Below are 143,661 nucleotides of genomic sequence, written 5' to 3'. Positions count from 1 at the left end.
TTTGTCTAAGCAAATGTGGTTCTCAGCCAGGGAACAGTTCTACCCAAAAGGGTTGTCTGACAATGTGTGGTATTGATTTTTGCTTGTTACTTCTGGGGGTGGGGGTGATGGGTAAGACAGAGCTACTGGTACTAGGGAAGTTAAGGAAGCTGCTGAAATCAAGGACCCCCACCCCCACTGTCATGAGTCGACTGTGCTGGCTACAGGAGGCCTAAAGGAAGGACAGGGAAGAAGACAGCAGAAGGGGCAGGAGAGAGGAGGGGAGAAGGAAGATAAAAGCCCGAGGGCTTTTTTTCCTTGCTGTCTATGCTGTTGACGATACACTGATGCTGGGTCAGCAATTGTCGTCTGACCTATGATGCTCTCAACCCACCCTCAAACCTATGCAAGACAAGGACTTGAAAGGAATATAAGGATCATTTCGTCTGAATTTATTCTGATTCACTGATCCATTCTTTCTTTCTCTTTCCCTCCCCCATGCCCTGCCCCCCTACCTCTGCCAAACAGAGTTCCTGCCTCTATTTAAGTGAAATTTCCACCCTCTGACAGACAAATGATTGCCAAGACATTGGATAGATTCTGGAATGTGGTGCCCAGGCAACTGAACCTCAAGTGCTCATAGAGAGTGTCCTGCACATCTCCCAGGGGTTAGTGAGCTGCTGTGGGCTTATGCTCCAATGATGCATAGAGAGGAGCAGAAACAACGGACAGCCGTCAGGCATGAGGTCTGACTGCCAGGGATCTGGCAGCACCGACCTACAACATCCCTACAGCTGATGCCTCCCTCTCACTCCCGCTCACTCCACCTATTGTGGTTTGAATGTAAAATGTCCCCAAGCCCAGGACCTCAATGCTTGACCTCAGTGGGTGTAGATATTTTGAATCCTTAGGAAGCCTGGCTGGCTGAGGTAGAGCGATGGGGTAGGCCTTTGATGGTTCTAGCTCAACCTCTGATGCCAGCATCCTCTACTTCAAACTACAAACGGAGTCTTTCCACCATGCCTTCCCAGGTAGGATAGACTAAACTCTCTGAAAAGAGCCCAGATGAATTCCTTTTTCTCCCTTATATTGTCTTTGCTGGGCAATTTGTCACAGTGGCATAACTACGCCAACCTTTGTTTTCTCAATATTTCTGCAAGAGACACAGTAGATGTTGAAGAATGCTAGACCTGAAATTAAGGGGAAGAAAATTAGGAAAATATTTGAAATGACTAAGTGAACTTGCTTGGCAAGGTTATATGTTCTATCATCAGGTGAAACTGAAACCAGAATGAACTGGAATGAACTGGAATGAGCCAGAATGAAGATGCTAACAATGACATAATTATGATGAGCACAGCTCTCCTTGTGGTAAGCCAAACACAAGCTTTGAAAATGGAACTCCTTTCATACACACTAATCTGCTTTTTATCTGTGGATTGGTCAAAGCTCAGAAGAGGAAGTGCTCACACCGAGGCTCTAGCATCATATTAAAATCTCAACCCTGAGGACAGCCACTCCTGCTTTGACTTTGGTCCTAACTAGAATATGAACACATGCTCTACGGCTGTGCCAGGAGCATGCTGGCCTCAGAGATGTTTGGAGGCCATTGAGAACAAACATCTGGAATTCAGAACATCGCCTTGGAACAGACAGCTTGGGCGTTGGGGTCTTTAGGAACACAAGAATTTTCTTCACAGGAAGCAGTGTGGGAGCAGGAACTGGAAAGAGGAGATAGCTACAAGAAGTTGGAGTTCTGAGGACCCATGGATCCCTCTCAATGGGAGAAAACAGGCCATCTCAGATCCAGTCTTAAGTTGCCCATGCAGATGCAAGTTCCCAGAGAGCAACTAGGAAATGTCTCCATGGGGCAGCTTAGCCAGAAGCAGGGCAGAGCAAGGGCTTCACTGTGGATGCTTTAAAGCTGTTCAACTCTTAGTCCCAAAGGAAGCTCACACCCACTTGAAACCAGACGTCGACAGAGTCCGTGGAACATTAGAGATAAGAAGTGCTTGTAGACCCATCCAGCAGAGAAACCACATTCTGAAGACAAGGACTTGGACACCCAGGACTTGGAAACATCCCCTGCCTGTAGTTACCAAGTTAGAATCAGAGATAAAACTCTTTAGTGTTCTAATTCCCAGTCTGCTTTCCTCCATTGCTAGTATAATTACGTTTTAATGGGATCTAGCGTGACATCGTGATATTGGTATATAATGGTTAGTGGGGGCGGTTGGCACAGGCCACCACCCTAAAAAGCTATCATTTCTTTGCATCACGAACATTCAAAATCCCCTGTGTTATTGTGAAATTAACTGCTGTCAGCCATACTTACTCTACTGTCCTACAGGACATGCTAAGCTATTCCTCCAACCCACTTAAGACCCTCGGCAAACTGTTTCACTTGACTTCTTGATCATCTTCCCTGAGCTTTCTCCAGGTGACAGTAGGTCACACAGAGAAATGAAAAGATGGCAGAGTGTTTCCAAAGGTCACCAATTGTGTGTGCACCTGCCTGCAGGAGGGCTTAAGTCACTCAAATACCACAGAGAGGAGACCCCAGATGTTCATACGTTATTAAAATGTTGAGCATTGACTTGTAAATGTGAACTTCTTCATCTTTCGATACATATTAAAACTTGAACACCCTAAGACAGAAAAATTAACAGATAACATCGCAAAATTTATTTTAACACGTTGGCTTAGTATAAAATGATCCTAAGATACATTTTATGGGCTTAACGGGGTAAAGTTTGTCTTTCTTTGCTTGGAGTTGCTTCTCTCATCCCTCTGAACAGGGGACCCTTCTGTCTCATCTCTCCCAGAACTTTGGTGTCCTCTTCAATCAAATGAAAGATGGAGACGAAGCCAGCCTTGAGGACTGGACAGCGAGCAGCACTCTGGTATCACAGAGGCTCTGATTAAGTTGCACAGAATGAAGTCTCACAAGGGAGGCTAGGAAATGTAGTTTAGCTTGTGTCTAAGAGGGAAAAGGTCATGGGGTTTGGGGAATAGACAGTTAACTCTGCCACAGAAAGTTAAGTCCCCTGCTCCCTCATATATCCTAAGAGAGTAGTTACATGTTTCCAAACCTACTTTGCTGTTTGGAAACTATCAGTCTAGAGGACCAGGCACAGACTAACACAGCCACCCACATTCCCTTTCCCATAAAGCAGAACTCCTTAAAGACAACCAGATTTGAGAAAAGGGGAGCTATTAACAACAGCAACCATTATCAAGTGTTTGTCCCGGGTAAGCAACTTAAATGTGTCAACTCAGCCCTCAAAACAACCCAATGGCATAGCTGCTATCATCATCCCATTTTTCCTATGAGGAAACTGAGGCTATGACAGCTTACACAACGGGCTCAAATTACCCAGCAGTGGACAAGATCTGACCTCTCACACTGGCTCCAGTCCGTGGTGCCAGTCACTACTTTGAGTTGACCCCAGAATGAACATGAACATGAAGCACTGCCAGCTCTTTGTAGACGTCTACATGAGGCTGAGCAGGAGGAGAGGAGAGGTGGGGCTGAGGGTGGCATGGCATGAGGGGGCTGACAGCAAGCCCGGAGCAGGAAGAGCCAGGAGGGCAGCTGGTAGGATTACAAGGGCAAGAAGATGGCAGTGGGCTCCAAGGTTAGGCTGGGGGCTCAGCTGTGTCACTCAGCAAGCCCTGCCAGGAGGATTCTAAGACCCTGCTGGTAGCTGTTGTATGTGAAAGCACCATTCCTGGTGGCCCATGTCCTTGATTAAATTCATGGAAATTAGACAGTCTGACAGGGTGGTTGTACTAGTAGTTAATTGTCCGTGGCTAAAACGAAACACCCATGATTGCATACCTTATTATGGAAAAAGATTTCTTTAGTTCAAGGTTTCACAAGTTCAATGACAAGATGGTAGCATCTAGTATAGGCTTCCTGGTGGGTGCTATGGTACTGGTGGACAAACCACACGGTGGCAGCCTTCTCACTAGGTAGAACCTAAAGTTTCCACATCACCTCCCAATACCGCTTACCAAGAATCAGACTCCCAACACCTGCTCCCGTGAAGGACAAAGGACACCCAGAGGCAGCTTAGCCCAGCCTGGTAGTTCTGTCTGGTAGCTCTCTGCACGGTCTCTTCAGTACCTCGGCATGGCCTCCCAGTGGACAGACACAACCCGGCCCAGCTCTCTCCCAGCTTAGCGGAATGGGTGTCTTTGTCCTTTGGTATCAGGAGTAAAAAGAAGAACCGGTCTGCAAACCCAAGACTGGTCCCCACTGACAGTCAGCTAGCTGCCTCCTTCCCAGATGGTATGTCCCCACTGTCTTTTGCTTGCTCTTCACACAGAATCTGCTAAGCACTAGGTGGCACGGTTGAGCAACCATTAAAAACTATTTCCGTCAAGGCCCAGGAGAAAAGGAAATTGAATTGGAAGTTGGAGGAGTGAGGGTTAGTGGCAGAGAAGGCCGATCGGTCCCTGGAATTCAACCTGCTCACAGCCTCCATAAGCACGGGTATGCTGTGCTCTAAGCCGATAGGGCTGCGTGCAGAGGAGGCGCCCTCAAGAGCAGATACCGCCAAGCCAGTGAGGAGGAGCCTGCTGGAGAAGGCTGGGAATCCCTTCCCACCATCCTATCAGAACCCTCTGGTTGTCGCTTGCTTCCTCCTCTCAACCATGTCGCCCTGTTCACCCAGAGCAGAAATGCTGGCAGCTGTCATGGACAAGTGAGATGAGGCACACGTCTCCAGGATGACCCACGGGCTTCTCTGCCTGTCGCTGCCATTTTCAACCCTCTTCCCCTCCCCGCTCTGTTTTCCTGTCTTCCTCTCTCCCTCCCTCCTTCTTCTTCTCTCCCCACCCCACTCTCTTCGAAGGAGAATTATATTCAGCTCTGTGGGTTGTTTTTAATGCATTCCAGATGCCAGAAGAAATCTTGGCCTGGGCTCAGCGTTCTTCTGACTTCAGGCCTCTCCCCCACCTACCTCCCTGTCTGACTCCCAAGGCCACACAAGGAAAAATCAGGTGGGCTAGCGCCATCTGCTGGCAGCTTCCAGAAGCTTAAGGAAGGCGGGAGGCGGTTAAGGTGGGGCAGGAATGGTTTCTTGTAACTGGCGTGATGTACTCGGTTGGAAAAATTCGGATTATCTGGGAGAAAATGGTGTGTAAATCAAAACGCTTCAACCCATGGACACTCCGGTAGTGGTTGTAGTGGTGGTGGTGGTGGTTCTTCGTAGTAGTCATCATCGTTGTCATCTCCTCCTCCTCCTCCTCCTCCTCCTCCTCCTCCTCCTCCTCCTCCTCCTCCTCCCCCACTCTGTCCTCCTTCTCCTCCCCTTCCTCCTCCTCCTCCTTTTCTTTTTCTTTTAAATTACAGTCTGGGACCCAGCCGGGTGGTTTTTAACATCACATTCTTTGAAAAACAGAGATTTTGGCGTCTCAGCTTGTGTTCCCTAAAGGAAGCTCGGGACTCTGTAAATTAACTTTTAAGTGACCGGTCTGGCAACACCTAGTCAGCAGGAAAATTTAAAGGAAAAAATCAGGAAATGAAAGCGCCCACTGTAGTTAAGGAAATGTTATTGGAAGGGTTTTCAGGGTGGTATGGAGGCTGTGAATATAGTGGGTTATGCCAGGTCTTGGAAATGGAATCAGATCTCTTGGCAGTTGGGGGAGAGAAGGGCTGGGGAGGTCATAAGACAGCCAGGAATGAAGTTCCAGTGCCAAGCAAGGAGGCCCAACCTGGGGCCCCATGAGTAGCATGAAAACCAGACCTGACAGCTGTATGAAGCCCAAGCACAGTCCAGGCTCCATCAAGGGAGACCTGGCTGAGCATCCAGGATGCTGAGACTGCCAGGAAGCCCAGAACCAGGGACTGAGGGGCCCTGTGGCATGTGACTCTACCAGCACAGGCTTCTCATGCAGACATCTACAGAAAGGACTGTTTCAACATGCAAAATGCTATGCCCCCTTTCTTCTGGCTAACGGCATCTTTGTCTTTGTCAGCTCCTGGTGTTTGGTGACACAGAAGGAGCAAGCAGGGCAGATCGAAGGCATAAGTGAAATCCTGTGGTTTCTGAACAGGCCAAGATTCACTTGAATAAGAAATGAAAAACCGAGAAGATCGTTGAAGAGCACAGGGTGAGCTTTCAGCCAGGATTTATGTTGAGGAGTCGAGGGGGAGGGAGTTAGATAGTTCTGGAAAGCAGTGCCAATAACTAGAGAGGAGGAAAAATGCACTCCCTTTTAGACAGGGTGAATGCTGGAGATGGAACTCAGGATCTTGCAAGAAATCTACCACTGAGATAAAGAACCAATCCCAGAAAATGCACTTTTTAATTTTTGTTTTTTGGGGATTTTTTTTTTTTTTTAGTATGTATGTGTGTGCACTTGTCTGTGTGTATACCACAGGTACTGCCCACAGAGGCCAGAAGAGGGCATCAGATCCCCAGAACTGGCATTATAGATGGTTGTAAACTGCCACAGGAGGTGCTGGGAACTGAACCTGGGTCCTCTGCAAGAATAGCAGATGCTCATAACCACAGAAAAATGTATTGAGTGTATATCAAATCACCTTTAAAGTGGAGGACAGTGATTTATTTCAATAAGGTACAGTGATTTGTTGTGGTTTATAAAGGGATTTTGCCCCTCCCCCTTCCCCTTCAGTGCTTCTCTAGAAGGACTAAAACCTAGAAATTAATTCAATTGCCATTTTGAGGGGAGAAGAGAAGAAGAACGGCTACTCCTCTGAGTCAACGTCATGCATAGGTTGGGCCGCTGTTGTTACTATACCAAGAATGACTGAGGCTGAGTACTTAAAAGAAAAAACTTTGGAGACTAGAAATCCAAACAGCATGGCATCTTCTCAGATGAGAGAATCCCTTGTCTTCATCACCTCATGGGGAAAAACATGCAAAAGAAAGAGACACACAGGAAGCCAGAGCGAAGGAGAGACCAGCCTGAGGACCGCCTAAGTATCACTTTTAGATATCTCAACATGCCACCCACCCATCACCACACCAAGAACCCAGCTTCTAGCACATGGACCTTTGGGCAAGCCACACCCAACACCATACCAACATTCAGTGCAAGTTAGTTCTCAGGATGGACGAGGGGATAGTAAGACATTACTTGGTCCCACACCTTTTATTCTCTTGTTAGAATAAATGTGTCCCATCATGTAGGAGAAACAGCCCCGTGTCAATTTCTTTACCAGGACTAGTAGTTATTCCAACACGTCTGGGAATATTGGTCTGAGAGACATGGTCACTGGTGAGTCTCTGAGTGGGGTGGGAGCTTGAGCAGGGGGCCAAGTAGGATAGTGTCTTACTTAGGGTCGCTATTGCTGTGATGAAACACTATTACCAAAACCAAGTTGTGGAAGAAAGGGTTTATTTGGTTTACACTTTCCACAACACTGTGCATCACCAAAAGAAGCCAGAACAGGACCTCAAACAGGGCAGGAACCTAAGAGCAGGACCTGACACAGAAGCCATGGAGGAGTGCTGTCTACTGGCTTGCTCTTCATGGCTTGCTCAGTCTGCTTTCTTATAGCACCTGGGACCATCAGTCCAGGGATAGTACCACCCATAATGGGCCCTTCCCCATCAATTGCTAATTAAGAAAATACCTCACAGGCTTGCCTGCAGCCCAATCTTACGGATGCATTTTCTCAGTTGGGGCTCCCTCTTCTCCAGTGACTCTAGCTTATGTCAGCTTGACATAAAACTATACAGCACAGGTGGGTACCAACTCCCCTGCTAGTCTTGGGCAGTGATCCCTCCCTAGTGGTTAGATTATCTGGACTTGAGTCCCAACACTGCTACTTCCACTCCGTGTGCGTTTTATCTCTCCTGAGGGTGGACTCCATCCGTAGAAGGTCCGAGGCATCAATCTGCTGGTGGAGAGAAATCTTAGCTCCTCCAGCTGGTCCTGACACCCTTGGATTCCTTTGTCTGTGGTCCTGGATTAGCTCTGGAGTTGGGAAGCTAAGAATGTGAACAGCATCGACTTTTTGTCCTGTTCCCACCTAAGTCAGCTCAGACCCATGTCACTGTCCCACGTGTCCCAGGCCAAGACTGCAGCATCCTCCTCCAGTCCTGAGACACTCATGCCTTGTTCCTACCTGGTCAGGAGCTGTACTCCTGCCCCTTAGGGAGCTAGGGACCCCATCCTGGCTGTTCTAGTCCTTTTCTGCCTCCACACCACTGGTACTTTTCATGGTACCCAGACCATTGCTGCGTTATTAAACCACTCTCTTACATTAAGTAACATGGCTTTGGACCAGGAAAATAGCCTCAAAACAACCTAAATGGACAGGACAAGGTGTGGTTGTAGTGTCTGAAAACGAAAACATTTCTGGATCTCTTTCTTGGCTGGGTCTTTTATGGCCACTCTCTCTGCTGTGTTCCTCTGGCTCATTTCTAATGCAAAGCAACTATACACCTCCATCAGGTCATACACACACACACACACACACACACACACACACACACACACACACCTGAATAATAGCACAGGTTTCTCCTCCCCTAATGACTGTCAAACTTAGACAGTTTCTATTCAAATATAATCTCAGGCTGAAGGGTTAAGCCAACCTGAACTGATTTGGGGTACATGCACAGTAAGGTAAAAGTGAGTCCTCAAGTGACCTTTTAGAAGGAATCCCTTATTTACCATCTTATGCATATGCATAAGCGGGCTTGTCTATGATTGAAATCAGATGCATATGAGAGGGGTTGCGCTCAGTGACTAAGGGCTTATGTAATCTAATCGTGTCAGTCAAAGCAGAGAACCACCCTGACTGTACCCCTTAGGAACTAAGCTCTTCCTCTTGAACCCCATACAAGGAAAACCCAGACAGTAGTGGGGGCTCAAGTGCTCTTACCCATTGGTACAATCTTGAGAGGTACCCCTCTCTGATCTGCACTACTGATTCACTCTGAAGTGGTCTTGTTACTTCTGCAAATCTATGTGGGATCCTATTTCAATTGTTCAATGAGAAGAGTCGAGGACCCTGCTGACCAGCATTAGCCCTAGTGTCTGCAGAGTCACAACAGTGTCCTAGCAACTTAGCAACTGAGGAGTGCTTGCCTTCTTCCCCCTCCCCCTCCCCCCAGCTCACTGTCGGGTGGACCAAAGCTGCTCTTAGATGTCCCCTTGCTGAATCTCACCTATTAAACTTCTGTTTGGGCACAGCCTGGTAATTGCTGCTGCCCTCTGTAAATAAACACATAGCTACTGAGGATGTGCAACTGTGGTGAGCAAACATGGAAGGGCACGACTTCAAAAGCTGGTGGCCAGGATTGTGTCATTCTCTGGATCTGGCTTCAGGGCAGATTTCATCAGTGGCTCCCCCTACACACACACACACACACACACACACACACACACACACACACACACAGCAGTATGAGAATCACTCACTAAACTGTAAAGAGAAAAGTCTGGTACTAGCAGTCAGGGGACCTGAAGGATCCAGGATGAAGCAGCATCAAGATTTTATTGCTTGATTATGGGTAGATTGGGGGGTGGAGGACAGTGGAAGCAGATGGTGATGACACACATGGGAAGACTTGAGACAGCCACTGACTGCAGCGACAGGTGCTCCTCTGTTTAAGATGGGTGATGTCCTGATAAACGGCATGAGATGAAAACATCAGGTCCAAGTGGAATCCAAGCCACTCAACCTACCCATCACTGTAGCTTAGAAACATGGGACACTTGAGTGTAAGTGTTTCCCCTCATGATCACTGGCTGGGTCAGAGCTTCGGCTCACCACCACTGCCCATCATGAGAGGGGCTCTTAACTGAAGTTACGGTTTGTACTGAATGCACATCAGTTTCACACCACAAATCAGACTACACCCATCTGCAGTGAAGAACTATTTCAGAAAGTTGACAGATTCCAGCCACGTTAACCATCGAACTCTGACTGCCAGCCTTTCACTGGTGGCTTCTACGGACCACACCTTTGCAGGTTTCCAGAAGGCGTTCTACCTCCTCCAACACCCACCCCTGCCTACTCCTACCCATTAGCATACCACTCATCTTTCAGGTCAAATTCAGATTATCCAGTTCCCATCCATAACCCTCTGGTTCTCTGGGGCTGGGGGAAGTGCTCATTCCCTCATCCTATCCATCCTTGGCACTCTCCCATGTCAGCTCATCTTATGTAGTTATGCCAAAGTCCCTGAGAGAACAGCCGAAGGGAGGATGTATTTGTCTGGGTTCACAGTTTCTAAGGGGAAAGCCCATAGCCCTTGGGTGCACTGATTCTGGTCTGTGGAGAGGCAGAACATCATGGTGTTGGGAGCATGGGACAGAGGCTACTTGCACAATGTCAAACAAGAAGCAAAGAGAACCTGATGAGGACTGGGAAAACATATGACCCCCAGTGGCCCTACCCAGTGACCTACTTTTTTCCAGCTGGGCCCCACCTCCCAAAGTCTCTGTAACTTCCCTAAATTGCACCTCTAGATGAACCGCAGCAACAGGTGAGCCTGCTGTTGGACATTTCCTATCCAGACCATAATACTCCCTCAGCTCTCTCTGCTGTGTAGCAGGGTGGCTGGCTTGCAGACTCTCTCCAGGCATACCATGAAGACTGAGGCTCCTCAAGAGGGAAGAGAGCAGTGTTTTAAACAAACAGCGTTGTTTGAACTGAATAAAAAAATGTGCCCCCACCCTCAGACTCAGGTATTTAAACACTTGGCCTCCAGTTAGTGGTACTATTTGAAGAGGACACAGAGCCTTCTAGAGATGCAGCCTTCCTGCAGGGGGTAGGTTGCTGGAGGTGGGCTTGGGGGGTTCACAGCCGCTTTGTACTTCCAGTTTCCCCTCTCTGCTCTGCTGTGCTTCGCTGTGCAAATGAGAAGTAAGCTCTTAGGTCCCTGCTCTGGACACCTGTATCATGCTTTCTTCTTCTCCTTCTTCTCCTTCTTCTCCTTCTTCACCTTCTTCTCCTTCTTCTTCTTCTTCTTCTTCTTCTTCTTCTTCTTCTTCTTCTTCTTCTTTCTCTCTCTCTCTCTCTCTCTCTCTCTCTCTCTCTCTCTCTCTCTCTCTCTCTCTCTCCTCACCAAAAGCCAAAATAAACCCTTCCATAAATCACTTTTGGTCACCGTGTTTTCCCACAGCAATAAAACAACTAGCGCACGTGTCCATATGTAAGATATTCCTCAGTTCAGAGACTTTGACATTATTTCATTACATTTTTTTTTACATTACTTACTTTGAGACAAGGTCTCACTATGTACCTAGCTCCATGTCTTTAAACTCACAATCCTACTGTCTCAGCTTCCTGAGTGCTGAGAGTACAGGCGTGTGCTACCACAGCCAACTTAAAAGATATAAATGCTATTCGGCCCATCAGAACGAGGGACATATGGCGCTCTCGGCATTTGTATGCACCAGGCTTAGGAAAGAGTCTAGGGTAGCCTCCCAGGAAAGGAGCAAGAAAAACAAGTGCAAGGCAGTAAGATGAGGGACCAAAGACCAGGGCAGGAGATTAAGGTGAGGTATCTGTGCTGCCCTCTACTGGCTCAGGATTCGGGGGAGGAAGTCTGAAGCTATTCCAGTCTTCAGTTATCATTCTGACTAAAATGGTCTATGTGGCACCAAAAGCTGAGTCCCCAGACTAAATGATGAGATGGTGCTTTCTTCCATTCACCAACTTCTAGCAACGCTTAGTGTGTGTGTGTGTGTGTGTGTGTGTGTGTGTGTGTGTGTGTATGTGTACAGATTTATTTATCTTTCATAAAAATGAAACTGCAGAATCACTGGATGTTTTTATTTTCAAAAGACGGGAGAGGCACCATCCACAGCTCCTGAGACCCTTAACCCAGCAGCTTCTTGCAACTTATAACCAAAGACACAGGATTACAAACACTAATCAAAGGCTCTTGGTCCACATTGAAGACCTTCCTGTGATGGCAAAATAGAAGAGTAAATGCCCAAGAGCTCAGAGAACTACCGAGGCAGAGAAATAGCAGCACAGACCAGCCAGTGCCTGTTATCCTGTTTTGAGGTGTGGTCTTGGATGATAGCATCCCTGATCTAAAGACATGAGCTTTGCCCTGCTATTCTAGCTTTTGGAAATGTTGAGCATCTAATTCATTAAGTTTCTAGGTTCCAGAAACCAGAACAAACTCATTTGAGGTCCTGGAGCACACAAATGATACAAAGTAGCCAGATATGCTCCTGTAGCTCTGCAGTGTAAGCGCCCACACAGAAATAAATCAGATTGTAGAGAGCTTTAAGGCTGTAAATAGGAAATTGTTGCCATTTCTCTCCTTCTCCAAATCAGAATGGCCCAGTTTATATTAACACATTCACTCTAATGGCAAATACACTCGATTTCCCCCTTTAAATGGCATTTTGAAGTTCTCTGGGAAAACGCTAGATATTTGCAGTGTCTAGTATGATATTATTAAGTATTAGTATCATAGTAGACTCTCTAGTGTCTACGTCATAAAAGTTGACCTGATATCTTTAACATGCAATATCAGACTTAAATTATAGAAAAGCCAAGAAGACTCATGGCTGTAGATTGTGGCTTAAACTGTGGTTATTTACAACAGTGATTCTCCAGAGTTCACCTGGATTTCGTGTTCAAACACAGCCCACCGTGCCTCCTCCCCAGAGTGGCCAACCTGGGGAGGTGGATGGGACACGGTCTTTCATCTCTCTAGGAACTTCCCAGGATGGTGCTAAAACTACTGGTCCTGGGAACCTGCTCAGAGACTCACTCATTAAAACAGCTATTGGAAGAATCAGTGAGGACAAATCCAGAGGCTTCTTCTCCCTTTTCTCTTGAGACAAGGATTGTTGGCATGCTGAAGGGAGGGTGTAGAGGAGACTGAACCCAGGCAATGTACCACAGAGCATGCTGACAGGGTGCATCTGTGAAAACTTTGTCAATAGTCTTCCTATAACAATTACATTTCAGGGCTGGTGAGATGGCTCAGTGGGTAAGAGCACCCGACTGCTCTTCTGAAGGTCTGAAGTTCAAATCCCAGCAACCACATGGTGGCTCACAACCACCTGTAATGAGATCTCATGCCCTATTCTGGTAGCTGTCTGACAGCGTACTTATATAAAATAAATAAATCTTTTTTTAAAAAAAAAAATTATATTTTAGTGCTGTGATTCAAAGCACCGTGGCAGAAGCAGCGATGGGAAGAGTTTATTTTGGCTTACAGTTGCAGAGGGAGAGTACATAATGTGAAAGAAGGCATAGCATCAGAAAGCCAGAGAAGGAAGCTGAGATCACATCTTCAACCATAACCAAGAGAAGGGAGAGTGATTTGGAAGCGGGGCAGGGCTATAAACCTTCACAGCCCATCCCAATGACTTCCTCCAGCAAGGTTCAACCTCCTAAAGACCCCCAAACCTCTCCAAATGGCAAAACTAACTGTGAACCAAGTGTTCAATTACATGAACCACTGGGGTACACTTCTCAGTCAAATCATGGCATGTCCTTAAAGTCGCTTTCAGACATATCCTGGCATATGGTTTCAGACATATATCCTGGCATATTTCAGACACATCCTGGCATACTCTGCTGCTAATCTAGGGGTTATGAGAACTAGATCTTTTGTTCTGCCTCCATATGATGCTGGGGTTATACGGGGCCTCCCCTGAAAGAACTCAGTGGGACCAAGGTTACTGGGAGGATACAACAGTACTAGTTCTCCCCCAAACCCTTGCAATGTTTAGGGGTTCACAGGAAGGGCTTTGTTGTCCTGCCAGGTGGCAGAAAGTTGTCTGTTTCTTAATCCCCAGACTATAGAGGGTCACCCCCTCTGCTGTGCTTTGATAAACTTCCTGTTTGGATAACCTAGATAGACAGGTAAGTCCTCAGTTTGGATCCCGATAGACCCACAGTGAGTTTAAAGTGTTCTATTTCAGAACTGTGTTTTAATATGCTTAGCCTCCTAAACACGATAGCTGAGCCTTGTCTGCCTTCAACATGCCAGGGTGCTACAGAGTGCCTACAGCTGGGCAAAAGCCGGGTACTATTGAACACCTTCTGAACACAGGCAGTCCAATGGTAATGAGTTGGCTTCTGCACCCTCACGAAGTCAAAGCATTGTAAATCAAACCAATCAAACTTGTACTTCCCTGTCTGTAGAGTCATGTACATTTTAAACAAACTGGAGAAGACAGTGGATATGTTTTTATTAATGTGGTGTATCTCAGACTAGGGGCCACTGAGTCATACCTCCTGCTTCTGGCTCCTGGAGTAGCCATTGTGCTTCAGGCTTACTGCTTGTGACCAAACCTAACCAAACCTAACCAAACCATGGAACGATACCCAAGTAGGGGCTGCACCAAACCAGAAGGGAGATGGTCCACACATCCCATGGCACTCTCCCTCCCAAAAGGCTGGTGGAGAGAAAGAAATTAGGCTCAGTTGGGACCTCATGGAGATGGGCCGCTGCTCCCGGGCCTTCATTTCTTTCTCTCCAAAGCTAGGATGCTAAATTTCATTAGATGAAAACCCCCTTAGGTCCTGAGCCCGAAGCGCAGTAACTTTCTGTTCTTTCACACGCCACTCCTGGGGCCCCTCTTCTCTGTACTATGCTGGGAACGTGCCCTCTCATCACATTTGGGAAGGAGGGAGTGTCTGGGGCCCAGAAAGGCTGTGAACAGTCCCTAGGCAACCAAGACGGACTTCAGAATATACAGTCAGTCTTAAATGGCAAGGCGCTTAGACAATGCTGCATTGTGGCGTTTAAAAACATGCATTTTTAAGAGCCTGGGCTTACTGAGTCAGTGATCTGGAACATTCTCAAGATGCTAAAAATATCCTCCAAAAGTGAACTGAATTTTAAACTGTGCTTTAAAAAAATGTTCTTTGTGAAAACAATCGAGTGTTTCTTCTTTGAGAGTTATCTGTTTCCTGCATTTAGATGGTCACCGGGATTGCATGAGCCTCCAATAGGGCTGGGGTGAACATCAAGACCCAAAAGGCTTTTCATCCTTGCTTCCATAGCAGGGGACAGAAACTTCTAAGTTTTAATCTCTTAAATGATTTGCATTTTCGAAGCACAGTGTTCTTTCCCATCCGAACACTGTTGCCAGACAGCGAGACAAAGGACATCTACATTTTCAACCAGGAACCGAATTTGTGTCTGCCAAGTACTTCGTTTCTGATATTGCTTGATTTTTCCATAGCAAGACACAAATCATGGGCTTGTCAATGGTCTGAAACATTCCGGGCAAAAGGATAGCTCTATGTTACCACCATGATCTTAACTCTATGCAGCAATGATGGCTACTTTTCATTGTTAATACCACAGTCTAGAATCACCCTAGGAGAGTCTTGATGAGGGAAGAACAGTGTACATCAAGGTGACCTACTTGTGGGCATGGTTGTGAGGTTTTTGACTACCTTAGTTGCCCTGAGAAGATTCCATTGCCTGGGTTTAAGAGTGTAGAAAGAGAGCTGAAACTATGCCTGTGTCCATTCCTTCCCTTCTCTGTTCTGACTATGGGTGTGACTAGCTGCTTCAGATTCCTGCTGCCTTCCTTTCCCCCACAGTGATGGGCTATAACTTCCTTCTGAGTTGCCTTTCTCAAAGCACTGTGTCACAGTGACTGGAAAGGAGACAAAAGGCAACTTCTCCCTAGTCCCCACTAATGTACACTTGCAGATATAAGGAAGGCAAATATCCATTATAGCAAAGTAAGACTGAGTCAGGTAAGAGAGAAGCTAGGATGCACACAGTGTCCAAGATGGTTTTCTTAAGTGAGCCCTGAATCCAAGGGCCAACAGAAAAGGAGGCAAAACAGCCCTTCTAGCTACCATGACCAGAACCTGTGTGGCTGGTAGCTTTTATAGTGGAAGTGGTAGTTTGGTTTGGCTTAGTGTGAGTGACAGAATCTTGATATGTAGCCCAGGCTGGCCTCAAATTTGCTATCCTCTTGCCTCAGCCTCCTGAGTATTGGAATTACAGTTAGTTAACTCTTCTTGTAACTATGACAAAATCCCTGGTATAAACAAGTTAAAAAGAAAAGGACTTTATTTTGGCTTATGGTTTCTGTCCATATTGCTTAGTGCCACAGATTCTGGGCCCATGGTGAGATAGAACATCATGGTGAGTAGATCGTGGTAAAAGCTATTTAATCTCATATTGGACAGGGAACAGAGAATGAGGCAAGAAGCAAAGATAAAATACCCACAAAGACCCATTTCCCAGTAAACTACTTCCTCCTGCTAGGCATAGTTAAGGATAAAATAACTACTAAAACCTCTAGCACCATCAACTGGGAACTAAGCCTTCAATACCCGATCCCAAGGGCACAATACATTCAAACTGTAACACCCAGGGCCTGTCACCAGGGGGACACACCAGATTCTAACCAGAACACCCAAGACCTATCATCAGGGGGACACAGCACATTCAAACCATAAAACCTAGAGCCTGTCACCAGCCAGGAGACCGCAGAAGCAAGAGACAGACTCTGTACTCCACCAAGAGCACCTTCTTTCACCCTGAATGGAGTAGCAGCCACTTACATTCAGCTAGCTGCTAGAAGCAGAGATGCTCAACCCTCGAGCTGATGTGGACCATCTGCCTAGCCGTGAGCACACACTTAAGAGAATCTTACTTCAGTTTGCACAAAAACATTCACTCAGTGTCTGTTCCTGGAGATGACCCATGCCAAACACTTGTGTGAAGTGGACACCAGGCCAGGTGCTGCTGGGGAATTCACCAGTCACAGGAGCAGAACCAGAGGCCTAAGCAGAAGGCTGAGACACACGATGGGAAAACATTTCATGCTGAAATGTCACCAAAGAGGCTTGGATTCAGGCAGGAGTGGGAACAGGACAGTATTTTTAATTGTTTCACTTGTGAAGAGTAATTGAACTATGAAGCTAGGAATCATTATACGCCTCTGAAGAGCAGATGAAGAAGTTAAGACTACAGTCACCCTAAAATCCAGCTATCACATGCCTCCACACCAACACACAGATGCATACACCAATGCACCCCTCTGATGGACTACGGAGTTGGGCCAAAGGCCTTAGCAGGGTGAATTCAAGGCCCTGTATGGGTTAAAGTCACAGAAGCAGTGCAGAGCCAGGACACGATGACAGAAATGGAGAAGGGACGCTGGCGATTGTCACAAGAGTAACTGGATGTAAGAGTTGGGATAGAGATGCTCAGATTATTAGTGTTAGAGCTACTATAACATGCAACACGACTGCAGGGCTTGAAAGAAATTCCTCTCTTACTATCTGAGGACTGCAAGTCTGAGACCCAAGTATCAGTAGGTGCCCCAGGCTGCTCTCCTTGGCTTGTTGGTGGTCAGCTTCTCCCTGTAGTTTCCCATGGCTTCTCTTTGTGGGCCTGTACCAAAACCTCTCTACGAAGACACCAGTTACATTGGATTGGAGTTCCCTCCTTATCTCTCCAGATTTCTCATCTCTAAGCACAGTCCCATGATGAGGGATGAAAGGTTAGGTGTTCATCTATAAATTCAGGGTGTGCAAGGCTGCCAGAAACCATTCACAATGTGATGGTGAGTTTGGTTCCAGAGGCCAAGTTGTAAACATCAAGTCACAAAAATTGAAGTATGAATGTGTCCCTGTCTAAGAGTGGGCTCAGTTAACCAGCATCAACCTGCATGCTCCTTCAGTTCCTTCATCCCCCAGAGGAGCAGGAGGCAAGCCTCTTCAACCATGGTGGCTAGAAAGCATTTGCTGGAACTCAGCCAGAATCTCTCCAGTAGTTCCCAAGGTGTCTTCCAGGACACAAGCTCAGCACGACGGTCACTGTGACCTCTGATTGTGGCCTCCGAAGAGTTCTCACGTTGTTTCTGCATCTTCCCTGTTCCCATCTTACAGATGTGACTTTCCAGTCACCTAGCCTACCCTGAGCTTGATCTTTGGACCATTCTCCATCTCCTCCCTGACACTCCTTCCTAGACTTGCCCTTTCCCTGGATCCCAGGCACATATGGCCTCTTGTCCAATGCGTGTGCCCAGCTTCCTAGCCAGTTAGGCCTCCCGTTTACCACACCACAGTGGGAAGTGACTAGCAGTACTTTCAAATTCTTACCATTAAATGTGATATTATTATTTTTAATCCCTCTCATACTGGTAGCAAGAATTCTTGACTCTGACATGTTCTTATAATATTATTATATTACTCATATAATATGTTAACATTATTATAATATTTATTCCAGGCTAGTATAACAAAGAATAAATAAATTGATAAATATTAGAAATTAAAAAGCAAATATATCTATACTCAAAAAGAAAAAAGTCCCAAAGGACACATTTAAAAACATTAAGAAAATATGATTATAGTTGGTTGTGGCAGCAGGTACCCATAACACCAGCATTGTAGCAACCAAGGCATGAGGAGTCCAAACTTAATCCTATCTCAGGAAAGAAAAGAAAATAGAAAATATGATTATAAAAAATACTATTTATGATAACAACAAAATAAATAAAAAGCCAACAATAAATCCTAACAAAGAGATGAAAGGTCTTTGTGAAAAACTTACATTATTGATAGAAATCAAGAAATGGAGAGTCACAGGTTTTATGGATCAGAAGGTTCAATATTGCAAACATGGGACCTTCCACCAACTCACAGTTTCAACTAAATTATAAGAGAAGCCAACAGGGCTCTTTAGTCTTTAACAAAGTTGGTTATAAAATGTATATAGAAGAATGCAAAATAATAAAGATTGTAAATTCTAACACCCAGTTTAAGCGCTGTTTCTTACAGAGTAGTTTAACCCTCCAACAGAGTCTGGAGAGATGGCTCAGAGGCTAAGAACACTGGGTGTTCATACAGAGGACCTGGGTTCAGTTCCCAGAAGCCACATAGCAGCTCACAATCATCAATGATTCCAGTTCCAGGGGCTCCAATGTCCTTTTCTGTCCTCCACAAGCACCTGACACACACACTGTACACATACATAAATTTAGGCAGTGTACTCATACACATAACATTTTAAAATCAAAAAAAAAATTAACTAAAAAAGGTCTACACTGATTTAGTGTGCTGTTGGATGTTCAGATAGAAGGACAGAAGGAAAAAGTGAGTCCAGACACAGACACTGTTGTGTAAGAAGCCAGGGATATGTTTGGTGGATGCTTGGTATGCTGTGTGGAAAGGGGGTGCCTCTGTGGGCCCATGCTGAGGCATCCCTTCCCCCTGAAGGACCAGCCACATGAAAGTATAGTATAGAATAGAGTTTATTTAAGGCATGGGGAATGGAGTTGAGGGAGTAGAGACAGAGAAAGGCAGAGAAAGAGGGGGTAGGGGGAGGAGTAGAGGTCAACATGAGTGTGTGGAGGGGTGGGGGGAGAAGGGATAGGGGAAGAGGGTACAGGAACAAGAGAAGATAGTGAGGAGGGAGCAAGTAGCCCCTTTCTATATTTCAGCAGGCATACCTGACTGTTGCTAGGTAACTATGGGGCAAAGCCTAGATGAAATGCCAACAGGTGCCCATACAGAGGGTGTGTGACAGAGCCAATTAAGGTGATCAATGTGGGAAGAATGGATGCTTCAGCAATCGACTATCCTTATGAAAAATGACAAGAAACTAGATGTTGTGTCAGCCAGCCATGTTACAACCATGATGCTATGTGACAAATCTCAACCAAGTCAACTGGTATATTTCAAGTTAGATACAGGTCCATGCTATGTGTCTCTTATATTAATTTTTTAGAGATAAGATAGGGTCTCTCTAGGTAGCCCTGACTGTCCTGGAACCCACTATATAGCACAAGCTAGCCTCAGACTTACAAAGACTCTCCCTGCTTTGCTTCTGGAGTGTTGGAGTTAAAAGTGTACAACACGGGGCCTTCTGAGCCGAACTGTAAGGAGCACTGGCCGCCTGGGGCAAGCAGGTGAGGAACCCAAGGGGATAAACCATACATCCATTGTATGTGTGCCATACATCATATCCTGTTATCCAAAGCAAGGCCACTCATGTAAGAAGTTTACAGGCAGAAGTTTGAAGCTTTCAGGCATGATGTAGGAGAATATAGTCTTAGGGTAAGAGATTCTCAGATATGACAGATTAAAAAAAAACTGTATGAGACTGATAACTTCAGTGTTCATCAGTAGTTCAGAGTGACATCTGCAATGTGTATCAACAGCAAAGAACACTTAATTGGGGCTGGCTTAACAGGTTCAGAGATTCAGACAATTATCATCAAGGTGGGAACATGGCATTGTCCAGGCAGGCATGGTGCAGGAGATGCCAAGAGTTCTACCTCTTCATTTGAAGGTCACTGGTAGAAGACTGGCTCCCATATGGTTTGGAGGGTCTCATTGCCCACCAGTACAGTGACACACTTTCTCCAACAAGGCCACACCTACTTCCTACTCCAACAACACCACACCTCCTGATAGTGCCAACTCCCTGGGCCAAGCATATTCAAACCACCACAGAGGTCTTCCCACCCTAGTCAAACCTCTCTGGAAAAACCCTCATACCGACACCCAGAGGTGTGTTTCCATGATAAATCTAATCCCAGTCAAATTGACAATGAAGATTACCACAGCAGCCATGAAGCTAGGACGTTGAATGCAACTTCTAGGACTTTGCTATTTTATACGGCTTTATCAGCGCCAGGAAGATGCATGGTGTTTTTCTCACAGCAGTCTTCTGAGTTTCTATTCATCTGAGTGAATGAGAAGGGTTTTTTTTGTTTTTCTTTTCAGAGAAGTGAAAACATACCCAGGGAATATAAGGACACTACAGTAAGAGGCCTGCGTGTCAATAGGACTTTGGTGGGAAAGTTCAACCAGATCCCTCTAAGGAAGGCCTGGGGAGCTAAGGACACGATGTCCCCTTACTCAAATGAACATCCTATGACCCTGGGACCTGGCTCCCTCCCAAGAGGGGCCAAGCAAGTTATTGAATTTAACCCTGCCAGTTATAAAAACTGGAGACCATCAGGTGTGCCTCTGGGTCATCAAATGAAGTCTTCAGAGCCCCTTGGTGACATTTTGTATCAGAGAACTGCTAACAGGAACTTCGTGTGGAGCACTGTGTACAGCACAGTGATGGTCCCTGATGACATGAGAGACTGAGTCACCAACAGCTCCAGGAATGTGGAAGAAATGCCAGTGAGACTTCGAATAATGGGGGCAGTTCTGACACAGAAGGCGGCAAAGGGCAGGGATTAGTTGGCAGTGAGGAAAAGTGGGGGTAGGGGAGGCCAGCTCCCCTACATAGCTACGGCGTTTGAGCAGCTTGTGTCCCTATGATGGGATTGTGGTGGGCTGGAATAGTGAGGAAAATGATTTTTTTCCCCCATTGGAGAGGAATATTATGTGTAGGAGCTGGTGGCGAACACAGTTAAAAGTGAAGTTACAGACCAGAGAAACATATTCTTAACTCTTGGGACATGTCCTGTACATGAGACATGTCACTGTGCCAAGTGAGCCTGGCACTTTCTGAGAACATGCAGGTGTTCCCCGTAGTTGCAGCAGAGAGGGGTGGGGAACAGAACGTGTCCATCTGTGCACACATGTACATGTTCTTGTGAACCCCACTTTGCAGGTATGGCCCCTGTGACTTGGTATGTCCTTTTTTATTCCAAGAATTAGTAAAAACGTCCTGAAATTTTGCATTACCCTCCTGGACACATCTCCGGCTTTTCTTTCCTTCTCTCTTTCCTTTATTTTTTATTATTTATTTATTTTGTTTTTTGAGATAGGGGCTTTCTGTGTAGCCCTGTCTGGCATTCACGCTATAAATCAGGCTGGCTTTGAGATCTGCCTGCCTCTGCCTCCCAAATGCTGGGATTACAGGTGTGTGCTACCTCTGCATGGCTTTCTGGTTTATTTCACACCATCTATTGGACACCTTTTAAAAGATGGCACCTTTTATGAACAGTAACACCCTCCCGAAGTGCTTTACTCTCAGTATGGGCTCTCCCTGCTTTATTAGGCAATCTGCAACAGCCACGGGCACACAGATGGCTGCTTGCCAGATCATCTGTGTGGATACAATCTCAAGAAAGGAGTGTAATGTGGGTTCTAGGAGCCTATGTATGATGCAATCCCAGGAAGAGGAGAAAGGACGCACTGAGACAGTGTTCTAAGATGAGTTTAAACTCGTCAACTACAAGATGTCTTTCTCTTTGGGGCAGAGAGGCAAGGTATGTGATTAGGTGCTTAAGAAGGTTTGGTGGTTTGAATGAGAATGGTTCCCAGTCTGAATGCTTAGTCTTCAGGCAATGGAAGGATTAAGAGGTGTGGCCTTGTTGGGGGAGGTGTGTCCACTGGTAATAATAGGGCTTGAGGTTTCAGAAGCCCAACAGGTTCGGCTCGTGCTCTCTCTCTCTCTCTCTCTCTCTCTCTCTCTCTCTCTCTCTCTCTCTCCCTCTCTTTCTCTTCTTTCTCTGCCTGTGAATCAGTATATAAAACTCTCAGCTACTACTCCAGCACCATGTCTGTTTGCTTCTTCAATGATGTTCATAAACTAACCCTCTGAAATTGTAAGCAAGCCCCCAATTAAATGCTTTCTAAGAATTGCCTTGGTCATAGTGCCTCTTCATAGCAATAGAACACTAAAACAAAAGGTTGTCCAAGGGATAATTCCACCCCAAGTGGGTACTGTCCACAACCCTATCTGCTGTCTCAGAAAGGACAGCCTGACCTCAAAAGGATTAACACCATGGCTACAGATACCCCCAGATCCACAATCACACATGCTGATCTAGCCTAGGTTAGTTCTGTTGTTTTAAACCTTCATGCTTTTACCATGAGACAAGGATGCTCAAAGGTGAAACGCACCTGCTTCCATATAAGTCCTTCTACTGTGCTAAGGAAGGAGCCCAAGAGAAAGCAATGCATGAGTTAGACACACTGAGCCTCTGTGCCTAGCTCACATCTACAGGTGAGAACATGGTGGCCTTCACCAAGGCTGGAATGGGGTAGCACACACCTACTGTTTGCTGAATGCCAACAGGTAAATTGCCCATGCACTGATGCAGATGACAAGGGAGACCCCTGATGTCACTGTCCACAGATACTGGACGGGTGTGCTGTTTCTGTGTCAATGTTACAATAGTGGATAGCTAATCAAACAACATCAGTTATTACTGTGAAGGTGTTATGTAGACAGAGTTAACATCATCAAAGAGATTATACACCCTGCTTGGTATAGTACTTCATACCTGTAGTCCTAGAAAATTCTAGAACTTGAGAGGCTGAGGCAGGATTGTCACACATTCAAGGCCAGCCTGGTCTAAAGAATGAAAGTCTGTCTAAAAAATAAGTTAGCCCATTTAAATGGGTAGGTCTGGCCAGCTGAAGGCATTAAAGGCAAGAGACTTCTTTTCCTGAAGAAGAGGTGTCCTTGAGGCTACAACAGGCAGTTTTCAAGGATGGCCTACCTAACCTGCCCTACGGGTTTGGAATTTGCCAACTGCCATTGTCACTAAAGTCAAACCCTTGATCTAAACCTCTTTGTGTTCGCCCATGTCTCTGGGAAAGTCTAATGTGAGGAGATTGCACAACCAGGCCTGGGTGCTACAGGTTAAGGAGACCTTGTGTGTAGTGACTGTTAACCTAGGGCAGACTGTTCAGGTCCGAATCTTAGATCCGTCTAGTCTAGCTGTTCTGAGACCTTGGATCTATCACTGCATTCTCTAAGCCTATGAATGTAAATAGCTATCTCCTTCCTGGAGTCACTCTGAGAGGAATCAGAGAGGTGTTTTGTTCATGAACACACAACTGGTAGGAAACCCACATTGAACCTCAGCTCTGTTGGCTCATCATCTTGCCCCTTAGCACTTGAAATATTTAACACTTTTGCTACAGACACCATAGGGTGTTACATTTTCTGCTTGGATAACTGAGACGCCCTGAACTCTGTAGTCTTGGCCCAGTCAGTCCCAAGGTTACATTCTGCTTAGTGGCAACCCACTGTCCTCCACACCGGCTCCTCCTAAACTTCCTTTATCTGCTCATCTTCCCTTTCCCTGTAGGAGTCCCAGCTTCACACGACCCTGGGAAAGCTGCAGACCCACCAGCCACAGTCTTCTCACTTTCCAACTGAGATCTTGGCAATATCAGGGAAGGCACAAGCCATACAGCCATATCAGCGGTTCCCGAGTCTCTGTCTGAAGCACCTCACTGGGCATGCGCAACAAGACAGATGCTTTGCTATATTTACCCAAGCTGGTACTTTGTCACCATACTAGTCACTCAGCATCTATCCACCCATTAACAGTGATTTCAATTAACAGAGAAACAGGAGGAAAGAATTTAGCCCTACATCATTTGCAGGCAAACTAGAACTCTACTGTAGTTTCCCAAGTAGAACTAGCAATTGGCAGCTGAAGTACCCAGCAGTTCCATGTACAGCATACGTTGGTATACTGCCATCTAGTGAACCAAATGCGAGTTACACAAAGAGAGACCATCCGGCAGTGAAAGGAATCATCCTAGAGCTATTTAAAACTGCAAAGACGACGAGATCGTGGGCATTCAGGGTGATATCAGCATAGACGGAAGGTAAATAAATAAAATAATATAATAATTTTAAAAACTGCAAAGACGTTATCAAGCTTCAACTGCTGTCAAGGAACAGAACAGAGAGCAGGATGTGTTTCAACTATAAAAATAATTAGGACCAAACAACTATAGTACACTCCCAGCTCATATCTTAGTTCTCTCAAAACCCTTTCAGGGACCATTGATTTGGACTGAGCTCGTCTCTAAACTTTTTTTTTTTTTTAAGATTTATTTAGCCCTTCCGGTCCACTCCAGCACCGGGGTGCCTTGCCTGCAGAGTTTCTGGACACCCGCAAGGACCCACACAGGATCCCCCACGGGATCCTAAGACCTCTGGTGAGCGGAACACATCATCTGCTCCAATCCAATCACTCGGGACCTGAGACTGCATTAACTAGGGAAGCAGATAAGCCAGCCTGATCTTTGCACAAGTCCCTTCCGGTCCACTCCAGCACCGGGGTGCCTTGCCTGCAGAGTCTCCGGACACCCGCAAGGACCCACACAGGATCACCCACAAGATCCTAAGACCTCTGGTCAAATATAAATGGATCAAGGAACTCCACATAAAACCAGAGACACTGAAACTTATAGAGGAGAAAGTGGGGAAAAGCCTCGAAGATATTGGCACGGGAAAAATTCCTGAATAGAACAGCAATGGCTTGTGCTGTAAGATCAAGAATTGACAAATGGGACCTCATGAAACTGCAAAGCTTCTGCAAGGCAAAAGACACCGTCAATAAGACAAAAAGGCCACCAACAGATTGGGAAAGGATCTTTACCTATCCTAAATCAGATAGGGGACTAATATCCAATATATATAAAGAACTTAAGAAGGTGAACTCCAGAAAATCAAATAACCCCATTAAAAAATGGGGCTCAGAACTAAACAGAGAATTCTCACCTGAGGAATACCAAATGGCAGAGAAGCACCTGAAAAAATGCTCAGCATCCTTAATCATCAGAGAAATGCAAATCAAAACAACCCTGAGATTCCATCTCACACCAGTCAGAATGGCTAAGATCAAAAATTCAGGTGACAGCAGATGCTGGCGAGGATGGGGAGAAAGAGGAACACTCCTTCATTGTTGGTGGGATTGCAAGCTTGTACAACCACTCTGGAAATCAGTCTGGCGGTTCCTCAGAAAATTGGACATAGTACTACCGGAGGATCCTGCAATCCCTCTCCTGGGCATATATCCAGAAGATGTCCCAACCGGTAAGAAGGACACATGCTCCATTATGTTCATAGCAGCCTTATTTATAATAGCCAGAAGCTGGAAAGAACCCAGATGCCCCTCAACAGAGGAATGGATACAAAAAATTTGGTACATTTACACAATGGAGTACTACTCAGCTATTAAAAAGAATGAATTTATGAAATTCCTAGGCAAATGGTTGGACCTGGAGGGCATCATCCTGAGTGAGGTAACACAATCACAAAAGAACTCAAATGAAATGTACTCACTGATAAGTGGATATTAGCCCAGAAAATTAGTATACCCGAGATATAAGATACAATTTGCAAAACACATGAAACTGAAGAAGAACGAAGACCAAAGTGTGGACACTTTGCCCCTTCTTAGAATTGGAAACAATCACCCATGGAAGGAGTTACAGAGACAAAGTTTGGAGCTGAGACAAAAGGATGGACCATCTAGAGACTGCCATATCCAGGGATCCATCCCATAATTAGCCTCCAAACGATGACTCCATTGCATACACTAGCAAGCGTTTGCTGAAAGGACCCTGATATAGCTGTCTCTTGTGAGACTAGGCCGGGGCCTAGCAAACACATAAGTGGATGCTCACAGTCAGCTGTTGGATGGATCACAGGGCCCCCAATGGAGGGGCTAGAGAAAGTAACCAAGGAGCTAAAGAGATCTGCAACCCTGTAGGTGCAACAACATTATGAACTAACCAGTACCCCGGAGCTCTTGACTCTAGCTGCATATGTATCAAAAGATGGCCTAGTAAGCCATCACTGGAGAGGCCCATTGGACACGCAAACTTTATATGCCCCAGTACAGGGCCAAAAAGTGGGAATGGGTGGGTAGGGGAGTGGGGGGAGGGTATGGGGGACTTTTGGGATAGCATTGGAAATGTAATTGAGGAAAATACGTAATAAATATATATATATATATATAAAATAAAAAATAAATGAAAAACAAAACAGAACAGTAATGACCTCAAATAATAAATCAGCTTATGATTTAACTGAAAAAAAAAAGTTTAAAAAAAATTAAGAATCTGCAGCTCTTGAACGATTAGCCTGATGGAGCATCAAATGGCTGCTGACATCTTAGGAAACCTTTTAGCTCCAAAGCAAGGGAGCAGGACAGTGTAAAATAAAACTCGAGGGAAACAATCCTTCAAAACTGTCAAGAAAAAAAAAAAGATTTATTTATTATATGTAAATACACTGTCGCTGTCTTCAGACACACCAGAAGAAGGCATCCGATCTCACTTACAGATGGTTGTGAGCCACCATGTGGTTACTGGGATTTGAACTCAGGACGTCCAGAAAAGCAGTCCGTGCTCTTAACTGCTGAGCCATCTCTCCAACCCTCCCCTAAACTTTAAAAAAAAAAAAAATCAAGTCAGAGCACCTCCTGCCAGTGGGTCACACCAAGCCACACTTACCTCTGACCATCTGCGAAATCAGGGGAGAGTTAAGTGATGCCCCAGTCAGCTGACAATCCTCATTCCTGTTTCGTCAGCGTTTTCCTCCTGCCAAGTGCTTGTGTTCAAAGCAGAGCCTGCCGGACCTGTGCCCATCCTGAGGGTTGCCCACTTCATAACTTACTTGCGTGTTTTGCGCACTTTTTACCATCCCTAACTTGTTTTAAGCAAACTAGAGACAAAGGTCCACCTCCTTTCCCATAACTGACTGCTTCACTCCATTCGGAGCCTCTGTGCTTTGTCCTGGCTTAGAATTAGAACCTAAGGTGAGCCTGGATTTCCTGAGCTCTGGCCTTTAGCCACCTAAGGAATGGTTTCCCATTCTGCTTACATGACCACCAACAGTGATCACTATAGGCTTTGGACTACTCTGAACATTTTACAGAGATCCTCTTGTTTAGTCTTCAGGAACTATTCCCCTGTGGCACAAAAACACGAATGGCTCAACCTCCTGCCTCACCGTAAGCACTCTGATGATTTGCAGACTCTCAGCCAGGTGGAAACGTGGATCCAGTGTTCATGATTGCCTTTTGTTTAATACGACAGCTCCTGCTTACTAACGAGGGAACAACTCACGGGACGTGAAGAAAGCACTGGGTTAGTCACCGGCCAGGGTGACACCAAGGCAGACGCCAACTCTCCGTGCTCCATCGAGATGTACGTGGTACTCAGTGACTGCCCCAGCTTAGTACTGTCAGCAGGGACATCCCCTTTTGTTTCTAACTTTAATCGTAGTCCTCCCTCTTGCCTTACCAGGCTAGCTAAAGACTATTGACTCTATTGATCCATTCAGCTGGGTTTGATGATTTCCATAGGTCTTGGTGTTCTATGGTCTTTTTTTTAAAGTCTCAGGTGACTATCAGAGTCTTCAGGATAAACTCTGGTTTCTCTCCCAAGAAACCCAGGAAGCTGAAAACTGGTGGAGAGGGCTGACATGGTTCCTGAACCTCCAAGCAAGCTTTCACAGGAGCTAACCTGCTTTATTAGTGCCACCAGGCTTTGACACAGGGGGAGTCTCACTACGTGTGAAGGTCTAGAGATTATTACACTATCCCAAAGTGAGCTGGGCTGTATATGACCTGCGAGTATATTTAATTTGGTTCCATATGTATTTTCCTCCCTTTTAAATTGAATTTACATTTCATATAAGTCAGAATTCTCCATTTCTTTTGAGAACCTGGAAGTCCTAGTGGCATGGTCCCACATCTGTGACGACAGGCTAGAGGTGCAAAGCGTCTTATCAACTCAGACGGGACAGGGACCTGGTGGGCCTCACCCATCAAAGTCTTTATGGCCCCACCTGAACCTTGCAGTAAGGGACAAGGAATCCAACTTCTTTGGAATAGGAGATGGCATCAAACAATGAAAAGCTGCTGAACTGAGACTTCTTAGAAAATGTTTTCTAGGGCCAGTGAGTCGGCTCAGTGGATAAAGGTGCCATGCCCGATGGTCCGAGGCTGATCCACAGTATCCACAGGGCAGAAGGGGAGAACCAGTTCCTGCAAGTTGTCCTATGACCTCCACACAAATACAATAAATACTAACTGTGCTCTATTGGCTGTGCAATTGTGCTGGCTAAGTGGGCTGTTCTCCCATGCAGTGTCTGCTGGGCTATAGTAACCAATTAACCAAAAAGCCAATGGATTCGATCGAATCCAAAACACAGGTTTTTGGGTTATGTTTTTTTGTTCTCCTTTCTAACAGTCTGGCCCACTGAACCAGGCAGAGGGACTCTGCTGTCCCAGTCTCTACAGCTGCCTGAGGCCCCACCACCTTGAGCACTACAAGATGCTAGGATAAGGAACAAAAGACTGGAGAATCAGTTCCGGTAGCCAGCCCTTTCACCCCAATCTCATTAGCCACAAAGACAAGACCTCAATGAATCAAGGGGCCTGGGAAACAACAAATGGAGTCCCTGGTAGGCAGAGTGTCTCTACCACAAGTAACCTTTGGTGATCATTTTGCTTTGCTTAGCTTAGCTTTGGTTGACAGTCCTTTCCTTCCTCCCTCTTGAGGTTATAGGGGACCATCACTAAACACTGAGTGGACACACGGTTAAAATGCAGAGCCCACACTGTGATGGAGTCAGTGTGCCTTCACGCCTATCACACCTCTGTTCACTTCACACGAGTCAAGGAGCGGAGCAGACACCAGGGGCTGCAGTGGCATCCACTCCAGCCATCGGATGCAGGCTGATGGGGACGGTACGAAGAAACCAAGAAACCACCTCTCTCAGACCCGTTCTCCACTGTGATTCAGTGAGTAAGCACCGCAGCTTGTTTGCATGTGGTGTAGGGAAGCCAAGAAACGCACTGGCTCACCGCACTGAACTCTTGAGAAAATCACCCTTAGTTTGCCACTGGGCCTTTCTAAGGAGGGAGTAAACCTGCTTCCATCTCCTCAGGGAAGGAATCCTCAAAACATCAGAAAGATGAAAATGAGGAGGAGATGAGGGTGTCTGAGCCATTTCCTAGAAGTGTAGCCACTGGCCAGAACCTGGCCACATGGCCACACCAAGTCCCACTGATGAAATCTAGGAATCCGTTGCCATGTTCCAGCAGGGAAGGAAAAAAACTCAGAGGGGGAAACTAAATACTGTGTGTTGGGGAGGGGGGCATCTCTGGTAACTAACTGAGGCTTGGGACAGGAGTCTGATGGGGAAAGCAAGACCATGGGGAGTCTATGGGGGTGACTCTAGCTGAGACTCCTATCAGTGGGGGATAGAGAGACTAAAGTGGCCACCTGCTGTAGCCAGGCAAGACTTCCAGGAGGGTGGGGGCATCAATCCACCCACAAAACCTTCAACCTAACATTTGTCTTGCCTACAAGATATGCAGGGATAAAGATGAAGTAGAGACTGAGGGAACACCCAACTAATGACTGCCCAACTGGCGACCCATTTCATGCAAGAGAGCCAACCCAACACTACTAATGATACTCTGCTACGCTTGCAGACAGGAACCTAGTGTAACTGTCTCCTGATGAGGCTTCATCCAGCAGATGGAGGCAGATACAGAGACCCTCAGCCAAACATCAGGAGGAGTCCAGGGAGTCTTGTGGAAGTTGGGGATAGAAGTGAGCAAGGAGGAGGGGTCAAGGACACCATGAGAAAACCCACAGCATCAACTAACCTGGGGCCATGGGGCTCACAGAGCCTGGGCCACCAACCAGGGAGCATACAGGAGCTGGACCTGGACCCTACACATTTGTAGCAAATGAGCAGCTTGGTCTTCATGTGGGTCCCCTAACAAGTGGAGTGGGAGCTGTCTCTGTTCCTTTCCATTGGATCCCTTCCCCTTACCTGGACTGCCTCGTTGGGCCTCAGTGGGAGAGGATGTACCTAAGTCCTGCTGGGACTACATGTCCTAGGGTGGTACCCAAGAGGGGTTCCCCTTCTCTGAAGAGAAGGGGGAGGGAGAATGGGAGGAGGGACTTGTAAGGATGGGACTGGAAAGAAAGAAGGAAGGGGGGGGCTGTGATCGAGATATAAAGTTAAAAAAAAAAAAAACAAAAACGAACAAACTTAAGGGGGGCAAGCGCTGGATCCTGCAGAGTCCAAAGGTAAATCCATCCTGGTTTAGAATTTCAGACTCAAAACCATGGTCACTCCCAACTGATGCCAGTTAGCCTCCCAGTCCTCAAAGTTTAAGTCTTTCTGATCAAATAAAAAACGGTCTTTAGTAAGTACGGCCATCCTCGTCAGGTGGAGCGGTGGATGGAGGTGAGTCCGATGGCATACAAGAACTTAGCAAACCCATCCAAAGGAAGACAATGACTTTGGAGTGTGATTTTCTTCCCCAGCCTCATCCTGCTTTAGATTCCACAGATGCTCCTGAGGTTGTGTCCCCTCAAAGGTATCACAGTGCCATGACTAAATGGGACCACACATCTAATGCTTTGTAAACAGCAGTTTTATATAAATATAAAGCTATACACCTGCCAAGCTACACTCTAATAAAGATACTTAATAAACAAGACATTTAAAATGTGCCAACAATGGACAAGTGTATTCATGACATAATATAAAGATTCCAACAAAATTTACAATACTACAAAAGAATCCAGCTGCCTACAATAGTTTACATTTGGTTTAGTCTATAGTATATTGCTTTGTCTTAGGAAATAACCTTAATACAAATATGTGATTTACAATATCCCCATTATAAAAGAAAAAATAAATTCATACAATGTTTTATAGGCATTTACTATGCCAAGTACTTAAGTAATTACTCTCATTATTTCATAAGAATGATATTCTTATTAAAAGGTAGTATTTCATTAACTTAACGAAAAGACCACTAAGAGATTTTAGATAGTTCCAGAGAGATCTATGGTCACAAAGAAACACAGCAACAGCAGCCCCTGTATATCCACCACAACTACAAAGGTCCCACTTATGCCAAATGGACCTTGAGTGAATGACTCATTACCAACTAAAACCAAAATTTTAGAAATCAGTTAACATTAGTGCCCAAATTTAGCTTTTACTTGCTTATACAAGTCTAAGATAAGGAACTTTACCATACAGAACACATTAAAATTAATAACTGTTTCTAACTCATACATAAACCAACATGTTCACCCTTACCACTGAATCAAAACTTACCCCAAAAACCATGTACAGGAATGCTATGCAAACACAGAATTTGAGACAGACTGAACACCCATTCCTACAGTCTATGGGTCAGGATGCGAAGGTCCACTCACACGTGCAAAGGACTTGCTGCTGCTACAGGACCATCTATCCAGACAGACACCCAAGGCACACCTGACACTGTTTCCAGACACACAGACTTCCTGGCCCCATGGGGTTTCCTTCTTTTAAATAAGCTTCTAAGTAACAAACACACCCCACTCTGCAACAGACTGAGCTCTAAACACTAAGAATCGTGTCCATTGCTCCCAGAGTCCATGACAGTCTTCATCTTTACTCACGAAGTCTGACCATCTCCAGTGTTCTGCAATAGAGAAAAAAACTACCTCTTAATATCAACATTATTTCACTTCACATACCATGGAGCTCACAGTACCAGACCAAGGAAAACTGCATCTATCACCGTGCCAGCTCCTTCATGACATTATTTTCAATACCTTATTATAATAATTTTTATGCTTAAAAAGTAGACACAATGTAAAAGAAAACCTGTGGATTCCATCACCCACTCAGATATCCAGCTTGTCATATTAAAGTGTTGACAGATTCCATGAGATAAAACAGTAATATTTTACCAAGGTTCAATAGCCAAAGTCCCTCCCAACTAAAAACACTACAGTCAGATGTGCTGACACACACCTCGAATCCTAGCTAGCAGGTGGATCTCCTAGGCCAGCCCGGTTGGTCTGCATAGCAAGGTCCAGGCCATCCAAGGGTACACAATGTCTCAAAAAAACCACACCGAACAAACAAAAAGAAAATCCCAAAATACTAAAGCATACACAACAAGTGGACCAGAGCATGATTAGCCATGTAAAAACCAACAGTGGAAATCATGGCTCTCTAAGATGGTTCAGCAGGTAAAGGTGCCTTGTACAACACCACACTGGATGGTCTAAGCTTGATCTCCATGACCCGAGTGGGAAGGAGAGAACTGAAGTTGTCCTCTGACCTCCACATGCATGCTCTTGTACACACACATGCCTACACACAAACCCCCTATATATATATGTGTGTGTGTGTCTATGTATACACACACACACACACACACGGACATATATGTATATATACACATAAACACACATACATACACACTAATAAACAAGTGTAATTTTTAAAAACTATTAGTTCTCCCTACTCCTTATCGTCTATAACAAGAACTGCGAGGTAGAATGAGGACTAACTCTCTGAGCACAGGTGGCCATCAGGCTCCGCCCTCCTGAGCAAGGCACCTCTCAGGGACTCTGTAACTCAGTGTAATGCTCAGACATCAATGCATTAGAAATGCTAACCATGACACCATGCCCATATCTGCTGAATAAGAAGCCTCCTGGGTGTGTTCTGAGATCCACTGTCCTTCCTAACATTGATACTACACTAAACCATGTCATTGAGGATATTTATGTGAAAACCTAGAGGGTTTTCCCAAGACATTTATCCAAATTTGTAAGCATAACTACTTCATTATCCCATGGAAAACCTTAATTTCAACCATCATATTAGAGAACCAGAAAATAAATAAGCTTTGTGGGGGCTGGAAAGGTGACTCAATGGCTTAAAACTCTGGCTGCTCTTACAGAGGACCAGGTTCAATTCCTACCACCCACATGGTTGCTCACAACCATCCATAGAGCTAGTCTCACAGGAGTCTTCTGGACACCCCCACCTAGCTTCTGTGGACACCATGCACAGATGTAGTACACAGACATGCTAGGCAGAACACTCACACACACCCAAAATAAAATATGAATGAATGAACGAATAAACAAACAAACAAATCTTGTGTTCTGGGGGGGGATTACTTTAAAGCAACACTAATGATAAGTGTTTTTAATTTATTTGTGCTTATAAAGCCTAAAAACATGCAATATACATTCTTCCAGACCTTTCATTTAAAACAGCCATCATTAATGAAACCTGAGATAATCATAATTTTAAGAACTAATGATACATTTCTGGAATGTCCTAAAAGCCTCCAAAGAACAAGTAAAATAGCTCTGTCATTAACTCATGACAAAATAATTGTGAAACTTAAAGAGCTACAAAGCATTTGGTGGGCTGGGGAGACAGCTCAGCAGTTAAAGAGTACTGGTCGCTCTTCCAGAGGACAGCGTCTGATTCCTAGCACCCACACAGCAGCTCACAGCTGTCTGCAATGCCAGTCCAGGGCATCCAATCAATGCTGTCTTCTAGCCTCTGCGGGCACTGAGCACATGTGGTTTACAGACATAGAGGCAAAACACCCATACGTTAAGAACAATTAAAGTGATTGAAAACAACCATTTGAAAAGAAGCAAATCTCCAAGAGTCAGACACGATTCGATCAGTCACAGACCACACCCAGAGAACACCTACTTGTCTTAGAAACTGCTTTCCAAGATACGACGTAGCCATGCTGGTTAAGTTCTTCTTGCTGCCCACTTTACACCGGATATAACCATATAGGTTGGCACCTTGCAGCACCACACCCATGATCACCACAGCCTAGGAGAGAGGAATCATGCAACAGTTACTAGCTCCAAACCGACTTTTCTCTACACTGATAAATGAGACCGGGTTGACTGTGGTGATAAAACAAGGTGCTGCGTGTCAGAGGTCAAACCAATGAGGCTCCTCGGCCTGCAGAAGACACCTCACTGAGGCTGCTCCGTACAAGGCGCTGGCCTTCACTGGGAATCGCCATTTTCATCCACACTTGCAGCTATGTTCCTGTTGCCACGATAAAACACGATAAAACACAACGGCCAAGACAACAGAGAGAAGGAAGCATTTATTTTGGCTGATGGTTCCAGAGGGATGGAGTTGGTGATGGCGAGGCAGGAGCTCAGGCAGGCATGGCGGCTATAGCACATGCTGAGGGCTCCCACCCCAAACCACAAGCCCAAAGCAGAGAGCAAACCAGGGGTAGGTTGGGGCCTTAAACTCCCCAGGCCTGTACCCACTAATGCTGGCACACAACTCTGAAGCCTTGCCAAACAGCACCACCAACTGGCAACCATGTGTTCTTAATCCCGAAACTGTAGGGAGCAACCACTACACTATCCAGAGTCAGCCGCATCTTCCCTTCATGCTGAGCACACTGGGCAGGTCACGGAGATCTGCAGGGCACGGACAGAGCACAGATCAGCTGCTTCATGGGAAGGGGGCAGGCTGCTCTCCCACAGCAGGAGGAATGTACTGTGCAAAGCTGCTTGGCCCTGGGGCCACCCCAGACACCTAAACCTGAGAGGAGACATGCTTACTCTTAAACATGATTTTAAAAGAATTAACTGACAAGCTGACATCCTACAATTAAATACTCTACAAAAATCATCAAACAACTTCTGTCAACAACACTACAGTTTAAATCCCATGGGCCAAAATCAAGGTCTGTTACTCAATTCTATTGTTTCTCAATTCCCATTTTTTAGTTCAAAGCAGCCACAGGCAACATGCAAACAGAGCAAGCTGTGCTTCAACAGCCGTGTGCAAGAACAGATGTGCGCTGGACCGCCCTCAAATCCACAGCGCCCTTGCCCCTGCTCTAAGTCCTTCTACTAGCAACAAGTACATGCAGGAACCACCTCTGTGAAAAACAAAACAGCTAGACAGGATCTAAGAAGATAACATGTAAGGAAACATGGATGTACAAACCTAAAAATAATCAGCCAAGTTGGGAAACACTGGAAAATGGCCTGACTAGCTCATATATTTTAAGGGTAATCTGAAAGAACTTTATTAAAATGAAAACCAAAAAGAAGCAGAGCTTATACTCTGTTCTAATTTTACATCTCATGGAAACACATAGGAGATTAAAGACAATTACCAGATGCCTAGGTAAATGTAAAACCTCATGTCTACTTCGGTAGCCTCCCAAGTGCACACTGGGTTGCTCTTGGGCATTATGTGCCCATGCCATGGGGCAAATCCACTTGCAGATGGAGCACGGATCCTGCCGAACCACGAGATAAAATGAAGATAAACCTTAAAATGGATTTCTAAGCTGAAGATGGAGAGTGAAGTCACACATCATAATCTCCCTCTCCTTGAAAGGCAACTAGTAGGCTTTTAAAATGATTATAATTCTACTTGTGTATGTGTGCGTACATGCGTGTGTACACATGTATGTAAAGGCTCACGTTAACTGGGTATTCTCCTATTCATTCTCCACCTGATTCCAAACTGAGCCTCTCACTGAATCAGAATTTGCCAAGTTGTCTAAACTGGCTGGGCAAAAAGCCTGAGGGATCGTTCCTCTCGCCTGTGCCTCCCCAGTACTGAGACTACAGAGGCACACTGCTGCACCAGCCTTTACTGGGGAAGCTCAGGATTAAATTCAAGTCCTCATGCTTGAGCAGCAAGCACTTTACCCTGAGCTGTCATCCCGGCCCCACTAGTAGATTTTTAGGAAAATAAGCCAGTGTAGTGGTTTGAATATGCTCAGCCCAGGGAGTGATACTATTAGGAGGTGTGGCCTTGTTGGGGTAAGAGTAGCCTTGTTGGAGGATGTGTGTTACTTTGGAGTGAGCTTGGAGACCCTCCTCCTAGCTTCCTGGAAGACAGTAGTCTTCTCCTGGCTGCCTTTGGATCAAGATGTAGAACTCCTCAGCTCCTCCAGCACCATGTCTGCCTGCACACTGCCATGCTTCCCACCATGATGATAATGGACTGAAAGTCTAAACCTGTGAGCCAGCCTCAACTAAATGTTGTCCTTTATTAAAATAGAGTTGCCTTGGTTGTGTTATCTCTTCACAGCAATAAAACCCTAACTAAGATAAACACAGAGAAGAGCTGCTGCTTAGAGAAAGGGCCAGTCTGGTGCCACTCTGCAAGAAGCTCCAAGAGAAACTAATGACTATCACCTCACAACTCAAAGAGAAGCACAAAGTCAAAGGACATGCACAGCTGTAAGAGAAAACAATGCAGAAATGCAAGACAGGACTAAGGCTCCTCGAGCTGCAGCCATGGCAGAATCAGAGGCTCAGGCAAGTGTCCACAGCCAACCGGAAGACAGAAATGGCACTCCCTAGGAGAAGGTAAGCCCCACACAAGCTAGCCAAGGCAGCAGGGCCTGGCTGCACTCTTCCTCACACTTATGTGCAGACCCCTGATCACGGCATTACCATTCAGTTAACAGTAGTGACCATGAACCTAAGTAAGCGCATGGAAAACATCAAGAATCCCCCTACAGGGCAGCAGCATAGGCAAGATGGTCACAGAAGAGCTGCCACTGTGAGTATCAGCAAAATGGACAGAGAAAACGAAAAGCCACTCCACAAAACCCCAGCAGCAGACAGCAAAGCAGCACACTGCCAAAGGCAAGGCAGAATCCATGCTGGAAGGGCCGAGGTTTTGGGCCTACAGAAGCTGAAGGTGAGAGCCAAGGCATGTGAAGGTAAGCTAAGAGCAAGAGAGCGAGAGATAAGGCTGACCTGAATACAGGAGGCACAGCAGCCTCAGTCCCTGCAGGCTGCACCTCCCAGGCTCCTGACGTCATCATGACATCCCAACTCTACTTTTTAGTGCCTGTCAATCATTCCTCTAGAACAGGGGCTCTGCAGGACAGTTACCTTGCTCATCTAGTGGTTATGTCCCACTCCCAAAGCAGCTGACAGATGGAGAACTCTTAAAACCTTTGCTGACCAAATAAATAGAAAAAAATGAAAGAGCATGGAAAGCGCATAGAAATGACGACAGACAGACAAGCAGTACTCAGTCAGATAAGCAAAAAACACAGAAAAAGAATGAAAGGCTTAACTGATGCCAGTTTTCCTGCTAAAGCAAAACATGAGTTTGCACAGTGAATGGGCACAGGGTACCAGAATGGTTGGTACACAATAAATGCAGACATATCCTGTCTGTGGCACTTTTACCATTGGGAGAGAGAGAGAGAGAAAGAGGAGGAGAAAGAGAGGGGAGGGAGAGAAAGGGAAGGAGGAGGAGGGAGGACATGAGGGAGAGAAAGATCACCAAAGAGAAACAAAATGACTCATTGAATATTCACACAGACGTTTAGGTTTAACTCTACAACACACTGGAGTACCTAAGCAAGCGATCCTTCAAGAGTAGGCAGAGACATACGCCTCGGCATAAAGAGCTGAGGGAGGATAAACCTACAGGTTATGTTTGAAAATCTCTCCCACAGTAGAATGTAGCCAACCAAGCAACACAAGAAGCTGCAATAAAAGGACTTGTGGATCGATGCATGTAAAAGCAGATCCAGTCAGGAAAGCCCTGGCCACACAGTGTCACACTCCTGTAATCCGTGCTTTGAGGCAGAGCCTGGGGCTCACTGGTAAAAAAACAAAGCAGCCACCTGAGGTTGTGTGCAGCAGAATTTTCCCTGATCAATCAATTTAAACAACAAATCAATACAACAAGAAGCCTGTGATTGAACAGGGAAAAGGGAGGCAGAGCTAAGAATTTTGAGAGACTGAGACAAAGGAGGGAAGGAAGGAACATGGAGGAAGAACAGGACAATCCAGATTCCGGTGGCTTTAAATAGCCACAGGTAGCTATGAATATCATATAAAAGATGGATAATTACAGGACAATTTGTCTTTTATCTAGGTGGGCAGTTTATATCATTATCCATTGGCTCTGAGTAAACTGTGTGGACGTTTTGTGGAGTGAGAATTTACTGATATCAATCTGACTGATAAATTACAAGACTCTACAGTTTTGATTTTACCGGGTCACTGGGATTTGAGACTGCTGACCACAAAGGGTGGATGGCCAGGAACATGAGTGGGGCCCGCCTCAAGAGAACCTCGGTCGGTCGATGCTCGGGCTAGCCTAGAGGCAGAGGCGGTGAGAATGCCGGAGCAGTGAATAGCAGGGCGTAGCACGGGATGGTGCCGTTTTTTTTAACTATTTCCCGAAACAGTTGTGCTGTCTTCCACAAAGCACAGGTGCACACACCCATGTGCTGCCTCGACGCAAACACAGGAACACATGCACACTCACGAGCAGATCAAGACCAAAGAATCAGAAAGTACTTTAAAGGGTAATTATTCTCAATCGTAACAAACAACATAGGAACAAACAAAAATGGAAAAAAGACAGGGACAGAAGAGTGTTTCTTTTCATCTACAGCAAGTCTTTAAGTAAGTGGTTCTCAACCTGTGGGTCTCAACCCCTTTAGGGGCTGCATATCAGATACATTATGATTCATAACAGTCCAAAATTCTGGGTATGAAGTAGCAACAAAAATAATTTTAAAGTTGGGGGCCACAACACTATGAGGAAAGGGTCACCGCATTAGGGAGGCAGAGAACCACTACTTTAAGTCAGTAAAAACATTCAAGTTTAGTACTTGGAGTGATAAATAAAAGTGCTATGCCTAAATTAAATTCACAAGACCCACAAGTGAGAAACCATAAATACTGACTCCACTATACTGCAGAAAATCCATAAACACTGAAGATACTGCCTAATTTGCAAAGATTAGATACAAATATATAGAGATGATTACAAATAAAAATGAACAAAACTCCTACATAACAGGAAAATATGAGTGTACACACACAAAACCAAGTTGTCACAGCAAAACAGGGGCCGGACACACTAACGCCTGGGGAGCAGGTATCCACTTATGACTACAGTGCATGAAGCCTGTGCCTGTCAAATGCAGCAAACTCCACTATTACAGAGACTCAGTTTGGCTCAGGTGACAGACTGTAGGCTTCAAACACAGCAGGAATAGTATTTCTGTCTCATATGGTCTTCCATATCCTCCTAAGCCCAGAGAAGAGAACCCAATGTCCACTCCTTGACCCCGGTGAGTGGCAGCAATAGTGACGGGTTCACACAGCGACTTCAACCAGTGAGCTGGACACCCCAAGTGTTGCCGTGAAGCCAGCACCCAGTTGTTCTAAGCTCCTGAGGTCTCAGGTGATCTACTAGCCAAAATAAGTAAGCAGAAGAGGTTACCAACCAGTTTCCTTAAAAAACACGACAACCGCTGACACCAGGGAGGCTGCTGTGTGGCTGCGTCCCAGGGTCAAGGGAAAACAGAGTTGAGGACCGGAACTCAGAACTACAAAAGAAAGCTGCCCATCAGGCTGGGCCTGGCGGATGGGTCAGATGATGACTAACTACAGTTAACCCTGAACGCTGATACTCACCAGCCACTTCACTCGGAAGGAAAAGAGGGCACTAAAGGCAAAGATCACCCACAGGACGGGGCAGGCGATGAGTCCTAGCCAAAAGATTCTTGACTCGGCCTCAGAAATTGTTTTGTTGTCTTGAGGCGTTGACTACAAAAAAAAAAAAAAAAAAAAAAACCAACACAAGCATCATTTCAACCACTGATGTCAGATTTATCAGTAAAAGTCGCTTTTTAAATAGAGAGCACACTGCACTTAAATTCTAAGTTTGATAGAGGCGATCCAAGTCCAAAGTTAGAACCGAATGCACAAATTAGTGGCTCTGCCACTAAACAACCTTAATAAAACGAGTTATCAGACTTTGTTTTGGCTCAGGAACTTTGCAACTCAGGACAGACTAGGAAGACATGGCCGTTCACAGCCATGAAACTCAATTCTTCTTGCACTAGTGCTGTTCATTCGTAAGAAAGGTGAGGTAAGGAAATCAACGCATCCTCTCAGAGACTGCGTGTCCCAGCAACCCAGGAAATGACAAGGAAATGGGTGATTTCCGAGGAGACGGAGGCCAGGAATGGACGCTCACTGAGCACGAGGTTGCTTTCTGAGAAGCAGTACTTGGAAGGTTCTTCTAAGCAGTGGGCAGACATTTACCTGGTAGGATTGCCAAGATTCTTATTCTCTTGTCTCCAAAAAAAAAAATTTCCACAAGGAAGTGAAATGTTCACTGTTAGGAAGCAGGGTGACCCAAAACAAACAGGTTCCCCACAGTTACGAGGGCACCGGCTTAAAGAATAGACCAATCAATCATTCTGACCCTGAAGCCAGCTGCAATCTTCTTCCTGACAAATGGGAAATGACCATGGGGGAAAAGACAGAAAAATATATGGGAGGAAGTGTCTGCTGAACACAGAAACATCCAAGGCGATGCCCAGCAAGGCAACAAAGCTGGGGGCAACCAGGAAGACTCGTCAGCAGGCCGACAGGCAGCCTGCCCTGCTCTCAGGATCCTGGCCTGAGTCCGCCTTGTTTCTAGACAGAAGCAGCAGAAGCATTGTACTTTGGTGGCTACCTGACTTCGTGCTAACAGGGCAAGTGAGATACACAGTGCTTTCGGCCTGGACTCTTCCACCCTTCGGTCCCCAGGAGGAACCTGCACACACTTTATTTATTTACCTTTCTGGACTCAAACACCCAGTGGCTCTTCCCATCCTCATCAATATGATTCCACCAACGCAGGCCGACCATTAGTCTACCTGTGACATTCTGGGAAAGAGTAATATGAACACACATTTTTACATGGTTATTTGAAGCATTATAAATCCTTTCTTAGTGTGCTATTTCACTAATTCAGCTCTCCCCAGAATAACCAGTTAACCCCTACATTCCAAGCCTGACTAAGAACTAAACAAAAATGGCCATGCCGAGAGCAGGGTGCATGCAGCGCATAGGATAAGCAATAAGCATACCCACAGCAGCACTCTTTCTTCTCCCTAGGACAGAATGCTTGTCCTTCCGCCACATCCCTATTTCCTTCTTACGGTCTCCTTCCTTCTTTCTAGTTTTAATTTTAAGATTAAGAAACATCATGACCTAAGCAACTTGGAGAAGAAAGGGTTTATTCTGCTTACACTCCCAGGTTATAGTTCATCATCAAAGGCAGTCAGGGCAGGAACTCAAGCAGGGCAGGAACCTGGCAGCAGGAACTGATACAGAGGCCATGGAGGGGTGCTAACTACTAGCTTGCTCCTCATGGCTTGCTCAGCCTGCTTTCTTAAAGAACCTGGAACTATCTGCCCAGAGAAGGCAACACCCATAATGAGTTGGGTCCTCCCTGATAAATTACTATTTATTTATAATTTACTATCTAAGAAAATGCTCTACAGGCTTGCCTACAGACCAATATTTTGGAGGCATTTTCTCAACTGAGGTTCCCTCCTCTCTGGTAACTCTAGCTTGTGTCAAGTTGGCATAAAATTAGCCAGTACGGGGTCTCATATCATAGCCCTAGCTGACCTAGAACTCACTATGTAGACCATGCTAGTCTGAGTTTATGATCCTTCTGCTCCTGCCTCCCAAGTACTAAGATTACAGGCATACAGCACATGCCCATCCGAGGCCCCAGTTCTTTTCGTCTTACAGAGTACCAAGGTATTTTGTGTTTGAATTGGTCTGATGTTATCTAACCTATGGAGGCAAACTTGCCCTTGGCTGTGAAGACTGATCCCAAGGCCCAAGTTCCTGGAGCTTTTACAAAACAAAAAAGAAAAGGATACTTCTTAAACATTTGCAAACTATATTGGAACTTTACATAGACACTATACCCAGAATATCCATAAATCTCATCAGAATAAAATATGTCGATTCTATGGCTGCTAGTGATATTTGTAGCTTGGCACAGGGCACCACAACTGAGCAGTGTTTATGTGAACGGTGTGCCTGGCACTTCAACACACAGAAGGTCTAAAGTAATGAATGAACTAACATCAATCCACAATGCTGTCCTGTTCCTTTCAATTCGTTATTTGAATTCATATTAAATACAGTTTTAAAATAGAAACAGAACCTACCTTTACTGCCCAAAAGTCGCATGACAGCAGCAAGATAATTGTCACCATGCAGGCGATAAAGCTGCTACTGAGCAGCTCGCAAAGGAGATAGACCACAACCGCACTGACCCGGAAGAACAGATGGAAGAAGGATGCCACGGGGTGCCTAAAAGCAAGGCACAGCAGCTCCGTTACACTTCACTGCAAGAGCCAGCAACCCACAACCATGAGATAAGGGGAGGAGGAAGCCAGCAGCTTACCCTCAAGTGCCCACCACTACACTAGGTTATACCGTTACAAGAAAACATAGTACATGAACTGACTCTGACACCTCATTGAGTATAAACTATCAAAGCACCTAGCCAGACCTTACCAGCTTAGATTATCTAATCATGCCACAAGAGCCCCAAGGTGAGAAATCACTTCAAGCATGAAGACAAAGTCGCCATACAGTTTTGTCTCTTTCTTTTCCTCCCCCTGCCCTTATGACAAATAGGATCTCACTAGGTAGCTCAGGCCACCCTCAACTTCATACTCTTCCCGTCCTTGCCTCCGGGAGTACATGCACACATCATCATACACGTATGTATGGGGTTTTTGTAAATTAAATGCTTTTTAATCTATTCAGTTGTGTGACCATCACCACAATCAATATTACTCCAAAAAGCAAATCTGTCCCCACTGGCAATCATCCCTCTGTTCTTCCCAACCCCCTCGGAGCTAAGCAACCAATCATCTCCTGCCTCTACCAATTCACCCATTATGGACACTCCATGAAAGTAAAATCATGCAATATTTTGTCTCCTGTGGCCAACACCTTCACTTAGCACAGTGTTTTCAAGATTCAAGTAGAATTTTGACTTAAGTTAATTTCTTTACAGGAAATACATTTACATGTACATTTAATTTTGTGCTACTTATACAAGATATAATTCTGAAATTTACAAAAGAAATCAAAATGTATCTATAGAAATTATAAGCTCCTTATTTTTGTAGTTTTTGTTTGTTTCTTGTTTTTTTGTTTTTTAAGCTGAGAACTGAACCCAGAGCCTTGAGCTCTACCACTGAGCTAAAGAAATAGCGCATCTTCAGGAAGCATGGACTTTAAAACATATCAGTGCTCAAATAACGGATTTACAGGTTTGCTAATCTGAAAGCTCAGTGTTGAACAAAATCTGCATGCCAACTACTAATCTCAAGTTACCCCTCCCTCATCCTATGTCAAACCAACAGGCATGCCTAGCCTACTCTGCCTTGTTTTGAACCTCAGGGCCTCCCTCCCCCCTAGACAGCAGTACTGGTGTTCGAGGTGTGGGAGACCCTAAGAGGTGGTCCTATCTAGGAGGAGTGGGTCACCAAAGGCAGGTTATGGTTCTTTCTGTTTCTAGACTGCCACGACGCCCTCTGACACAATGTCCTGCATCACCAAGGGCCCAGAAGCAGAGCCAAACTGCAAGCAACCATGCACTGAGACTTCCCAAAACACCTTACACCTTCCTCCCTCTCTTTCTGATTTTGTCAGATGTTTTCTCATATCAAAAAGTGGGACAGGGAGCTGGGTGTGGTAGCACACACCTTTAATCCCAGCACTAAGGAGGCAGAGACAGGCGATTTCTTTGAATTCTGGCTCAGCCAAGTCTACATAGTGGAACTGTGTCAAAACAAAACAAAACAAAAACAAAAAAATAAATAAAATGTCAACACAAATCCCATCAGCTAGCGCCAACATTTGGACAGAATAGACAGTAACATAACTCCAACTCAACCTGGTACCTGATTTTGGATTTTCTTGGTCTATTGGTTGTCTCCTCTTCTGCATCAAACAGTGAGACATCTTCAGTGTCATCATTACTGTCCTGTGAGGAAAGTAAATATCTATGATAAAAAAGAAATCCAGTGCTTGTGTGCCTACTACATACAAACCTACACAATCCTCAAAACGGAAGGTGAAGTCACAAGGCACAAGTACTAGGGATTCACAGCGTAGGAAAAAAAGGCACCTACAGAGATCTTCTACCCCAACTCCAGTCATCTGAAGAAAGCCCCCTGTGAGAATCTAATAACCAGTTAACACCAGCCTGAGCCCTGAAAGAGGAACAGATGGTGCCCCCCAATACCAACATCTACTATCAGCTACTCTCTCCCGAGTCACAGAGAAAACTGAAGCTACTGGGGATACACTTAAATGGCTTTTGGCTCCTTCACAATGCTTTCTCTTCTTATCGGAGGCTGAATAACCACTATCGTGACTCTAGGACTTGCTCCATCATTTTCTTCCTATTCTTTCAAGTAGCTCTTTCTAATTAATATATAAAACCTCTCACACCAAATCGATGATCCTGGAAGAGGGATAAAGTGCTCCCAGGAGGATCCCAACGCCTGAAGAATGCTACTGCTAAGATGACTCCTAAAAGACTGCTGGGTTTCTAACACCCTTCTGTGAACTCCTAAGAACAGGTTGGGGTGTAAGTAATGGAAAAAGGCAAGAACAACGGATACAGAGCGGCAGGGAATGGAGAACTTCCAACTAGAATGGATGAGACCGAATTCCAAGTATGCACACGGGTTTTAAGGACAATGAATGGAGAGACATCCAAGATGTTATATGGAGAGTTTTTACTTTTTTAAGATTATAGAGTACACTTGTGGCCCCTTCTGCCTGTAATGCCAGCACTTGAAAGACTGAGTCAAGACAGTTATAATCAGTTGGAGAAGGGTGAAAAAAAAAGAAGAAATTAAAGCATGGCTTTGAGCTAACACCAACAAGATTTTGTGAGGGGCGGGGAAGGGGAGGGAACAATGGAAGGCTACCAACAGTGCAACTCATGAATGCTTCCCAGTGAACAAAGGTAAACCAGCTGTAACCCAACAGTGGAGTACACAGGATCCACAGAAGAACCTGTGGGTGATTAGCAAAGATGCAGGGAGGGGGTTGGTATGAAAATACCAGGGGGAGGGGCTGCTTCTAGGTAATAAGAAAGAAAATTATCAGACAAAAAACAACAACAACAAAAAAAAAAAACAACCAAAAAACACAAAAACCACAAGGGAACAGATGTTTAAGTCTGCAGAGAAATTTTAATGCACAGGTTGCCTGGGGGAAGGAAGGTAATGACTATAAAAAATGTCAAATGCCCAACAGGTGGAAGGACTTATGGTCACAGACCTAGGAGTAGGAAGAAGCGGATCTAAATGCACCTTCAGAGCTGAGCTGAAACCATCAATGAATTTTTTCTACTCCACATTTCCACAAAGTAGACTTTTCTTATCACAGATTCTAGTTGGCCCATCCTGAGACACTTGGTATGTCACTATGTCTTTATTATTATGATCTGAAAATATGTTGTTCCCCAACCTAACCTCTCCCCATCCCAACCCCCACCCCCAGCCATCCTGCCCTTTGCAGATCCCATCTCCTTGAACATCCCAACCTGACAATGAAACCCGTGTGACACAATCTACATGGGAGTTCACAGTAAAAAAAAAATTTTTTTTGTTTTTTTGTTTTGTTTTTTTGGTTTTTCGAGACAGGGTTCTCTGTATAGCCTGTATATCTCTGTATAGCCCTGGCTGTCCTGGAACTCACTCTGTAGATCAGGCTGGTCTCGAACTCAGAAATCCACCTGCCTCTGCCTCCCGAGTGCTGGGATTAAAGGCGTGCGCCACCACGCCCAGCTTCACAGTAAAATTTTAAAGGAAGAAAATATATTACATGTACTAATCTCTGGCCGAAGGACAATTGGCTACATCGACCTCTACGGGTACAAAGGCGATAACCATCGTGATTATCTGTGTACAGCGTAGTAACACTGGAACCCAAGGCTCTGGCAATCTCTCCCTACAGGATCGCCCTGAACTTGTGTATCAGGGCCCTACAGGCCATTCCCCTCATCCGGGCAGGCTATGGGAAGACGGGTTACCCCCGACCTCACACCCAGAGATCCTGCAGCGAGTGTGCTCCACACCCGCTGACAGGAGGCCTCTGTGCCTCCGGGGTCGCCGGTGCACCCTATCCCTCACAGTCCACAAACCCTCTAGCGACAATTTGCCCGGGGCTGGCCCTCCTACCCACCCACCTGCAGTTCCTACAGCTCAGGCAGTGGGCGGGCACACGGACCCAACAGCCTCGGGCGACTGGGCAAGACCCCCAGCCCCAACTCAAGCACCGGCTACCGGCGCTCGGCCGCCATCCCTCACCTGCGACAACATGACGACCCTGCGCCAACCCGCCCCCCACTTCCGAGAGCCACGACAGCAAAGCTGCCACGCGATCCAGCTCTACAGCCGACGTCACAAGCGCACCAGGAAGCCACTTGGTGGGAGGGCGCAACTCCAGAGACCGGAAGGCGATAGGCGGGTCCATACCTTGGGGCGGGGCTCCATAGTGGGCGGGGCGGAAAGAGCTGGTCCACGCGACGGACGCGGGCGGTAGGAGGCGGGGTGTGTGGGCGGGGCCTTGACGCAGAGACTCTGTAGGGGCTGAGGTGGAGGTGGGCGGGGCAAGCGTGAGCAGGGGCAAGGGCTGCACTTCTAAGGAAAAGCAAAACGCTTGGGAATAAACTGGCTAACTTAATGGGTTCTAAAGCGAAGTTTCTTGGGTTATGAATGGAAAATGTTTTTTGCTACCAAAGAAGTACAAACTGTGAGTCATTACCACCAGCAGGGACGCCCTGAGAGAGGCGGAGCTTTATAATTTAACCTTGTAAATGTATTGTATTTTAGTATAGTCTTTCTTAAGCGATTTAAATGTTAAAGAAAATTGAGAAATAAATGTGTCCTTGGAAAGAAATTAAAAAAAAAAAAACCGAGTAAGAAAGAGACAAGAAGACTAGCGTAAGCAGTGAGGGTACTGCTGTAAGGGGCATAACCTCAGAACAAGAAGAGAGGCCAGTATCGCGCCTCTGCCCTCCATGTACCAATTATATAACCAATCTCTATGTACATCCTTCCTCGGCTGTAAAGTGGGAAGGACGGTGATGGCTTTACAGAGCATTTAGTAAAGTGGCACAAATTTGCTTTTATTACTGTTTTAAGTCACCTGCTGATGGCATGATCATGCCTAGACCTAAAATTCAGAGATTTTTTTTTTTTTTTTTTTTGGTTTTTCGAGACAAATTCAGAGAGTTTAAAGCCATCTTTGCAACTGTAATGATAGAGATATTCTGTTTGCTCAACTATGTCAGACTGTTGGAGGCTCATGCAATGTCCCTCTCACCTTTTCTTAACTGAAGGGACTCTTCACAGAACCCGGGGTTTTATCTGGTTCTTTGCCAGGACTATGTCAAACCCAGTGTTACAATAATGAAGAAACATGGACCTAGTTCCCAAAAAAGAGAAAGCAGGCAAGGTAATTGCGCATCTTCGTGTGAAGCTGGACAAATGACCTATGTCCTAACCTGCTTGGACAAAGATTTTGGTGGCCCACCCTGTGTTGTGAGGTTGTGTGGAAAAAAAATTTTTTTGGTTCTCACTTTTTATATGAATGCAATTTGAATTCACTACCATATTTTAAGATATAGAGCATTTGACAAGAAAGTGAATTTCCCACTTGTTAGGATTTTTGTCTTCCTTTTTGGAGGACTGGTGTGTGTGTGTTGGGGGGGGGGTTCTTTGCTTGCTTTTGAAACAGGGTGTTGCCTCCTAGTACCAACTGACTAGATGCTCTGTCCTCCTGCCTTGCCCCTATCTCCCCTCACCCTCAAGAACTGGAACTTAATGACGGGGAAAGTCTGCCTGGGGTGTTGAGCCTCTATGTAGGGACTGTACTCTTTGTCCAGATCCTGAGCCCTTCTGTGAGCATATCCACCAGTGAGCCTGTAAACTACTCTTTACAAAATTACCTACCTTGCCCCTGACAGCACCCCCTGAGTATTTAAATAGGAGTCTCAATATACTTGAGAGTAAAGCCTCCTTTGTAGAAAATGAAGCGTATTTTCTTCATTTTTTTTCCTTTTCTTCTGATGGAGTGTGTTCTGACCCGTTAGATCACATGCAGTGTTCTAAATACAAGTCTGCCTTTTGATCTCCCCATATCCTTTACCAAAACTGAGTTTTAGTCTTTGCAAAAATACCAGGAGATTTTTATATAGTATCCTGATGGCTACTGTTCAAAAGTTTCTGGAAGCAACGATAGCCCTAAGTTGGTAGTGATGAATGGAGTCTAACTGCTCAGTGACCTTGCCTACACCTCACTAAGTGGAATGCTGGCACTCTCTCCCTGTCTCCTGGTGTCTTAATATAACCCTACTCATTCTTTGAGCCATAGAAAGCTTCATATGAATTGCCAAAGCAATGTCAAAAAAGAAAGGTCTGGACAACCAACACTCACTTAGTTTTCAGTTTGTTGTAATGCTGCTGTAATTTCTCAAGCCTGGTTTAGATAAACACATTTTGTCCAAGTTCGGGGGCTGCTGTTTTCCCTTCCTTCATGAAATTATCAATAGGGAGGCCTTTGATCTTACGGATCCACGCAGCTTTGCTGGCTTTTCCTGGGTCGACCTCTTTAGTGGATACACTGGCTTCATATTCCTTCATCTTGGCTTCAGCAAATTCTTTTTCCTCCTTCACAGTCATCAGCATGAACCCAGTGTTCATTCTCAGAGGATCAAGGGTTGTGTAGAAACGAGGCCGTTCTTTCTTGGGAGACAGGGTGGCTGTGCCGCCTCGAGGAGCGAGCATTCGGTTTGGTTTAATGACCTGCATGCTGGTCAGGGGGCCTGCACGGCGCATTGTCCCATCAATTGAACTGGTCAAGTGCTCGTCACCCCTTAAGCTGTCAGAGACCTTGGGACGGATAAGACTGGGCTGGGGTACAGTGGCCTGGACTCTGGGACTGTGCAAGGACTTTTTCAAGTTGGGCTGAAGTTTCTGGATTTCAAGGGGAATGTTGGTTTGTCTCACACCTGTAGGAAGATTGCTGGATCGCAGCTGATCAACTGCGTGTTGAACTGATTTTCCTTTGAGTGATAGGACTTTCCTCGGATATGGAATGGAAGGCCCCCAAGCATCAATGACTTGAGGTCTGGGCCTATGGGGATAGGCAAACTCTTCAGAATTGTGGGCTTGTTGCAAGGCACTGATAGTCAGAAGGAATCGGTCAGGTGTCATAGGGACTTTCCAGAGCTTTTGCAAGGGATGACTGACTTCGCCTACAGGAGTTTCCATATCATCTGCTCATTCAAAGACAAAACAGAAGCACGTCAGTATTCTGTGGAGAGGAGGGGCCATAAATACATGAAATTTGAAGCCAGTCTGAGGCACACTTAAAGGCACACTGAGGTCTTGTTGCTGAAAAGGGCAGACCATCAGACATCCTGGATGAAAGCAGTATTTGGCAGTATACTTGCTAATCAATAACTTAAGTTCCTACCTGTTACCTATTCCAGAGAGTGGGATTCCCCCCTTGTTCCCTAGTTTGGGGACTCCTCTCACCCCAACCACAAAGACCTAAGGGTTTCAAATGTATGACTAAGAAAAAGTTTTTTTCCCCAAACCTACTTAACTTTATTTTCTGCTTCTAATATGTATATGTGTTTCAGCATCTTGCCAAGTTCAGGCGTTTACTCAAAATCTACATCCAGGACAGCTCCAAAGAAGCAACCCACAGATATTCCAGTCTATTCTCACAGATGCCTCCATTAGGCCTGCACCTTCTTGCCTGCACGGGGTCCACAGACCCTGGACAGCAAGGAAGCAGCCGACTCTCCTGAGACTGAACCAACAAACATCCCCACTTTCTTAGGATCCCCAAAGACACATCACCACAAAGTCAGCAGGAAGCAGCAGGAAGGATCCTGCTTCTCCATCTCCTCTTTCTAGTTTCTCAGTTTTTAAATTAAACCAAAATGGAGGAATGTTAGTATGTCAGCATTCCTTCTAAGCTCCACCCAACAGTTTCCTAGCAACAGCAGCTAGGCCTGGCTTGCTATAAAAAGGAGTTTGGCCTCTCTTTGCTCTTTGACCTTTTTCTCCCTCTCTGACCCCTTTCTCTCTCTCTCTCTCTCTCTCTCTCTCCTTCCCCTTCCCCTCTTCTTCCTGTGTTTCCTGCTGACCTATTCTCTCTCTCTCTCTCTCTCTCTCTCTCTCTCTCTTTCTCTCTGTGTGTCTCTTTCTCCCCTCTCTTTCTCTGCCTCTACTCCCTTCTCAACCCCCGCTTTCCATGCCCCCAAATAAACTCTATTCTATACCAGACCCATCATATGGCTGGTACCTCAGTGGAATGAGGGATACCTCAACATGGACCTGCTGAGGCATCCCCTCCCACGCACCAAACCTACAATACACATCACTGACTTTACAAAACATATCATAACCCACATGTTTTGCTCTTTAGATGTCATAAATAGCTTAAACAGTATATGTACCCCCACCCACATAGCCACATACACGTGCCTTATAACTGTCATTTTCAGGTGCACATCTTCTCTCTCAGAAGTCTAAGGATAGATAATACATTCTGTATAAAATATTTTTTCCGTGTATAGTAACTTTGGGTCTGTCTCTTGAGGATATAAGTAATAATTAAATGTCCATAATAGTTCTTCCCATCTCTCCCCTTTAACACACACACACACCCCAAAATCATACTGATTTTGCTGCTTTACCTGAAGATAGGTTCTTGGTTTGTTTCAGGTGAACCCGGGACTTTGAGAACTCCTGTTTACTAGACACAGAGTCCTTCAGGCTGTGCCCCTGAATGGTAGACCTGGAATGCTCATCCCCGAGGCTGGTCTCTTCCCTCTCCTCCTCTTTGTCCTTGCTCTTCTTTACTTTGTTCTTGTCTGAGCTGTACTGCCACTTGACATTTTCAAACTGGAACACGAGAATGTTGCTGTCCGTGTGGGCCACCATCCTGGAACCAAAATGAGAGAGTGCCCACAGAAGGACCATGGAGGCCACTAGAGCATACATGGAGGTCACCAGAGCATACATGGCAGTCACCAGAACATGCATGGCAGTTGGATCTTGACTAATCCCTAGGCTGAGGGAGCTGTGGCAAGGCAGTGGCCCCAGGAACGCGCTGGTTCAGGGTGCTGCCAGGAGGAAGTGGAGCATCAGGCAGGGGTGGGTAGTTTTGTAACTGTTTTCTTTGTGAATTAATCATGAAAGGGACACACGTGTTCTGATTCCTCCACCGCTCAGGTTGGAATACCTCTCCAGTGAATTTCCAGTTCTGGAGTACCTAATCCAAGTACCTGGATGCCCAAGACAAAAGCTTAGATGACACTCCTCACACAGATGTCAGGAAATTCACTCTTTTCTTCTTTTTGAGCTCAATATCTAGACTCAAGTGTTTCTATTTTTACTCTTTAAATTAAAACAACAACAACAACAACAAAACCTCTCAATGGGGAAGTCTCCTTTCCTCTGCTAAGCTTCCACCTGACTTCCCAGCATCCTCCAGGGTCTCTGGATATAGTGGAGACAGTTTATAAAGCATGGTGACTTCTATTGCCTGACTCTTTGCTCTCACGTCACAGGTTTAGAACTCAGGTTTCTCACTCCCAGGACACCTTTCATCCCCCACACATTTCTTTCTCTCTGAATTTTTTGTTTGTTTGTTTGTTTGTGTTTTTTTTTCTTTCCAAGACAGGGTTTCTCTGTATAGCCCTGGCTGTCCTGGAACTCATTCTGTTGACCGGGCTGGCCTCAAACTCAGAAATCCACCTGCCTCTGCCTCCCAAGTGCTGGGACTAAAGGTGTGCACCACAACTGCCCGTCTCACTTTGATGTTTTTTTTTTCATTTGTACAAAGCAAACTGCTTTCCTCTGTGTGTCTAGATTTCCTAGAACTATAAGAATTGAAATACTCTCCCGCTCCCCCCCCCCCGTGTGTGTGTGTGTGTGTGTGTGTGTGTGTGTGTGTGTGTATTTCCTCCCTAAGTGCCATACTTTTAAGACTTTCACCTATAATGTAAACTCTGGAAAAGTGCCTCGTTTGGACTGGAAATGCTAGTCCAGAGTTTGGGGGATCAGGTCCCATTAAGGAGTCTCCCTCAGGTTTCTTTCTACTCCGACTTAAAGGAAACCCTCCAAGCTGGCCATTATGCCCCACTTAAGCGTACACACAGCTCTGACTGGACCCTGATCACTAAGTCTGGGGCAAAGGCCAGTTAGTCCCCCAGGAGACTACTTCCCTCAGCCAAACTGGAAGAAAGCACAGCCTGCTGTGCTCTGCCAATGAAGCCAGAGTCCCAGAGGAGAAAGGAAAAGACCGAATAGAATGACCCATGCCTTTGCGCTCCGCACCTGCCTACCACCCACCTGTTGCCCTGATAAAAGAAGGATAGCACGGGGTCACCTCTGGCGTCGACTTTTATCACCTTCAGACAGTTCCCATTGAGGAAATTATAAATTCGGATCTTGCCGTCTCCACAGGCACTGATGACCCGGAGGTAGAGGAGAGACACCTGCAGCACCTCCCTAGAAGGGAAGACAACACCTGCCAGGTGGAAACAGATTCGAGCATTCGGGTGGGGTTGGGAGGTAGGAGCCACCCCTGACCTTGAGGTAGAGTTTCCAGCCTTTATAATTCTAGATTTAAATCATGTACCATCCATCAGACATACCACTCCCATTCTGTAAGTTATTCACGGTTTAATCGCAGGTCGCAGGGGACAAAGGTGCTGCTTCTGGCTTTTAAGAGGTAGTTGGGGAGAGACGCCTAATACATCACAGGGCCATTTATTTTTTTCATGCATTTTGATTCTTAGCTACTTATTTATGCTGAGAATTGAGTTTTTTTTCTTTTTATTCCTTGTAGAACTGTTTCTTGTATAACAGTCTTGTTATATAAGAAAGAACAGTATAAGCTAAGGATCGTCATCATCGTCATCATCATCAATCATTTTAGTTTTTCAAGACAAGATTTCTCTGAATAGCCCCAGCTGTCCTGGAACTCACTCCGTAGAGTAGGCTGGCCTCAAACTCACAAAGATCCACCTACTTCTACCTCCTGAGTGCTGGGATTAAAGGCGTGCACCTCCACTGTATGGTTCAAGGATTACTTTTATATGAACAGACATCTTAAATTTATAGATTCTCTTTTTGGTCTTTAATGAATGACTTCTGTTCCTTCTGACAGTGAACATCCTTAAAGAAAATTATACCTTGACATGAGACTTGTGCCTTTGTGTGATGGCCAGTGGGCAAGGAGGGAGCCAGGGAAAACCTCAGATAGATGCGCCAAAAGAATCTTTCTCCAAATACAGGGATCAAGTTGGTTTATTCAATTCTGATCATTACAATGCCTTTTTTTATTGGTGTCCTTGAAAAATTGAATTTAATCACATCAACTTATTAGATGTCACATGCAAAGCAAGCCTATTAGTCATTGTTAGCATTCTGGCTAAGCTCCGCCCCACAGTTACCTGGCAATAGCCAGATATGCCTGGACCACTATAAAAGGGGCTATTTGCCCCCTCCTCGATTTCTTGCTTTCTTGCTTTCTCTTGTTTTTGCTTTCCCTTCTCCATTCCCCATTCCCTTCCCCCCTCTTTCTCCATGTGCTCATGGCTGGCCTCTCCTCCTCCTCCTCCTCCTCCTCCTCCTCCTCCTCCTCCTCCTCCTCCTCTTCTTCTTCTTCTTCTTCTTCTTCTCTCTCTCTCTCTCTCTCTCTCTCTCTCTCTCTCTCTCTCTCTCTCTCTCCCTACTACCCCTTGACTCCCCTCCCCATGCCCTAAATGAACTCTATTCTAAACTATACAAAATTCCACCTTTCTATAACAGCAACAAAAGAAAACAAAACAAAAAAACCTGTCAGAATCTACTTTTTCTTTAGAATCCTGGAAAACTACAGAAGACTTGTGGTATCCCAAGAAGCATTGAGACAGGAAAAGTGGCCTTAGAGCTGATAAGAATGCCATGTTTTGTGACATGTTAACTGACCCTAGTCCATTCTTCACTACAGATATAGCCATGAGAGAAGTAGCCACAGTCTTGGTGTAAGAACTGAACTGGCTGCGATCATGAGGAGTTAAGGTGCTGTCTAGTAGCTTCTTAAAGGCTTATCTTTGTTACCTAAGAACTCTTTCAGTGCTGGATCTGCTACCTGAGGGGCGTTTGCCAGCGATGGTCACAGGTAGATAATTGAGCTCTTGCTACCTGAGGTCCTAGAAATGCAGTAGGGCAAATGATACACTAGCTAAAAAGTCAGGAAAATGCTGGGGAGTGAGAGATCCAGGAGCGTGTTTCTGGAAATCTGATGTCCACATGTGTCCAGAGCTCCTGCTTAGGAAAGGTCCAAGATAAAAATGGAAATGGAAATACAGCACACTAAGGAGGATGAAGCAGGAGACTGCCAGCTTGGGCTTTTATAACCATACCCACCTGTGGAAACAAAGCAGCGAAAGCACTAACATGCACATTACTCCAACTGGTTACCAACTGTTTTACCTTACCACTAGAAGAAAAAAACAAACAACCCCACCACCACCACCAAATGGAGCAGAAGACAAGAAATAATAAGAACTATAGCATAAGTTAATTGGGTTAATTTTTTAAAAATCCAGCAAATCAATGGAGCAAAAAAGTTAATCCTTTGAAAAGATCAACAAAGCTTGATAGACACGCAACAAGTCTTTACTAAAATTGGCCAAGAAAATACGAGGGGAACTGTCCTGGGTGTGGCTCGGGCTGCTTGCCTAGGCTGGGAGGCCCCGAGTTCAATTCCTAGCACTGAAAAAGAAGTAGAACAAGAGAGAAGGTTCAAGAGAGAAGGAAGGAACTAGGGAACATCTCTGCTGATGGATGGGAATTCTATAGGTAGGTAATGTACAACATCTTGAATATACTATAAACTGCTATAGACTAGTGAAGTGGATTTTATATCATGGAAGCTATGTCTCAATTATTAAAAAAAAAAGTTAATTATGGTGTGCATTGTGGGAAAGACATTGAAGATTATTTTTAAAGAAAAAAAATCCAGAGTATAAGATCGCCATCTGTCAACCCAACTTTTCATGCTCAGACTTCTCTCATAACCTTCCCACACTATAATTCAAAAATCACAATTTTCATTGAAAACGTGGAATTGAAGGAGTTTCCTTTCTCTAGTTCCTCTTTCAGATAGCAACCGTCTACCATATTCAAAAGATGAATTATCAATTCAATCACTAGACTCCTTCAAAAAAGCACTCTATAAAGAAATGCTTGCTGCCAATCTAATAGCTTTGCGCAGCTTATGCCTAGCTCTCACCATTACAGAAGGGTGGAGGAGCATGCACACAAGGCCTTAGCTATATCCTCCAGGTAGTTATGGTCTTTCTGTGTCCCTGCTAGATATCAAGAACCAATCTGAGGCTGGAGAGATGGCTCAATGATCCATCAGCACTGGTTGCTCCTTCAGAGGATGGGGCATGGTTCCCAGCACAAACCTCATGGTTTACAAACACCTGGAACTCCAGTTCCAGAAGCTCCACCACCCTCTTCTGACCCCCACAGGAACCAAGCACGCACATGCTGCCCATGCTTACATGCAGGCAAAACAGTCGCACATAAAATAAAGTGAGTAAATAGAATGTAAAAGTCTGTAAATAGCAAAAGATGAATTGTTCGTTGGTGGTGAGACATCCATGGAGAGTGGCAGTATCTGAAGTTGTCTGCTAGCAGACAGAAGGCCCATGGATTAATGAGATAACAAACTGTGAGGTTGGCTGAAACGTTATTCCGGTAGCCAAGTCTTAGCGGGTGAAAGATTTAAAAACATACAGTTAATACTTTTCAGGGACCATCTTAAAGCTGACTCCCTTGTTGAGGTCACAGCTTGATTGTCCAGGTGCTACACTGAAAGGCTTCCCCGCAGGTTCCCAGGGATTTGGTAAATCCACTGAGCACAGGCAGTTCTTAGTATCCACCTGCTAGTAATGTAGTTATCATGTGCCACAAAGAGCATTCAGATGTATACACACATCTTATATCTTATACCACGTGCCTCCCACAAGGCTGGGGTGTACAGAGTGTCCAGAAATCTAGAACCTGACTTATTAAATGACTATCCTCAGATAGATTCCCCTAAGGAGTCCACTGACTCTTTTAGTTAAGTAATATAGCATCTTGGCACTTTAATGCACTGGGGGTTAGAAGCATTATCTGTGTAGTCTGTAAAACCATAGGCCCAGCAGAATCATTAATTGGCCCCAATAGCCCTTCCAAGTGAGCCCAGCTGTGACTTCAGAATACTTAATAGGCACCAAGCAGCCATCAGCACTAAATCTGGACTGGCATCGAAAAATGAAACCCATTTGCAGGCCTGGAACAGGACCTAGTCCATAAACTTTGAAGTATAAACTTTTCAAATGTCTTTTGTTATTTTTAGGCTTTGACATGTGGATCATTTTAAGGTTTTGCAAGCACATTTCCCTGGCATAAAGACCACGTTCCAGAATACTAAGTTTAGAGTTGGCATTATTTGGGACAATCTGCCGGTGCACCAGATAGCTAACAGATGTGAGCTTATTGTGTGTCACATGTTTTTTTTAATCTCAGCACTCGGTAGGCTGAAGCAAGATCACAAGTTCCAAGCCAGCCTGGGCTACACAGGGAGACCTACTCTCTCACTCCACCCCACTAGAGCAGCAGCACACAGAGGGACCGATCCACTGAAGACTGCACATGTACCACCCCACTCCCCAGCACCTACTTAGGATGCTTGAAGGCCATCAGGCACCGTTCGTACTTTCCCACCATGCTCCAGGCCATGACCAGGCCGTCAGCACCTCCAGAGACGAGATGCCATTCGTTAAAGAACAGGCACTTCACAGCTCCCTCGTGCCCAGTGAGAGTCTGCAAGAAAAAATGCCAGTACTTTCAGACCCTCTCAAGTTAGACCGTGACTCCTCTGCTGGCCAGACTTGGAGGTGTCTTTAGTGGAACCCCAAAGCTATATCCCACCTCTCCCATGACTGCCCCTCATGTAGCATGTCCCTCAGCTGACTTAACTTCTCCTCTAAGAAGGCCAGAGAAGCCAATGCCTCCCTCTTGTCAGTGGCTCTTCCACACTTAGGAGGAATATGACTAATGTTAAGTTCTTGTTCAGGTGGGTCAGTGACTGGGCCAGGCTCCATCCCCCTGGAGCATAGAGAGGCCTGAAGTCCCTCTTGTCAACTGTCATCCTCAGCTCTTTGCCATGACTCAGAGGACATATAGGGGCATTCTAGTGCCTGCAGCTGAGGCACAACTACAAACAAGACCAGTGTGGAAAGATCCCACATTTCACTGTGGTCATGTGGTCCTACCTAAAGCAAGATTTTACTAGTACCTACTAAAGCCAGGAGTCCAAATCTGGCAAGAACATGTTTGTGGACACATTCTGTGGTTTGGATGCACCACACAGAATCCATGCGTTAGATATTAAATCTTCTAATCCATAAGCCAATGTTCAAACTTCACAAATCTCTGAGAGGTGATAGCATTGTGATGTTGTGCCCACTGTAATGTATTGATTTGGCCAGGGATTTGTGTCTTGTCCTGGGAGAGACTTTGTTATAAGAGCAGTGGCCATGTCATGGCCCATCCCAAAGGCCTTTACTGGATGCCAGCAACTGCACTTTTGGACTATGTGCCAATAAGTTTCTCTTCTTTATAAACTATAGTCTTGGGTATTTTGTTAAGAATAACAATGCTGAATAGAATAAAACAATTTCTAATGCCTTTCCAGCACTTTCTTTTCTTTTGCTTTACTAAAATAATTGATCCTTAGAAAAAGAACAAATAATTTATTGAAAAAAAATGTGTTATTTTCCGGACCACCAACTAGGGCCATGGCAGGATATTCTAGGAGAGTTGTCTGCTAGTACTGGAAGGGTACTCTACCTCTGCCTCTCTTAGAAGGCCCTGGGGCTCATGTGCTGTGACTGTGCAGAGTCAGAATGCAGCCTTCATCCACCCAATGTTTCACAGTGTGGAGCATGATGTGGTGGGGTGGGGATGGGGGGTTGTTCCTGACCAACTCTGACTGTCTTTGGGGACCCTTTCTTGGCCAGTTATGGGTTGCCCTGGTTGCTGGTTATGTAACTCAATTGCTTGAGGATGGTCTTGGGAGCTACATGGAGGAGCAGACCTTCATGTCCTTGTAACCATTCCCCAGTGTTCCCCCCACTCCAGTACCAGCTCACTGACGACTCACCTTTTGCAGCTGAGCTGTGACAACGTGCCACACCTTGACTATGCCTCGCTCACAGCTGCTCACAATGTAGGTCTCACTGATCTTGGCAGCCAAGATGGGATCTTTGTGTTTAAAGGTCTTCAGGCACTTCCCTGTCTCTATGTCCCATTCTGACAAGGAGAGGTGACAGGGAAGGCGAGGGAGAGAAGGTTACAGTGAAGTTCTGCTTCTTGTCATAAGACGGCGCTTAGGGACTTTTCCCCCAGAAACCTTCACCTGACAACTGACCCTTGAGAAAACCAGCAATGCAGAGGACTCTCACTCTGACCCTAGAACTCTGCCTTGGAACTGCAGTGCTAGACAACTTGTGCCCAATAAGCCTGGAGTGTCTTTGCTGCTGAGCAGACTTCACGAGAACCAAGGCAAGGCTAGTGGCATGAGCTTTCCCGGGTGTTCTCTTCCTGATCCACACCTGTGGTCCACAAACAGAGCTGTCATCCTCTCTAGGCATTCCTGACTCTGACAGACATTGGGGATTTCGTGGCATCGTTTTCACAGACAAGGGTGGGTTTGATACTGCTTCTCTGCAGACTGGGTTAGAGCAACTGCACTGTCTAGTTCCCCGGGGAAGGGAGGAGATGGATATGTGAGCAAAAAGTCCTACTTCCCCAAGCCCCTAGAAACACCTTTGTCCTGAGGTGACAGAACAAGTAACCAGTAGCCCAGGAGGAGGATGGCCAGAACTGAGACTTGCAAAACATTAACGTTAAGCAAGGAACTACAGTGTCTGCCATGGAATCGTCTCGGGGCAAACACTGTTTCTGCTTTCCACTGCACAGATGAGGAAATTGAGGCCGGGAGTTCAGGAACTTCCTTAAGTTAGAAAAGGACTGAGGGGGAGAGCTGGGAACTGAAACCAAGGTGTGTGGGCCTCTGTTCGGCTGGGATTTGTGTGAGCTGAACTCCACTCTGCAAGCGTGCTTTCATTCCCTTGTTTGTTCATATGGACATCATGCCCCATTTATAACATCACCAGGGATAAAAAAAAGAAAAGAGAAAAAAGAAAACAGAAAAAAAAAGTTAGCCAGGCAGTGGTGGTACACGCCTTTAATCCCAGGACCCAGGAGGCAGAGGAGGCAGGGAGATCACCAAGTTCGAGGCTAGCCTGGTCTACAGAGTAATTTCTCTAGGACAGCCAGGGCTACACAGAGAAACCCTGTCTCAGAGCGACAGAGACACACAGAGAGACAGAGAAACAGAGAGACAGAGAGAGAGAGAGAAAAGAAAGAGAGAGAGAGAGAAGGAAGAAAGGAAGGAAGGAAGGAGGAAGGAAGGAAGGAAGGAAGGAAGGAAGGAAGGAAGGAAGAAAAAGAAAGAAAGAAAGAAAGAAAGAAAGAAAGAAAGAAAGAAAGAAAGAAAGAAAGAAAGAAAGAAAGAAGGAAGGAAGGAAGGAAGGAAGGAAGGAAGGAAGGAAGGAAAGAAAGAAAGAAAGAAAGAAAGAAAGAAAGAAAGAAAGAAAGAAAGAAAGAAAGAGAAAAAGAAATCCTAGTCTGTTCTATTTTGGTAGCCCAGGAAGGTGGCAGAGCTCTTGAAAGACCAGAGAGGCTAGGGGCCACAGGACAGAGTGATGGAAATGGTATTTTGCTAATTGTGGATTTAGAGCCTTAGTTTTCCTTTTAAAATGCTGGACTCAAATCTGTGTCTTGATCACTCAGTTATTTTGGTGCCCTTCAAATTTTATGTTCGAGGTAAGGGTCTGACTGCCCTATCCCCAGTCCCAGCCCCACTGTGAGGTTCTGAGGAAGCACGCAGCCTTCCTTACCAGCCCTGTGATACCATGTCATAACGCTGGGACTTGAGCTCCAACCCTGCACTTAGTCAGAATTCCCCAACTGGGGACCTTGGAGACCAAGACTCTTAGATGGCTTCCAGGCTGTGGCTGCTCTTTTGTCTCAAACCCTCATCTAGACAGTTTTCCCCATGGCTTTTGCAAAAACCAATGGCTGCAATGTTCACTAGGGTGGGTGAGAATATATATGGCATCCAGGAACGTGACTCCTTCCTTCACTGAGTCTGAGCACCTCTGGGTCCCTTTCCTGTGTTCTTTCCTCTCTGCCTATCCCTGACAGGCAGTGACTCCCTAGCCCTCTGCTTTCTCTTCTCCTTTCTCCTGCTTTCCTGAAGGAATTTCATCCACACCTAGGTCTTGCATCTTTCATTATGAGTTCACACCATCGTATTCATAGGTTCCACATCCTTGGTTTAACCAACCACAAATCAAAATAAGTGGTGGCCAAAATGGCATCTGTACTAGACACTGCATACATGAATGTATGCATAGACTTTTTAATCACTAGTACTAAACAGTGTTGAACCACAACTATTTACATGGCATTTGCATTGTACTGTGCATTATTTATCAACTAGAGGTGGTTTAAAGCATACAGGGGGATGAATAGAAGTTCAATACAAGTATTGTGCTAGTTCACATAGGAAGACGTGCATCCTCAGATGTGGTTGGTATCCAGGGGAGGAGCTCCTGGTATCAGTCTCCTGTGGACACAGAGAAACAACTAAAATTGGCAACCATCAAATCCATCTCTCTAGGATCCTCGGCCAAGGCATCCATTTCTGGGGAATTCTCACATGAAAGTCCTTAGAAATCTCTCCTTCATTGTATTTGCTCTCCAAGGCTGCTAGAACATATTGCTTCAAAGTTTCTGGCTGAAATACAAATGTATTGTCCTTTATAGATGTCAGATACCATACCATGTTGCTGAAGTCAAGATGTCAGCATAAATATGCTCCCATACAGCAGGAAATCCATTCCTTTGTCGTCCTTCTCTATGGTCTTCTGGAAGCCACCCTGTCCTTGGTTCATTATCCATTCTTCCACCTTCCATGTCAACAGTTTTCCACCTCTCCAACCCTCTTCAACAGTCACATCTCCACTGGATTACAGTCAAGAACACTTCTGTTTTTTTTATGGAGTCATACAAATACATTGGCCCAACATCAACAATCCAGAATAATCTCTACATTCTAAGGTGGAGATATTCATTTAATCATATCTAAAACTAATCTTTTTTTTTATTTCCCAAGATGTATTAGTCCATATGCCATTGCTTTAACAAAATACCTACGATGTGTCTATATGCCATTGCTTTAATAAAACACCTATCATGTGACTATATGGCACTGCTTTAACAAAATACCTATCATGTCTCTATATGCCATTGATTTATTAAAACACTCATCATGTATTTATAACGAAATTTTATTCAGCCCAAAGGCTTAAGGGTTCCAGGGCATGGTGCTAACATCAGCTCTGGTTTGTTGAGGGTCTGCTTAGCTGTATCACCTCATGGTAGAAATGTATGTGTGTGTGTGTGTGTGTGTGTGTGTGTGTGTGTGTGTGTGTAGGGACACTGCCAAACTGGATGCCAGGAGTTCTACAATCCTTTCTGTGGGCAGTGCCCCTGGTTGGCCCAAAGACTTCCCAACCAGGCCCTATGTCCCTTCCTCTTGCCCCAGTGGTGACCAAGTTTCTGACACATGAATCTTTAGGGGAACATAGCCAAGCATAGGATAATAAGATAATCTAGTCACCAGTTCCAAGAATTAGGATGTAAACACTTTCCTTCGATCTTTGCTCTGCCTGCCACACTCAACTTGTCTAAAACCGAACCTACACCCTCCCCTCCAGTTTTTCCCTACTTTGTTCTCTCTTTATAGTCTTTATTATTTCCATTAATTGTGTTTTTATATTCTGGCAGCTTGGAGTTTTCTGAATGGCATTACTACTTGCTTTTATAGCCTTCTTTTTATATCCAGTTGGTGAGAAAAAGTCCTAGCAGTTTCCCCTCTGGAAGTCTTTCTTCAGCCTGGACCGTTGAACATGAAGCCACATCCATCCGCGTTCCCTCATGCTGCTTGTTCTCAAGGATTTGGAAGGTACCACAGCAGGTTTCTAAGGTGTCCTAATTTGTCCTCTATCTCCACATAGTCACCCTCTTCTATGTTTCTCCAAACTCACATCCGACTTACTGTCTCAAGCACACATTAGAGCATGTCAGGTCCAAACCGAAAACACACCTATGGCTTTAAGGTTCAGCGTTGCATCATGATGCAGGAAGTGCCCTCGAACCAGTCCCTGAAACCAGCTTAGAAGACCGATATTCAACACCACACACAACAGTCCAACCACATCAAATAACTGTAAGTACTTAGTACAGTCTTCCTCATCCTCCTGTCCATCCATGCACAACTGTCTATCCTTGTCCATTCTGCGTGGAGTATCTTCTACTACCTGCCTTAAGACCACACTCAAGTGGTGTCCTGCTGATAAAATTTTCCTCATTTACTCTTATTTCTATGTTCCCTTTGAATGCTGCCTGTGGTTAGTAGCACATGACTGAGAGCCAGGCAGTCCAGTTCAAATCCTATTTTTTTCTCATTGTAGCTCTGACTGTGGCTACTTTTCTGTCCCGGTGATTGTGATGGTAATGCTAATTATTATTAACTTGACAAAATCAAGAATGTCCTGGGTGATGAACCTCAGAACATGTGTGCTTGGGATTATTTTAATTACATCAATTAAGGTGGAATAACCCACCCACTGTGGGTGGTAGCATTCCCTAGGCAGGTGATTCTCAAGTGTTGTTGAAAGGACTGATTGAAGATACATGAATAGATGTGCAAATACCTAGTAAGAATAAAGACTAGTTATAGAAATGAGTGAGTGAGGTGGAATGTGCTTGAAATCCCAGAACCCAGGAGGCTGAGACAGGAGGATCATGAGTTCAAAGCAGCCCAGGCTATATCAAGAAACCCTGTCTAAGGTGGAGGAGGAGGAAGGAAGGGGGAGAGAAGGAGAAGAGGAAAGGAGGGGAAGGAGGGAAAAGGAGGGGAAGAAAGAAAACTAATGCAAATTTCTCACCTTTCACCTGTCCATCTTTTGCTCCAGATACAAGCCTGTTCTTATAGACATCCAGGCAAGTGATTGTCCCCTGGTGGCCATAAAAGATTCGTACACAAGCCCCGGTTTTCACATCCCAGTATCTGCAGAAGTGAAGGCGCATTTTAGAGATTTTTCTGACTGTCCAGAGGGTCCTGCTATATAGGGTTCCTTTAGATAGCTACATAGTTAAATAGGCAACAGGGTCTTGTCACTGTTGGCATTGGTAAGATTATCTTTATAGAAAAAGTAAATTAGCACAGTGTGCACGTTAGAACCAGTAACAGGTAAGCGTTCATTGGCCCCACGTCAACCTGCAAAACTCAAAACCACTCCTCTATCTGTAACTGACTGGAAAGCATAAGGACATGATGCCGTTCTGAGTGGAATGGAGTTGGGTGAGGTTTAATAAGAGTGCACTAGAAAAAAGAAGGGAACTTGGGAGATAACTGAGTAAGAAAGGAAGACAAGGGCCTGAGTCTGACCCCTAGGACCTATATAATAAAGAGCTAGCGTGGTGACCTGTGCTTGTAGTGGGAGCAGCGGGCAGGTGGCAGATCCATGGGTCTTACTAACCTATCAGCCTAGCCTGCTAGGTGAGTTCTAGGCAGTGACACTCTCTCAAAAAAAAAAAAAAAAAAAAAAAAAAAAAAAAAAAAAAAGAAAGAAAGAAAGAAAAAAAGAAAAGAAAAGAAAAGAAAAGAAAAGAAAAGAAAAGAAAAGAAAAGAAAAGAAAAGAAAAGGGGGATACACATTGAGAAGGATTAGGTTGGGGCTGTGGCTGGAGTTCAGTACCTTGCGTTTGTGAAGTCCCAGGTTCAATCCCCAGCAGTGAGGTAGAGGTTAGGTAGTACCCCGAGGAGTGGGAGGGAAGGCAGAGATGAAACAGAGTAAACTAATGGATGAATAAATAGAAATGAAGCCTCGCGCAGACTGATAGTGACCGCATAGTGTGAACTGAAATGTACAGGCAGCTCAGTTCCCTCTCCCTAATGTTGAAAACCGAAAATAAACAGAATGAACAAAAGTCAGAGGGTAACCACAGTCGAATGAGATAGAGGACTTACCCCACCGCATTTTAAAACCAAAGTAATTGAAACACTGTTGAGCAACGACAGCCACACGGAAGGGTGAAATACAACAGAGAGCCTAGGAATGGGAGATGGGGATGCGAGTCTTAGGGCACAGCCAGCCTTGCAGACTAGCGGGAGACTTTTTTTTTCCATGAATGATGCTGAGACAGTTGGGGACACAAACAGCCTCTTAAAACAAGAGGCTGTCATAACAAAAATGAATTGTAGGTAGACTGAACACCTAAAAGTGAAAGGCAAAAATAAAATAAAACAGGGCTTTTACAAAGGCACCACAATGCCAGACGTGACACTGCACGCCTATAATCCCAGCATTCAGGAGGCTATGGCAGGAAGGTTGCTGTGAGCCTGGACTATGTAGCTAGACAGTTAGAAAAGAAAGCAACCACAGCCCAAAGCTTATGTACTCGGACACCAGGTGACATAGCCAAGGTCATTCGTAGCAGCACTCTAGACCCGGACACCCAAAATTACACAAATATTCATCTGCACAAATATCCACCAGGTAAAACCCCATGGCTCCACACAAATAAGCCATGACTGCTGAACACACCCTATGGTGAGTCTCAAACAGCCCAGGTCAAGACCAAGCGTTTTCAAAGTACAGTTTCATCTATTTTGACTTGAAGCAGAGACATAAACAAATAGCTGTTACTGTTGAAAATATATAAGCAAGAAGCAAAACTATAAAGAAACACAAGACAGTGATCATTATGAAACTTTGGGCAACAATACCTGTCTGGAAAAAAAAAGAAACAAGGAGGAAGAGATCACTCAGAGGCCGGGGAAGGGCTCATTCCCGGTCTGAGCAATGGGCACAGGGATATTTATTACATTCTTTAATATGAGTGGCTGAAAGGATGGATCCCTGTACCCATGCCAATGGTCCAGCTCCAGGATATCCAACACCCTCTACTATCCTCCAAGGGCAGCTGAACTCAGCCATGAACCCACCCACAAGCATGTACACACACACACACACACACACACACACACACACACACACACACAATTTTTTCTTAATTTTTAAATAAATCTCTAAAACTAAAATATATGAATATACCCAGTTTGAACATGGTTTTGCTTCCATATTACATTTCCCACCCATAAAAAAACTAATTTCTCTTGAAACAATTTATTTTAAATATATAGATATATATAGACATGTTTATTTAAGAATATTTTTTAGGCCGGGCATGCCTTGGGAGGCAGAGGCAGGTGGATTTCTGAGTTTGAGACCAGCTTGTTCTACAGAGTGAGTTCCAGGATAGCCAGGGCTACACAGAGAAACCCTATTTAGGAAAAAAAAAAAAAGAATATTTTTTAAAAACAGAAAAAAAATTCTGATTTTCAATGCCGACATCTGATAGCTTACAAATCTATCTTAAACAGTAAGTAAAATCTTGGCTTGTATCTTGCAAAAAGAACCCTGCTTTTATAGATATTCTAGAAGTAATGTAATTCAGGATAACCTATACATAAATATAAAATGGACAACATAAATATAAAATGGGCAAAGCATTCCATGCTTGCTTCTCCCAAAAGCTACCTAGTTTTGGCTGGCCCCAGACATGACAACGATCATGGCCTTATAGCTCTCACCTTATGCTCAGATCGTAACTCCCACTCAGGAGAATATTGTCCTCCTCAGACAGGAAGAGAGCCCTGACGCTGCCGGCATGGCCTCGGAACTCGATGGGCAGCTCCTTGGTCTGCATGATATCTAGAAGGTGGATCTTCCGATTGGATGATATGGCCATTAGGTCTCCCCCGTTATAGTGAATGATTCTGTTTTGGTCAAACCTGGGTTTCAGGAGGTGGCGGGAATGGATTAGAGGAAAGAGTTAGTGTCCTTCCTGGGCCCACACAACACCTGACTTTTGCCTACAGCGGTGGAGTAATACGAAATTCAGTGCCGTTCAGAAGGCAAGGCCAAGCGATGATAGGGCCTGATGATCCCTACTTCACTCTGCAGAAGTCTGTGTCAAGGAGGATTAAATCCTGAACACATTCATAAAATTATATTTAGAAAATAATGCTTATGTATGCTAAATCCCCCAATATCAGATTAGTCTGGGTGAAAAGTCCCCAACCTTAATTGGCCGTGGAAGTCTGTTTCTCATAGAAAACTTCAGGGGAATATAGCTGGGGAGTCCCATGTGCACTGCATTTTCTCTTCCTGTCTCTCCCCCTTAACCAGCATCTAAGGAGCAGTTCTTAGGCCTGGGGTTCTGTGCTAATAAGTGCCACTGGCAATATAGAAGATTGCGAGTTACCCTTTGCTTATAATGAGCTTTCTAGTCAGTCCACCACTGCCAGGTGAGAGGAATGGATGTCCCAATCAGAAAACTACTCTAGAATTAGGTATTATATGAACACGATGGCCAAATAATTTGTCCAAAAAGAGCCATCTTTAATAGTGATCGAGAACACTGCTATTACTTACACCACAGTCGCAGAGTAAGGAGGCAGTGTCCCAGCAAACAGGAAGGTGAAACCACTTCGAACAGGAGGAAATCTTGATATTTACCTACTGATCCCTGATGTCACATCTAAAGTGTGACACCCCCCACACACATACATGTAAAGAACAGTGCTGTCCCCACACAATTTGTCAAGCTATCCCCATGCTGACCAAAAATAAGATACAGGCAACTCAACAAAACCTTGTGAATAAAGAGAAAGGAACAAAGCCAAAAAATATGGGGCGGGGGGAAGCTATTAAAAATACTTTCTTACAGCTGGGGTTATGACTCAGTGGCAGGTGCATACAGACCTAGCATGTGTGAGGCCCCGAGTTCTAACCCAGCCTCAAATATATACATATATACATACATGCATAAATACATACATACATACACACACACACACACACAAATAGTCTTTTGTGGCATATCTAGATCATGTCATGTGGTTCTACTATTATAAATAAGTTTTCATATTTAAGATAGATACCAGAGTGTTTTACTGTGTTGTGTTACAGAAATGTATTACATATATTCCTATTTCCTTCAAGTATGTGCTATGTGTTTAAAAACATGATTCTGGAGATTATAGTTCAATACTATAACTGCCTAGGTTTATGTCAAATTGGCATAAGCTGGAGTAATCTAAGAGGAGGAGACCTCAATTAAAATTGCCTCCATAAGACAGGCTGTAGGCAAGTCTGCAGGGCGTTTTCTTAATTAATGATTGATAGGAAAAGGCCGGGTTCATTGTGGGTGGGGATACATCTGGGCTGGTGTTCCTGGTTTCTGTAAGAGAACAGGCTGAAGAAGCCATGAGGAGCAAGCCAGTACGAAGCATTCTTCCATGGTCTCTGCATTTAGTATCTGCCTCCAGGTTCCTGCCTACTTTGAGTTCCTGCCTTGGTTTTCTCAGTGGACGCTGATTCAACATATGTAAGCTAAATAAACCCTTTCCTTCCCAAATTGCTTTTGGTCATGGTGTTTCATCACAGCAATAGTAACACTAAGACAAATATTAGTGGTGCTTGTCTCTCAGTGGCACAGACACAGGAGACTTTTTCAATACACTAACTGGGATTACAGGACTTTTCTCCCTGTCAGCACATATTAGTTCTCAAGTTGGAATCAGGCAATAGTGAAATTGTAAAGAACCAAAGATTTCATGTGTGTAACCTGTCAAATGTCTGTTGTTCAGAACATCCTAAACTAATGAAGTTGGGGCTTGCAGCAGAGAATGGCACAGATTAAACATTTGTTGTTCAAACAGGTTCTTAGGCCTGGAGCCTAGCAGGAGGTGCACTACCTCTCAAAGGTGGCCTAGAGAAGCCTCAGGGGCCTGCAAAGGTCCTAAAAGATCTAACTTCTCACACCACACTTACGTGTCAGAGAGGACGCGGATGTTGTAGGTGCCGCAGAAAACGTTCCTCTCCTCCATCTGGACCAGCTGGGTTTCCTGGTTCTGGTAGGCATTCCACAAGTTGTAATCAGTCTAATGAAGAGATGGATAATGGAGTCAGCGTCGTCATGGCCTTTACCCAGAGTCCACATGCACTGCCCTCACCCCCATTCTCTTCCCTTCAAGGATGTAGCTGCTGTTTGGGGTTGTTGGAGAGAGGCCCATAAGCTGACGTTTAAGTTAGAAAACACTGAGATGAAGGTTCTAGAGCATGTTTGAGCTTGGAATTTTCTACAGTTTGGTTTTATACACTTTTGTGGCTGAATTCTAAGCGTTGCTTGGAGCACAACTTAACTGAAAACGAGTTCACACGGGCAAGCTCACATAGGCAAGCTCACGTGGCCATGGGCATACACCAAATCACAGCTGCCTTTGACCAACCATCGCACAAAGCCAGGAGTTTGTATTTACAGTCCAGGTACCCGACAGTGTGCTGCACTCCATGCCTTTGAGTCCAGCGCTCAGATACTGCTTGACCCTTGTCGTGCTCGCAGCTGACTTACAAAGTCGACCACTTGCCTACACAGAGCTCTCATCACCTTACAGGTGACATTTCTGAGATGACTCAGGGAGTTAACGTGAGTTTTATCGAATCTCAACGGGGTGACCCTCTTTGCTACTCATCTTTCCTTCTTCCCCCTTTCCTCCTTCCTTCCCTCCAGCCATTCACCACCCAATTTCTGAATGGCTTCAGCCTGTCAGACATGAAAATTTCCAGTATAGATGACTGAACCAAACACTTCCATTTCTCTCCCCAGCCCTCGGGAAGCTGGAAAGAGTCACACTAGACTGGTAGGAAAGAAAGCGACTGTCACAGAGCAGCCTATGTCATCCATCGTCATCGTGTCTGCCTCAGACAGGCCTGAGAGCATCCCCTGCTGAGCCTCTTTGAACCCAAGCCTTCTCCTCCATGTCCTGGACCCTTCTTCAGATGCTCCGTTCACTCGTCTTAATCTTTAATCACATAGAGATGCTCTGCAAACCTGCCTTCTCTCCAGAGCTTGTCACACACAAAAGAGAAACATACTTAGAAAAGTTGTGTGTGTCAGTCACTAGACTGTGTGGAAGCCCTTGAGCTTTCTGAGCCTCAGTTTCTTTACTGACAAAATGGGTAGATAAATGAACTCAGAGATGAAAGCTTACAGGTAAATAAGATTGATAAATGTCTTTTCTTAGTTTACATTATTTGTGGAAGACAAAAAATAAAAAAAATTCTTTTAACTGGCTGCTATCAATTTTTCTTTTAAGTAAGAAGTTCCTTTTGTTTGTTTTTGTTTGTGTCTGAGCCAGCTCAAGCTGGCCTTGAACTCACTTTGTAGCCTAGGCAATCCTCCTGCCTCAGCTGAGATTTCAGGTCTGTGCTACCACAGCTAGTAATACAAGAAATTTTACCTAACACTGATTTTTACCATCTCCTGAAAACTCAAATGGTCTGGGAGGTCGGATTCTGTAGTCCTCGGTGGCATGAATAACCAGAACTGCGGAGCTACCAGGCCTTTGGGAGGGCAGCAGGCTCTCAGCTAACCCCAGTCTCACCATCCTTCACAGGTAATGCTACCACGCCCTCCCTCTGGGTTCTCTGCCCCCTCCTACACACACACACACACACACACACACCATCATCATCTCTAAATTATACTCCACAGCTTCCCTATGGGAACCCAAGTCAAACCACCCCTCATTAAGTATCTTTTTGTTGCCAACTGAATAGACTTTAGAATAAATGGAACTTTAACAAAGAGGAATGGTCTAAGGGTAACTACAACGCCTAGGTACTAAATGCTCAATGCTCCAGATTTCTTCCCTTTGTTCTTTTGTATTATTGCCTAAGTACTGGTGAGGGGAGCTATAGGTGACTGATTCTTCCCTCCATCTAGCAGCAGAATAAACCTGGTAGTGAGATGTCTAGCATTCTAGACAAGCCTTAGCCCTCTTACCATGCCCTTCCCATTCCAAAGCAGCAGGCTCGAGTAGCCCTTGAGATGGGTAGACTTCTAGGACTCAGGGAAATCGGAGGCATGGCTGCCATTGCTCCCAGACCCTGAAATCTCCACCAGATGACTTGCTGTCATTGACACAGACCACTAAGAGCACAGCCCGATGAAGCCCACCATCAACAGATGATGGCATCAGGGCTTAGGTGGAAGGAGAGACTTATGTGTGGGTAGCAACACAGATGAACTTTAGCCGTTTCAGGGAGTGGCGCCTCCCAAGAGCCTGTGTGCTCGCTGGTGGGTGTCAGCCTTCACAGTGGGGGCAATGGGAACATGACACCTTCAGCTGCTTACCTCAGACAACACCGAAACCTACCTTTGTTCTCAGTTTCCACTTCTGATTTTTTGACCGTGAACGCTTCCCATCATCTACTATCTTGGGCACTGGGATTGAGACTTTGTTGGCATAATTAGGATCTATTCCCCTTGTGTAGGACCCCTATGTGGTTAAGAGAGAAAGAAAGACTACACTTGGACATCTGTACCCTTGTGTATCACACTATCTAAAATAGCTAAAATATAAAACTAAGGTAAGTATACATTAAAGATGTACACACACACACACATACACACATGCATACAAACATGTACACATGCATGCATGCAAACATACACAATGGAATACAACAAACCATTCAAATGAAAGAAATAATATTATTTGCAACTGTGTGCATGGAAGTAGAGGACATTATGTTAATTGAAATAAGCCAGGAACATAGAAACAAAGACATGATCTCACTTGTATGAAATCTAACAAAATTGATGTCATAGAAAGTAGAAAGAATAGTGACTACCAGAGACAAAGGTGGTTCCCGGGGAGCGAGGGGCAGAGGTTATGGTCAAAGGACACATAGAGTTAGGCAGGAAGAGGTTCAAGAGATCTATTGCATGGTACATTCACAATAACTAATAATAGATTGTATTTTTAAATACAAAGCTAAGTGCTCTCTCTGTGGTGTGAGGCAATGCATTCATTAGTGACATTTAACCATTCCGTAATGTACATATACTTCAAACCATCGTATTCTGTGTGGCAAATACATAACAATAACATCTGTCATCTCAAGAAAAAAAATAATTTGTGGTGCTGGGGCTGAACCAAACACTCTTCTACTGAGATACATCCCCCGGCCTTAAATAATATATTTAGAACACACACACACACACACACACACACTCGGAGAGACACATGCACAGACAGACATGCACACAAAAGAAATGACTCCTCTTCATGTCTACTCTTCCAGAGAAAGGGGGAAAACCAGTTGTTGATGAAGTCTGGAGATGGTCAACCCCTGAAGCCCAGGCCTGCTCGGTTGCATCAAGACCATGAGTGGACAAATGAAGAAGGCTAATGACTATCAATCGCCTGGACCCGGGGGGGGGGGGGGGGGAGGAGCAGCTCCTGCCAATGGCCTGCCTTACTGTGTAAGCCTGCTTCTCTTCCTTTGTCACCTAGGCGACAAGGAACACAGTTAGGTCTCAGGCAAGAAACAAAGGTAGAAATGCTGGAGATGCTTCGTGTTGGAGTAAACTTCCTGTTCACCTAAATCCAGTATATTAGGGCCTCATGAAGAATGCTGATAGCTTGAAGCGGATTCAAAGGTTCATCTGCGGCTTTGTGATTGTGGTAGCCCCTATAACTCTTCGTGAAGAGGGAGAGTTTTCCACCTTTCTACCTTTGGTTTGGCATGGGACCTTTCAGTTAGAGAGATGGCCATTCAAGAGAGCTATTTTTGGTACATTTACCGTAGATGAGGAAGTAAGTTATAGTCTTTAAAGTGCAGAGTAATGTGCTCTCTCTCCCGTGTGTGATGATGCTTTCATTAGTTAATGACAGTTGACTGTCTCACAACCTAAACTTCCCAGAGCCTTGCACGTGCTAGACAAATACTAGACCGCTGAGCTGGAGCCCCAGTCCTCTGAGGGTGAGGGAACCCCTGTGCTCCTGAGAGATTTCTGTTTAAAAAAGAATTTCTTCATATAGTTGTTTGTTTTGTGTATGTTGTGGGGGCGGGGGGAACGACACTTATGCCAAGGCGCATGTGTGGTCCCAGGACAACCTGCAGAAACTTGTTCTTTCATCCTGTAGGGTCAGGATATTGAGCTCAGGTCATTAGTCTTTGTAGCAGGCACCCACATCCACAGAACCATCCCATCAGGCTGGCTGAAGGGACAGATAAGGAGAGGCCATAGCACAGCGGGGGGGGGGGGGTGGCTGCAAATATGGATAAGGCGACATTTTGGGGAGTCTACCCTGGAGACACAAAGGTTCGACCTTAGTATGAGAACAGAGCTGTTCCAAGCCACACCCCTTTCAGACCCAAAGTACCTGCAGGAGAGAAATCTGGTTCTGAATGAAGGAGTGCATGGACTGGTCCACCTTGACCTGCTGGGCCAGAGTGGCCCAGTGCTGGCTTACAAAGATACACCTGTTCAGACTGTGCTTATCCAGCATTCCTGGGAGAAAAAGAAAGAAGATGGACCCAGAAACACACGCCCCCACCCCCACCCCCAGCTAGGCCCAGGTGGGAAGTCTCTGAGAATTGCCCTCATCTACCCAGCATACTTAGAATGTACTTGGAGAGGTGGAGAGGCAGGTCGCGTATAAAGTCCCGATATTTGCTGTACCCAGAAGACAGGAGTTGGACATGATCCAGGCTCAGCAGCAGGTTGCACGGATCATCTCCCAGCCTGGACATGCCCCCTTTTCCAAAAATCTGTCTATTCATTTCATGGATACACTGGAGCGAACTCTCCCCTTTTCCCTCTAGAGCAAAGCCAGAGAAAGGTAGATGGTTGAGTCTGTAGTAAGTCTAGTCCCCCGAACAAATCCACTGCAAAGCTTGCCCCCAAATAGATCTCCACGTCTACCCCTAGGCCGCTGAATATTCTAATCAGCCTCTCTCCCACCTGAAGTCGAATCTCCTGATTCAAATGTACAGTTGCTTTTCAGCTCAAGATATTTATAGCAGCAAAGACTGAGATGGCATCTTCTCCTGAATTTCCTGTAAAATGTGCCGGTGAGGACTGGGGAGAGAGCTGGGTCCATAAAGTGCTTGCTGTACAAACATAAAGACCTGGGTATTGATCCCAAACATCAACTTAAAAGCCAGGTGCAATGGTACCCATCTGCAATTCCAGCACTGGGGAGGGGCACACACACACACTCACAATGCTTTAGTGAAAAAAATTGAAGCAATTTAAGAATCAGGAAGTAGAATGAATTAAAATTGCCAGGTTAGAGGTTTGGCTCACAGGCAAAGCATTTACTAGCAAGTATGAGATCCTAGGTTCAGTCACCAGCATCATAAAAATACTAAGACTGCTAAAACATCGACCATTGCTGAAGCTACAGGATGGGCGTGTGACTAGATAGTATGCTGTTCTGTGTACCTTTACAATTGGAAGCCTTTATTTACAAGGTATTTTGTATTTCTCATGCTTATTTCATGGGCTGTCACGAATGACACAGTGTGCCACACCATGACGGATGGCATGTATGACCTAGCCTGGGTATATAGTAGGCTGTGCTGTCCAGGTTTCTGTAAGCAGACTTTACGAGGTTCACACATGACAGAGTCAACTGGCAATGCCTTTCACACAGCACATCCCTAACTGGGTGTGGTGCTGCACACCTGTACCTCCACCACTTGAGAGGCTCAGGCGAGAACTACAAGTTCAAACCCAGAGTCAGCTGGATAGCAAATTCCGGGCCAACTTGGACTAGTGTCCACATGAGTGACCACGTTTGCCCGGCTTCAAAGATCAACTTGGGAAGGTCTTCAGGTCTGGAATCACAGTCTTCACTGTTAGGTCTCAAACCTGGGACAAAGGGCTCACTGAGGTGTCCACTAATTATCAAAGCAGACGCTGGCCACCGGCTTCTCCCAGCATCCCTCAGTCTACCTGTTACAGGGCCCTCCTGGCTGTCATACCTGAACTCTCCAGCCCAGGTATTGAGCTAGGCTTTTCCCACTCCAACTTCTCTGGCCCCTATAACAGCCATTTTGGCTATCGCAGTCTCTTGGCCCAAGCCTCCCCTGGTTTTCTCTTCCCTCCTCTCCCTTCTCCTCACATAGTCCATCTCAGGTCATGTTCACTTGGACTTTCCTAAATGTCTCTGCCTGACTCTGCTCTCCCTCTTGTCAACAAAAACCTTTCCCCTCCTCCATACCTAGGGGCAGTCATGTCCTTCCAGTTTTCTTTTCTTTTCTTTCTATCTTTCTTTCTTTCTTCATTCATTCATTCACTACATTACTTTCCCCACAAAACTGGATCCAGGGCTTCAAAAACAATAACTGAACTGGACTCTAGAGGGCCACCATGTACCAAGCCAGAGCCCAGGAAAGAGAGGGCACACTAGCCTAGGCTAGAGGAGGAAAAGAAATCAAGGAAGCTCTAGAAAATTCCTTTCTGATCTCTATTTCAATAGTATCTTAGAGACACCATGGTGGTGAAAGCAAGAACATTAGTGGTAATACTGACCAGTTTTTATCCTTCTTCTCTTACCAGCCGTGAGGATTAAATGAGGAAAAAAAAAAAGAGCCCAATGCCTATTGTTAAATGAAGGTTAGTTTCTAACATTTGATGTCCCTGGCTTCTCTGGCCTTGCTTGTGCCTCCAACACCACTGAGAGTTTCCAAGTTCATCTAGAGAAGCTCTTTGACGTCATACGAGGTCAGGTCCTGGAAAGGTCATCATAAATAGTCCGTGCCCATGATTGTGATGGAGGGTGAGTCTAAGAGCATCGTGAGTTCAAGGCCAGCTAGGATACATACTAAGACTGACTCAAAAAATGGTTTTGCTACCCCATAACCATCCAAAAGAGAAAAAAAAATCTTAAGTCAAACTATTGATGTAGGATGCCATCAAGTCACAAAAGACCCAACAAAAGCTTTTCTTTTTTTTTTTTAAGCTGTAGGGTGAGCCACCTAACTCCCCTAATGCGATGTCAGATGTCTTCATAGAGCCTGACTTACCGGTTGTTTCTCTGTCCACATTTTCAGTCCCGAGTTTATTACCTAAATGTTTGGACATTGGGAATGACACAGGTTTGGGTCTAGCTGCCCAAGAGACATATGAGGTGTCCTGTGTACCGCTGTACTTTTTCTCAGGGAAGAACATCACATCAGGAGTGTCATCATGAAGGCCTGAAGGACAAAGAGTAGACACATTTGCTTTTGAAGGAAGTGTGTGGAGGGAAATGAGGTAGAGAGAAAAGGTCTTATCCTTCCTCATTCTGTTTGAATATAGCCGATTTCCTGAATGTCTTGGATCCAATCAACCTCAAACTGATAATAAAAATTAAAAACCCAAATCTGCAGCAAACAAGCAGGGAGTTTTGGTCACTAGTCAATGAACAGTACAGCTTAGCAGTGGCCGTAGCACCGGGTCTGTAATGGCTTTATAAATGAGCCAGAGACACTTTAACATTCCAGGAAGAGCTACATAGGTTCTGTACAAATATAAGATTATTTTATGTTAAAAAGAACATGAGCATCTATGAATACTGAGGGCCTGGAATCAACACCCCCACCCCAACACACACACAAAGACAGTTATAGAGACAAGGATGTATGTAAAAGAAAGCAGAGGCTTGCTCTTCTGTAGACTGTCTTCTGGTTCATGTATTTCCAGGTTCTTAGTGTCTTCTTCAAGTAAAACTCTTCAATAATTCTTCTCCTTCTCCTCCTCCTCCTCCTCCTCCTTCTCCTCCTCCTCCTCCCCCACTCCCTTCTACTCCTTCTCCTTCTCCTCCTTCTTCTTTTTGAATCATGAATGTCATTTGGGAGATTCTGTAGTCCAACTTCCCAACAATGGTCAGAAGCATCTGTGAATGGAAGTCCAAGAATCTAGCAGTTGCTCAGTCCCACAAGAAGAGAGACAGAGGCTTGCTGTTCTGATTCAAGGCCTCTGCGTTTCCAATTAAAAATTCCTAGAAAGCCTCCACTGAGGCCCTGCCAGCAAATCTATGTTGTGGATTTCACTAGCACTCTTTGCGTAAAGATGCATAGAAGGTGCTGCAGGAAGGGCCGCTTTCTTCTGATGCTCTGACTGATTTCCTTCAACATATAACTGTCCCTGTATCAGATTAGAAATCACAACTCTTTAAAAATATCTGTTTTTATTATTTTTAATTATATCTCAGTGTGGAGATATGTACGCTTAAGTGCAGATGCCCTGGGGTTTCAGAAGAGACATCTGCAAACCAGAGCCATCCCTTAACTACAGAACCATCTCTCCAGCCCCAGAACTTTTAACATATTAAGAGAGACGCTCTCCTATGAAGAAACTTGCCACAATCTATAACTAGGCTTACACAGCCCCAATGTAAACAGCGGATTCCTACAGCATGAGATGGAGCCATCCCAAGAGAGGTATGGGCATGGCATGCCCATTGCACAGTAGAGCACACTGCAGTGGAGGACGCTGGGGGCTGATGCAGGCTTTCTGCTGCCTTGCTGGGTAACCATATTCCCCAGACTTAGGGAGCCGCACACTAACTAATCTTAGCTTTAGTACCCTTGGATTCTCTCGCTTTTTCACAAGTGTCCCTGTGACCCTTTACGTCCTTGATACCAAAGATACAAAGAGAGGGGCTGGACAGATGGCTCAGCTGCTCTTGCAGGGGACTGAGGCTTGGCTCCTCAAACTCAGGTGGCAGCTCAGGACAGTTTGTAACTCTAGTCCCAGGGGGTTCTGACTCCTTCATTTGATCTCCACAGGCATATGACATACACTTGATGCACATACATACCCATAGGAAAAAACACAAAATACAAATAAATATATCAAAAAACCCCCCAAAACTAAAGAAACCAATCGGTTTCCTGTGTAAGGATCTAATTGCATCCTAGATTACCTAGCTTTGGCATTCCTTTAAAAATCATGCCTGTAATCTCAGGACTTGGAAGACTGAGGAGGAAAGGGCTTAAGTTTCTAAGCCAGCCAAGAAAAGCAAACCCTATCTGTGAAGCAGGGAGGGACTCATTAGTCTACAAGTTTGACCACAACTCAAATATCCTTCGGGACCAGGAATTACTCACCTTTCAGAGCTCAAACTTGAAAATTCCCCCTAGAGACCACCCCTCCCACTCTTTACCCACCTCTGGCTAAACCTTCTAGACCTTTGTAGGTCTCTGACCTCTGACCTCTGACCTCTCCTAATTGCAGGTCTCAGACCTCTCCTCTGCTTTCTTTTGCTGTCCAGAACCAGCCAGTCAAACACTTTCAACACTTTCCTGTCAATACCCAGGACCAAGAAGGTTCCCCGCTGGGTCCAGCAATGTCTGTCTATATAGCCAGAAACAGACAGCTTGACATGGTCTCAGACCAGCTGCTAGGCCAGGCTTTGGCAGAGGACCACAGTCTGGTTTTTTTTTTTTTTTGTTAATCTAATCTGTTTGGAGACTCAGGTGCAAACTATTGCTTATAAACTAGTACCCTGGGCAATTTTGGACTTTTAGCCACATTTGGCCTCTTAAAGTATCTTACTAAGATTTGGTTTCATGCTTAAGCAAGCGGCATGGTAAGATAAGACTTTTTTAAAGCTGTAAGTTTTGTTGTTTGGCCTGGTTTCTGCCCATGGCAGTTAAGAAACAAAACACAGCTTCCCTGTCACATCCCTCCTACCCTAGTGCAAGGAAGAAGTGACACCCGTTTGCAGTGATCTGGGCCCAAGGCAGGCAGGATACTGTTCAGTGCCGGGGTGAAAGCTCTGTCCTTCCTTCTGCTTTTCTCAGTGGACAGTTTTCTAGAATGAAGTACCACTCAGCAGCTCCTCCTTTGGTAAGTGATAGGATGTCAGGATAAGGTTCACAGTCCCATACCAGCCCTCTGGGCAGCCTCTGCCTTTCCAAGCCTGTCTGTCTGCACCTATGCCCCCTTCCAAGCCTGTGTCTGGTCTCTGGGGCCCTCTGCTCTCACCTGAAATACTGTTCCACTCTTTCATGAACAGGACTCTGATCACATTGGCAGCAGTGAGCAGTAAATTTGAGTCGCACATCTGCAGCAGCAAGAGAGTATAATTTGCCTTAGTTCGGTGGGTGCTGTTGCCAAACCAGTAGAGGATCTCCTTCATCTTCCGTTCCACCGTTTTATCCAACATCTGGTTCAAGGAGGACTTTACAACCTCCTCCTCCTTCCCCCCCTTCCTACTGAGTTTGATCCGAGACCTGTTGTAGATGAAGTCCTTCCCCTGGGTGGTCTCTAGGATATTCTGGAAATACTGTAACAAATACAGGCTATTTAACTGCCCCAAGATGCTGACTAGAAATCTCCTCTGGGATATGTCGTTGACCCTCCGGAACCACTCTTTGGTGGCAAAGATCTTCCATGCTAAGACACAGGCTTCACACTTCTGGCACACGGGGACCCAGTTGGGTCCCTTTTCACAACGAAAATAGGGGGCCTGCTTGAGTTTTGGTTCCCTGTTTTCCATGACTCTGAGATGACATTCAGTTCATTTAAACCTTGCCCGTTAGCAACCCCACCAAACACCAGAGGGACAGGGTAAGCAGAGAAATAGCCTTTTTGGAGCCTCTTCGGGATGAACATCTGGAGAAACCGTAAGGCACTGCGATGGATGGTAAACTGATCTGACCCAGAAACTGCCTGTAGAAGTCTGGCTTTTTGTACTGACTTCCTTAGAAACATGGCTTTACCGTAAATCTCCTAACCCTGGCACCACAAAAGTAGAGACAGTTGCTGTATATTCTGGAAGAGCTGGTCATCTTATTTCTATAGCAGCTATTCTTTTAACCAAATGTAAAACATAACATGGCCCATTTAAAAAAAATGTTAGCATCTTTCAGTTGCTGTTATTAAGGACTTTTAAATATTCATAAATACAGCTTAGGTGTAATCTTCTTACATTTGTGGCTGTTAGAGTCTATTCCAGTGCCCTGCATATTATATTCAGTCTCTGGTTATCGCCACAGTAAAAGCACCTGTCTTAACAATAATGTAAATTATTTAATTATTCAGGGCTAGCTGTGAATCCACAGGGAACCACTCTCTGGTGCAGAATTTTCAGTTGTCCTGAGGATATGTTGGGAGTTGACTTGTTGTGTAGACACAGTCAGCTGCCTACCCATGTAGCAGAAGGTCTCACCATAGCTTTGTAATGAAGACTGTGAAGTCTGGGGTATGGCTTCTGAGTCTGGGCCCCAGCCCAGCTGCCCATTGCTCTACGAACACCAGCAGGTTGTTTAATGTTCTTCAGTTTCCTTGTCTGAAAGTGGAGATGGGGATGCTTTCTGCTTCACAGAGGATGAAGTGAGACGCTGTACACACAGTACTTAGGATGGGTGGGAACTGAGACACTGTGCACACAACGCCAAAAAGACTGCGTATCATAGCACAGTGTAAGTTAGGGCAGTGTAAGCCCTCACTACACACTGTCTCTCTGTTGTCACTGTCACCACTGCTAGATTCTCCATTTATTCATCGAAGATGTGTTCTAAGACCCCAGAGGATGGCAAAAGCTACAAGGTAATATCAACCCCTAGATAATGTGTATTCCTTTAATAAATAAGGCTAAGTAAGAAAAAATTCAGCAATAACTGTCTTAGCTCCTGTTTCTATTGTTGTGCTAAACACCACGACCCGAAGCAACTAGGGAAGGAGAGGTCTTGTGATGCTCACACTTCCACATCTCAGCTTAGCATTAAAGGAAGTTGGGGCAGGAACCTGGAGGCAGGAACTGGTGTGGAAGCCATGGAGGAGCATTGCTTACTAGCCTGCTGGTGTGGATTGCCCTGGTGATGTTTGTATTTTGATGTTAATCCTGCTTCCTCGAGAGTTGTTGTCCCCACCCTGCCCCTGACAAGGACTCTGTTGATCTCACTGGACCTTTTCCCCATTCTAACTGGTCAAATAAAGGCTAGAGCCTATGATTGGGCAGTGCAAGGGAAAGGTGGGACAGGAGGTTTCAGAGGAAGGAGGAGGAGAGAAGACAGAGGAGGAGGAGGTGGAAGCCAATATGGAGCAGAAGCACATGGCCCGGAGAAGCTGCAAGCAGCAAGGGGTCTCATAACTAGAGAATAAGTTAGTATAGTGATAGATCTGCCCAATCTAGGCATATAGCTTATCAATATAACTGGGTTATATGTCTTTTATACAGGCTTATCGGGGTTAGAAATTACCGCAACAGCTTGTTCCTTGTGACTTGCTCAGCCTGCTTACTTTCTCTCTCTCTCACTCCCTCTCTCTTTTTCTTTCTTCTCTTTTCTTTTTGTTGTGTTTTGTTCTGATTTTTGAGACAATGTGAACTCTCTTTGCAAACCAGGCTGGCCTTGAACTCAGAGATCTGCCTGCCTCTGCCTCCCAAGTGCTGTGCACCACCAAGGCCTGGCTCATCTTGCTTTCTTATAGAACCCAGGACCACCTGCCCAGAGGTAGCCCCACCCATGGTGAGACTGGCCCTCCCACATCAATCATCAATCAAGAAAAATCTCCCAGTCCAGGCCAGTCTATTGGGAGCATTTTCTGAGTTGAAGCTCCCTTTTCCCATATGACTCCAGCTTGACATAAAACTAACCAGTACAGCAACAACCAAGCCTGAACTAGAACAATGCACCGTAATATGTGATGGAGCATGTGAGTGATACCTCTCTTTCCAAATATTACCGTTTTATAGGACGGTACTAGCTTCCTTTTTATAAAGTTACTATTTTGAAGTCAGGGTCTGGCTATGTAAGCCAAACTAGCCTCAAACACATGTCCTTCTGCCTCTGCATCCCAGCTGCTGGGATCGCAAGCTCGCCTTTCTTGTGATGCTATTAATAATGGTTCAAACTCTACTGGAAGTCTCATCGTTGCTTTGGAGTGAAGTCTATGAAGTCTGGGGTATGGCTTCTGAGTCTGGGCAAAACAGTCTCTTTGCCTTTCCCCTTCTACCCACAGATGTGGCAGATGCAAAGCCTTTGAACCGACTTGTGTGTGCTGATATAGCAACACAAAACTGACTGAGACCGAGATAAGAATGTTGGTGTCTCATCGTCCACCACCAAGTCAGGGAGGTTTACTCAGAATTTGTGGTAAACAGCACCAAGTGGGGTTTGACTTCAAAAGGCTAAGATATGGCTAAATGAGGGCTGGCAGTGCTCACTGAGTTAAAGCTTTTGCTGATGACCCCAAAGCCCTGAGTTCTACTCCTGGAGCCAACCAGGTAGAAGGAGAGAAGCGACCCCTGCAAGTTGTCCCCACCACTTCTATATGTACCCAACATGCCTCATCACATGTGTGTGTGCACACATACACACATGAATGAATGAATGAATGAATGAATGAATGAAACAAAGGTGTGTTTTTAAAAATCAGGCAGTGGCTAAAATCACATCTAACTGCATCAAAGTGAGTTCCCATTGAGGTCCGGTTTGCTCTTTGCTTCGTTTTGAGGTAACTGCAACCAACAGCGGAACTTCCAAGGATTGAATAGTTGGCACACACCCCAACAAGCTCAGTGAAAATCCACAGCATGCTACAAAAATAGCCTTTTACTAACTCTCTCTTTTTCCCCCTCCCTTCATCTTTATTTGTTATAGCTAATTTTTACTTTACAAAGAAAATGAAAAGTGGTGTGTCTGTCACCCGAGGCACCAACAGAAAGCCAGCAGATATGTGAGACTCTTGAGTTTGCTCTGATCTATCGCATCAAAGGGAATCTTAAACTTGAAAACTGATGAGAAAAAGCTTACAAAAGCTGTAAGAAAAATAAAAGTTCAAGCCAGGGGAGGAGACGGCTAACTGGCTCTTTGTACATGAGCTTGGATATTTTGACCTAGTCAAATTACACTTCGGGACACTGAACCTTTGAGAAACTGGAGAGAATGGTAGAGATGAGGAGAGTTTTGATTTTTCTTTTTTTTTCTTGAGAACAATAAAGTTTTGTGAGACACAGCTTAATACCTGGCTTTGAGGTAAGACTGGGGTGAAAAGTCAAAAAGTCAAGTCGGCTACCTAAGAACAAAACCCTGTCTCAAAAGCAGGAAAGGAAGAAAGGAAGAAAGGAAGAAAGGAAGGAAGAAAGAAGGAAAGAAAGAAAGAGAGAGAGAGGGAGGGAGGGAGGGAGGGAGGGAGGGAGGGAGGGAGGGAGGAAGGAAAAAAGGGAGAAAGGAAGAAAGGAAGGAAGGAAGGAAGAAAGGGAGGGAGGGAGGGCTCACAAGTTGTCCTCTGACCTCTATGTGTGAGCCATGGTTCATTCTTTCTCTCTCTCTCTCTCTCTCTCTCTCTCTCTCACACACACACACACACACACACACACACCAAATCAATCAATAAATGGAATTTTTAAATAAAGAAGGGCTGGGGATGCTTTGTAGAGCACATTGCACATTGCACATTGCATAGAATGCATGAAATCCCAGGTTCAATCCCAGCGCCAAAAAGGCAGGGTAAGGAGGCACATCTGTAATCTCACCAGATAGGGTACACACATCTGTAACCTCACCAGACAGAACACATACATCTGTAATCTCAGCAGACAGGGCACATATACCTGTAATCTCAGCAGACAGAGTGCACACACCTGTAATCTCAGCAGACAGGGGACACACATCTGTAATCTCACCAGACAGGGCACACACACCTGTAATCTCAGCAGACAGGGGACACACATCTGTAATCTCACCAGACAGGGCACACACACCTGTAATCTCAGGTCTCAAAAAAAATCTTCTGGAAATAACAGACTCACAAATGTGCCATTACTCTAAAGCAGAATTCTAAAGCAGTTTCTCGAATAGTCTGTAGTAATGCAAATGGCAAATACTAGCAAAAAAATATATTTTTAAAGCAGGTTTATTTCAAAACAATTGGAAGACAGGATTTGGAGTGTTCTTACAATAAATAAATAGTCTTTGGTATAGGGATAAGTATATGTTCTTACTTGGTTATTACGACACTGAAAAGCCACACTGAATTCCATAAGTATACTGTTATTGTGTGTCAATTAAAAATAAGACAAAAAAAAAAAAGAAAAGAAGAAAGGGCAGGCCAGGGAAACACGCCTTTCTCTTTTGAAGAGTATTCTTTACCTGCTGGATCCAAGAAATTCACATTGATTTCTGCCATTGAAGAGGTCCTTTGCGGAGCTGAGCTGAGCATAGGTAGCTCATGCTTGTAACCTGAGCATTTGGAAGCTAAGAAGAGAGAACTGAGTCTGAGGCCAGACGAGAATACATAGTGTATCCCAGGCCAGCTTGGGCCACGTTGTGAAGCCCTATCCCAAATAAAAAGAAAAGAAAAAAAGAGAAGAGAAGAAAAGCTCTTTGATCTTGTTCAGTGGGAAAGGGAGGCGACCAGTGAACCCTGCCCTGCACAGTTCTACTGAGAAGCTAGCATGTGTTGGCCCTCATAGTCTCAGTAACTCTGGACCAGGATTTAGACTTGAGAGAAGGCCGTTGACTCTGCAGGGAAACTATTTCTGCTGGAAGGAGAGGCAATGCACTAGATCATGAAAGTATCTCAGTGCAGGGCAGTGACATGAGGAAGCAGGTGGAAAGTATTTAAGTTCTTAGAGGCAAAGATGCGGAGTCTTAGAATCAAGTCAAATAAGTCTAAAGCAACACACAGTTGAGACAGGATCACGGGACTGATTGAACAAGAAGATTTGCCTTGACACAGGTCGTGGGAAAAGACACGGAAGTAATATTTGTGATAAAGCCCACCAGGGACTTCAGGCTAGGGCAATAGAAATCCATTTTAAGATGGTGTGCATAAAGGCTTGATGGATGTTCATCGTCTGTCTAAAGGAGAATGAAGTCATCAACAGGGTGTCGGGGGGAAGTGAGATCATCGCAGAAAGTATCAACTTAGCACAAACAAACAGGCATAGCTCCTGCGAGAGGTGAACGCTGTCCCCAAATACCTGAGGAACTATCCCTTTGGGCAAGAAAATAGACAAGTCCATGAAGTCTGGGTGACCTTAGCAGAGAGGATGACTACTCCTCTCAAAAGGACCTCGCTAAAACATTTATTCTAAATCTTGCTGTTCAAAACTATCATGTGCTGCTGATTAATGGTGATCCTGCCGCTGCTGCTGCTGCTGCTGTGTCAGGGATGAGGGCATGCTCAGATGGTGCAAGGCTGGATGACCAAGTTGAGCCTGGCACATGCAGAAAAAAAAACCAAACTCTTAAGAGGAATGCTCAAGACTGTGGGCTATGCGGTTTAGTGTGTGGTTTACCCCTCAGGCATAACTTTCATGATCTAATGAGGTAAGCATAACATGTAGCCACAAGTTCAACAACAGACTTGAATCCCAGATCTGCCCCCCATTTATTGGGTGACCAGACAAGTTAGCTGACCAACCTGGCCACCATCCCCTAATGTGTATCATGAAGACAATGTAAACATTTACCCCATAAAGATGAACTAACAAAGAGAAAGCACTCCAAACGCTGGAGAGTGTGTAAGAAACACACAGCGATGTGTTTGCGATTTATTATGATCCCTGTGCAGTCTTGTTATGGTTTGAAGATCCCTAGTTGGAAATTCTGGATGACGGTGACAGTCACCTGAGCAGACAGGAGACCCTCACTAGAAGATGTGAGGAGAGGCTTTTGTGCCTTAGAGTTTCTGCATTCATGCAAGAACTGTCTTGAGAAGCAGGCGGGAAAGTTCATTCAGGACCCACACAGTTTCTAAAGCCAACTACCATCAGCAGGTATTTCTGTCTACCTTAAAATACCAGCTGCTGCCCAGTTGTCACAGTTAGCAACCCCTGGGAGGTAGATCCTAGAATCTAGGGAGCAGCCTCCACAGAGGACCCAGCTGGCTTCTCGGGCTCCTCTCCCAGATCCACAATCCGGATGGCGTTTTCTTTCTTAGACAGCCAGAAAGCAGCATAGACCGGCTCTGAGAACTTGCAGTCAAACTTGTGAATCAGAGTCATAGCATCATACTCTACACCATAGAAGGAAAGGATTCCTCCTGGGAAGTTTACATAGATACCGAGCCTTCTGAAGGGGCTGACCTTGAGCGGGGTCTCTGTGTCACTGTGCCAGGCTGTGAACTCCTTCCCATTCCAATGGATGCTCCAGGAGAAGCTATTTCCAGAAATGCAGCTGTTCCGTTCTTCCCCCTTACGGTCAATGCCTTTGCAGGTCAGGCCAACATAGGTGCCACCTCCAGAGAGCTCCACCTCAAAATAATATCTGTGCAGGTACAGGCTCTGTTGGGACAGCACCTGCCGCCAGTGCAGAAACCTACTGGGGAGGTCCGGGTAGGGGTGTTCCCAGGGCGTGGTGTTGGTGACCTTGCGGTTGTCCTCCTGCAGGCGAAGGTACCTGTGTGCTGTGTCTGGGTCAAACGTGATGTCACAGGCATCTGAGGAAATACAGAAGACAGCTTTAAATCCAAGTGACCCCCACAAGGCATACATGAGAAAACACCCATCTTTTGGTTTCATTTACCCATCCTAACTCCCCTGGGTAGGTGAAAACCAGTGGAGCTTTCTGCAGCTCAAGTTGATTGTCACCTGCTGTAACATCTGAGCTGAATGAAGAAATTAACTCGTTCATTCCTTCATTCATAGACTGTACACTGGAAGTCCGACACTATTGCATGGATCTGAGGTGAGTGCAGAGACTCGGGTCCTTGTATACATACATCTGACCTGCTCATTCATTTGTTAAGCATTTGACCAACATTTAACATGGTAAAGCCTTAGACGTGCTGTCAAATGCAGTCCCAAAAACCTATTAGAGCACCTCCATACACAACCACTTCAGTCACACACAAAATCGTTTCTCCTGTTTCTTTTGCTCTCAATCTTCCTGCAATACAGACAGCAGGAGGTCCTGTAGACTCCAGCCACTCTTCCCAAGACTCCTGCATCACTTGCATCTAAGCCAGAGGCAAATCTTAGCTGGAATGGTGTCCTAAGTGTGTCCAAAATAAGAATAATATTTCAAAAGATATGTTGTATTACTACCTAAAATAATACTCAAAGTGTTAAACATGTATAAAAATAGTTATAAAGAGAGACAAATTACACAAAGATATCCTTAACTTTTCACTTTAAAACCAAGTGGCATTTGGTATATGGTATTAATTATGTTTCTCTCTAAAATATACATGTGCTCCTGAAAGGAAATGGGAGGGAATAACCTGTGTGGAGGCCAAGCCATTCCCAGCAAAGCAACATTGCAATAGGAGAGAAATAGTTGTGGGTTGCTGAGGCCCATGTAATAGCCAGAGAAAAGGGTGGGCCAGCAGTTGCTCCCCAGAGTGGAGCAGAAGCTGGCCTCACTGGCATAATCCAGAAGGACGTCACCAAGATGAGCACTGGCTACGGGGAAGTCCCTTCAGCTGAGAGGTGAAACCTTATGAACTTGTGGACTATCCTGAAGGACCTTCTCACTTGAAGTTCTGAATTGACATAAAAGAGGCGCTTGTGTTTATTATACTCGACATGTTATTTTGTGATACGTATACATAGTAGAATGACTAACGTAGACTAGTTAATGTATAGCCTCACATATATAATGCTCATTGCTGTTGTATATAGGTGGGGAGGATACTTCAAGTCTACAGTATGTGTTGTGTAATAAGTTCTCTTAGACTTAATCTACCACAAAGCACCATTTAGAAATGCCGTGCTTTGATTGGTTGTCTACAAATGTCTGCCTATATGCATGTTTGTGCTCCACATGCCTGCCTGGTGCCCTCAGAGGCCAGAAAAGGATGTTGGATCCCCTGTAATTGGAATTACAGACTGTTGTGGGCTCCCATGGGGGCACTAGAAATACAGTGCTTTTGAAAAAGGTAACTGCTGGACATGGGCATGCATCTCTAGTTGAAGTTCTTGAGAGGTAGAGGCAAGAGGAGCAGAGAAAGCCAGCCTGGGCCACATCCATACTGAGACCCTGAGTCAAAAACCAAAATGCTTCCAGAGCACATGAATGCAGTAACAAAAAGGTCTTATAAGGATGGACTTAAAAATGAACCACATAGCAAATGGTCAGGACTTTTTAAAATGCCCAAATCTTGAAATGTAAAGAAAGCCTGAGGGAGTGTTACAGATTAGTGAGGACTCAGGAAACAAGGGTCCCAGGAAGCCTTAACTGTAAACTCAAGTAGCCTGGAGTCACCTAAGAGGAAAGCCTCAGTAGAATCACCTCCATCCCATTGGTCTGTAGGCAAGCTGGAGGAGGGGAAGGCCCAGCACACTGTGGGAGGTACCATCTCTAGGCTGAATAAGGATGCTACCTAAGGCTAGGGCTGTGACTGAGCAAGCCAGCAAGCATCATTCCCTCATGGTTTCTGCCTCAAGTTCCTGCCTTGAATTCCTGCCCTGACTTTCCCTAATGAAGGACTGTGACCCAGAACGTAAGATGAAGTAAATCTTCTCCTCCCCTACGTTTCTATTGTTCAGAGTGGTTTATCACGGCAACAGAAAGGACACTGGAACACATGGAAACATCTGTGTTCCTGAGTTCAACTTTAGGCCAGTGTGGTGGTTTGGATGAGAATGGCCCCCAAAGGCTCATGTATTTGAATACTTGGTCCCCAGTTAGTGGATCTGTTTGGGAAGGATTAGGAGGTGTGAGCTTGTTGGAGGAGATGTGTCACTGGGGATGGACTTTGAGGTTTCAAATACTTATGGTATCCTTACCACCTCCTCCTCCTCCTCTTCCTCTTCCTCCTCCTCCTTTTCCTCCTCTTCCTCCTCTTCCTCCTCTTCCTCCTCCTCCTCCTCTTCCTCCTCCTCCTCTTCCTCTTCCTCCTCCTATTCCTCCTCATCCTCTCCCTCTCCCTCCTCTTCCTCCTCCTCCTCTTCCTCCTCATCCTCTCCCTCTCCCTCCTCTTCCTCCTCCTCCTCTTCCTCCTCCTTCTCTTCCTCCTTCTCTCTCTCTTTCTCTCTCTCCCTCCCCACCCCCCCTCCCACAAGAGGTTGTATCTCAATATGTAAACCAGCTACTGCTTCGGCACCATGCCCGCTTGCTGCCATGCTCCCTTCCAGGATGGTCACGGACTCTAACCCTCTGAAAGTGTAAGCTCCCACTATTGCCTTGGTTGTGGTGTTTCATCACAGCAATACAAAAGTAGCTGAGACAGCCAGAAAAAAAAAAAGTCTGCAACATTGTTAATAATATTGCAGCAATGCTAGCTCCCTGCATGATGCATCATAGTTATGTATGATGTCAATGTTTTGGAGAAACTGGGTCATAGGGGAGCATCTAGGAATTATTAATCTGATTTTTGCATTTTAAAATTTATTTCAAAAAGGAAAACTTTCGATTAAAAGCTTAAAAGTGTATCATTTAGGAATCGATGAGAAGTTACAAGAATGTAAATCCTCTACAAGATGTGGTGGTTCTTGTCTTGGCAAAAAGCATTCTGCTGCCCTCAGTGTGTCTGAATGGGGCAGCCTTTCACAACTTACATTGAAGAAACTCATCCCGGGTTCTGGGCTCAGGTTTCGAGGTCCTATACTTGCGCTGGACAATGGCAGACACTTGAGTTCTGATGTCATATTCCTCTAAAAAATCAGAGAGTTGTAAATGAGTACCTGTCCAGGTGGCTTTGAGAACCCAAGAAACTGGGCTGCTCTTCCCCAGACTTCTCCGGGGTCTGGTGCCTGGGAACCTGGGCACACTCAATGTACCAGACAACCCCTGCTGGAGAAGACTCCAGCATGACACATAATTCACATCAGCATCAGCATCACATCAGACATCAGCAGTCAGAGAAGTTAGTCACAGAAATACCAGTGCAAATAGACAACTTACCTCCTTCAGGTTGCAATTATAAAATAAAGTTGGGATAAGAATCACTAGTAGCCTAGCTGAAAAATGGCTTTGAAATGGGTCACTTCCCCTCCCTTCCCAGGTTCCCCCTTTCCTCACCACCATTCCAGAAAGCGCCTCACCTTCCCTGGAAAATTCCTGGAGCTTTTCCTTATAGCTTTCTAGCAATTGGATCAAGTTCAGAGTTGAATCTGTGATGACCTTGCGGATGCCTGAGAGTTTGTCCTTCAGCCCTATGTAAATGCTAGGGGAGGCAGTGTCCTCTGTCTTCTTGAGCTTGCAGTACTCCTGCAGAGAGAGAAACTGAATCAGGCAACTTTTCTTGGCATGTGTCTTTCTGCGTTTGGGAAATGGGCAGTGCATGCTTCAAAGAGAAAGTGACCATAACGTGGTCTATGCTTCTAGACAAATGTTTCTCGACCTGTGGGTCATGACCCCCTAGAGGACCATCAGAAAACAGATATTTATATTACAATTCATAACAGTAGAAAAATTACAGTTATGAGTAACAACAAAAATAATTTTATGGTTGGGAGGGAACTGTATTAAAGGGTCATAGAGTTAGGAAGGTTGAGAACTACTGTGACCCTACAAAGAAAGTAGAACTTCTCAAAATCAAGTGGGAAAGAGAATCTCTTGAAGTCAAAAGATCTATGAGCACAGAGAGCTTTAATACACACCTCAGACTGGGCACAGAGCATAAGAACCTTCTTGCCTCTGCCATTCCTTAAAGTCTTTCTCTCTCCATAGCTTTGGTGCAGTTGTGGCAACCATGGAAAAGCTGGCTACTTTGTTGCATTCTAAAGGTTCCCCTGCCAACCCAACGTCCTTGTCAGCCCAGTGCACACATTTGTCATTCTTGCTCTTTGCTTTAAAATTTGGAAATTATTTATACATCAGTTAGTCACATGAAGCTACTTCAGTTTCAAAACCAATGTAGGTCCAGGGAAGAGTGTTTCCATGTGTAACACATTACTACTATTCAGGTGTCATGAGACTTTAAATAGCAGACTGGATAGGGCAGGAATGAAATCCGTCACACCTAGGCAGACCTGCAGAAGGGAAGTCCAAACCGCAGCTCTGTAGAGAGGCACTTTCATACTGTATATCGATTTGGTGCAGTGCTTCAAATGAGTGAAGCATAACACAGGTACTGTCAAGTGTAAATTACGGTTCATGCCAACAATCTCAGCGTTCAGTAGGCTGTCACAAGAGGAGCCCAGGCTTAAGGCTAGCCTGGGATACAAAAGGAAACCCTGTCTAAATAAATAAATAAATGTCACTTTGACTGAATTATTTTTTGTCAAAAAAAAAAAACCTACCTTTCACTACATTTTAAAACTAAGTTATGTTTTCCTCAAATATATTTTATGCGTATTTAATTTTCTATCTTAAAAATAATGTTACAAGGGCTAAAAGTGTAGTCCAACCGATAAGAGTGCTTGCCTAACATGCATGAAGCCCCACGTTTGACCTCACACTTTGGCATAGATCAGGTATGGTGGCTGCTGCGTATAATTTCAGCATTTGGGAGGGAGAAGCAGGAGGATCCGAAACTCAAGGGCATCCTCAGACACATAGTGAGTTTGAGGCCTGCCGGGATATCTGAGATCTCGATTCGAAGAAAAAGAAGAGGAGGAAGAGGAGGAGGAGGAAGAAGAAGAGGAAGAAGGGGGGAAGAGGAGGAGGAGAAAGAGGAGGAGGAATTACAAAAGGAGAAGAAAGGGAATTTATTCTTATACTTTTCAGAAGAGATCCTGGAGGAATCCCATGGAGTAGGGAGTCAGATCTTCACATTTTCTTTAATGTTTTGAAATTGCAAACCAAACCAATGAAAAGAACAAGCAATCTTGTCCATATTTTTGTCTCTTGTTTTTGGTACATTTCTCTCATCAATGAGAGATTATGGCTGCCTTTGGGTATAAGATTACAAGCAGTTTGTTTGTTTGTTTGTTTGTTTGTTTGTTTTTCTTGCATATGTTTCTGTTTTTCACTATAAGTATTTAGTTTTCTGTAACTAGAAGAGGATTGTTTCAAAATCAAAAGCAAGAAATTGTCTGTATTTGAAATAGTAAAACTGAAAGAAAAGTTGCACCTTATGTACTCCGCCCTGTCGTTGTGACCAAGTGAGGAATTTGATACCCAGGAGGAGAGTCTGGGTGACTGTTTTTTTAAAGCTACACAGTGGTATCTAAAGTCAGATCTAGGACCAGGTGTAGTGTTATCCTATAAGATAGCAGGTTCTTGAGACCTAGCGCTAACCGGTTTATGCCTCTTGTGTACAGTGATACCTTGTGAGATGGAAAGTTCCGTTCCCTTTCCTAAGCCTTCCTCAGTTTCAGCCCTGTCTGAAAACGAACAGTAACTCCAGTCTCACATCTCTGCGCTCTTCACTTCCCCTCCTTAAGTCCTTCACAGTTGCCTACCCGTCTGGCCCTGCCAGTCTCTTCTTCCATCACTACAGACCCCACACCCATTCCTTGTCAAAGCCCCGTGGCTCCTTAAACCAGCCACGATTTCTCACACTCCTGTCTTTGCACAGGCTTTCTCTATCTGGTACATACAGCACCTAGAGCTTGACCCACCTTCCAGCATCTCCTCCTCTCTATCTATCCCTCCTGGATTACTGTTTTCTGATGAATCAAGACCCCACTCCCCTGCTTTTACAGTTCCCTGTATAATAAGGCAGTCCCATTTACAGGTGTGTCTCAGGCCAGACGCCTCCAGGGTCCCCTGCTCCCCCAGCCTCCGCACCTCCAGGAACAGCACAGTGTTGCTGATGGCGGCCAGCCTCTCCAGCTCCTGCTTGCTTTTCTCCATCTCGAGGCTCCTGTGCTCCAGATGGGTTTTGATGCTGTTGACTTGATTCAGTGCAGCCTGTTCTTTCTCCTCTAGGAAGACCATCACATCTGCCTGGGCCTTCCGTACAGCTGCGAGGAGTTCCCCAAACTTCTCTTCAGCTACCACCTTCACCTCTGACACCGACACCTGATGGGGACGGAGGGGGACGCAAGCAAGACTTGGTTACAGAGGCTTCCAACTTGGCCAAAGCTCAACATTCAAAACCAGGCAGCCAAGAACCCAAAGATGAAAGAACACCAGACTGTAAAAGACAATTTGGTTCTTGAAGGAATTCTGGGTTCCTGGGAAAATAGATGTACTATTCTTGGAATATACTGATGGATCAAGACCCGACTCCCCTGCTTCTACAGTTCCCTGTATGAAGAGACAGTCCCATTCACAGGTGTGCCTCAGGCCAGATGCCTCCAGGGTCCCCTAATTCCACAAGACTCTGTACCTTCAGGAACAGCAGAGAGCTGCTAATGGCTTGGTATATACTGGCTCAGTGGTGCTCAACCTTCCTAACGCTGTGACCCCTTTAATACAGTCCATCATGTTGTGGTGAACCCCCCAACCATAAAATTATTATCATTGCTACTTCATAACTATTTTTGCTATTGTTATGAATCATAATATAAACATTTGAGTTTTCTGATGGTGTTAAGCAACCATCTGTGAAAGAATACTGGTTGTCATAAGGGCAGTACCGGTATTCAGTATATTTGATAAATACATTTCAAGAGACAGAGAAACGACTGGGCTGTTTAGTGTTAGCATTCTCAGCATTCCGTGATGCCTTGTTTAACAGACCATTGGCTGAGCCAAAAGTGCATCTGAGATTGCAGTGTTTCTAGGGAGCAGGAGCCCCCCATGACTCCTCCATTTCTTTCTAGCAGACAGTCCTCACTAAGGTTTTAAAAAGTGTTGGTGACTGCAGCAACCCAAGCAGTTGCACATGGTTCCGCACACTTCCTGAGAAAGTCTTGAATATCATTTCCTTTGCCCTAACCCCTGCATCCCCACCGAAAATTCTCCACCTGCCTCAGTATTTTTCTCACCCTCACCACACACATATCTGAGCCCTCTCTCAGGGTCTGTTTTTTATTCTTCCTAACTGAGGGCCAGGGCCAGGCAACAGGCCTCCAAGGGAAGCAGGAACAGTTGATCTCCTCCGTGAGGCACACAAGCACCCCTCTCTCCAGAAAGGCAGCCATTGAATATGGGTAACCTGGTAAAGAAAGGGCTGTCCCAGTGTCTGTGAGAGCCATCACCTTTGGAGAGATAAGGCAAGAAGGAATGAAGGCAGCAGATAGGAGAACCATTGCCTGCTTCAGGCTACACCTTGGAATGTAATGCTGGGAGAACACATAGTCTCCAATCTGCCCTTGATCTATGGCTGATGGCACACACAAAAAAACAAAAACAAAAACAACAAGCAAATGGCACACACAGTTACACATACACACTCACATACAAATACACACACATATACACATTCATGTAAACACACATACATACACACACAAATACACATACACACATACATACACATACTCACACGAACACACATAAACACATACAAACATACATGCAAACAAACTTACACACATGTACACATACACACATACAAACATACATGCAAACAAACATACACACACGTACACACACATATACACGCACACACACATAAACACACACGGACTTGCACACACACATACACACAAACACACACACATATACAGATACACACACACACATAAACACACATGGGCATGCAAACATACACACACACACATACACACATATACACACACATATTAGAAAGGGTCCTGGAGAGTGTATGGAATGCCCACATGCTCACTGTATGTCAGCTTTCCCATTATCTGTTGATTTCCTTATGCTGGGGCAACTGGATGGAGCTAACAGCAAACACACTGTGGCACCATTAAGAAAGAGGGCAGAGGGCAGAGTTTTTCCAAATTCCTCCAGCCCAAACTAGAAAAGCCCTGGGATGGGAACTCATTCCAGCCCTCTGGCTCACTCACCATTCCCACCCTCAAGCAGTAGAGTGTCATGAGTCACAGGAGCAAGTACATACTCTGCCTACTCTCTGTCTACTCCTATCCAGACTGGCTTTAAACTCTCAGCAATCCTCCTGTCTCAGCCTCCCAAGTGCTGTGGGTCACCATAGCAAGCTTGTGTTAGCTTTCTGAAACCAGGGTGTGTTTACGTGGTATGGATGTGTGGAGAATTTTTACTCAGAGCTCTGGGAATTGTACGTGCCCTGGGCTGCTTCTTTCATGCATGGGAGAGTGGTCTCTATGAACAGATCACCAGTCTCATGGTCTGGAGGCTGGAAAAAGAGTCAAGAATTAGATTAGTGAGTAGTATATGATAAGATCTGGGCAGTGCCACACTGCTTGGCTTTGGCCTCTCTGCCTTCTGACCACTTTTAAAACAGATTCTAAAATCCAGGAATGGAAAAAGATGTGGCAATGAACACGAGGGTGCCATGGGAAAGGAACATAATCCATTTAACCTCCATAGCAACAACATGTAGGTCCTTCATCAAAGAACAATTACGTGAGGCTAAACGCTTTAGTCTGAAGACAAAATTCAAGGTCACATCCATCAGAGATCATCCTGAGGAAGGCTAGCGGGAGGGAGGCACCGGAGGATGGATGGGAGGATGGATGAGACCTCTGCTGTGGCCTCTCCTTCCTAAACAGGCCCACTGAGAAATTTACATGTGAATAAAATGTGTGCCAGATGCTAATTACTTCCCTAAGTATGTCAAGTAAACTAAGCAGAGAGAGAGAGAGAGAGCTGTGAACAGATATCAAGGTGGTCAGTAGCTAACGGTTTAAAACCCTGAGGGTGGTGTGCAGGCCCAGTGGTTACAGAATCATTCTCAGGCCAAGGAAATCACCATGGCAGATTCTCCCATGCAGTCAATAGGAAGAGTCAAGGCAAGATCTGACACCTCTCTGTGTGTCTCCACATTCTTAGTAGTGAGAACCATTGCAATACCTCTCTGGCCACCATGTCATTATGTTATATGAACTAATTAGAGGTCAAATTAAAGAGCCAGAACAAGGTAATATCCTGTGTGATCCTCTAAATCATCCAGGTCTTTCCAATCAAGTCTCTGGGACATTACAGGAACTCTTCCTTCCTTCCTTTCTTCCTTCCTTCCTTCCTTCCTTCCTTCCTTCCTTTCATTCTTTAGAAAGACATTACACCTATAAGAAAGAAAACAAGGTCTGTATAGAGGAAGCTGACCTCTCACATGAGAGACTACTTAGATTTATTCACAGTGAGCACTTTGTGAGCACAGGCAACCATGAGGGCCCTGGAGAGAGACAGGAGACTGACTGTGGGTATGTCAGGTCCCTCCTAGAACATACAGAGCTCCTCCATTGACAGGTTTACGTGGGAGTCAGAGGTGAGTGCCACACTGTGATCTAGCCTGACTTAGCCTCCATGCCGAAGGACATGAATAGAAGGAAGCACATAGTAGGACCATAAACTTATCTGAAGCTGTAAGGGAGAGGGAAGGCTTATCAACTCTGTGTCTTAAGAGGGAGAGACTGCAGGGATATAGCTGGTTTCTGGGAGACATAGAAAGCACAGTAGTTAGAAGGCATGTGATCTAACAACTGTGAATAAGGAAGGTTTTATCCTTCAGCAGCTAGTTGATTATAAACACCCCAGAGACAGAAATTAAGTTGTATGGTAGATTAGAATAAATGTATGAGTGAGTGGGTAGATGGATGGATGGATGGGTGGATGGGTGGGTGGATGGGTGGGTGGGTAGATGGGCATGTAAATAAATAAATGATAGGTGAGTATACAGGTGAGTAGTTGGATAAAGGATGGATGAATGTGGACAGACGGATGCATAGAACAATTCATTCTCAGCATGCACAATGATACTGCCAACTCACGGCCATGGGGAAGGTGCCCTACATTCTCTTCTTAGTCGTAGCCCATGGCTTGTCATCAATGAGAGGTATTTTTGGAACTTACTTTGGGAAGTTGAACACAAATCAGAAGAGACTAAAGCTAAGCACCCTGTCATACATAGCATTGGCATTACCAAATTCCACCCACAAATCTAGGAGTTCCTTTTTCCAGCTTCCAGCAGACTGCCCTCCTGGGATAGGAGAAGCCAGGGGACACATAGTCCCTGAAGCTCAGACTTAAACACCTCCAATCACAAGCACACACATATATACACATTCCTCCTAGTTAAGAAAGCATATATGATCTTGATGTGGTGGTGTGTGTCCAGCAGCACTTGGGAGGCTACCACAGGAGAATTGCTAAAAGTTTGGTGTTACCTGCTCTATATGGTGAGCTCTAGGCTAGTGTGATACTCTGTCAAAAGCAAAAATTAAAGGGAAAGAGAGGAATAATATGCACATATAAAATTAGAAAAGCTAGTACTCCAAGATTAAATTGGGTCTACTTCATATTATTAAAAGGTAAATCATTTACCGGTTTAAAAAACTTAAGTCAATTTTTAAGATATTTTTATTACTATTTTATGCGTATGGCTCTTTGCCTGCATTTATGTCTACGTATCACATACCTGGTGCTCATGGAGGCCAGAAGAGGTCATGAGATACCCTGGAACTGGAGTTACAGACATTTGTGAGCTGCCATGTGGATGCTGGGAATTGAACCCGGGTCCTCCGAAAAAGCAGCTGGTACTCATAACCAGTAAGTCATCTCTTCAATCTGCTTAACCCAGTTTTATAAGAAATCTTAGCAAGGTGAAGGCACCCCATAATGTGGCCGACTGTGCCTACTACTTTCACTTGCTGAGAACCTCTGCTGGGTCTTCAGCCCATGTCCTACGACCCCAAATAGCAGTGGCAGCCAAATACGTAATAGCCGGAGAAGTGACCTGAACCAAACTTACCAAAACAGACTTATGGTTAGCTTGGAGCCTGGCAATGGCATTTTCATTCAACTTAAGCTTCTGCTCCAGGTCCAACTGCATACACCGAAGGTCCACCTAAGGGAGGAGATGAAAGGGATTAAGGAGGAGAGAGAGCAGGGTATACAAATAGTCCCCATGGGCAGTGGCATTTTCTGTCCTTCATGTCCCTGCTTTTCTGCCCTGAAAGGAGAGCATGACCTTTAAGCTGATCTCAGAAGCTGGCCTAGAGGCACAAAGGGTGAAACAGGTGCTAGTGGCCTACCAGGACTGAACTCAGCATGAGCCAAGCGCCAGGGCCCGAGATGAACGCTGTGCAGGGATGTAGGTCATTTATATTCTACTGTAGCTCCCTCTGCCTGTGCCCTGAGAGGTTAATTCAGGATGGATTCAAAAGTAGTAGAATAATTTGTTTAGACAAGGAAATCTCAAGAACGACAGAGTCAGTTAGTGCTCACAGAGGTAACTCACCCATGTCTGGAGAGAGAGAGAGAGAGAGAGAGAGAGAGAGAGAGAGAGAGAGAGAGAGAGAGAGAAGAAGAAGGAGGAGGAGGAGGAGGAGGAGGAGGAGGAGGAGGAGGAGGAGGAGGAGGGAGGGAGGGAGGGAGGGAGAGAGGGAGGGAGGGAGGGAGGGAGGGAGGGAGGGAGGGAGAGGGGCCTGGAAAATGTGCAACTTGTCAAGGAAAGTAGCAAAAATGAAAGCTGCAGACAGGTGGATTCTAAACCATCTGTAAATAGATAAAGGGATTCTCCCTATTAGAGATGAGTCTCACACTCTGCATGGGACATAGGGGACATGTCTTAAGAGCAAGACCTCCCATCAAAAGGTCCAATTTTTGAAGATGTAAATATATGTGAAACAAGAGAGACTACACTGGGATTGTCATAGAAGGGGTTCTCTGCTCAAAAACAACTCCCTGGTGAAGTGTTTTAGAAGACTCAGTGAGCAAGGCATACAGAGAGGCTACTACAGTTCTCAATCAAGGGGGCCGAGTTACATCTTGGGCTGGCAGGAGAGCCTGGCCGCATCAGCCACATGGTCCTGGTTTTGCAAGCATGACAGATGCAGCTGGACACCAGAAAGCTAGTGTGGCCTGGCAATGTGTGGCAGTATGACGTTCTACAAGGAGGCCCTGAGAGGACACTGTGTGAGGTAAGATGACATTTGGTGAAAGTCCTAACCATAAGGTATCTTCTAAGGAAAGCTGCAGGCCTGGAGTGCAACCTGCCTAGGAAAAAGGCTATGTGTACTGCCCAGAATAGGGGTGACAAATACACACACACACACACATACACACACACACACACACATCATATAAATTACATATTCCTATATAATACATATGATAATATTATATAGAGAATATACACTATATATAAAAATTATAAAATATCTTTTTCTCTCTCTTTCTCTGTGACTCAGCCTGAATGTTAGTTGGTCTTGAGGTTTTCTCTGCCAAGCAAATCAGTCTACTACTTTTGAATCCATCCTGAATTAACACCTCAGGGCACAGGCAGAAGGTGTAGTTACAGACATAAATGACCTACACCACCAGTAGAGCATTCATCTTGGGCCATGATGGTTGGCTCATGCTGAGTTCAGTCCCAGGAGGTCACTAGCACTTATTCACCGTGTGTGTGTGTGTGTGTGTGTGTGTGTGTGTGTGTAAAAATATAAATATATAAATAAATATATAGTAATATATGTTAATTGCCTTGTCTGGTTTAGTTTTTCCTTGTCCTGTCTCACTCCTCCCTTTTGGAGTGCGAATGTTTACCCTGTGCCTTGTATATCAGAACTGTGTAAACTGTGTGTTGATCGTACAGAGGCTCATAGTTAAGACATTGCCTTTAGTCTCCGAAGAGACTTTGGACTTTGGAACAGTACTGGGGCTGTTAAAGACTGGGGGGTGGGGGGGGGTGGGGGGTTGAAGTTAGAGTGACTCTATTTTTCATTGTGATACAGCCATGTGCCTATGGGGGTCAAGGATGGGTAAAGCCTTCTGGTTTCGATGTGAGATGACTCCCAGAGTCCCATGTGTTTGAATACTTGGTGTGGGTGCTAGGAATCAAGCCTGGGTCCTCTGGAAGAGCAGCAAATGCTCTGAACACTGAGCCATCATCTTTCTAGCATTTGCTCTCTGTTTCTTGACTGCAGACTCAACATGATCAGCTGCCCCAAGCCCCATTCATCTTGCCTTCCCACCAGGACAGACTGCACCCTTCCTAAACTGTAAAGCAAAGACTCTGCCTTCCCTAGGATCCTCTTTCTCAGGTATCCGGCCAGAACACCAAGAAAAGCAATCAATCAACAGTCATGCATTTCTCATTATTTTACAACGTAATGCCTCTGAATATCTATTTCTTTACCTGGGGCCTTGGAATGCAATGCCTGCTTCCTCAGGGTATGAGATAGTGAACTAAACGAAATTAGGTCTGGAAATAAGAACTCTACAGAGCCTGGTACACTGTAAATGAGTAGTGTCAATAATGTCACCCTAATAGTTACCAATAATCACCTTGCTTGCTGCCTTAGCTGCTTTCTAGCCGAACCCCATGGAGACAGGTTCTCCCCTCCACACACCCCTGCCCAAGCCAGAGCACGTGTCTCCCTGGGAATCTTGGTTTGCCCGCCTTGACCTTTCACTCTTGTCCCTTGGGCTCAGAGAACACCTTCTTCTGCCAAGAAAAACCAATTTGTCAACATAGAGAACCTAAGCCTTTGAAAACTTCAAAGTCACTGCCACTTTCCTGTGTCCACAAGGGCATGAGATTTAAGCTTCTGTCTGTGTTTAAAACTAGTAGACGTCAGAAGTCATAAATTAAAGTCATTAAGTCTCTGGCTGTTTCCCCATGAAGCCTCAGGGAGTTTCACACCTCCCACCAACCCTTCCAACTCCCTCTACACCCCACTAAACACACACACACACAAACACACACACACACTGGGGAAACAGCTGTAGGCGAGCACTGGGGACATTGTGGGAAACGGGCAAGCAACCTTTACTCAAGCTCTTGGTCACTGGAGTAGAGCTTAGGGCACCTTAGAGATCACATCCTTGATACTTGAGACTTAGTGCCTAGCTGTGGGTGTGGGTGTGGGGGAGAAGGGGTGCCTGACCAGTTTGAGGGCAAGCTTGGAATTGTATGCAGTGACCAATTCTAGACAAGGAGGCAAACATGAACTGCTTGTTTGAAGGAATTGGACGGCACACAGCAACCTGGCTATCTGAGCAGCAGTGCCCCGAAGACCTTTTTCTTTTTAAAGCAGTGATCCCACCAAGCCTTACAGGGAGACCTGGTGGTGCCCAACAAGGGGCTTCTCCCCTCTGTCCTCGGACTTCCATAAAAGGAGAAAGGAATGTCTATGCACCAAATGAGGAGCTCTGAGTCACCACAAAGGGAACACTCCCAATTACCACACAAGGTGGGGCTGCTTTGGAGCCCCGTCTCTCCAGTTATTCCTGTTCCTAGAAAATGATGGGCTGACGTAGACTGACCTCGGGGTTCCCTAAGAGAGAAGCAGCCACACACTCATCCCAGACCCTGGTGCATCCTGCCTTAGAGCTGGACAGCACAGGGTTGCACAGGTAGCACAGGTTGGAACAGCACTGAGAGAGGATGGTACTTGGGGTGTGAAGACCCTGTTCCCGGCTGTAGGTCTTTGCCAAGTTATTTACTGTCTACTCTGCCACCAGGCAGACCTCACTTTTAGTATCATCAGAGTTAGACCTGGACTCCGACTCCACTCCTCAGTGACTGGGTCAGGGCCTGCCGCATGCCAGTGAGATTGACTAAGTCAAACAGACTCCTGACTCTTGGCAAACAAACTATGGAATAGTCTGGTGCTTGTGAGAAAACAAGTTATGTAATACTGACCCAAAGATACTCCTTTGGGTGTCTGTGAGAAAGTATTATCCTGAGTGGCCCCATACCACCTGTTGGCTTCCTGCAAATGACTGAGTGATGCTGGTTGACAGCTCTCCAGACAAACTCAAAACCTTCCAGGTCTCGAATGGTTGATACCTTCTCTTCATGAAGAGGCCATTAGGGTCCATCTTGACCCTATGGAGTCAATGTTAAGTTTGAAGCTAGTAGCTCAGTGGTCTTCAAAGGAGGCCTTAGGCAAGACTTAGCTTTCTCTTCCAAGCACTGACCTGGAGTCACTTCCAGTCTGGCTCCCTCCTTCAAACACACAGCAGTTGTGTTTCACCGTGTGTTTATGTGTCTTCCCTTCCTGAGGCTAAATTCTCTGAGGGTACATGGTACAGCCACCATCCCATTTACCCCATCAGATGTACTCTGAGGAACAAGAGAGAACCACACCCTTTGTGGGGCAGAGAAAATAACAAAAGTGGTCCCAGGAACCCAAATCTCTCTCTCTCTCTCTCTCTCTCACACACACACACACACACACACACACACACACACACACCACAGAAGGTTCTTTGGTGGCAGGTGAGATTTTGACAAGATAAAAAAGGAGACTCGGAAGCCGAGCCAGAGCCGAGAGGAGCGCTGAGCTCCCTGTAGGAACGGCTGGGCCCTGGATGTTTATCCAGATGGGACAAGTGATCAGGGGGATCCAGCTCTCAACCCCCCAGATTTCATCCATCAGTCTAACCGGTAGTAACCGTGGGCACTTCAGAAAGGGCTCACATGGCTGACAGAAACGTCACTCTGTGCCTCCCAGATGACACCGATCTGCCATTTCCTGTACACAACATGCCTGCATGAGTTTATTAGCCCTGGCTGGCTCCAAAGAGACCTTCAGAACGCTAGTAAATGCAGGGGGTGTGGACTGGCTGAGAGGAGGAACTCTTGGCTTCTGGAACCTTAGATATATCTAATATGCCTTTCAGAGCAATCCTAATGGTGCTTGTCTCTTCAAGATACTGTCTTCTGAGCGGGCCTCTTGGGCTCCTTGCAAGAGATCTTTCGTCCTCTAAGATTTGGTGGAGCCACCCAGAGTGTGGCTGCTCCTACTGAGTAAGCTTGCCCCACTATCTGACAAGAAGGACATAGGATGCAAAGGAGACACCTCTCTGAAGCAAAGCAAAAAACAGAACGGTCCATGACACAGGCTGTACCTCCCCACAGCCTCTCAGATCGTTTTGTATTGCACAGCTCTCTCCTAAGATGTCTGATCTGGAGCTCCATACTGCTCCACACTGCTCCTCCACATCTGGAGCTCCATATTGCTCCACACTGCTCCTCCACATCTGGGGCTCTGTCTGTGCTCCACACTGCTCCTCCTACCCAAAGTGCTATCGCCCAAGTCTCCATGGTACATGAGGTGGCCTATACTTCACTTTATATTGCATCTGTGTTGGCACAGAGCATTTCTGAAGAAACCAAACAGATGTTCTGATCAGAGGGAAAGGATGTGGGATCTAGAATCAGGGTGGAGAACTTCTTCTCTACTCTGTTACATTATTTGATAGGTTTTTTTCTTTAATGTTCTCCTGCACAGACTTTCTAAGTAGAAAATAGTAAAATTCAGACACTATATCCAAGAGAATAGTAACGTGCTGAGGCCAAATGTCTTTAATGTATATATACCAGATTTTGTGTGTGTGTGTGTGTGTGTGATGGTTTTGTTGTTGTTTAGGTCTGGGGCAATAGCTCAGTTGGTGAAATGCTTGCTGAACAAGCATGAGGAACTAAATTCAATAATCAGAACTCACATCTTAAAAAACTGGAGGTGCCAAAGTGATGGCTCAGCCACTAAGAGCTCTGGCTATGATCCAGAGGACTGGGGTTTAATTCCCAGCGCCCACAGGGTGGCTCACAACGGTCTGTACTTCTGGTACCTGGCATGCAAATGGTGCACAAACATACATACAGACAAAGCATCCATATGCATAAAATAAAATAAATTAATCTTTTTAAAGCTGGGGGCTGGAGAGATGGTTCAGCCATTAAGAACACTTGCTGCTCTTGCAGAGGACCTGGGTTTGGTTCTTAGCACAGCCACATGACAGCTCACATCAGTTCATAATTCCAGTTCCATGGGAACTGACACCCCCTCCTTCTGATTTCCACAGGTACCAGGCACACAGGTGGTGCCCATACATATATGTAGGCAAAATATACACATAAAACAAATCTAAAATATGTTCAGATTACAAAACATTTAGGCATAGTATTAGGTGCTGATAGCCCAGTGCTGGGGAGGCAGGGACAGGTCGATCCCTGGGTCTTTCTGGCCAGTCAGACCAGCCTATTTGGTTAGCTTCAGTCCAAATGAGAAAGCCTGTTCCATCTCAAGCAAACCAAGGAGCTACTGGCAGTTGAGACTTCCTAAGGGAGAGAGAAACACTCTTCTTTGAGGATATGGTCTGGCAGGGTTCCCGTGCTCCCGTGGATGCCCCACTCCCATGCTCAAAGAGGCATTAACTAGACTTATTCAGCTATATTTAAAAAGAAGGAGGAGGAGGAGACATTGAGCTGAGAGAGGACATATTGGGGGGATATGGAAGAGTTGGGGGAGAAAATATAATTATATGCGAATACATGTAATCATATTTCATTGCATACCTATAGGATATTTTTGAGAATAGTGAGCTTTTTTTTTTAATTTGACAACTCCTGAGGAGACTCCCTGCCTGAGGTTAACCTCTGCCTCAACACACATGTTCACATACATGCATCCTCATGCACACACACCCACATACAAAACAAATGAATAAATATTAAAGTTACAATGTTGCAATTTGAGGGTCTTCCTTCATTTTTCTCTAATAAGATGGTGTTCCAGAAGCTTCCATGCCTCGCTCATCAACTGCGTAACTTTGAACAAGTACAACAGAGACCTTCAGAGCCCTCACCTAATAATTACTGAAATATCAGATGGGAAAATCCACACCAAAAAATATTTTCAAGTTGGGTGGGTCCCTTTCCTTTGATGTATTTGTTGATTGCCATACTTTCCGTATAGGACATCCCTTGATACTAGAAACACTGGAAACAGTTGACAAGTGGCTTCCTGGGCCGGAAATGGTGACTCATTAGCATCTGGAGTGTCGAACTCTGCAGAACTACACCCATCCAGGACTAGAGAGAGTCTACCTCTGGTACAGGAACAAAAGAAATACCCTGGTTAGGAAAGTTCCTTGCCCAGATACCACTTTCCTTTACTGCCCAGGAACACATGCCACAGAAAGGCTCTGGGTGTGCCAACCAACAGTGCAAAGAGGGAACTGCCTTGAGCGTGAACCAGGACCTGTGTGTGGGCGGAGTCAACCTTACTTCCTACTGGGGAAACTCAAAGTGGGAGAAACTCAAAGTGGGAAAGCTGCGGGGGTCCACCCCCAATGTCTCATCCAGGATCTTGGCTTCCAGATAAAGGCAAGCAGTGCTTCAGAAATGACTTTTTTATCTGATAAAAGTAAAATTTCAGACTTCGAGCACAGTGTTTCTCAGGTGCTCCTGCCAGCCTATCCCGTAAGGAACCTTTATTCTCCAGTAAGTTAAGTCGCCCTTGGCATTAACTTCCGTGTGCGTTTCAAATTCTGTTATCTTGGCAGTTTTTGTTTTGTTTTGTTTTGTTTTACTTGAATGCAGCATTTTGTGTTAGCTTCTTTTGTGGTTTTGCGATTCAAAAAAAAAGAAAGGAAGGAAGGAAGGAAGGAAGGAAGGAAGGAAGGAAGGAAGAAAGAAAGAAAGAAAGAAAGAAAGAAAGAAAGAAAGAAAGAAAGAAAGAAAGAAAGAAAGAAAGAAGTTAAGAAAGAGAGGAAGGAAGAAAAGGAGAAATGAAGTCTGAGGTTTCTTCTTTTCCCTTGGACTTCTGCCAAGGTTTTCATGGGTTGATATATGCCTCACAGATCCTGCCAGAGGGAAATACCACACTCCTGAGGCTAACCTTCTACAGCACACACCCAAATGCACATTACTAAACTCTAACTAGAAACAGCAGGAAATTCCTATGCCTGGCAGAGACAATAGAGACCGCACAGCAACAGGGACACTGAGATGGGGACAGTGACCCACTTTTGTTTCCAAAGCCAGCGGCTATAGATACTTACAGCGAACCAACACCCAGGCACTACCGCTAAAGTTCTCCTCTGTTGACTCGGAACAAACTGGCATCAACAGAGCCACAAATGCAGCATGTGTGACCTCTCCCTGGGGACACCTCCTCCCACTGGTCCCTCCCAGGCGACAGACCCCACTACTCACCTCTTTGTTCCTGCGGGCTGCATCCAGGGAGACAGTACTGTCGCCTCTGTGTTCACCCTCCCCGCATTCCTGGCAGATACACTGCTGGTGCGTGTGGCAGAAGGAAACCAAAGGGCTGTGGTGGGCAGGGCAGGTGCGTAGATCCTGGTCCTTTGCGGGTTCGGTTAGCTGGTGGCTGTGCAGTTTGCTGTTCTCCTGGTGTGGCCGCAGGTGCTCCTCACAGTAGTTCACCATGCAGGTCAGACAGGATTTCACTGCCCTTACTCTGCTGGCCCCAAGACAGAAGTCACACAAGATCTGATCCTCTTCACCAGGAGCCCCGACCTCTGCGGGGTCATGACCCTGCTCCTGGGTTTCCTCACCTGACTTGCTGAGAGGGTCCGCATCTTCTTTTTCTGCTGGGATAGCTGACACAGGGTCTGGGCCGAGAGGGGCCAAAGGGTGAGCAGTGACCCCGGTCAGAGGCCCCGGGGCAATCAGATCCAATTCAGCCATCTGGTGGAGGCTCTGCGGACTAAGGACTAAGGCGTCCTTCCTCGCGGTCCCTTGGCTCAGGATCTGAGTAGCCCAAGTCAAACCAGAGAGCCACGCCTAGCAGATTGCAGCTGCCCTGAGACATTAACTGTTTCCTCCCTCCCGAGGAAGCTCAGTTACTCAGACAGGACGAGGCTCCTCCAGATTGGCTAGTAGCCAGCCACAGTGACAAGGCTCAGAACTGCCTTGCCACTTGGCTCCTGTGTCTGTTCCTTGGCTCAGGCTTCTCATTCTCATTCCTAGCCCAGCCCTGAAACTTCTATTCTTACGGGACTCATTCACGCACACCCCATAGGCTCTTCCGGAGACCACGTGTGCCTGTGGGACTGGAAAAAAGGGCAAGATTCCTGAGCTCTATTGTAAGCCTCTGCGGCTTTGAGCGGTCCCACAAGCCATATTTTGCGGTGGATCTCTCTCTCTCTCTCTCTCTCCTTCCTCCATCCCTCCCTCTCTCTCCCCTCCCCCTCCCCTTCTCTCTACTCCATATATTTTTAAAGGGGTCCAAAATGTAAGGACTTTGATAATAGGGCAGCTGCTAATCCTAAATGAGCCACCAGCTTGGTCCTACCACCACCACCACAAAACCTGACATACAGACAGACAGACAGACATAGTCAATCTAGCTTTATCTGCTTTTAATAACTTGCTTTTATCAGACTTTTGTTTTATTTTAGTCGTGTGTGTGTGTGTGTGTGTGTGTGTGTGTGTGTGACAGAGTTTGACATCTAGTGTCTTTCTTAATTGCTCTCCACCTCATTTCATGAGAGAGGACCTCACAGTGAACCTGGAACACGCTAGGTCACCTAGCGCAGCAGGCCAGCAAGTCAGAGGGATATTCTAGACTCTTGCCCCAGTGCTGGGGTTACAGATAAGCACCATTGCATGGCTGCAGGTGGCCATGCACACCTAGCAAGCACTTTACCCACTGAACCGTCCTCCTAGCTCCACTTCTGGTTGACTTTTAAAACTCACTCATGTGAGAAGCCACCCAGTGGACAGGGCCCTGGCCTTCCACTCTCTGCCATAAACCTCTAACATGTGGGCTTTGATGATAACAGTTGTCTGGCTTGCTTCTCCGAAACTTGATGGCCTTTTGTTGAAATTGACTCATCTGGACCTGAGCAGGTAACTAGTGGGTGACCTTTTGGCATCAGAAGACCAAAACTTCTGCCCTCAGAACATTCTAACACTGACCTGTCCTGAACATGCATCCCACGAAGAGCCATGAGGACCGATTATGGTCCTCTCAGCCACCCTTCCCTATCTCATAAATCCTCACCAGACCCCACCCTCCAGGAAGTGGATCTAACTGTGCTTCTCCCCTTCCATGCTCAGCTCAGCTGCCTTCAAATATGATTTTTCTCTTTTGCGAAACGCATGGTCTCTGTGTTTGCCACCCTGTGCAAGCATCCTGGTTCTGAAACCACAGAAATTGATGGATGTTTATAACCCTGACCCTCCAGTGTCCGCTTCTAGGGCATTCCAGGAGCTGGCTGAGAATGGGCACAGGAAGGGGCCATCGGGTAGAAGAGGGAAGGCACTGTCCCCTTCCACATACAGCTCTCTCCAGCCTTTCTAGGCCCCGTATCTTACTCTGTGATCTCCACGAAGAGACAGTTGCTAAACTAGCCCCACATCCAGCTAATAAAACTGTTCCTAAATGAGGTGCCCTCATTTTCTCAGGCTGTCCTTACAAAGTGCCACAGACTGACTGACTTTGATGACAGGAGTTAATTTCCCGACACCTCTGCAAGGGTGAGCTCCCACGCGTGGAGATGCCGTGGCCTTCTTCTGAGACCGCACTCCTTGGCTTGCCCTCCCGTCCTTCATGCCGTCTTCCCTGTGCTTGTCTGTGTCCTGATTGCTTCCTTTAGACATCAGTGAGGCTGAACTAGGGGACCATCCTACCTCATTTTTTTTCTTAATGACCTGTTCAAAGACCTACCTCCAAAAGCAGTCATGCTCTGAGGTAATGGGGGGTTATGACCTCAGTGTGTGAATTTGGAGGGTGAGGAGGGGGATGAAGCTCATGGCTAGAGGATGGGATGAGAAGCAAGTGGTTCCTGGGGGGAAAGAGCTCTTCCAGACGTGGCGTACCTCTGGACTTTAGGACTGAGATTAGTCTAATATGGCACCACCATGCATCTCTGTTTCCTTGGGGTAAACTAGACAGACCCGGGGATATTTCTTGGCAGAACTTGTCAAAAATCCAAGAAATCCACAGGCTTCTCAGAATCATAGTATACAAAAGGCTGCAAACTCATCCCAGATGCAGCCCTGCATTATTTAAAGACACTATGGAACACCCATGGCATGATTTCCTAGAGTGTTTAGCCAAGTTCCCCAAGTGTCCTTGTCCCTAAATGTCCCACCCTCTGAAGCTTTCCAAAAGTCAATTCCCAGAACCTTATTCATTTCATGGTTTTTATATCTCCAGACAAGAGAAAAAAAAAAGCCTGCCCAACCATCCCCAGTTCATTCTTAGACACTTCTTCAATACTAACAGATATTTCCACGAATGACCAAGACTTACCAGAAGATGAACTGGTTTTCCAACATGCCTCTCTGTCTCTGACCTCTCTCAGAATGAGGAAGAGAAGTGATTGCCCTGCCTGACCCATTCTACAGCCTCAAAGGTGGAAGAGAAAGAAGGGAGTCTGCTGTCTCCATTTGGTTCCCACTTGTCTCTCATTCTTTCTCTCACAGTTTTATTCCTACCCTTTCATCTTTCATTAAGGAATTATTTCCTGTCCCCACCCCCCTTCTATGACTAACACTTTAACATAGTACATGGGCATGACCGTCCCTCCACCAATGCCCAGAGTTAACAGACAACACCCAGTCATGACACTGTAGGAAACCTGATTCTGGGTCCTACCTTCACCTGTTATAGCATCTGTTTTCTCTAAACTTCATAACTGAGATACTGACCTAAGCCAAGGCTAGCAAACAGAGTTCTGAGTTGGTTCCTAGAGATTGTGCCTGAGCAACCTTGGGGTTAGGACAATGCTTTGCTTGTGTTATCTGATACGGACATAGAGTGGAAGACACTGGTCTCTCTATAGACCCATCACAGGAGCCATCAAAATGTCTGAATCCTCTTTATCATTAAGCAGGGTCTTTGGGAGGTATCTGCTAGGCCCAAGCTCTGACCCCACTACCAGGGTCTGGAACGCAACTGTCCAAGCCTTAGATGCCCTTCAATACCTCAAAACCAGAAGTTTGAAGAAATAAAGTCGTGGACTCTCTTATACCCTAATTTCTAATTTTCTATGTCCTGCAATGACTGCCCCTTCCTTTCCATGAAGACACGGGATATCGCAACCATTTTAGTCAGTCTGTTAGTTTCTTTTGCCTCCTTACACAGTAACTGCAACTTAAATGTCCCCTAATATCTCTGTCTCCATCCCCAGTTCTCAGCTGACCCTATCCCCTTTCACATCTAATTATCAAATCATAGGTAAGACAGGAGCCCTCTTTCCCCACAGCAACACCCAGATGCCGCCACCACCACCACCCTCGCCTTCTCACAAGTATTGCTTATATTAGTCTAATTTTATTGCTATAAAAATAAAACACCCAAGGCTGGATACTTTATAAAGAAAGGGCCATTGTTTATCTCACATTTCGAAGGCTGAAAGCCAAAGATCAAGCAATCTCATCTGTTTGGCTTCTGGCCAAAGTCCTTTTAACTGTATTACCGCATAACAAAGCCATATACAGAAAAAGCCAAGCACATGGTAACAGTCTTTCTGTATAACAATCCATTAGTCCATTTCTGCAAAAACTAATCAGGATCCCAAGAGAACTACATCAATCCTTCTGAGGGCAGCTCCTTCTAAAACCAAATCACGTTCCAGTGAACTCGACCTCTGAGAGTCTACTGTCTCCCAGTAGCACACATAGAAGGTAAAGTGTTTGGCACACAAATCTTTAGGGGATACACTCACAAAAGCCACAGCACTGCCTCCAGGGCCACCTTCTCTTCCTCCCGCCCCATCTTCTGCCAGATTCCCAGTCCCTTCCCCAAATGAAGGAAGATTTAAGCCTCCCTTTCCACCCCAACACTCTCTCTGTTCTCAGAAATTCTCTCTGAGTGCTTCTTACCAACTTTGGTTACACCTCGGTTTCTTTTCATTTTACATTGCTGCAAGAGTACACATAACACAAGACACAAACAATAAATCGTATCATCTCAACCATTTTCAGTGCATGCTTCAATAGCATTGGACAATATGCATCATCTAACCCTGGAGCATTTCATCTTGCACAACTGACTCGCTGCACTCAATAACCAGTAATTCCCTGTTGCTTCTCCCGCCAGGCCTGAAACTACCATTCTACTTTCTATTCCTGCACACTCAATTATTACAGGTACAGGTATAGGTGTTCATCTTTTTGTGATTAGTTACTTCCACTTGGTGTAATATGGTTAGAGTTCATCCGTGTCACAGATTCCCTTCCTCACACCTGATTTCCCATTCACTATAAATACTTCCCTCAAGACTTATGAGCTGATAATCCTATTCTCTAGCCACATCTACAGACCACTTTGCCTCATAGGGGAAGGTCTCCTTGGCTTCACCTGAACCCCAAACTCTCTACCTTTTGTAAAATGAAGTGTCTCTCTCATCTAATCAAAGCCACTATAATTTTACACAATTCATAAGAAGAACCTGTCACCAGGAAGGTCAGGACCTGGTGTGGTTTACCATCCTTTCCCAGAATTCAAAGCAATTTCCTGCCCCAGAACTGTGATGACTCACACAACACACACAGCCAATAGCTGGTAGGTAGGTGATCACACACAGCCAATAGCTGGTAGGTAGGTGGTCACACACAGCCAATAGCTGGTAGGTAGGTGGTCACACACAGCCATAGCTGGTGGGTAGGTGATCTGCATGGGGTGTTTTACTCAGAAATGGGGGGGGGGAGGGCTCAAACAGACTGCAAGTGTCAAGAAAACTTTATTCAAAAGCAAGGCAAGAGTGCACAGTAGTAGGGAATAGTGTACATAGTAAGGGATCGTGTGCATGGTAAGGAATAGTGCACAGTAGTAAGGAATAGATGGTCAGGACTGACAGCTGGGGCTGTTGGAAGAATTAAGTCATGGCTCTGAACTTGCAGTTTTTCTAGCAACCCCCCACCCAAACCTCAAAACTCTTGAACTTGAAATTGTGTCACCCTTCTGTAAAACAGCCCTGTGTTTTCTAGATCTCCTGGGAATGAGGAAGGGGAAACTTGCCCCTGGCCAAAGGCCTCTAAGCCCAGCTTTTCCCCTACATCAAAAAGGTCCTTGGTTTGCTTTGGTATCTATTGCTAGAAAGGCCAGGGAACAAAATGAAGAAAAGAAGAGGATATGGAAGGCTTAAGGGATCATTGCTCTCATTTCCAAACATAGATCTTGGAATCACCCCAGCACTAGGCCTCCAGCATCCCTCCCAGAGAGAGTGATGGATGCTCCCGGGAAAGAAGGACCACCTCAGGGAGGTGCATGCTTTCCCTCCACAGCACAGGAGGACACTCTTGTGGTACAGTGGACAGGCTGCCAACAGCACAGGAAGAAAGATAAGCCCTGCCTGTCTTACTCAGCAAACAGAGCAGAGGCTGGAGACTGGTGGCTCTGGGTGGAGAAAACTGGCTGATGTCAGTTTTGGCTGCTCTTTCAGCTACCCACGAGTCTCAGGAACCACCTGGACCATTTACTCCCTAAGCAGTCAGGGATGCTCTCAGCTTCCCTATAACCGTCCCCCCACCCCCAGGCTTGAAGGGCCAGGATTAACAGAAGCCTCATTCTGGATCCTCCTGGCAGAGTCTGTAACGCCCTTAGAACAAAGAGTGAAAACTTGGTCCCTACCCCTCTTATACATTCCAGACTCAATATCGTGGCATTTAAGTGGTACCCTCTTTAAAATATTTGAACCGTGTTTCGTTGGCTCTCCATATCACCCTCCACAACAGTTCTAAGAATCATGGTATAATAAATCTCAAAGTAAGAGCCCAAATAAACTCTTGTTATCTTCACAGATTATGACTAAAACATCAGAACAATCTACACATAAAGAACAAACCAAACACTTAAAATATGTGACAAATGTTTTCTCCTGTGTGACACATGGCATAGTTTTCAGAGGTGGCACAAATGGAGATCCCAAGCCCCTGTTGTTCAGACTGCCAGTCTTTGGAACTTGGGCAGCACCTAGCCCTCAGTCTCGGTGGTTTCCTCTAATGTTAGTGCTTGCTGGGGTGCCATGCATTCCAGGAAGCTGCACTCACCTTCATGAAGGGGAGGGTTGCCTCATACCAGCCAGGGCGAGGCCAGCCCTCACAAGCTCAGACAGCCAATGGCCAGGGCAGGTCAGTCTCTCACTGGGCAAGGGCTACAGGCAGCCCTGGGTACAGGATACTGGTTTTGTTTTTACTGGTGAGGCCTAGCCCTTCAGAGTCGTAAGGTCTCAGAGAATGGCTACCATGATATTCTTTCTCAACAACTGTAAACAGAAAAAGTCCGACTTCTGTCTGTAATACTAAGTAAGGACTATAGGCTCCGAACCCTGAACAAAGAAAGGAAAACAACAACAACAACAACACACATACACACAACACACAACTCACACACATACACAACACACACACACCTTTTTTCATTCTAGGTCCAAAAGCTTAGCATGTGACCAGGGTCAGAAAACAATACATCATTTTCAAGATAAACAACATATTCTCTGCCCTGCCTGTATGCAAGGGTTTTGGCACCAGATGTACTCGAGGGCTGGAAGGGTGCTGACAGGAGTCAAGAGCAGAGAGAGAAAGAAGTAGACTGAACACTGAACATGGCCAGCAGACTGGACAAGCCAGAAGTCACTATGAGAGAGAGGAGAATAGCAGGAAAGAGAGAACACAGGAGAAGAGCAAGGTTAACAAGAGCAGAGGCTAGACTAATGAGCATGTTATAAGAAGAGTGAGCAGCTGGGGGAGGGATGCTCATGAGCTGGAGGGAGTTTAGAGAGGAGGAGAAGGGGAGAAGGATGCTAGCATGGACAGGTATATGTTTATCAGAGAGCCATATGTCCCTTTTGCCAGAAGTAAGGGAAATGATTCTTTTTGGCAGAGGGGAATTGGCTTCACAAGTTCCTGAGGAAATCTGGCTTTTATCTAACTGTCAAAAATCCTTTTATAGTCCAGCTTGAACTCATACTTGAATATTTACACAACTTTTTGGAGTTCGGGTTTTTAGAATTTCCTTTGGACCTGACACTGTCAAAGTTCCCCCAAAGGATGACTTATGGCTCCAGAACCTCAGAAGCTTCATTCTCCACATCCCCAGGGACACACATTTACTCAAATAGTTTTCATTCTTGCTTCTTTGTTGAAAGCCAGGTGACCAGAATGGTTTCTGTATTTCTATTCCCCTAGTTGTGTAGGAGAGGACTTACACTCATGGGCTTCCTAGGGTGGAGAACAGCATAACAAATACACTTAAGGAGGATACACTCTGCCACGATGCTCAAAGGAAACAGCGGGAATCCAACTTGATAACACTACAGCCATCTTATTTGTAATCACCATTTGGCCCACCTAGGAGCCCTGTTTTATACACCAAATCTACAAGTCTATCAAAATCGGATTTACTCATCCGTGTGTGTGTGTGTGTGTGTGTGTGTGTGTGTGTGTGTGTGTGTAGCAGCCCACTGGTAGATCGAATCTTAACTGAGATAGTATATATTGCCTGTAGCTTACTTTTGTCTATTTAACATTAAACCCCTTCTGCCTTCCTACTGGACCTGCTGCTACCTAAGGCTTCTTTGCGTGGATGCCCAGTACATTGTACTCTGTGCAGCCCAGATCGGTTTACTTTGCTACAGGAGCTCACCAGAGATGACATAGTGTATAACCAACTGAAAGTCTTCATTCCAGTCCGCTGGGACCACACTCAAGTGTTCAGGGGACATAGATGTAACCCAGAGTGTCCAGAACATGGATTTCTAAAAGCAGAAACCACATCCTGGCATCTCGCCCAGGAGCTGCAGGTGGATGGAGAGTTGAGGGTCCTTCATGGAAGTAAGCAGTTTGAAGCCAGCCATTTTAACAGAAGCTAAAATACGCGGTTAGCTGAAAGGGGATCAACATGAGCAAGCAGTTTTAACAAAGGCTAAGATAAGTTAGCTAGAACTGTTGCTAACTGTTGCAATTTGCCAGAAACAACAACTCCACCATTTTGAGCCAAATTCAAAGGAAGCATTGATTAAATATTAAACACTGACCAAGAGATGGACTTTAGTCAGAAGAATCAGACCCCCCGGAATTTCCCAGCGAAATGACCCTAAACCATGTGTTGCAGGGGCTTATAAGGACAAACCTATAGACTACTGTACTTTCCCATGAGGCTTTGTTATTTCCCAAAAACTACAGGTCCCAGCATCCAAGGAAGCTACCTGGTTCCTGAGCAGGTGCAACTTACAGGTTAATTTGGGGCAGTACAACCTATCCTGGCCTTTGGTTCCTACAATGGCACTGGGTAGTTCTCCATAGGATTCTCTGTCAAGGATTTCCAGTTCTAGTTAAACCTGGAAACAGCGTCATCAGGAGTACAAATGGAGGATCCTCTGCACTGTCTTGTCCCATCAGTTCTTTCCTCTACCTCCCGGCTCCTTCTGCCTTTGTTGGCCAGTTCTCAAGCACCAGCACTGGGCTTTTACTAAACAACGGACACAGGGGCAGTCACCTGAATGAGAGTAAATAGCTACTGTCTCACAGAGGACATTTTAGTAAGGAGACAGGCTTGGAATGAGGAAATGTAACCATGTGTTATGCGCACATCACAGAAACAGTGAGAAAGAAAATCTAGAGTTAGCAGTATGAAGTGACCAGAGTCCCTATCTCAACACCCGTGGCTGTGTGACCTTGCCCTGTTCATCTTAGTTGTGTATGCACACATACATGATTTTGCTCATCTGCCAGATGGGAATACAGTATTCACTGTACTTCCTTACACTGGGACTTGTGAGAAAACAATAAAGAAGACGTTAAAATACTGAATGAATTCATATGCTAGTAATATTATGGTCACAAGGCCAGCAGAACTTGAGGAGCTGAAGCCTTCTTCAAATGAGTTCTATTAAGATGTGAAACAAGAAGCTGGTCAAAAGCTGGTCACTTGCACCTCAGACTTACTGAAACCTAATTCTCCAGGTCACAGAAGCCTGTGAATAAAATCAAGGTTGCACAAGATTGCTAAGGCAACCGACCAGGAATGAAGCAGGGTAGAAATGTTACATTAATTATTAGGGTTAAAACCTTGGCCCTGACAGCTCTAATGAGTTAGTAAAGACACTTAGACAAATTTTCCTCCTGTTTAATGCTCTCCTTCAGTCAAAGTTAGAGCCAGCCTGCCTATCTGAGACAAATTCTGCTTGGAGGACTTGGTTCTAAGAGTGAACTTTGTGTGTTTTATGCACAGGTTTTTGCAACAATGTTTATCTTTAACATTCTGTAGACTGTGACAATTCAACAAGATGCTCTCAGAACAGCTTCCTTAAGCACTGGAGCCACCACCAAGGAGCTGAGAGAACTCAGCCTTCTTAACTCCAAGGCCCGGGATCTAACTAGTATAGGAGCTGTCTCCCCTTTTACCTATAGAACTTCCTTTTGCCTGGACTTTGTTGAGTGTGCCAATAGCTTACTATGGCATAAGTGTTCTCCTCAAAATGTTATTTGTGAGACAAAAACAAGAAAAATATGCCTTGAAGGTTAGGGGCTTCAGTTAGGCTTGCAGTTGAGACTGTTAGGAATAAGTTCCTATTTGTTCTCTGTCATGTCCTTGAAATTTTTCTATTTGTAAGAAGTTCCTGTTTGTCTTATGCAGGCTAAGGTTCCTGTTTGGAGCTAAAGAATAAGTTCCTGTTTGCCCTGTGTTAAGTCCTTACAAGGATTCTCTTTGTAATTAAAAATAGGTTTCTTTTCTTAGCTCTGGTATAAGCTGCATTCGACCCCATTCACATGACGTAATCCTTACCTTTATTCCTTCATCACCACTGTATCTTTTTAACAGTTGTCTAATGGCCAGCTGTCTCACCCTTGTGAACACCTTATCACTCATATAAAAGGGACCTCAAGAAGCCATCAGGGGCTTTTCTCTCAAATCCTGACTTAGGATGAGGCAGCTGGCTCAGCAGTCCCTGGTGCACATCAAAATGCAGCTTTAATTGGACAAATGTGGATTTGATTTTTTTTTCTCTCCTCACAGTTCTCAGGTTTAACACAACCCCAGATAAATACTATTCGTTATCTTGGATAATTTTATTGATTGGTATTTAAATTGACTGTTTTAGCCGGGCGTGGTGGCGCACGCCTTTATTCCCAGCACTTGGGAGGCAGAGGCAGGCAGATTTCTGAGTTCGAGGCCAGCCTGGTCTATAAAGTGAGTTCCAGGACAGCCAGGGCAACACAGAGAAACCCTGTCTCGAAAAACCAATAAATAAATAAATAAATAAATAAATAAATTGACTGTTTTTTGTTTGGTTTGGTTTGGTTTGGTTTGGTTTGGTTTGGTTTGGTTTGGTTTAGTTTGTCACTTGAGTTTGAACCGCAGATAGCCTAAAACACCCTAATGAGGAGTATTTGTGCAAAGCCCACATTCTGAGAGTAACCAAATTCTTTTGCCATAAAATCTTCATTTGAGCTGCACCCCCACAGTGTCATTTGTCGTGTTCAGGAGGGAATGACATATGCCAGGAAGCCTGGCTCATAAAGCTTGTACAAACACCCCTGAGTCTGTACCCCATGGCTCCTCAGCACATAGCCCTCTCCACTGAGACACATTTCTGCTGGTCCTTCCTCGCCAACCCCACCTCTCCTCCATGCCTGGCTTTCAAAGTTTCCTGCCTTCCTCGCCAGACTTAATTCTTGCTCTTCACTTTGGAAAAGATGGTTCATGTTGCCTGTCCTCTGATGTGACATTCTGAACAGGTTCCAGCATTGAAAAGGTACCCCACTCCATTCGGTGTCCTTTGCAGGGATGGTAATTGACATTATTATGGCCATGCTGGTTGCAACTGCCATCTTGTCCACTAGGTGACCCTGGCAGGCTGTCTAAAGCCTTTAAGATAAATGGAGCTATTGATAGCTGAGCTTTTCCTGCTGGCTACTATACCTCATTTCTTAACTGATAGTTGATGTATTAGCAGTTTTTAAAGAAAGCCAGCACTTTACGTGCCCATAGGCCACCTTTATCTTCATATGCTATTTCTTGCCTTGGGGCGTGGAGATCTCTTGTATTGCTAAGATGTACTTTGGGCCACAGATCTTATAAACTGCGTTTTGTACAATTATGGATTTATCTCCATTTCCTTTGATATGTTGGCCCCTTTGCCTTTGAGAGGTGATTCTCACACCCTATGCTGAGAGTGTTAGCTGCTAAGGGTGGCAGATACCTTTAGGGATAAACTCCCTTATTATCAGCTAAAACTTCATGACAAAATAACTAGGCATTCCTGTCCCTGTGATTTGAACCTTTCAAGCCTGAGTTCCATGACCTTGAACTAAGCAGCATGCTCCAGGTGGCTTCCATCTTCCTAAATCAAAACCTGAAGCTGAGCAGGCTCAGAAATGTGTTGACCTCAAAAGTGTGTGTTCCCCAAATAAAATCCCCTGGCTTCCTTTGTTAAGGGACAGCGTTGCTCTGGGAATAACTCCCATGCTTCCCTGACCTGCTGCAGTAATGATTCTTTCTCTCCTCTTCTGTGCCTTGGCAAAGCCTGCTTTTATTCCATTTGGTGGTAGTTTCAATATGTTTGGCCCAGGGAGTGGCACTATTAGAAGGTGTGGCCTTGTTGGAGGAAGTGTCACTGTGGATATGGGCTTTAAGACCCTCATCCTAGTCTGGAAGCCAGTCTTCTCCTAGTGGCCTTCAGATGAAGATATAGAGCTCTCAGCTCCTCCTGCACCATGCCTACCTGGATGCTGCCATGTTCCCGCCTTGATGATACTAGACTAAACCTATGAACCTGTAAGCCAGCCCCAATTAAATGTCCTTATAAGCGTTGCCTTGGTCATGGTGTCTGTTCACAGCAGTGAAACCCTAAGACACACTCTCACTAAGGTATGAATCCGAGTATTCAGTCACAAGAGGATTCACTTCTAACATGCATGATCATGTGCAGCCTTCATTTCTAACAGGTTAGCTGTTGTTATGAGACAGGGTACTTTCATCAGAATGCAAGCCACATTGTGCAGTATTTGTAACTCATTTAAAGGATATAGTAGGTACCAGCATATGACTCTGACAGATTCCTGGTTGTGAGATGACAGGCCCAAAGTGGAAGTGAAAGTCGGATGGGTATTTTGCAAGCATATATGTCTGTGTGCTGCATATATGTGTGCCTTGGCAGAATATTACTTGCATCAAAACCAAGTTGCCTTTGGGTTGATTCCCTCCAGTTTCCAATGGAAATCACAGAATCCAGTTCTGGAACAATGAGATTTTGGGGGTTCCTTTGAACTTTTTAGTTTCTTTTTATCTTACGGAATTTGAGGGCAGCTGTGACCTTGAAACCTGCCAGAGTCATGAGCACCACTATCACCACCAACAGACTCATTATCACCACCACCACCATTGCTAAGTACCCCTCTAGGGCAAAGACCATGTTGAGCAATGAATATATATAATCACTTTGATATAAAGTTTTACAAAACAGAAAATAGATGAGATACAGTAAATGTCCAACTGACGTGACACAGTCAGGCTTTAACAGTTCACTCATTGGCCAGGACTATGGCTCAGTTAGTAGAGTACTTAAGAGGCGCACAAGAAGCCCTCTGTTCCTAGCACTGCATAAAACCAAGCATGGTGACACATGCCTGTAATCCTAGAACTCAGGAGACACAGGCCAGCAGATTGAGGCCATCTTCAGCTACATATCAAGCTCAAGGCTGGTCGGTTCCAGGTGGATATTGCCCCGGGGTGGCAGGGTGACTGCTGGGCTTCTTGGACTTTCAGTAGGGAACAAGCTACTCACTCACTGGGAGGTTTGAAGAGTTTATTTTGACAGATGGATAAACAACATCCATCCCTCATTTGCTCTCTGCACCTCAGCTCTGACTTCTCGGGAGCCTTCTTCTCATCAGAAGGACACATGAATAACACTGTCCCAGAACGAGCGCCTTTGCTTATTTCTGGAACATCTTCTCTCATTTCCCATTCCCTCACGAGCATGAGCATTTATCCCTGAGGCAGGTCTGGCATGGTAGGAAACATTACCAAGTACTTCCAAGTGCCTGTCTCCTCTCTAACCACACTACTCCTTTATTTATTTCACATCTGTGTGGTGCTTAATGCTGGGTAAAGTGGAGGCACAGAAACAAGTCCAAGACCCTGCCCAGTAGCACACTTGCCATCTTGCATGGACAAAAGCCACCTTCTTTCTAACAATGGAAATCTCTCTCAGGCTGCAGCAGCCTTGTGCAGTCGTGAAGACTAAGTCAGTAAGCTGAGAGGCATGGAACAAAAAAATCAAAGAACATCAGTAAAGTTCTACTGGTAGACTAACCCTAAACAACTGCTAGTTTATTTTAAGACTTCAAAATATAAGAAATGTGCTCAATACTCCAGCTGAAAGCCTACTGAAGTACTGGCCCAAACTACTCTAACACATGACACCCAAAAAGAAAGAAAGGGGTTCTCCCCACCCGATGCTACAGAATGAGTGTCGGAACAGAACTCCAGTGACCCATTTATTCTGCTTGTCTGGCTCACGTGGAGAGGACACTGATGCTTTCGTCAGCCCAGGGACAGTATTGGGTCGTGAGTCCACTAAAAATCAGTTTCAGGGTGAAGTTAAACTCCTGAGACAATGGTCTAGGGAGTCAAACGGGTTCTGTGGGTCACATACCTACAGCAGTCTCCCACGTAGCATGTGCCACCATGCCCAGAAAAACAAAAACAAATTCCAACCTGTTATCAACAGGTGTCGTGAGATGGCTCAGAGATGGTTTCTACAAATAGAGCCACCATGATCTGGGAGTTGATAGACTTGGGTCTGCAGACGATCTCAGCCAATGAGAGTGTGTTTGGGGAACTAGGTAATGAATGGATAATCTTCCAAATGGCACCACTCAGGCTGTCCTGACCTATGTGGCCATTGCTTTTCAGCCCATTTTCATGCTCCTCCCATCATCTGACCATTAAAGGTGAGAAGCTCTTTGAAGTTCAAACTGAGGCTGTTTCTCCTTTTCAACCTGTTCCCGAGATCTCCCTAGGTGAGCTCATACACTTTCTAAAGCTTCCATTCCTGCCTATACATGGCTCATAAATGGGAGGTCTGCAACCCTCGCTCTCAGATCTGTACATCCAAGGACTATTAATTTAAGCTGTGAGCTTTAATCACATTCACAAGATTAAACTGCAGACCTTCCCTGATCTTTCCACAGTGTGCCACTCATAGTTCACAGAGTTTCCCAGCAGCACCTCACCAGACATGCAAGTAAACTTTAGAGCATTTCTAATGGTGATTAGAATGAGAAGCCTACCCCTACCCCCACTTCCATGTACTCATAAACTTGAATACTTGATCCCCAGTTGGTGGAACTGTTTGGGAAGGATCAGGAGGCGTGGCCTTCCTGGAGGAGGCTACCACTGGGGGTGTGCTTTGCAGTCTCAAAAGACTCATGACATTCCCAGTGCTCTCTTCTCTTTGCCTTGTTGTGGTTGTGCATCAAGATGTGAGCTCTCTCTGTACCTTCTCTCTGCCATCGGGGAATCAAGCCCTCTGAAGCCATGAGCCCAATTAAATGCTCTCTTTTGTAAGTCTCTTGGTCATGGTGTTTTGTTATAGCAATCGAAAAGTAAGTAAGACGCTCATTCTTCTCTTCCTCTCCTAACCTGATTCTACCCCATCACCATTTTCTGTCCCAACTATCTCCAAAACCATCACTCTTTATATTTCCATAGCCATTACTGCAGCCTATGTTACCACTATCTATTATCTGAATTATAACATCAGCCTCCAGGCAGGAGTCCTGCACTGACTCACTGTGTGGCCAGAGAATAGGAGAGATGATGAGGTCAAAATTAGTATATGAAAGAAACCAGCACCAGAGAAAGACTGGAACACACACACACATACGAGCTACATGTAACAGGATAGAGCATATACCAAAAATTGTGTGTTATGCAAATGGTCCAAAAGCCCATGCATGCTACGATATAAAAATCACAATCTGTTATAGCCATTGAGCTTCTGACCTTTTATGGCCCACCTCCCCTCTTAAGAATATGTTCTTTCCTTTTCTATCACTTATCCATGTGCCCCTTTCCAAAGTCTTGATCCCATGCAGAGGAATCTGGAAATTTCAGTGTGTACCTACCAGACCCCCACAGCTGCCTATAGTGACTGGCAGCCAAGAGATAAAGTTTATGTTCTCAATTTCTTAAAACTTTCTACTAATTCCAGGGAAGCCTAACAGAGCCTGGAATGTTTTCCTTTTTCTTTCCTTTCTAACAAGCAGACTTTTCTCCACACTAATCTACTCCTTCCTCCCTCCCTACTTTCCCTTTCCCCAGTGCACAGAGAAAGGCTGGCAAGGGCCTGCACTGGAAGCAGTGACAGTAACCCACTGTGTTTGGGTCCCATCCCTTCCTTCTCATGCATGGCTTACTGGCCACACAGTGAGGCAAGGAGTTGGAATTCAGTATGCCGAGACTTATAGTAGTACCTAATTAAACTATTCAACCTGACCCAGGCATCCTCACTACCCACCCCAATGTTCAGGGTTCCCAAATGAAAGACAATGTAAAAGACACATGCACAGCCTTTATATTTTGATATGCCTAAAACAGCTCAATGGTTGGGTCACTTCCTAACCTCCACGTGGCTAATCCACCTCCCTCAATATTCCCAAGTTATTATTACTAAAATCTACATTCCATCTTTGCAACCCTGGACCCAGTCAGGCAGCCCTCTTGGGGCTGCTCTTCCCTGGCTCCTACGTGGCAGCTTTGCTCTCTGTCACACACCTTCTCAGGCGTGGTGGTTTTTTTTTCTTTCTTCTTCTTCTTTCTTCTGGCATATTGGATCTCCTTCCTCCTCTGTAGCCTCCCCTCCGCAGTCTGAAACCTGTTTGCTCAGGGGTGGAGCTTGCCGCTCATTCCTCAATCGTTCTGCCACGCCCACAGCTGGAACCTGCCGCTTTGCTGTTCCATACTGGACCCCAGGATTATCTGGCGGGAATCGGCCCCTCCCCCTCCTTCATAACTGAGTATCGAAATAGTAAAATTGAGCTTTGATCAAGATGACTGTCTTAGCTGCATCTTTCTCTCGCGCCGCCTAGCCCCTCTTCTCTTCCAGGTTTCCAAGATGCCTTTCCAGACTAGAACCCACACATGTGATCGATCCGCTGGCCGGAAACAACATTCCTCCTTTCTCTCTGTCCCTAACCCAGGAATCCTAAAAGTCATGCCTCTGTCTGCCCTGCCCAGCCGCCATTGGCTGTCAGCAACTTTACTTACCAAGCAGAACAAACTGGGGGCAGGATCTCTCAGTGCAGACCTGCAGATTCTCATACAATTTGGGGGACCCAAATAAACATAATATAAGCAGCATTGGGCCAAACCCATTACAGAGACCCTCACTCCATCCTTGTTGCAACAATGGGAAGATATACATATTGTTACACCCAACACAAACACAAACGCACACAGGCACGTGCACGTGTGTGCACACACACATACACACATAGAGGCACTCACACACACACGTGCTCACACAACCCAAGACATCCTAAGAAGAAATGATTTCAGAAATGCCAGGGACTTGCATCCCAGGGTTGTGAGACTTGAACCCAAGAGAGGCAACATGGGTAATTGGTTTAAGTTCTAGCTGTAGGATGAGTGAGCCCAAAATGGCTGGATGCTCAAACGAGGGTTTCTGCTTTGCAGGATATGTTCAGGCTCACTCAGAATGCTTAGAACAGGGCTTCCTGGGAACTCCACCATGGGATTCCTTAGGATGTCTTCCCACTGCAGAGACCCTTGATCTCTTGTCTCTCCCTTTAGGATTCCCACAGGAAATTCACCTTTAGTCCCTTTGAACACCCACTATGGTGCCTGAGAAGATAATGCCACAGCAGTATAAACACTTGGATGGTGGAGAGTCTCCTGGCAGGCATAAAAAACTGTATCAAGAGAACTGTTGATAATGATAAAATCAGGGAGGTTAGTCAAGGCATAAGGTTTAGCCTAGGAATCTAAAGAAAAATAGCCCACTATTTTTGGCTATAACATAAGCTGGGTAGTTGGGGAGTTTGGCTAAAAGATTGGAATGCTTAAACTCTAACAATGTCCTGGACCTATTTTGTAGGGGGAAAATGTGATCTGAGATGGTTTAAATTCTGGTTTTCATGGCCCACCAGCAAACTTGGGGGTTACACCAATGAGTATCAAAGAAGACATCTCTAATGTCCTTGATGACCTCAGCGTGTATCAAACCTCATATCCCAAAGGAGGAAAATGAAATATCTTTCCCACTCCCTAGAACCCTAACCTACCTTCTATATTCTCTCCTCCACACCAAATCGTTAAGAGAGATTCATGTAGAGACCAGAAGTTGACCTTAGATGTCTTTCCTAGTCACGTTCTATTTTAGTTTACTGAGACTTGGTCCCTCACAGAACCCAGAGGTCTCTAATCCACCTAGCTTAGCTAGCCAGCTTGCACCAGGGACTCCTGCCTCAGTCTTCCAAGTGCTGGGATTGCAGGTGGGCTGTGAAACCCACACAGCTTTACCTGTATGCTGAAACCCAAACTCCAGTCCTCCTGCCTGAGCGGCCAGTGTGTCTCATCTCTGCAGCTCTTAACTCTGGCTTGTGCTCTGGCTTAGCCCTGAGCCCTTGCTTCTCTGCTAAGGAGGAAAGGGGTGTCGAGGAGGAAGCTGGAAAACGTGCATACAGTCTCCTGATCATGTGGCCAGAGTGCATATGTGGCCCTCCCATATATGTCACCCACTGCCAAGGATTGTGACCCAACAGGGACAGACATAAGAAGATGAAGGAGAGCTGCCTCCTCTCAGGGTTGAAATTTTTCTAACAAAATAGTATAAATTCTGTGGCCATTTCATTTTTTACATCTTTTATTGCAAACTAAAAGTACTAATCTTTACATGTCCAATTCAAAGTGTGGGGTATGCATATACATGTGTGTGTCTTTATACAAATATGCATATACATGTGTCTTTATACAAATATGAGCATCTTCGGATGACTTTTAACTGACACTTGTAACATTAGAACTGAGAGCCAGTGCCTTCTCTGCCTGTGCTCTTCTCTTTTAAAAAAATGTAAAAAATAAAAATAAGTTTTTCAAGATTCTTATTCCAGCCAGTTTATAACCCCCCAAAAAGGATAACGTGACCATTTAAAGCCAAGCTGTTGCTGTCCGCTCAGCTGGCCTTAGTGTTGGTCAGGTTACGCGCTTTGTCTTTGAGATTTACATTTTCTACTTCGATTCTGTTAAGTCTTTGGAAGTCCAGTTTTAGAATTAAAGGTTGATCAATACTGCTAAATAATAATAAGATCATCAGTGTAACTTTAAAACTATCGCTTCTCGGCCTTTTGGCTAAGATCAAGTGTAACTATAAAACTGGTAAATGACAGATCTCAGATTCACAGAAGGTTTTCATTTAAATGTTTTTAATTTTTTAAAACTTTCGTGCATGAGATTCACCTGCATATGTATAAATGACCCCATCCCTGCAGTGCCCACAGAGGCCTGAAGAGGGAGTCATACTCTGGAACTGGTGTTCCAGACCATGGTTTGCAGCCATGTAGGTGCTGGGAATCAAATCAGGTGCTTTGCAAAATCAGTAAGTGCTCTTAACCACTGAGCCATCTCTCGAGCCCCTAAAATTTTATGTGTGTGTGTGTGTGTGTGTGTGTGTGTGTGTGTGTGTGTGTGTGTGTCTTTATGTATATAGGTTGACAACATGTGCTTATGTTTGTAGATTGTTTACCTGGCAATAAATTGACTTAGAAATTAGTTTCCACATACATTGAAATGGCTAAAATAGCCCACATTAATTTTAGTTTCTAATGTAACCAGAGTTTTAAGACTTAAGTCTTGGAGTCTGATAGTCGCAGGCCCAGCTCCAGCGTACTTGCATGAGTTTTAAATTTAAAACAGAAATGTTTAAGACAGAGGATGAGCAGTATACAGAATTGGGCAGTCTTGGTCAGGGTGTTGTCTGGTTAATCATTATCTCAGTTCTGGTTCTGAAACATGGTCCAAGAAATTTCTATCACTTGAAGAGATAAACGGGTTCTCAGGAAGTCACCGTTCTTGTTCCAGGGCATGGCTTTGCAGGCACAAGTCATTGTTTTTATCTTTCCTAGGATCCAAGACAACTCAGTTAAGATAATGACTCACTCTGTGCTTCATGTGCAAAGGGAGGCAGTGAGCTCAGAGGAAAGGAAATGGCGCAGAATGAAGCCAGGGACCAGAGCTTCATCCTGCCCTTTGGTGCACACAAACAACGAACAAGTGTTTTTTAGCAAAAGCCATGTCTAAGAACATGTCATCAAGGCACTTAAATATCAAATGGATTAGTTGGTTTAAAGTATCGGTAAGGAGAAGGGAAGGAAGGAAGGAAGGAAGGAAGGAAGGAAGGAAGGAAGGAAGGAAGGAAGGAAGGTGAGAGGTGGGGAGAGAGAGGGAGGGAGAACCACTACCATGCTCTGCTGGATTCTGGACACAGTTATTGTACTTAAATGGTTATTTTACTTAAAAAAAATTGCTCTGGGGCTGGAGAGATAGCTTAGTGGTTAAGAGCAACAACTGCTCTTCCAAAGGTCCTGAGTTCAAATCCCAGCAACCACATGGTGGCTCACAACCATCTGTAATGAGATCTGACACCCTCTTCTGGAGTATCTGAAGACACTTACATAAGTGTACTTACATATAACAATAAATAAATCTTAAAAAAAACTTAAAAAATAAAGAAATGCTCTCTAATGACAAATAAAATAAAAAAGGAAATATCAAATAAAAAACAGACAAAAGTTATTGATTTGGAAATTTTTGATACAAAAGATTCAAAAAGTAAGGGTAGTGCTTTGAGATGAAAATCATTTTAGGTAGGTAAGCTTTGTCCTTAAGATAAAGATAGATAAAGATAAAGATAAAGATAAAGGATTGATGTCAAATGGGAATAATAGAAAGAAAAGAAACTCAGAATACTTAAGCACACTTACACAAGTCCCAGGTAAGTCACAGAAAAGATCTGTGAAAGAAAAAACTTAAAGATGCACATATGTGATCACAATTAAAGGTCATTATTTTTTCCTATAATCAGATATTTATCGTTAGATATTTATTTCATCAGCCAGTTTGCTCCTGATATGAGTGGCAAGCTGCAAACTGTGGCTTTAGGAGTTCCTGACAACAGAGATAAAACAAAAGATAATTCAAAAGACCCATGGGGAATGGTTTAAACCCAGAACAAGACCAATTCACAACCTTGTCTCTGGAAAAGCTGTGTTTCCTCAGGTAGATTACAACCTACCACCTCAGAGAATTCTCAAACTGAAGAAAGAGGAATCTAAACAGACAATCCTTATCACGTCTGTGGAAAGCCAGGAAACTAGGTGATAAGGAACAGGGCTTCCTCTCAACAAAGAATCACCATGAGGAATGATGTCACACTTCTGAAGGAAAGCTATGCCTCTGCGCCCTTGACTGCCTTTGAAGACTGATGCTCTATCAAGTTAAGCAGAGAAGGCCATCAAGGCACTTCGGTTGACTCTTGACATGATATAACATGAAAGAAAAATGTTAATTTTCTTTACAATGTTGGAACTTCATTTTCTGCTCTGACTGATATAGCCCAGAACCCCTTACAAAATAAGCAAGTATTGTAAGCAGTGTGGATGGCAATGTGCTAAAGCGTAAGATGGTATTGTGTCAACCATAGACTTGGGAGGCATCTTACACATTGCTCAAGTACAAGGCGTGACACTGGGAGTCCTCACTACTAATTCAGTCATGTACATCTTTCAGGGGTCGTTAATCCTTTCCAGGATAGTATCCCCAGTCCTTAATCACCTCCCACTACTTCCTTACTAAAATGTTCCACTGTCCCTGAAAAGCCCAACACCAGGGGACTTACTCCAGCCTTGGTGGACACACCATAACACCATGAGGAGCATCATCTATGTCTACTGCTGTCTTGGGATTCCTCCTCTGTGGTGTACATATCACTGAGTGATTTATTGTTTGTTTGTTTGTTTGTTTGTTTGTTTGTTTATTTTTTGAATCCATGAAAGTTCAGCATTCCAAGTCCCAAACTCCCTGCCTAAAAAGCTTGAACCTCTCCAGACTTTTGTATTCTCATTTGTAAATAAAAGGCTACATGTTTGAAGTCCCTTTGCCTCTATGGTTGGAAATGATGTACTGTAGACACCCCATACCTATTGCAGTGTAAGAATTGTCCGTATCAAGGATTATTCTGTATACAATTAAATTGGTGTTACTAGAATCGATATTTTTAGAGCCATACACAGGAACCTTCTACAGATGACTCCAGGTAATCTGGCCATACTCTGATACAAATTCATACAGTCACTTTCCCCCTTAAATGTTTTATAAAAGTGTTGGCTCATTCCACTCCAACACTTCCACTGGGAACAGTAGATGGAAGTTCCTTGGACAGGCTACCAGTTTCCACACTATCTCCTAAAAAGAAATAATTACAAGTTCAGCTTCCAGGAAAGAGAAAGGAAGCAACCAAGTAAGAAGAGGAAAGGTGGGAAAAGGAAACAAGTTTCCTCCCTAACAGAAAATATTGGGCAGCTATTTAAAGAGAAATGGACACATTTAAGAGTTTAACCCCTGTCGCATCCACCACGACCAGCAGGAAAGACGCAGCACCACGTTGTCCTTCTTCAAGCAGGTTTATTCAGGAACACTTCACATTGCAATGCAGGAACGGGAATCCCGCGAACAACCCCAGGGTGTGCCTTAAATACCCTACTGACTCCTCCCAATCACCCCAGTCACATAACGGCAGTCTATTGGTTCACAGCAGGTAACAACACCTCAGGCAAGCTGACGAGGCATGGCATCTGCGCAGTGCAGGCGGCTGGGATGTGGCTAAGTCTGAGGTAATAAGGAAGTCAGGCACAGGTCATAAGACCTGGCAGCCATCCTGGGTGCCATCTTGGGGCAGCGGCCGCGCCCGCTCCTCACATCTCCCCCTTATTTATTATTTTGGCAGAGAGAATGCCTGTCTTAGGTTGCCTCCTGCGATAATGTTCCTTACCCATCATAGGGAGGACAGACAGCAGTGGTCTGGTCCCTGTCTTAGGTTGGTAACACCTCCAGGGAGTCTTACCCGTCATTGACTACTTCTCTAGCATGCCAAGCCACACTTGAAAAGATTGTCCCAGCTCTAGGGCTGCAAAAGCCTGAATCAACAGTGCCTGCGCACGGGTATGCCTTCTCTGCATACAGCAAATGCACCACAGGGACATTACACCTGTGGCAACGCAGATGATTGCCAGCCCTCCTATGCCAGCCCATTCCTTGAGGTGCGATATTGCTGTGACTATGGCAGCGATAATCCCAAACTCTCTTTTAGGTCTAAACAGTGTCATCACAGATGGAGCTTGCACTGGCCAGGGTACAAATCTAGGCATACAGGTTACCACAGCCAAGGAAAATACAGATGCATTCCAATATATACTATAAAAGCAATTATCACTACTATGATTTTCGAAGCCAAAACACTCACAGAATTTTCAAACAAATCAGACCCGTTCCAATAACAGCTAGCATTTCCCCAGGCCCCTCCCATCAGTATACTTAGAGGTGACAAATCAGTACAGCTTCCATTTACCCCACATAACAACCATACATTAAAAGGATTATTAGCCCATCGCTGTGCTAGGCTTTGATATGTTCAATTATAACCTGCAAACATTTGATTATGCGTGGTACTGATGTATGGAAAAAAGATAAAAAACTTTTTCACCGCTCAAGCGGCCTTCCGGGATTGACATCCAGTCCACGGAGGCAAAGAGTCTCATACACCTCTGCAAAATGGGGCCCAGCATGGTTGGGGTGGAATGCTAGCATTGCCCTTGGGTATGCTCGCAGGCCAAGTTCCTCTGACCCAAGTAGCATTAGCTCCGGTTGAACTATTAAAAGGTCTATCAAACCATGCAGCAGTCTGATTATACAATTGCACACACGCACTATCTTGAGAAATATTTACAATAAGCTGAAAGCATAATACCCCTCGCAGGGCAAGCTGGAGAGGTTCAGTCACCGGTGACGCTCCTTCATCATCAGGTAAAAAGGGTAGCTGTAAAGATGTATTGGAGGTAAAGAAACGAGGAAACACTTGAGCAGAATGGGTCAAGGGTAGTGGCTTCAGAAACACCAACATGATGCCCCATCGTAGCTCCTCACTCCTGCACCCCGTCACCATCATCAGTATTCCCAGGAGAATCAGCATCACACCTCTGGTCATCCTTCAGCACTCAGTCAGTTGTTCAGGTACCCACAACAGCTGGCAGCAGTCCTGGGGAAACACACAAACACCAACACTGGATCTGGCCCATGCCATTGGCCATCCAACATGTCCTTCCACATAACAGTTCCCTTCTGAGATGCATCAGGATTACTGAATCTCTCTGCAGCAGTACAATCAAATTTATCTTTATTTTAAAAATTAAGAGTAAATAAGGCTATAGAAAGGCTTTCCCTAGGGGCAACTCCCCCTTTTTGTTTTATTAAGCATTCTTTTAAGGTATGATGAGCACATTCAATTATTCCCTGCCCCTGAGGGTTATAGGGAATACCATGTACAAGATGAACGCCCATCATCTTACAAAAGCTAACAAAAGTATTGGAAGTATAAGCAGGACCATTATCAGTTTTTAATTCTTTGGGTTGACCCCAAGCGCCCCATGCTTCAAAGCAATGAGCTATGACATGATGGGCCTTTTCCCTAGTATGCAAAGAAGCAAAAATGACTCCAGAGGCAGTATCAATTGAAACATGAACAAACTGTAATTTTCCAAATTCGGCAAAATGAGCCACATCCATCTGCCAAACGTTTAGGGGGAGTAACCCTCGTGGGTAAACTCCAAAGGAGGGTTGAGGTAATAAAGGAGCACAGGCCCGACAGGCCTTGACAATCTCCCTGGCCTCTGCTTGGGTGATCCCAAAGCGAGAGGCTAGTGTTTTAGAATTCACATGAAATTTAGAATGAAAATCACGAGCAAGGTCGAGGGTAGGACATGCCAGAAATACAGCAGCCTGTGCTGCCTTATCCACTATGTCATTACCCTCAGCCAATGGACCTGGTAACCCAGTATGAGCTCAGATATGCTGAACAAAGAAGGGGGAGGACCTACGCAATAGCAAATTTTGTAATTTACTTAATAAATCCCCAATGCTGGACCTAAGATTCACCCTACCAACCACCTCCAAGATAGCAAGAGCATTAACCACATATTGACTATCTGATATTAAATTAAAGGATTCAGAATACAATTCAAAAACTTTAATCACAATCTGTAATTCTATAACTTGCGGTGAGGCAGGGGAGAATTGTAAAACTATAGGCACAGAGCCTTGAACTAAATAGGCTCTGCATCCTGACTTTGATCCATCTGTAAAAATTAGAGGAGCCCCTTTCAATGGTACTCAAGAGGTAATCACAGGAAAAATTACCAGGTGAGCTCTACACAACTGTAAAATAGGATCTTTGGGAAAATGATTATCTATCCTGCCTAAAAAACTGCATCTTAAAACTGCCCAGTCATCTACAGTGACAGACAACACTTCAACTTGTCTACTATCATATGGTACAATAATTTCATCAGGAGGGGTGCCAAAATGCTGCATGCATTGCTGTAAACCCAGCAATGCCAATTGGGCAACCGAGGCAGGATAATAGGATAACACTTTGTCGGGGGAAATTTTAGGATGGATCCATAATAAAGGAGCCTCTTGCCAATGGCTCCAGTAGGTTGATTTTCTGATGGCAAAATACATAATGATATAGGAAGATCAACCTCTCTCCTCTTTAAAGCAGCAATTTGAATAGCCTTCTCTCCAAACTTTAAGGCTTCCCTTCCTTCTTCTGTAAGAGCTCTCTCTGAATCCAGGGCTGTCGCTCCTGGCAAGATGTCATAAAGAGGTTGCAATTGCTTATTTGTTAGACCCAGATAAGGCCTAACCCATTGAATATCTCCTAGCAACTTTTGAAAATCATTTAAAGTCCTTAGATAATCAGTTCTGATTTGAATCTTCTGTGGAGTTATATATCTTTCTGTTATTTTGCTTCCCAAATAATGGATGACTTTGCCTTTCTGCACCTTTTCAGGGGCTACAACCAATTGCTTTTCTTTTAATTTTTGGATAACTTTAATTGTCTCACTCCAAGAACCTCAATAGTCCCTAATCCAGAAACCTAATAGTCTCTAACCGAGAACTTGAATCATTCCACTTACCTGGGAGCTTTCCAGCCGGCTACTCTGACCTCTTGAAGTTCTGGACCTACAGCGCTCTCGCTAAGCAGAAGTCTCCGTAGGGGTTCCACCACTTATCACATCCACCCGGACCAGCAGGAAAGACACAACACCACATTGTCCTTCTTCAAGCAGGTTTATTCAGGAACACTTCACATTGCAATGCAGGAACGGGAATCCCCCCCCTCCCCCGAACAACCCTGGGGCGCACCTTAAATACCCTACTGACTCCTGCCAATCACCCCAGTCACATTAACGGCAGTCCATTGGTTCACAGCAAGTGATGACACCTCAGGCAAGCTGACGAGGCATGGCGTCTGAGCAGTGAAGGCCGCTGGGATGTGGCTAAGTCTGAGGTAATGAGGAAGTCAGGCGCAGGTCATAAGACCTGGCAGCCGTCCTGGGTGCCATCTTGGGGCGGCAGCTGCACCCGCTCCTCACAAACCCCGCTGGGCATGGTGGCACACGCCTTTATTCCCAGCACTTGGGAGGCAGAGGCAGGCGGATTTCTGAGTTCGAGGCGAGCTTGGTCTACAGAGTGAGTTACAGGACAGCCAGGGCAACACAGAGAAACCCTGTCTTGGAAAAAAAAGAAAAAAGAAAAAGTTTAACCCCATATTTTGATGTCTGGCCATCAACAGCATCCAAAATCCAGGCCTGGAGCTACAGCTCAGTGACACTTGCCTAGCATGTACAAGGCTCTGGGGTCGATCCATGCAGCTCCCAGATAAATAATAAGTAAATGCTGGCAGGAGACTTAAATCCTTAAGCCTATCCATGGTCCGCTCTCAGACTACCCCTGCTCCAGCCACCAAAAAGACACACCCAAACCTACTTTTCGTTCCTGGCATTCTGGGCCAGCTTCTATATCCTCACTCTCCTTAGAAGTCCTCTGCGTACACTTAGAAGTGAAGTGTACACAAAATGTAACAAAGTAAAGCCACCGTAGCTGACCACAGGAAGAGATGTGCTGTGGGAAATGACCATGTATTCACACAAAGATCTATAGGAAGGTAGTGTTGGGACAAATTAGCCATGCGCATCTAATCTGGTTGGATACAGCATAATCTTCACCAGCACAAGAAGGGACAAGTGCAATTCTTTGGCTTATTCTTGACGCTTTGGGGGGAGATCAATACACGGTGACATCAGTCATGTTTAGGTACAGATAAAAACTGCACTAGTACACAAAAGAGTGATGCATAGGGTCATTTGACTATCCCAGAGTTCAGTTTTTTTTTTCATTTGTATGTGTGATATCTTGGATGTTAATAATTCTCAAGAGAAAATGGGGCCACCCCCAAAATAAAAAAGCACCACAATTACAATCACTTAGGAAAGGGATCTTTAGTACTTAACAAAATAGAATCCAAATGCATTCATTTATACATTTAGGGTGATTCTCTATGGTGTGAAGTCTGTGGTGCTTACTTAGAGCTGAACTACACCAGCTCACTCTGCCATGTGCACACTCATGACTTGGGAAGGCTTCTCTCCAGTGTGGATGCTCTGATGCACAGCGAGATGGACACTTCTACTGAAGGCCTGCCAGCACTCCTGGCATCTGAACAGTTTCTGTCCAGTGTGAACTCGCTGACATTGAGAATGGGACAAACTTTAGCTGAAGGCCTTCCCACAATCTTTACAACCTTCAGGTTTCTCCCCAGTGTGGATTTTCTCGTGTTTTTTTATAAGAGTTGAGCTCTGACTAGAGGTTTTGCCACACTCTTTACATTTGTAGGTTTTTTTCTCCAGTATGAGTCCTGTAGTGTTGAATCGGGGTTTATTGGTCAGTAAAGGCTTTTACACAATCATTACAAATAGAAGGGTTTCTAGTTCATCTGGTGTGAATTCTCTGATGATGGTAGAAGGCGTGGCCTCTGCCTGAAGACCTTATGTTCATTACATGCACGGGATTTTCTCTCCTGTGTGAACAAATCGGTGGACGAGAAAGTCGGAACTGTGACTGGAGGTTTTCCCACATTCACAGCATTCACGCTGTGAACTCATGTTAGAATTGATCTTTCCAATGCAACCCAACTGATGTTCAGTATGGGGTGCATTGAGAACAAGGGCTTTACCACACGCATTGCATTCATAATGCTTCTCTCCGATATGAATCCATTGGTGCGGGTTAGCATCCATTACCTGACTAAAGGTCTCCCTGCAGTCACTGCATTCACAGAGCTTCCCTCTAGCGTGGATGCTATGATGGACTATAAAGGACTTCATTACTACAAGTTTTTCTATATTCACCTCCCTCAGAAAGCGTCCCTTCATTTTGGCTTCTCTGCTTGTCAGTGGGAAGTGTATTCTGAACTATGACTCTTTTATGCAGATTGCAGTCTTCCTTGTTGTGAATATTTTTATATTTGGTGAAGTATGACTCCCTTCCACGTTGACAGGACTTCTCTCTAATGCCTGTTTTCTGATGCTGAGTGGATTGCCCATTAAGACCTTCCCATGATCGCATTCCAATTTTTTCCCCTAAAATGGACTAGAGCGGGGAGGGGAGGTGTTCTCAACCTGTGGGTCCTGACCATCAGAGAATACATATTTCTGGTGATCTTAGGAACCCCAGCCATAAATTGATTTCGTTGATATTTCATAACTGTAATTTTGCTACCAAACTGTGTCTCAGTTCCTAATATTGAGCACGAACTGAAGAGTTGTTGAATAGTTTACCACATTCATTACAGTGAATAATTTTTCATTTGTATTATCTTTATCTTCTTTAATACAGCTTGCTTGTAGGACAGAGACAGACTTCATACCAACATGTCTGCCAGATAGGGGATGTGTGGCTTACTGTCTGCTACAGAAGGTCTGTCTTACAAACAAGTATTTCCTGAGTCTCTTAGGTTCCTTGTTTGGTTTCTGAATGGCCATCATGCCCCATGGCCTCTGTGACACTGGGGGTCCCTGCATCAGCCTTTGTCTCTTTCTCCATATCTATACTTTCATAGGATATTTTTCCAGACAAGACAGAACCTTCTTTGGTTTTGACTCTCTAGTCTCCAGGTCTGTGGAGAAAGAAGTAAAAAATGTTCTCTGTGCTGGAAAGAAGCCACTGGCATGGGGAAGAGATAACTGTGCTTTCAATATGATTAGTCACAAAAATAAGGCAGTCAAAAGGTCCTTTATGACCGGCACTGTTACATGTTAAAATTAAATGACAAAATATATACATGTACTCTTTTGAAATCTATAGCCTATTGGAGAACATAGGTATTGATCAGGTAATTTTAACATGATGAGCCTATCAGGTGCTGGGGAGATTCCAGATGGTGAATGAACAGATGGGATATAGGCGTGGTGATTGTTTGTACCCTCTGACCCACTGCAGATTTCCCTGGATTTTAATATCCAGCCCCTCCTCCCTTATGTTAACTTTACCACAACTGAGGGCATGCTTTAGAAATTGTCTCTTCTCTCCTGCTGCCATAGTCCCCCCAAAACTCACCTTAATTAGTCCTAAGGTTGCCACCTAAGTCAATTATATTATGTTCTCCTGTTACCTTGAATTATGTACATTTTCCAGAGATTTCCTATAGCTTCCTAACATGCACATGCATGCGCAGATACACACACACACGTGCATATCTATGCACACACGCACATATATGCACACACATGCCATGCTCAGACATGCTCATACACACATACATGCACACAAGGTTTAAAGAGAGTAAACATCAAGAGACTGCAAAAAAATGTTGAGATGGAAGAGGGCTAGGCCTAAGTAATTCATCATTATTACATAAACCACATGTGACCCGCTGTCTTAGAGTTTCTACTGCTGTGACAAAACATGAGGACCAACAAGCAAGTTGGGGAGAAAAGGGTTTGTTTGTTTATTTTGGCTTATATTTCCATATCACTGTTGATCATCAAAGGAAATCAAGACTGGAACTCCAAAAAGGCAGGAACCTAGAGGCAGGAGCTTATGCAGAGGCCATGGAGGGGTGATGTCTATTGGCTTGCTCAGCCTGTTTCCTTGTAGAACCCAGAACCACCAGCCCAGGGATGGGACCATCCACAATGGGCTAGGCCTTCCCTCATCAATTACTAATTAAGAAAAGGCCAAATTTAATATTCTCTGGAGGGAGTGGCCAAAAGGCATGCAAATTTGGAAACTTTCCTGTAATCACTTGAGTAGCACCCCAGGAGATTCCTCCAGTCCCCAGATAACTACAGTGGTCTTAGACAAGTTAGTGGGTTTTCAAACTGAACCCCAAATCCCAGACATAAATAGCTGTGAAAAGGGCCTAAGTCTTGAGAGCTGGTGAATTTATCAGGGTCCCACTCAGCACATTTGCATGGGAAGGCTTCTTCAAAAATTTGAAGCTTCTCCACTTCCACCTGTACCAGCAGCCAAGGACAAACAGCCTTCTTTGCCCTAATACTTTCCTTGTTCATGTTACACTGAAGTAAACAGAGTTGTAAGGAGTTGTTGACAATCATCCCAAGTGAGACCAAAGGAACAGCAGACAGATTCTAGAGGAAAAGTCAGAGTTTGAAGTTTTTCAGAGAAAAGGAATTGGAGGTTTTGCAGCTGTACAGATCTGAAGTGGGAAAAGAAGACATAGATTACCAAGGACCATTGCCTCCCTCTGAGTCTCTTTCTCCCAATGGATCTAATGAGTCTGGAGCACAATGGGACCTCCAGTAGGAACCCAGTGGGGATGAAGGAAGTAGAGGAAATGGGATGTCTTCATATGGAGAGATTATGATGGTCACAGAGGGAGAAGCGGTGGACGAGACAGGGAGTGTAGGATCAATGACAGCCGTGGAAGAGGGTCCAGAGCAGAGTAGAAACTGAGAAATGAACAGGATCTGGTGATTAGATGGTGAGAATCAAAAGTTGAGTGTATTCTGGTTTTGGCATATGCAAATGGTGCACTAGAGTAAATGCACGCACTGAGATGGGGCTGTTTGGCAAAAGTGACTTTAAAGTAGGTTTAACTTAACCACAGGCCCTTGAGAGTCCAACTTTTTCGACAAATGAACTTTTTTTTTCCTTGCAAAGAACTTACTGCTCAAGTGTGTGGAAACTGGCTCAATATTGTCAGCTCTGCTCATATACGTTTTTACGATTGCAAAATAGATGAAATACAAGTCCATTGGGATAGATGAGAGTACTACATGGATCCTGCTCTAAAACTACAGCTTTCATATAGTTTGAAGTCAAAGGATGGTTTTAGGGAAGGCCAAACCATGGCTAAAAGCCATATACACATGCCAACAGTAAAGAAATTTGGGCTGAAGCTACATAGATGTAATTGTGCAAACAAAGGTGCAGAGAGAGAGAGACTTTGTCTCCCACGTCCCAACCTTCCGTTACTGCGGGATTCCACGCACGATGCACCTTTTTCTCTCGCGAGAGGGAGAGATCCCGCTGTGCCGCTGAGCCACTCGTGGTCCCAACCTGCCAAGAAACAGGGGGTCGGGCAGCGCGCAGGTGCTTCTGGGAGTTGTAGTTCCTGGATTTGCCCAGCAAAATGTCACGCATGCGCGACTCAGAGCTAAGCGGAGAAGTTCGTAGCCTTTGTCAGGCCTGGGATGGGAGGTGAGTTTCTTGGTAGGATGCTGCGGTCCTCGCTTTACCTCGGCGGTGGTCCAGTAGTTGCTCTCTGCCAGGGAGGACTGGAGTTTGTAGTTCTTGAGCTTCGTCCCCTTCCCTCCCCGCCCCACGGGCCATCTAGGACCCCGGTGCATACTGGAGAGCTGGACGGAGCTGGAGGGGTTGTCTGTGCCCTCTACCTCTCAGGCACTCAGTCCCCTAGGGGACAGCTCCAGGAGCCAGAAACAGACAGGTGAGGACTCAGATTCAGGATGCTTTCCCTGGTTTCCAGGTCCCACGTGATCTGAGCGACACTCTCTACAGAGCCCAAGAGGGAAGAAGTCCTTCGAGGCTCCGTGGACTGCTGACTGCGCGAGAAGAGCAGGACCTTAGGGGCATGGAAGAGGTGGTGATCATGGAGACGGGTTTGGCCGAAGTGCCTCAGAAAAGAGGTAGAATTGCCCAGGGGTTGGTGTGCATCATGGGAGAGTGGAAATCTTCCTTTTGAAGGGGAAACCCACCGTTGTCGTGGGTTAAGTGGTTCTTGGGAAAAGATGGCGACTTGTCAACGCTATCTTGAGGATAGGTGAGCTCTGAGACGTTGCAGGGCTTACTATGGGTCAGTCCCCATTCCACTTAAGTGTGCTGCACAATGGTCCCACCAGTGCGGACATTGTCACAATGTAGTCACAAGTTCTTCCAAATTATTGCCCCATCCTGGTTTCCATCGTGGATCCAAGAATTCAACTTTGTAGTTGACAAAAAAATATTTTTCCATACGTTATCCCACTTTATCCATAGTTAACGTGTGTGCTGTTTCAACACAGATCGCTCACGACCTGCTTCACAGGCACGGAAGGTAGGGGCTGGCTTCAGCACTAGGAGACCTGTGTATCTTAAACTCCCCTCGGTGACTTACTATGCCAAAATTCCCTCCAGGGGTCCTTTTCAGGTTGCTAGATGTCACCTCAAACTCAACCAATCAGAATTTGGAGGTGAGATCTAGCAATCTCCGCCTTAAGGAAGCTTTAAAGGGATTTTAAAAAAACAAAACAAAACAAAACAAAACACTGAGTCTACTTTAGGTAGATTATAGTGGAAATTTACTTATTCTAGTTTGTAGACCAGAGAGTTTGAGGGGATACGTCATGAGTAGAGCAACTAAATTCAAGCCTAGTGGAGCAACGTGCCTGAGCATATTTTACAGTACCGGAAAGTAGCAGTTTGTTTTGGATTCCTTGTTAACAGGGAGTGCATTTGGTGTGGTGGAGGGGTTTAGATTATACTGAGTAGAGAGCCAGGTCCAGACCCAGTCCCTACCGCTTTCTTCCCTTTAGCTCTGTCTTCCCCGGATTCTCTCCTTTCCCACGAGAAGAGTGCAGAAGGAGACGTGGCTGCTCTGAGACTCACTGTCAGATCCCAGGTGAGTCTCTATGGGTTACTGAGATCAATTCCACCTTGGGTCTCAGAGCACAGATGCACTCCCTTTTTGATGTGGCATTTCGTTGTCCACAGAGCCCATCTAGAGACCTGAGTTCTAATTCTAAGAAACTAGTGGACTCAGTAGAAAATATTTTCTGCTTACTCATAGTATCTCTCTTCTCCATCTAGTATTTCTTGTCTCTCTACAGGCAGGTAAGTCACATTTCTCTTCTTTCCCAACTCTGCTAATTTCTGTATTTGGTCATGTGGAAAGCTAACTTAAGGGTCATATAGTATATACTTCTTAAAACTTGCATTTCTCTAAGGGAAGCAGCACACATATGGCTGTAAATAGGAGCTTAAAAAACACCTTAAATGCTGGAGAAATGAGAATAATAATAATACCTACTCAGTTAAAACTTAGATATGGAATGGTCTGTGGTTTTACTAATTACAGGTCCATACTGCATTCTGCAGCCCCAGAATCCCTCAGTCAGCCTCTTCTCCATACAATGTTTGTAAAAATGACTTCCGGCCCTTTTTGGACTTTCTGAACTGCCCTGTGAGTCTTGCAGACTTAATTAACCCCAGGGGCTTACATACCATCTACAGAAACCATCTTACACTGGCTTGTGCAAGGAGGTGTCTTTACTGACCATACTAACTGTTGGGCTAGATAAAGGATTTAGGCAGTAACGTAGAGAGCTAGCATGTCCATCTTGTCAACCTTTTTCTAAAACTTTGAGAGTTTTGCCCATAAGCAGGCTTTTTTTTTTTCATGCCATCATCAAACAAATGTAGGCTTGCATCGTTAAGGTGGAAGGTTGGGCGTTCTCCTGCTGCTTATATTAATTCTAGCAGTATATAAAAGAGCCATTTTCTGCACCATTACTGATGTTAACCAAGTGTAATTGTTCGAGGAGTATAACTGTGCGCACGCTTGTAGACACAGTCCACCCGTAACTCCAAGGTGGAATCAGTTCTATCTGATGCCCCCAGGCCTGAATTGCCCAGCACAGAGGGACAGAAAAATCGGGGGACAGATACTGAAAGGAGAGCGAGCAGTTTTCATGCCTGGATACTAGATGGAAGACTCTTATGTCATCATGGTGGATCTTTTATGGATATTTTAAAAGTCTGTCCTTTTTTAAAGTTATTAGATTTTATTTAATGCTAATACTGGAAATTTTGTGTTCAAATCTCCCTGAGTTGATAGGGTTTTCTCCATCTTTTTCTTACTAGGTTTGGAACATATGTATATTAATTTTATTTCTCACTGATCTAATAAGCAGCACAGAATATGGATATGTATAGGCATGATAAATTTCCACCCCTTATCTCCTTCTTACAGAGGATAACTGGTGGTTATAGTATTGAATCCAGATAAAGTTTCTGCTTTTGTCCTATAATTCTCTTTCTGAGTTGTTCTGATTCTTTGATATGATCTGTGTGCTCTTCTCTTGTATTTATGTGTTTTTAAAATATGTTTTCAAGAATGCTGTGCATCTCCCAAGTATTTAGCCATTTAAGACTGGGCTTGGCAGTTTGTTCCTATTTCTGTTTTTATGTTCCAATATAGTTTGGCAGTTATCATCAGCTATGGCTTTATTACATTCCTATTTGGAAATTTACTAAAATCTACTTTGTTGGGTTTTGCAAATATTTCATGCATATTTAAATAGAAGGTGCTTTATGTCCAAGTAAGCAACTGTTACATTGTTTCAGCAAACTTGGAATTTTGTTCCCATTCCCTATGGCTTTACTTGAAGGGGCACAGTCAGTTCCAGTATGTAGCCAACCTCTGCCTTTTGTTGTCGTTGTTGTTGTTGTTGTCATTGATGCTACAGAGATATACCCTTACGGCATTTTCCTTGTAAGCACTTTTGAATTACATCTGTAACCTTACTCAGCATGTCACATTTTCCAACTTAATGGCCCTTTACCTTGAATTAATTCCACATTTCACCAGATTTGCTGCTCGATGCCAGTTCTTTCATCCTATGACCTCTCTATCTTCCTGAAGACTACATCATGGTGTGTGTGTATGTGTGTGTGTGTGTGTGTGTGTGTGTGTGTGTGTGTGTGTTTATTAAGGAGTTATAGGGGAAGTATGCAGACATTCTCTTTGTTTCTCACTATGTATATCTTAATTTTTTGACATGAAAATGGTAGTTTCTCAATGGTGCAAACATAGTCTTATTTCATGTTTAGTCTCACACTGCCTGGTACTCACTGAAAGTGCATAGACTATTGGGGAATCATAGAGTATTGGGGCTCTAAACACTATGAGAAAACCCACCGCTTCCCTTGTTGAGTGCATCTTGGCCTTCTGCTTTATTTCCATTAAGAACGGAATGAAAGAAAGAGATATTGTGTTAGTCAGGTTTCCTTAGAAGAACAGAGCTGATAGAATGAACCTGCATAAAGGAGCTTTATTAGGGTGGCTGAGAGACTGTTCCAGCTAGTCTGGCAGCAGCTGGCTCCTGATAGAAAGACCAAGAGTCCAGTAGTTGTTCAGTCCATGAGGCTAGACTGGTGGTGGGAACGGCTAGTCTTCAGTATATGTCAGGATCTCAAAGAAGTCGGCTCTAATGCCAGTGAACAATGCCTGGGCAGCAGGATATATAGCTTGCCAGTGAGGCTGAGAGCAAGTAGGCAAAGCAAAAGCTTCCGTTTCCTATGTCTTTTATATCTGCCACCACGAGAAAGTGTGGTCCAGACTTAGGGAGGGTCTACTGAAGAGATATGGATTTAAGGTGAACTTCCTACCTCAAATGATCCAACGAACAAAAAACAAAAACAAAAACAAAAAAACAGAAAACAAAAACCAAAGAACCTCCCTCACAGGTGTACCCAGCTGCTTGGGTTTATAGAATTCCTGATATAGTCACGTTGACAACCAAGACTAGCCACACAGGTATTAACTAAAAGATGATAAAAAAAAAAAAAGTATATTTGTGTCTTAGGAAGCCATGACATTCAAGGATGTGGCCATGGACTTTACGCCAGAGGAGTGGGGGAAGCTGGATCCTGCACACAGGGCCGTGATGCTGGAGAACTACAGGAACCTGGTCTCGCTCTGTAAGAACAACTTCTTCCCATAGCTGGGAAATCCACTCACGGGGCTGTCGTTACCTCATTGAGAATGAAATGCAGCAACAAGCCACCACTTTTCATTCCGTCGTGTTAAACTATTCCTTTTTGGCATAGAGGAAGAAAATGTTTTATTTCGCTGGAGGCTGAGCATTGACTCTGAGCCTTACATGTACTAAGCACACATGCAGCCACTGAGCTGTAGCCCCACCCCATTCTGTCCTAGATCCTTGGTGAAGTGTTTAGGTATCTGTGTATCAGATTCAAATAACTACCTATTTACACTAGCTTCAGGGAGAGGAACTTAGGAAAGCAAAGGTGCCATTGGAATTTTGTGTGTTTGTTTATAGTCGATGGACTTGTCTGTGCCCTGTCTTAACTATTCACTTAGCATCCTCCTATGTGGCCAAGGTGACCATCTGCAGCTCTGGGCATAGGTTACTCTTCCAGTTAGAGAGCTGAACAAAAAAGAGGAGACACTTTCATTTTGAAAATTCAACTAATAGGCATATATCCACCTGGGAAACAGAATAGGGCAGAAAGAGGGAGGTGCTTATGGCACATTTTGGATCCTTTGTGCATCACTCTGTGCGTGTAAGCGTACGAGCATGCATGTGTGTGTGCACTTTTATTTGAGGGTGGAACAGACTATGGTGGCCTCTGTCAAACCCTCATTTAATAAATCCCGAAGGAAATTCTAATAATTGGAAAAGGAAGAAAGGGAAAACATCAGAAGACAAAAACAGTGCTTGCAGTCACAGCTTGGGGATAGCACTGACGACCTCTATCATTCATATTCTTTCCCGAGTTTATACCGTTCCCCTTGGGCGATAAGGAAACTGAAAGACTTGTCTTCCTTTACAACAGACAAATTTGTCTTTACAAACTCTATTGCGCCTTGCACCAGTCTTAGACTCTTGCAGACATTTTAAGTTCCATTGAGAGGTCCTTCTTCCTTCACCCCAGATGGCCTCGCAACATCCTGTCTCCTCTGTAGCTGCAGGGCATGGGCCTAAATTCCAGTAGAGATCTCTGTGCCCACCAGAAAGACTGGTTTTATTCATTTTACTCTCTTCCTTTCCTTTCCTTTCTTCTTAATAAACAGGGCTTCCCATTTCCAAACCCGATAACTATAATTCGGAAGATGGAAAAGAACTGTCGAAGCTTGAGAAGTCTCCCAAGTGCAGTGACTCAGGTAGGTAGGCCAATGGGGCTTCGGATGCATCAAGAGTGAACAAGTGCGCTTTTCAGAGCTTAGAGAGCGTTAGAAACGCCTGTGCACTTTGATTGTCAAAATATTTGAAAATCTGATGTTTTTAAACATATGTCAAAATAAAATAACCATCATTGAAATTAAACATTTTTTCACTCTCCTCTCCTTCCTTTCCTTTCCCTTTCTTTCAACAGTAAAAATACATAAAAAATGTTGTTTCTATGAATTTTTACAAGTTGAACACATTCACGTAACTACTGCCTAGATCAAGAAAGAACTAGTCTCCTGAAAAGCACTCTTGTGCCCGGTGTTCAATCCCCTCTCTCCTTAGGGAGACCTTGGTAACACTGATGGTTAGTTCTGATGTCTGCTGAACCTTATGTAAGTGGAATCACTGTGTGTTCTCTGAGTCCACCGTCCTTCCTTAGCTTTCCCTGTGAGATAGAGCCGTGTTGCAGCGTGTTGCTGAGATTAGCTCACTATATGTGCTCCGTAGCCTTCCATCATTTCAGTATCCCAGTTTCCCCATTCTCCCGCAGACAGGCATTTGGAGAGCTTGGGTCATATGAACACTGCTCCTGTATATATTCTTCCACATGCCTTTTGATGAACGTGTGTGTGTGTGTGTGTGTGTGTGTGTGTGTGTGTGTGTGTATAAAATGTACATATTGCCACAGAGGTTTACAAAATCTTTCCAATTATGTCTCCACTGGAAGAAGTCCCAACTTTTCCACATGTTTATCAGCAGTTAATATTATCTGTGTTTATTTTAGCCTTTTCTACAGATAAGTGATGTCTTTTGCTTTTTAAGAAATTAAAATTTTAGTGATTCCGATAAAGACCTCATTCTCCCATTCTCTAGCAATAGCCACTTTGTCTTGAAGTTGGTGTGAATTATTCTTGTATTTGCATGTACAGGTATATGTATGCACATGCATATATACATAAAAATGTATACTTTATTGCTACAGTTTTTCTGTGATCATTTTTAAGCTCCACTATTTCATTTTGTTATCAGTCTATATTAATATGTAATGAATTCTACATTTTTTCTTTCAAACAATACAGAGTGTGGAGGCAGTGATATATCGTG

At 45.0% G+C, this 143,661-nt stretch overlaps 4 protein-coding genes and 1 long non-coding RNA gene across 31 annotated transcripts in view; 2 read left to right on the top strand and 3 right to left on the bottom strand.

Annotated features, from left to right (window-relative positions):
* The first annotated feature begins 3,590 nt into the window (after window positions 1–3,590).
* Tvp23bos lies at window positions 3,591–7,475 on the top strand. Its single transcript, XR_388723.3, has 3 exons — window positions 3,591–4,986; window positions 5,965–6,099; window positions 6,625–7,475. It is a non-coding gene; the product is annotated as a trans-golgi network vesicle protein 23B, opposite strand (long non-coding RNA).
* Window positions 7,476–31,035: 23,560 nt separating this feature from the next.
* On the bottom strand, window positions 31,036–46,767 carry Tvp23b (trans-golgi network vesicle protein 23B). 3 transcript variants are annotated; one of them, NM_001356521.1, is made up of 7 exons: window positions 46,506–46,767; window positions 44,203–44,285; window positions 42,451–42,595; window positions 41,057–41,146; window positions 39,902–40,033; window positions 34,152–34,280; window positions 31,036–32,100 (listed from the first exon to the last, which is right to left on the bottom strand). In NM_001356521.1, exons 3-7 carry the CDS (start codon window positions 42,496–42,498, stop codon window positions 32,074–32,076), a joined length of 426 nt encoding a protein of 141 aa, NP_001343450.1. In that variant the 5' UTR covers window positions 42,499–42,595; window positions 44,203–44,285; window positions 46,506–46,767; the 3' UTR covers window positions 31,036–32,073. The 3 variants fall into 3 exon arrangements, with proteins under 3 accessions (NP_001343450.1, NP_080486.1, NP_001343449.1); NM_026210.5 differs by having other exon boundaries at window positions 46,627–46,767; NM_001356520.1 differs by lacking the exon at window positions 39,902–40,033 and having other exon boundaries at window positions 46,627–46,767.
* Window positions 46,768–48,757: 1,990 nt separating this feature from the next.
* On the bottom strand, window positions 48,758–79,155 carry Fbxw10 (F-box and WD-40 domain protein 10). 7 transcript variants are annotated; one of them, NM_001291441.1, is made up of 13 exons: window positions 78,427–79,099; window positions 75,480–75,650; window positions 73,067–73,267; window positions 72,830–72,957; window positions 70,814–70,936; window positions 68,427–68,536; window positions 66,182–66,382; window positions 63,471–63,592; window positions 58,553–58,701; window positions 57,068–57,210; window positions 52,678–52,851; window positions 51,033–51,280; window positions 48,760–49,598 (listed from the first exon to the last, which is right to left on the bottom strand). In NM_001291441.1, exons 1-13 carry the CDS (start codon window positions 78,938–78,940, stop codon window positions 48,805–48,807), a joined length of 3,078 nt encoding a protein of 1,025 aa, NP_001278370.1. In that variant the 5' UTR covers window positions 78,941–79,099; the 3' UTR covers window positions 48,760–48,804. The 7 variants fall into 7 exon arrangements, 3 of the variants coding, with proteins under 3 accessions (XP_006532845.1, NP_001278370.1, NP_001028841.2); NM_001033669.2 differs by having other exon boundaries at window positions 52,693–52,851; XR_001779946.2 differs by having other exon boundaries at window positions 49,316–49,598; window positions 52,693–52,870; window positions 78,427–79,155.
* A 4,118-nt stretch (window positions 79,156–83,273) lies between these two features.
* On the bottom strand, window positions 83,274–106,024 carry Trim16 (tripartite motif-containing 16). Of its 2 annotated transcripts, XM_006534580.4 has the most exons (7): window positions 105,585–106,024; window positions 105,223–105,487; window positions 97,024–97,119; window positions 92,010–92,243; window positions 89,378–89,543; window positions 88,892–88,987; window positions 83,284–85,830 (listed from the first exon to the last, which is right to left on the bottom strand). In XM_006534580.4, the coding sequence occupies exons 2-7, from the start codon at window positions 105,454–105,456 to the stop codon at window positions 85,247–85,249; spliced, it is 1,410 nt and encodes a 469-aa protein (XP_006534643.1). In that variant the 5' UTR covers window positions 105,457–105,487; window positions 105,585–106,024; the 3' UTR covers window positions 83,284–85,246. The 2 variants fall into 2 exon arrangements, with proteins under 2 accessions (NP_444399.2, XP_006534643.1); NM_053169.2 differs by having other exon boundaries at window positions 83,274–85,830; window positions 105,223–105,969.
* A 30,691-nt stretch (window positions 106,025–136,715) lies between these two features.
* Zfp286 (zinc finger protein 286) overlaps window positions 136,716–143,661 on the top strand; it is a 37,556-nt gene continuing 30,610 nt past the window's right edge. For 3 of the 18 annotated variants that reach the window (XM_030245695.1, XM_030245690.1, XM_011248814.1), the window contains exons 1-5: window positions 136,739–136,846; window positions 137,133–137,292; window positions 138,178–138,263; window positions 141,229–141,343; window positions 142,461–142,550. In XM_030245695.1, the coding sequence (XP_030101555.1) occupies window positions 137,238–137,292; window positions 138,178–138,263; window positions 141,229–141,343; window positions 142,461–142,550 (346 nt within the window). In that variant the 5' untranslated portion in view covers window positions 136,739–136,846; window positions 137,133–137,237. Of the gene's footprint in view, window positions 137,094–137,132; window positions 137,293–138,177; window positions 138,264–141,212; window positions 142,714–143,636 lie in introns of those variants that run through there. The other 15 variants (NM_138949.4, NM_001364098.1, XM_030245693.1 and 12 more) reach the window with 13 other exon arrangements.

Source organism: Mus musculus, chromosome 11 (genome assembly GCF_000001635.26).
Source record: "Mus musculus strain C57BL/6J chromosome 11, GRCm38.p6 C57BL/6J".
In the NCBI taxonomy this organism is placed as follows: Eukaryota; Metazoa; Chordata; class Mammalia; order Rodentia; family Muridae; genus Mus; species Mus musculus.
The sequence above is the reverse complement of the archived record's forward strand: the minus strand, read 5'-3'. Positions and strand labels throughout refer to the sequence as shown.

Bases quoted from the DNA above. Each gene is read 5' to 3' on its own strand.
- Fbxw10 (NM_001291441.1), bottom strand. From the start codon at position 78,940: ATGGAAAACAGGGAACCAAAACTCAAGCAGGCCCCCTATTTTCGTTGT. The intron at 57,211-58,552 runs GTGAGTCGTCAG...TTTTTCTTGCAG, and splicing joins TCACAGCTCAGCTGCAAAAG to ACTCTCACTGGGCACGAGGG. The intron at 51,281-52,677 runs GTGCGGAGCGCA...TTTTGGTTCCAG, and splicing joins AACAGGTGGGTGGTAGGCAG to GATGGTGGCCCACACGGACA.
- Tvp23b (NM_026210.5), bottom strand. The intron at 42,596-44,202 runs GTACCAGGTTGA...CCTTGCTTTTAG, and splicing joins CCAAGAAAATCCAAAATCAG to GCACCCCGTGGCATCCTTCT. The intron at 32,101-34,151 runs GTAGGTGTTCTC...TCTCTATTGCAG, and splicing joins GAAAGCAGTTTCTAAGACAA to AACACTGGAGATGGTCAGAC.
- Trim16 (NM_053169.2), bottom strand. From the start codon at position 105,717: ATGGCTGAATTGGATCTGATTGCCCCGGGGCCTCTGACCGGGGTCACT. The intron at 89,544-92,009 runs GTGCGGAGGCTG...CTCTCTCTGCAG, and splicing joins ACACTGTGCTGTTCCTGGAG to GAGTACTGCAAGCTCAAGAA. The intron at 88,988-89,377 runs GTGAGGCGCTTT...CTGATTTTTTAG, and splicing joins CCAGGAATTTTCCAGGGAAG to AGGAATATGACATCAGAACT.